Source organism: Zootoca vivipara, chromosome 2 (genome assembly GCF_965207765.1).
Source record: "Zootoca vivipara chromosome 2, rZooViv2.hap1.1, whole genome shotgun sequence".
NCBI classification, from domain to species: domain Eukaryota; kingdom Metazoa; phylum Chordata; class Lepidosauria; order Squamata; family Lacertidae; genus Zootoca; species Zootoca vivipara.
Genome location: NC_142584.1, coordinates 114,989,320 through 115,131,436, shown reverse-complemented (window position 1 = coordinate 115,131,436; position 142,117 = coordinate 114,989,320). Strand labels below are relative to the sequence as shown.

The following is a 142,117-nucleotide window of genomic DNA, read 5'->3' as shown; positions in this document are numbered from 1 at the left end:
GAACATGGGCCCAGTCACCTTCTCAATCCGTCCCACTGGCGGTCCGGGTATCAGCGTGTTTTTACATGACTGGAAACATTTCACACAGAGCTCACATCTTACAGTACATAAAAGAACTCACACACGGGAGAAACCTTTCAAATGTACAGTGTGCAAGAAAAGCTTTAATGTGAACTCAAGCCTTAGGAAAAAAAGGTGTTGTGCAGTGGAGACAGAGCAGAATTTCTCTTGGCAGCCCAATAAATGTGAGAGCTCTTCTGTTCATCTGGCTGAATTAACCATATTGGGGATAATTTAGGTGTTTGTTTAAGCTCTTGGAACCAAAGAGAAGAATTGACCCAATGAAGGAAGGGAAGTTTGAAAGACTTCAGAGGGTTCCCCGTTGGCAGTGTAAAATTGACACAGTAGCTGCTTTTGCTTTTTATATTTGTTTTTAGACTACCAATCCTGAATAATAAAGTCGTGTAAATATTACGCTTTGGACTCTTCTGTTTTCACTGGCTCTTCAGAACAAAAATGGATGTAGCTTTCCAATTTAGATTGCAGTTTCCTGCACACTCATCCCCCATTCACACCATGCAGTAAAAGCAATGTGATACCGCTTTAAACAGTCATGGCTTCCCCCAAGGAATTCTGGGAGGTAAAGGTTGTTAAGGGTTCTGAGGTGGGTTAGGGGAGACCTCCTATTCTCCTCACAGAGCCACAGCTTCCAGCGTTACCAGGGAAGAGGAACTGATGGCTAAACCACTTTGCCCTAGATGCTCCAAGAACCCTAAAAGATTGGTGAATTGCAGTAGCCAAGGTGGGTTTTATTCAGCAAAACTTGGTCTTCTGTATATAGGAAGACTTTATCAACCATAAATCAGTGGCCGCACCTGTAATTGAAATGTGACAGTCAGAATGTCAAAGCTTCCTCATAGTTTTATTTTCCTTTAAGAAATAGCTTAACCTGTTGAAATTCTGCCTGCTACACAGCTGTTAAAATCACAAGGATCAGAATAAGTGCACTCAAAGGAAGGGAGAAGCAGCTTTTGACGACTCTGGGGATTCCTATTGCCTGCTATCTAAGCCAGTCACAAATCACTCACAGCTCTGAATTCAGTCATTGGCTGAAAGGCTGGTGCCTAAAAATAAGGAAGGAAGGCACCAGGACTGGCATCCCCAGACTTTGGCCCTCCAGATGTTTGGACTACAATTCCCATCATCCCTGACCACTGGTCCTCTTAGCTAGAGATCATGGGAGTTGTAGGCCAAAACATCTAGAGGGCCGCAGTTTGGGGATGCCTGCACCAGGAGAACCTCCCTGGGAAGAGCATTCCAGGAGCAAGGAGGCACCTCAGGAAAGCCCTGTTCTACGGTTGCCAGGCTCCGGGCCTCTCATGTCAGAGGCACATGGAGGAGGAGAATTCTTTTACTTAAAAAAAGCACAAAAGTTGATGTTATTATGTTGACAATATATGAAACCAAACCACAATTTAAAAACAAAACAAGAAAGCTATAAATCTGGCATCCCCAAACTTCGGCCCTCCAGATGTTTTCGACTACAATTCCCATCATCCCTGACCACTGGTCCTCTTAGCTAGAGATCATGGGAGTTGTAGGCGAAAACATCTGGAGGGCCGCAGTTTGGGGATGCCTGCTATAAATCAAAGTGCAAGAGGGGAAAAGAGTGCATTTCTGTCTTTCTCTCTGCTGTTTAATTTCTCTTTTCAGATCACGCTTCCTCCCTGCCAAAGTGTTTTTTTTGTGAACTCCAGTTCCCAGCAGCCTTTGCACTTCCCACATAAACGATCAACACCAGGACCCATTTAGCTGAGCAAACACGCAAGTGGGACATTGAAGGGGCTTGAGATGAAGAAGGAAAGTCTGTGAATTCACCACTGCCTGTCTGAAAGGGTGAGCTGGAGCCTACCAAGAACTCAAGATAAGACATTCTGAGTGTTATGTATTGGTTTAATTTGTGTACATGAGTTTCTCTGCTAGTCCTGTAACTACCTTTCCCGCTCCAGGGCAATTCAAATGGGTGCGGTGACAGTTGCTATTGGTTAACTGTAAGCACAATTTGGATCCTCACTCTGATAGGTTCCCGCCAAAATCTAAATGTATCCTTTCCCCAACCCCTGCTCCTGAGAGTATAAAAGGAGCTCACCCTTTCCCTCCAGTCAGTCAAGATTCCTACTGCAATAAAGAAGACTGTTCTTGTTATACTTGACCCCTAGCAGTTCCTTGCTAGTATGCTGAATCACTATTCTGAGCTGACTTCACGAAGAGCTGAAATCACACTCACGCCATAACACTGAGATTGGGTAGAAAATTCTGAACTGGGGGTCCCTGTTTTCCCCCTCTTTCTTCACCTTTGTGGTATTTGAAATGCAGGCTTGATTTCACAAGCGGCTGCATTTCTGAGTGTTGACCTTCCTTAGCCCTACGGGGACCTGAGTTAGTCAAAGGAGGAAGAGGGAAAGAGAGGGAATTCTTCCCATGGATGTGTAAACTGGGTTGGGGTCGGGAGGGTAGCCTCTTGCCCCTTGCATTTTGCATTAATTAAATATTTCACAGTGTTGAAAAGTCCATGTAGGAGCATGATTGCTTAAGGGAGAGTCCTTGAGGAGTTGCTACCCAGAGTCACTAACAGAAAGGAGTAGAGGGACAGGATGTGTTTTAGGGCTTCTGCAGGTGAAGGGTGTTACATTTCTGGAGCAACTGAGTCTTAGGGGGAAGGAATGTAGATGAGTACTGGGCGGGGATCATGAAGGAAAGGTGAACATGCATGTGTGTAGATCCTGTGCAATGTCCAGAGTATTTATATTCCAAAGCTTTGCTTTCATAAACATGACTGAGAAGAACATATATCTACAATGTCACGTTTATTCACCTTTTAGAAAGCACAGATTTATTTCTCCCTATTAACATTTAGGGATCTTTCTCTGTCTGTTTCACTTTAGACAGAGCACACTGACACAACACTGCCCTTGGCAGCATCCCTAAGGGGAGCTGGGTGAGTCAAAGGATGACAGCCCTTTGGAAGAATGAGAAGGTGAAAACAAGGGATTTCTCATTGTGCAGGAGGAGGAATGTGGGTAGCAAGGAAGGGTGCAAGAGAGAGATTTCATCCCCTGGGGGTTAAGATGGGGTGGAGTCCGGAAGATAGCCTCTTGCCTTTTGTGTTTTGCGTTAATTAAATATTTCACTAAGGGCAGAGCTGCAAGCCAGAGTCCACAACAGAAGGAAAAAGAGGGACAGGGTGTGTATTAGGTGGAGGTTGCTACATTTCCAGGAGCAAAGATCAAGAGTCTTAGGGGGAAGGAACGCAGCTCAATGGTAGTGTCTGCATTGCATTGCAGAAGGTGGCAAATTCAATCCCCAGTATCTCCATGTAGGGCTTGGGAGAGGCTTCCCATATGAAACCCTGGAGAGTTGCTGCCTGTCAGTGTAGACAGTACTGAGCTAAGTGGCCAAAGTTACTGTTCTTTTGTGTACTCAAGGATCATGAAGGAAAAGATTCATTTCTGAGCTATTTTCTTAAAACAGTAAGACAGAGAGTGTCTAGTGTGCATATGGGGAACACAATGTATCCTCTGAAGGCTGAGCTGAACAGGATACTTCTTATGCTTCTAATTCTCTGTATCTCCTGTTTCTCAAGATGCCTTATTTCAAACCAGGGCTGGCCCTACGTGCAGGCTGGATGGCACAGGGCACCACAGCGCCGGCCCGCCAGTAGGTCGCCGTGAGCTGCGCCCACCCGCTGGCCGGCCAGTCCGCCGCGCAGCTGTGCCCACGGCAACCGCGCTGCACCTGCCTGCCTGCCTGCCACGCAGCAGCGCCTGTGGCAGCCGCGCTGTGCGCGGCATCCACCCGCCCATCGTGCTAGGAAACGGGGCAGGAGGGCACCGGAAGGATCCGCCGCACCACGGCGCCAGGGGCGCTTAAGACGGCCCTGTTTCAAACAATCTACTTTCCTAAACAGGCAGCCAGTAGACAAAGTAGACGATGCCCATGCCTAACGAAGAAGGTTGCAAGGAGCCCAGTTGGACCACAGCCAGGATGATGATGTTTGATACTTCTAGGGAGGCAGACCTGTGTATTGTTTATGGGTAACCCATCAGGCCAAAACCCATCATCCATAAGAGAACTGAGGGTCAGCAGAAAGCCCACCCAGTCGAGGAGGAGGATGTACCCCTTCTTTGTGGAGGAAGTTGCAGGTCCCCCTGGGAAATCACAGTGCAAATTGGGGGATGAAGGCCCAGTGGAATAGGAAGAGGGTGCTTGGTGTGTGGGCCACCTTGAGTATCATTACTGAGGGTGGTTACAAAATGGCAGCTCCGGGGATGCTCCCTGGCGGGGGGCAGGGAGCCGTGCTGCTTTGCTCTTGTCCTTCCCCCCCCCTTCCCCTTTTGTTTGGAAAGCTCAAGAGAGGCTTGGGGGCTCCCCCCCCCAAGCAGCCCGGGAGTGCAGGGCAATGGCATGCCACATGCACCCTACTCCCAAGCCTCCGCCGAGCTGTCAAAACTACAGGACAAGCTTTCTGGCAGGCAGAGCTGTTTGAGAGTGGAAAGAACTCCCTTGACAGGATGTGGTCTTCCTTGGTCTTAAACAGAGGCTGGATGGCCATCGGTCAGGGATGGTCTCGTTGAGATTCCTGCACTCGTTGAGATTCAGCATGCAGCCCCCTGGATCCCTGAGGCAGCCCTGGATGTTCGGAGGCTGGCACTGCCTACCTGAGCTGGATACTGGTGTTCCCGCCCGCGCAGTTAGCCGTCCAATCCAGCTCGGGGAGACGTGCCGGGGGGGGGGGGAATTGGCCAGGTAGGAGGAGGTCTCATTCTCGGGAAGTAGCCAACAGATTCGGAGCTTTCCCACCCTCCACTCCCAAAATTAATGCTTGCTTTACAGGTTATTTTCCTCCACAGGCGTATACGCACGCAGGTGCTGCTACAACAAGGCTGCTGTTGAAGGGCCAGAAAGAAATTTCCATGCATTGGCAGGTTTCGCCTATCCTGTAGCAATTCGTCACAACTTTGGCGGATGCAGGCCTTGGGCGGAATCCTTTAGTCATCTACATAAATGGGATGGGGGGCGGTGACCCCCCCACCCCCCATCGCGGCGGCGATAACAGGGTTCCCATAAATGGGGTTTAGGGGGGAGGCATTGACCATACGCCCAGAGGCCGTCATTGCCCTCCCCTTCCAGCGGCGGCAATTGAGGAGGGCGGGCTATCTGCTTGAACATATGTTCTCCAGAGCTAGCCCAACCCCCACACATGCTGGATAACCCTGAAACTACCCCAGATTCCCGGCTGGGGGCTGGGAAGGATATACGCCCAATGCCTGAGCCAAGGTATCCCTTGCATCTGAATTCTTAATAAAGTTGTGGCCAATTTTAATCCCATAGAACGTTGTCTTGTGTCATCATTCTGCTGGGGCTGCCTGGGGTTTTGGGGGGGACTCTGTACTGCATTGTTTAGTGTGGCGCGCATGCACACTGTCAACACGCATACAAGACAGCACGGGAGAGGCAAATGCTTCTGTTTCTCCATTCTTCTTCTGTCACTGGTACTTCTTTTTCAATGCATGTTCTATTTGGCACTCGCTTTTATACGTATTAATGTAGTTGCTATATTCACAAATAAATTTTGTAGGTTTTTACCCATTTTGCTTCTCTTTTTTTTATTACTCTTGCTCCCTGTCGAGGTTGCAGTTTTAAACATACTGTAGCAACATTTATTAAATTGTTTATTAAAGAGCTTTTCTCATTGCACATGGCTGTAGAACCTCTGGCCTGTGGGCCAATCTGTCTTCCCCAAGCCATGCCTTCTTATTTTTAATGCTCCTATGTGGAAAATATAGGAAAATAAATTTTAGATATAAATTTTAAATGGTTTTTTAATGTTCATATGTGGACAATATATAAAAATTAATTTTAAATTTTAAAAAGACAACAGGAAGGCTATAAATCAAAATGCAAGAGGAGAGAGAGGGAATATTTCTCTCTCAGCTGCCTTGTTGTTGGTCTTGGCTCAGTTTTGCTCCCTGTGAACTTCATTTCCCAGCAGCCTTTGCAAATCCCTCAGAAACAATCAGCAGCTGGCCCCATTTACCTGAGCATGTGCACAGCTGGGGGAGAATAAATCTGGGATGCAAGAGGCAAGCCATAAATTCAGCACCACCTATCTAGAGCTCAAGAGAAAACAACATGGGATCCTGTAGAACAAGCTTAACACAGAGTTCCCATTTCTGCTCTGCTTCCTGGGCGCTGACACCCTAGTTTGTAATCTTCTACCCCCAGAGTGAGGGCCGCATTGGGCTGGATAGTAGACCCATTTTCCTTTCTACTTTCCTGGGTGAGTTAAAGGGATTCTTTCATTTCTTCAGCGGAGAATGGAAGCTAAATCCGGGAGATGCCTAGTGGTGGGAGTGGAATTTGGTGAGGAAAGTGTTGTTGCAACAGGCAACAGACTTTGGTTGAAACCCACAATGTTAAGAAGAAAACGTTTCATGTTGGTGGCACGCCTTTTAGACAGGCATCATTTATCTTACACAGTAATTCAATTTTTCTAGCAAACTGCAGGTTAAACTAGCCCCTTTCCAGCCCCAGGAGGAGCATGGGGAGAATTTACGCAATATACCTACACATACTTCAGCCAACACACTATTGTGCGGCAACACACAGTTTAGAAAGCTCTGAGTTAATGTATCTGGGAGCAGGAGGCGGAAGGAGGAACTTTCCCAAGTTTAGTTTCAGTTTCCCTTCTTGCTTGCTTGCTTGCTCATCTTCCGTAAAGGAGCTTTTGCATTCAACGTTTCCTTATTTAGAGGTGTCCTTGAAGCAGGACTACACTGCTGGGGAGCTGGACCTCAAAGTCCCTGCCAGGAAGCAGCAGCATCCTTAGGAGTAGGGGTACTTTGCCGGTGTAAAAAAAAATGACCACATTTATGCCATACTTTTAAAGATACCTCTTTAAAGAGTCCTGGCTTCCTCCAAGCATTCATTTCATTCATTCATTTTACTAACGTATGTACCGCTTGGTACAGCAATATATTGAAGCAGTTCACACAATGTACAATGATCCCATCACAAGCCAAAAGCGAGCACAGTGTGTCAAAATACAGTAAGAACCAATCAATCAAAACATTAAGACTGGAATAATGCCTGTGGCCTGTTACAATGCTTCTTTAGAAAAAGGCATAGGGCCCATCAGGGGCGTCGCGAGCCTTCTGGCTGCCTGGGGCGGCAAGCCAAGGCACCCCCTCGGGGGGCGGGGCATCCGTCATGACGCACGCGTCGCGCAACACCCTACAGAGGGCAGCGGCACCCTGAACAGACTGTGCAAGTGCCGAATCTAGCGTGTGCGTACTCAGCACAACCCCGTGCTGAGTGTGCACGCGCTAGATTCAGCGCCTGCGCAGTCTGTTTGGGGTGCTGATGGCATGAGGCCGCTCCACGGTGTTTCGCAAGCTCTTGGCGGCCCGTAAAGGGGTGCTGTGCAAGAGTGGCACCCCCGTAAGGGCTGCCGAGCGCGTGCGGAACACTGTGGAGCCACCACCTCGCCTTGGGGCATCTGATGGCGGCCCCGAGTGACACCCTTTCCAGGGTGAGTGGTGCCCCCTCCAGGGTGGACCGCCCCCCGCTTTCTCCGCCCCTGGGGCCCATATTTAAACCCATAACTGCAGTTGATCTTAACTACTGCTCATTCTTTGCAAACTGTAATAATAATAATAATAATAATAATAATAATAATAATAATAATAATAATAATAATAATAATAATAATAATAAATTTATTTATACCCCGCCCATCTGGCTGGGTTTCCCCAGCCACTCTGGGCGGCTTCCAACAGAAAAATAAAATAAAATAATCTACTAAAAATTAAAAGCCTCCCTAAATAGGGCTGCCTTCAGATGTATTTTAAAAATTTGGTAACTGTTTTTGTCTTTGACATCAGATGGGAAGCCATTCCACAGGGCGGGCGCCACCACTGAGAAGGCCCTCTGCTTGGTCCCTTGCAACTTGGCTTCTCGCAATGAGGGAACCGCCAGAAGGCCCTCGGTACTGGATCTCAGTGTTCGGGCAGAATGATGGGGGTGGAGACGCTCCTTCAGTTATACTGCACCAAGGACATTTAGGGCTTTAAAGGTCAGCACCAACACTTTGAATTGTGCTTGGAAACGTACTGGGAGCCAGTGTAGATCTCTCAGGACCGGTGTTATGTGGTCTCAGCGGCCGCTCCCAGTCACCAGTCTAGCTGTCGCCTTCTGAATTAGTTGTAGTTTCTGGGTCACCTTCAAAGGCAGCCCCACGTAGAGCGCATTGCAGTAGTCCAAGCGGGAGATAACTAGAGCATGCACCACTCTGGCGAGACAGTCCACAGGCAGGTAGGGTCTCAACCTGCGTACCAGATGGAGCTGATAGACAGCTATCCTGGATACAGAATTTACCTGCGCCTCCATGGACAGCTGTGAGTCCAGAATGACTCCCAGGCTGCGCACCTGGTCCTTCAGGGGCACAGTTACCCCATTCAGGACCAGGGAGTCCTCCACACCTGCCCGCCTCCTCTCCCCCCACAAACAGTACTTCTGTCTTTTCAGGATTCAACCTCAATCTGTTAGCCGCCATCCATCCTCCAACCGCCTCCAGGCACTCACACAGGACCTTTACTGCCTTCACTGGTTTGACAGAGAGGTAGAGCTGGGTATCATCCGCATACTGATGAACACCCAGCCCAAACCCCCTGATGATTTCTCCCAGTGGCTGCATGTAGATGTTAAAAAGCATGGGGGAGAGGGCAGAACCCTGAGGCACCCCACAGGTGAGAGCCCAGGGGTTTGAACATTCATCCCCCACCACCACTTTCTGAACACGGCCCAGGAGGAAGGGGTGGAACCACTGTATGACAGTGTCCCCAGCTCCCAACCCCTCTAGATGGTCCAGAAGGATGTTATGGTATAGAAAAGAATGCATGCACAAAAAATGGGGATCATAGTGCAGTGTTTGGAGGAAATCTGCTTAAGGCAGGCATCCCCAAACTCGGCCCTCCAGATGTTTTTGGGACTACAATTCCCATCATCCCTTACCACTGGTCCTGTTAGTTAGGGATGGTGGGAGTTGTAGTTCCAAAACATCTGGAGGGCCGAGTTTGGGGGTGCCTGGCTTAACGTGAGGCCCTTCCTCATAGCTCTCTGGGTGTGGGAATATCCCTAATATCTTGGGTGTCTCCGGTTCATATCCCACATTCTCTTACAGAGTTGGGAGACCTGTATCTGTGACCCATGGAGGACCAATTCCATGTGAAACCTGACTGGGATCAACTCCTGGATGACATTGACGAAGTGATACACTCTGCTCAGGTGAAATAATCAAGAACTAAAGGCCAATAGCCCATCTAGTCCAGCATCCTGTTCACCCAGTGGCCAAACAGATGCCTTTGGGGAAACATGCAAGCGCAAGAGCTCTCTCCTCTTCTGTGGTCTCCCAAAACTTGTATTCAGATGCATTACCTCCTCTGACTGGTGAAACAGAACAGAGCTGTCATGGCTAGTAACTGTTAGAATCATAGAATCATAGAGTTGGAAGAGACCACAAGGGCCATCCAGTCCAACACCCTGCCAAGCAGGAAACACCATCAAAGCATTCTTGACATATGGCTGTCAAGCCTCTGCTTAAAGACCTCCAAAGAAGGAGACTCCACCACACTTCTTGGCAGCAAATTCCACTGCCAAACAGCTCTTACTGTCAGGAAGTTCTTCCTAATGGTTAGGTGGAATCTTCTTTCTTGTAGTTTGAATCCATTGCTCCGTGTCCGCTTCTCTGGAGCAGCAGAAATCAACCTTTCTCCCCCCTCTATATGACATCCTTTTATATATTTGAACATGGCTATCATATCACCCCTTAACCTTCTCTTCTCCAGGCTAAACATACCCAGCTCCCTAAGCCGTTCCTCATAAGGCATCGTTTCCAGGCCTTTGACCATTTTGGTTGCCCTCCTCTGGACACGTTCCAGCTTGTCAGTATCCTTGACAGCCTTCACTTCCATGAATAGGTCCAATCATATTTTAAAGGGATCTAAATTGGTGGGCGTTTATAGTAGGGTTGGTTGTGGGGTCAAGGGTTGAGCTCCGCGGCAGACCCACCCACTTACTATCGATTAATAGTGCGGTGGACTCACCCCGTTAACTGCCCCCCATTAAATATAGTGCACACTCTTCACTATACGCCAGTTGCACAAATTTCTACAATTAACCACAGTTCGTCCTGTGGGGATCTTGTGTGAGGGAAAACATAGTAGATTAGGGTCTCAGGCAGGACTTGCTCAAACACCCATGAAAAGTTGTATTAAACTAAAAGAAGTTTGTGAAATAAAGCGGGTCAGGAAATGCATTCTTTCAGGTAAAAGTTAACTTTTACAAAGATGCCACAGGCTTAAACATAATGCTATAGGCACCACTCTTCTTAAACTTGGGTTGCTAAAAATCAGTTGATACACTTCAGTTAGATGTTTAGGTTCTAGAATAGGTGTTAAAATGCTATGTTCAGTTTCTGCTTCTTAGTTATGGCAGATGGTTCAGTTAAATACATTTAATACAGCACAGCTTCCTTTGCAGATTAATACTTTGGTCCATGAGTGAGGGGCACTTTTCTTCAGTTACATTCTCTTTTAATCATCTCATTCCTGAGGTATTCCAAATGGAATAATAGGCCCAGGGGATTCCCTCACCCCTTGTGACTGGTTTGGGAGTCTTCTTTACCTAGAAGAACTCTCGAGACCCATGGAGTCTGTATTCCCACAGTTTCTCCCTCTCCTGGCTCAGTCTCAGCCCTTCCAGAACATTCCTGTCTGTATACATTTCCCGGACCCTCAACACTTTCTCCCTATATGTAAAGCTGTGAGGCTCTGCTCTCTTGCTAACATCCTCAGTGTGGGTGTTCAACTCAAATATGAACCAGTTCTCCATCAAATCTTATCCTGAACCCTATCCCTCAACCTGAACCCGCTCTAACACCTCCAATCAAATCCTGTCCATCTTCTCAAACCCAGCCCTATCTAACTCTCTCCCTCAGAAATGGCTCCTTTTATTTTCCTTCCAAAAGTGCTGCTCCTCCCCCCTTGGTGTCTAGTTGACTCTGTAGCCAATCAGAGAAAGGCTCCAGCCCTCTGGTGGAATTTCTTGGGAACTCCACCACCAGACTCTAGTCTGGCTCTGCTGGCCATCACAAGCCCTGTCCCTCTTGTGGTTGAGAAGGCCATGTGCAGGCCACAGTAGACTAGATAGGGTTGCCTCTTCCATATTGTTTTATCTAGCCATCAACAAGGGATTCCACATGTCTTCAGGGTCTGAAGGTCCTGGAGAGCACTGGGGGTGCCCGCCTCAAAATAGCTACTATGGCGGATTGGAGAAGCAAGACCCTTTGGGGGGCGTTAATGCTGTGAGCCCCTCCATCGGAGGCTCAGGTTGCATAGATGTGTAAATAAACCATTTGTTATCAAGATACCACAGTCTAAGCTGTCCCTCATTCTGAGGAAACTGAGCCCTCGGTAAGCACATGGAAACCCTGGGAATACCACACCACTTGGAGACTGGGTGTGTGTGCAATAAATGGGTACACCTTAAATGTGTGGTGTGAACAAACACAGCCCTAATTTCCCACTTGCAGAGTGTGAGTGAAAAAGTTGGTGTGGACTGTTGCTCCAGCCTGAACAAAAGGTTCCTATTGAAAGGATTTGTTTCTGCTGTTTCAGTTGATACTGGAGGAGAAGGAAAAGGAGACAGCAAATCTCCCCGATGCAGGCCAGGCTCCACCTTTAGTTGAGCAGAGGCAGCTGCAGAAGGAGAACGAGGAGGGCAGAATTTTAGGCAAGTTCCGTCTTCCCCTACCCCTTTGCCCTTCCCCCTACCTGCCTAAAGCCCCACCCTTTATATTTCACCTCCTTGCATACCCCCCCCCCCCGCAGTTCACCTGGGTCAGCCAGCTGTTCCTCATGCTGCAGTTGGCATGGCCACCTACTGGCCACAACAGCAGAGCATAACAATACCTTACATTCTTATGTACAGTATCTAGGAAGGCAAGATAATCAGGAATTGTGCCAATGCATTCACAATACCTGGTTATCTTTCATAAAAAATTAAAACCCTGTCCTGGGTTAGACAAGGACTTGTATCCTAATTGTTCCCCCAGAGCAGGCAAACCAGAAAACACACCAAGCTTCAGCAGTATGTTGTTGTTTAGTCGTGTCCGACTCTTTGTGACCCCATGGACCAAAGCACGCCAGACACTCATGTTTGTAGCTTTGAGAACACTGTCCAACCATCTTGCCCTCTGTTGTCCCCTTCTCCTTGTGCCCTCAATCTTTCCCAACATCAGGGTCTTTACCAGGGAGTCTTCACTCCTCATGAGGTGGCCAAAGTATTGGAACCTCAGCTTCAGGACCTGTCCTTCCAGTGCGCACTCAGGGCTGATTTCCTGGTTTAATTCCAGTAAACTAATTATTAAGCCATTAATATTCCCTTCGTTCTCTTAATCTCCTGCTTTAGAGGAAAGGAAAGATCTGCTGGTCAAGGTGTCTTTCACCAGCATATTCTAACAGACATACCGGTAGGGGAAATGAATAACTCCCACTATGGGAATGAAATGACACATTTAGTGGAGAGCCAACTGAAGCTTTCCTTCTCCTTTGGGGTCCCATCAACACTTTCTCCTTTTATTTCAGCAGAAGATATGCAGGTAACTGAGAAAGAAGGAGAACATTGTGCGATGTTGTCAACAGGGTCTGAGCACAAAGAGATGAACAAGAATGTGATGCAGGGAACTCAAGTGGAAGAGAGACCCTATCAATGTAGCCAATGTGAAAAAAGCTTCAAACACAAGAGGAACCTTTATCAGCACCAAAGAGTTCACACAGGAGAGGCCCCCTATATATGTCAGTGGTGTGGCAAAAGCTTTAAGAGGAGCTCGTCCCTTATTGAGCATGAAGGAAATCACACGGGAGAGAATCCCTATAAATGTGAGGTGTGTGACAAATGCTTCAGTTACAAGTCAAAACTTGCCACACACCAAGTAACCCACACTAAAGAGAAGCCTTATAAATGTTCAGAATGCGGGCAGAGCTTCAGCCAAAAGTGCAACTTGAAAGTACACCAGAGAACCCACACAGGGGAGAGGCCATACGAATGCTCCGAATGTGGCAAGACGTACGTTACTGGATCCAACCTTAGGGTGCATCAAAGAATCCACACGAAAGAGAAGCCTTATGAATGATCTGAATGCGGGCAAAGGTTTCGTCACAAAAGCCACTTGACAATACACCAGAGAACCCACACAGGTGAGAGGCCATACGAATGCTCACAGTGTGGCAAGAGGTTCATTACTCAATCCAAACTTACTGTACATCAAAGAATCCACACCAAAGAGAAGCCTTATAAATGCTCAGAATGTGAACAGGGCTTCCAGTTCAGCACAGAGCTCAGCGCACACCAGAGAACCCATGAAGTGGAGAAAACATACTAATGCTCAAACTGCCTCAAGGACTTTACTTCTCCGTTTGATCTCATTAAACATAACAGAATGCACATTGAAGAAGGACCTTACAAATGCTCAGAATGCAAAGAGAGCTTCAGGTGCAGCACTTCCCTTATGGAACATCAGAGAATGCATAGAGGAGAGGAGCCAGATTTTGGACTGAGCCATGCTTCTGAACCAAGTCTTGTTGAACATAATGTAACCCACCCTGAAAAGAAACTTTTTGTATGTTCCAAGTGTTCCAGAACATTTGGGTGCAGCGGAAGCCTTGGGATACATCAACTGAAGCATAAACAGGAGACATCGTAGAGCTTCTCCGGCTGCAGCAAGACCCTTTTTAAAATATCCAATTAATCAGCACAAGACAATTCCCACCAAATAGCCCATAAGTGTGGGCAAAGCTTTTATGATAGTGCACTAATTTCACGTCAGTTTAATCGGCACAAGACAGCACGGGAGAGGAAGAGAAACGTTGCAAATGCTTCTGTTTCTCCATTCTTCTACTTCAGTCTATTACTCCAATCACTGGTCACTTCTTTTTAAATGCATGTTTTATTTGGGACTTGCTTCTATAAGTATTTTAAAGTGTTTTCTGTATTCCTCAATAAATTTTGTAGGTTTTTTATTCCTTTTGCTTCTCTTTTTATTACTCTTGCCCCCTGTCAAGGTTGCAGTTTTAAACATACTGCTGTAGCGTTTATTAAATGGTTTGTTTGGGGTTTTTGGTACGGCTTTTCTCATCGCACATGCCTGCAGAACCTCTGGTTTGTGGGCCAATCCGTATTCTCCAAGCCATGGCTGCCCAACCGTTAACTAGCAACTGGTGGGCAGGAAGAAAGCGTTTAGTTAATTCATAGGTGGCTCATGGGAGGTAGCTCAAAATCACCAGCACAGGAATGAAACTAAGAGAAGGGACACTGCAGCCCTAGCAATGCTCACTGTTGGTGCATGACACATGCCATGCGCCTTGGAGTCGGCATGCAGCAAAAACATGGCACAGGTATATAAATGCATCAGGAACACAACCCTATGTTCCTCGTTGCAGAACTCGCAAGGACCCCAAATGCACACACACACTCCCTCAGAGAGATGCCAAAGGACTGTCTATGGAAAGTTCCCTGTGAGAGACATACAGCTAAAGGGGCAGCGCAGACATAAGAGCCGTCTGGATCAGGTCAATGGCCCATCTAGTCCAGCATCCTCTTTACACAGGGGCCACCCTGATGTCCCTGGGGAAACCTTCAAGCAGGACCTCAGCCCAAGAGGATTCTGGTACAGTCAAACCTCGGTTGCGGAACGCAATCCGTTCTGGGAGCCCATACAATTTCCGAAATGTTCAGCAACCCAAGGCACAGCTTCCGAGTGGTTGCAAGAGATGCTTGCACACAAGCAAAAGTCATGCCAGACATTGGGGTTCTGAAAAACGTTCAAAAACCAGAACACTTACTTCCGGGTTTTCGGTGTTTGGGAGCCGAAACATACGATAACGGAGGCATTTGAGAACCAAGGTTTGACTGTATTTGAAAGCATTACTGCTTCCGACCATTGAGGCAGAGCATAGCTATCATGAATAGTAGCCATCATAGAATCATAGAGTTGGAAGAGACCACAAGGGCCATCCAGTCCAATCCCCTGCCAAGCATCAATAGCTTTATCTGTCATAAATGGGTGCAATCCTCTTTGAAAGCCATTGTGTGACTAAGCACATGATCCTACCAGTTACTCTAGGCTTCCTATTTGGAGAGTATGCCTAAGGCTTGTTCTCATATTTCTTCCAGCCACTCTGGGTGTACAATGTGAAAATGCTCATCATCTATTTCCCACCCAAACTACACATTACATTTTAGGTTTCTTTGCTGGATATACAACCAGCCAATTGTGTGGAATGATGGATGTTGTGGTCCTACAAACATTGGAAGGGCCACAGGTCCCCCAACCCCAGTATATATGTTTAAGCATCCCTGATATGTGCTGTTATAGGCTTTTGGGAAGTCAGTCTGGATAAACCCCATGAGTGCCTTTCAGGTCTACGATCCTGTATTTGTGAGGTTAACATCTAGTAGAAGCTGCTGCCACTGCTGAACCAGTTGGAATAGTCTCTTTGTAAGGTAATGGACTAAGCTGGCCAGTTGAGTACTGCCATCTACATGTCTAATGAGATGGCTGAATGATGCATCATCCAAAGATGGAGAACAATTGCCCTGGCAACAACAAATTCAAATCAAAACAAAACAAGAAATCCATAATAAATCAATGTGCACAGGGAAAATAGGATATCTATCAATCTATTTATCTATCTATCTATCTTCTATCTATATCTCTCCTGTCTGAGTTCTCTTTTAAGGTCAGGCTTCCTCACTCCAAGTTCTTGCTTTCTTGGGAACTACAATTCCCAGCAACCATTGCACTTCCCACATAAACGATCAACACCTGGACCCATTTATCTGAGCAAACACTCAAGTGGGACAGTGAAAGGACTTGAAATGAAGAAGGGAAGCCTGTGAATTCACCAATGTCTACCAGACGGGGTGAGCTGCAGCCTACCAAGAACTCAAGGTAAGACATGCTGAGATCTTCCTCTCTGTTTCCTCGTCGGCAGTATCCCTAAGGGGAGCTGGGTGAGTCAAAGGATGACAGCCCTTTGGAAGAATGAGAAAGTGAAAACAAGGCATTTCTCATTGTGGCAGCAGGAGGAATGTGGTTAGCAAGGAAGGGTGCAAAGGAGAGAGGTTAAGATGAGGTTAAGATGGGACGGGGTCAGGAAGGTACCTTTTGCCTTTTGAGTTTTGCATTTTTTAAATATTTCACTAAGGGGGAGCTTGTTTAAGGCAGAGCTGCAACCCAGAGTCCACAACAAAAAGGTAAAGAAGGACAGGGTGTGTATTAGGGCTTCTACAGGTGGAGGTTGCTACATTTCCTAGAGCAGGGTTAGGTAACCTAAGGAACATGAGCCAGATGCGGTCCAGTCACATTCTCAATCCGGCCCATGGACGGTCCGGGAATCAGTGTGTTTTTACATGACTGGAATGTGTCCTTTTATATAAAATGCATCTCTGGGTTATTTGTGGGGCCTGCCTGGTGTTTTTACATGAGTAGAAGGTGTGCTTTGACTTAAAATGCATCTCTGGGTTATTTGTGGGGCATGGGAATTCGTTCATTTTTAATATATCTATATCTAGTCCGGCCCCCTCCACAAACTCTGAGGGACAGTGGTCCGGCCCACGGCTGACAAAGGTGGCTGACCCCTGTCCTAGAGCAAAGATCAAAAGAGTCTTAAAGGGAAGGAAGGCAGCTCAGTGGTAGAGTGCCTGCCTTGCATTGCAGAAGGTGGCAAGTTCAATCCCCAGTATCTCCACGTAGGGCCTGGGAGAGGCTTCCCATATGAAACCCTGGAGAGCTGCTGCCAGTCAGTGTAGACACCACTGAGCTAAGTGGCCAACATTAGTATTCCCTTGTGTACATGAGGGTCATGAAGGAAAAGAATCATTTGTCAGCCGTTTTCCTAAAATAGTAAGATGGAGAGTGTGCATGTGGGGATAACTCCTGTACTGTACTTCTAATTCTCTGTATTTCCTGTTTCTCAAGATGCCTTGTTTAATATAATCTACTTTCCCAAACAGGCAAAGAGAAAGTGGCCGCCAGTAGATAAAGCAAAAGACGCCCGTGCCTACGAAGAAGGTTGTCAGGAGCCCAGTTGGACCACAGCCAGGATGATGATGTTTGATACTTCTAAGGAGCCAGACCTGTGCATTGTCTATGGGGAACCCATCAGGCCAAAGCCCATCATCCATAAGAGAACGGAGGGTCAGCAGAAAGCCCATCCAGTCGAGGAGGAGGGGGATATATTCCTTTTTCATGGAGGAAGTTGCCGAGCCTCCTGGGAAATCGCAGTGCAGACAACTCCTGGTGCTGCTAAGGAACAGGATGTGTGCATTGTGGGTGAGGAAAACATCTGGCAGTTCCCAAAAACCAGCGAGAGAAAGACGTGTTTGCAGAAAATCAGCTCAGAGGAGGGTCCAGTTCATAGCAATGGAGACTACAGTGTCCCAAATATACCTCCAGCCCAGACAATTGTTGATGCCACAGCCAGGATGATGATGTTTGATACTTCTAAGGAGCCAGACCTGTGCATTGTCTATGGGGAACCCATCAGGCCAAAGGCCATCATTCATAAGAGAACTGAGGGTCAGCAGAAAGCCCACCCAGTCGAGGAGGAGGAGGATGTACCCCTTCTTAGTAGAGGAAGTGGCAGATCCCCCTGGGAAATCACAGTACAGACAATTCCTGGTGCTGCTAAGGAGCAGGATGTGTGCATTGTTGGTGAGGAAAACATCTGGCACCACCCCAACATCTGTGAGAGAAAGGCATGTTTGCAAGAGACCCACCCAGTGGAGAGTCCCGTTCACAGCAAACTGGACTCCAGTGTCCCTCATGAATCTCCAGCCCAGACTGTTGTTGATGCTCCTAAGGGGCAAGACATCTGCATTGTGGATGAGCAAGGTGTCCTACAAAAGCACACCATCCACTTCAGAACTGGTTATCCTGAGGAAACACACCCAGGGCAGGATATACCGGTAATTAAGCCTATTCCTGGTGAAGGAGTTTGGAAAGGCCCCAATGAATCCACTTTCCAGCCCGCTCTTGATGCCACCAAGGAACAAGACTCCTGTTTTGGGTATGAGGAAATGGATCGTCAGAAATCCATTTTTCAAGGAAGAGCCCCCAGTGAAGCCACAGCTCAGAGAGGCATGGATGCTGGTAAGTAATGGGACTCCCAGGTGATGCATATTGAGGAGGCAAGTCCCAGGCAGAATTCCTTCTGAGCTCCAGGTCTTAATGACAAGAACACAGGGCTATTTTGGAGGTCATTCCATGCTACACCAACCTAGAGTAGACCCACTAAAAGTAATGGACTGTCATAGAACCCACTCTATGTAGGTTCTGTTTGCTGGAGAAACAGTAGGACTGTTTGCTGGGAAAACTGTACTGCTCTTGACATGTATGTATATACAGTGGACACTTGGGTTGCGAACATGATCCGTGCGGGAGGCACGTTCACAATCCGCAGCGCTGCGTCTGTGCACGGTCTGGTCATGATTCGGTGCTTCTGTGCATGCGCAAAGTGCGATTTGTATGGTCTCCTCTTGAGCATTAGAAAAGTTTCAATGCATCAGGAATTAGAAATCTTGATCTAACCTCATGATGGTCAAACAATATAGCTAAGCTTCCTAAAGTCAGCTCTCAAGAATAGGATCTCTACAGGTAGGAACTTGCTGGTGAATCTGACGCCATGGCAAGACCAGACTCAGGATATTGAGCAGAGTGGAAAGAAAGGTCATGCATGATGGCAAATCATTGCCCACTTAGACAGCAATGGCCCAAAAGTATATCTGTAAGGGTGACTCCCTACAGGGGGCCAGCCCCCATCATCCTGGCATCCACCTCATCAAGTACAGAGAGCACCAGTTCTGAAGCAGGCGGAGGAAGAGACTCGGAGGGGGACAAAAATCAGAGTGAGGAACAATGGGAAAGCTCGGGGGTGGAGAAATGCAGACAGGGGCTCGGGGATGTTGGAGAGCCAGGGCACCGACAGCTCAGGGAGGAAACTGAAAGGGCATCGTTCCTTCCGGCGCAAGAAGTAAGGAGAGCGCCGAGACGCAGGTCAAGGGGGAGGTGTTTTGGGGTGCCCCGACTACTTTGCTGGCGTAGGGACAGACATACGCCATTGCCGGATTCTGATTCAAGATGATTGGTCATGTTTTAAGCTGTCTCTACTCTGTAAATAATTAGCCCAATAAACGTCTTTGAAGACAAATTGGACTCAAGCGGAGTTACTCTAGAGTAGCCACGATGACCCTCTGACAATATCAAAAAGACAAAAACATATTAGATTGAATGTCTCAGTTTCCATCTCTCTTTGACATCCATGATTTCCTTCTCTCTTATCCAGCAGGTGTTGCACAGTGGAGACAAAACAGAAGGAAATATTCGGAAAAAGCACAGGATGAGATTGTGGAGCAGAACATCCTGAGTCAGAATGGACCAAGGAGGGGAAAGGGAAGCCACACAGAATGGAAGACAGATGAATCCGTCTTTCCTCAAAGTGGCTTCTTCACTAAGCAAGGAGACCAGCCAGAAAACCAAGATTCCTTCAGAACGTCCACAGAAGAGAAAACAGTTGAAAGGGCAGAGTCTGGAGGTATAAGCAGTGGGAGCAGAAACAATGGAAACAGCCCCACGTGCCCTAGAGAGGTGAAGCGATTTACTTGTTTGGAGTGTGGAAGGAGCTTCAGGAATCAGACGCAGTTTGCTGCCCATCAGAGGATTCACACAGGACAGAAATCGCATAAATGTGCAGACTGTGGAAAGAGCTTCTGCAAGAAATCGAACCTTACAGTACATAAAAGAACCCACACAGGGGAGAAGCCTTTCAAATGTACCGTATGCAAGAAAAGCTTCACTAACAGCTCAAACTTTACTAAACATCAAAGAACTCACACAAGGGAGAAACCCTACGAATGCCCTGTGTGTAGAAAAAGCTTCACTGACAGCTCAAGCCTTACAATACATAAAAGAACCCACACAGGGGAGAAACCCTACGAATGCCCTGTGTGTAGAAAAAGCTTCATTGACAGCTCAAGTCTTAGGATACATAAAAGAACTCACACAGGGGAGAAACCTTTCAAATGTTCAGAGTGTGATAAATGTTTCGCACAAAGCTCACACCTTATAGTACATAAAAGAACTCACACAGGGGATAAACCTTTCAAATGTTCAGTCTGTAATAAATGTTTTGCTCAGAGCTCACACCTTACTAGACACCAAAGGATTCACAAAGGGGAGAGAACCCATGAATGCTCAGTGTGTGGTAAGTGCTTCAGTCAGAAGTCAAACCTTACTGAACATCTAAAGCTTCACATGCGGAAGACCGCTTTTAAGTCATCACTGGGTAGAAAAATCTTTACTAAGAGCTCAAATCTTCCTAGCCAACAAATGATTCTCAAAAAGAAGTATAAATGTTCAGCTTGCAGGAAAAGCTATACTAAGTGGTCATACCTTACCAAACATAAAAGAATAGCACACAAAGCAGAGGAAACTTATAAATGCTCAGGGTGTAGAAAATGTTTCAGTAGCAAGTCAGTCCTTACTAGACATAAGAGAATCATACACAGATGGAACAAAGTCTATGCATGTTCCAAGTGCAGTCAATGTTTCCATTCAAGGAGACTTCTTATTGCACATCAAGGAACCCACACAGCACAGAAACCTTTTCAATGCTCAGAGTGTAGAAAAGGCTTCAGTCAAGAGGCAAATCTCCTTAAACATCAAAGAACTCACACAGGAGAGAAACCCTACAAATGCCCTGTGTGTAGAAAAAGCTTCAGTGAGAACGCAGGTCTTTCCAGACATACAAGGTCTTGCCATACAGGGGAGAAACTGTACAAGTGTGAAGAATGTGGAAAGAGCTTCACCCGTAAATCAGACCACAAGAGGCATCAAAAGCACCACACAAGGGAGACGCCCAACCAGGGTTCAAATCTCAGTCAGAGTTTAGATGATGAATCGAGACCTCATGAAGGTGAGAATGCACCACGTATGGAAACCATGTAACTTCTTCAACTATGCTAAGAAGGTCGCATCCACACAATACTTTTAAACCACCACCCCCAAGGAATCATGGGAACTTCAGTTCTTAAGGGAGCTGGCATTTGTAGGTCTATGAAGTACAAACTACTTTTCCCAGCATTCTTTAGATGAAGCCATGACAACAATTATAAATGTATGGTGTGGATGTGACCTCAGTCTCGGCATCCATCTTTATGGTATCACAGGAGCCACCCAGAGGCTACATCCCCCAAACCTTCCAATACCACACATAATCCATGCTTTGAGTGGGTTCTTGGATCTTTTTAGTGACGAGAACTCATTGCCTCAGGTTTTGTTGCCCATTTGTGGTGTGGATTCCAGGTGACATTATATATATATTAATCCACACCAAAGAGACGCCTTTTAAATGCTCAGAATGTGAGCAGGGCTTCCAGTTCAGCACAGAGCTCAGCGCACACCAGAGAACCCATAAAGTGGAGAAAACATACAAATGCTCAAACTGCCACAAGGACTTTACTTCTCAGTTTGATTTCATTAAACATAACAGGATGCACATTGAAGAAGGACCTTACAAATGCTCAGAATGCAAAGAGAGCTTCTGGTGCAGCACTTCCCTTATGGAACATCAGAGAATGCATAGAGGAGAGGAGCCAGATTTTGGCCTAAGCCATGCTTCTGAACCAAGTCTTGGTGAACATAACGTAACCCGTCCTGAAAAGAAATACTTTGTATGTTCCAAGTGTTCCAGCACATTTGGGTGCAGCGGAAGCCTTGGGATACAATCAACTGAAGCATAAATAGGAGACATCATAAAGCTTCTCCGGCTGCACAAGACCCTTTTTAAAATATCCAATTAATCAGCACAAGACAATTCCCACTAAATAGCCCACAAGTGTGGGGAAAGCTTTTATGATAGCTTTTATGAAGCTTTTATGATTTCACATCAGTTGAATTGGCACAAGACAGCAATGGAGAGGCAGAGAAATGTTGCAAATACTCCTGTTTCTCTATTCTTCTACTCCAGTGTATTTCTTCAGTCACTGCTACCTCTTTTTAAATGCATGTTTTATTTGGGACTTGATTCTATAAGCACTTCCATGTGTTTTATGTATTTACCAATAAATTTTGTACGTTTTAACCCCTTTCTTCTTTTTTTATTAGTCTTGTCCCCTGTCCAGGTTGCCCTTTTAAACATACTGCTGCAGTGTTTATGAAATTGTTTGGGGTATTTTGTACTGCTTTTCTCATTGCACATGCCTGCAGAACCTATGGCTTGTGGGCCAATATGTCTTCTCCAAGCCATGGCTGCCCAACCATTAACTAGCAGCTGGTGGGCAGGAAGAAAGCGTTTAGTTAATTCATAGGTGGCTCGTGGGAGGTAGCTCAAAATCACCAGCACGGGAAAGAAACTAAGAGAGGGGACACTGCAGCCCTAGCAATGCTCACTGTTGGTTCATGACACATGCCATGCGCCTTGGACACACACACCACATGCTCTGCCAGTTGGCATGCAGCAACAACATGGCACGGGTATATAAATGCATCGGGACCACGCCCTATGTTCCTCGTTGCAGAACTCGCAAGGACCCCAAATGCACACACACTCCCACAGAGAGATGCCAAAGGACTGGCTATGGGAAGTTCCCTGTGAGAGACACACAGCTAAAGGGGTAGCACAGCCATAAGAGCCTTCTGGATCGGATCTGTCACAGTGGCCTGAGTGGGCTACTTCAGAGTAACGACTCTACACAGCTCTGCATTTTATCTTTTATTGGTGCTGCGTATTTACAGTGCTAAAGGCAGTGCTATTTACAGAGACACATCTTATCCGCTTGAATCAGAACCTCCGAATGGCGTTTGGCGCGTTTTTCTCCAGCATAATAACTTGGGGAGACCCAGCCCCCTCCCCCTACGTTTTCTGCGCAATTCCGGAGTTGGGGGGATAGGTCTACCCCCCTTGTTTCCCCCTTCCTGTCCCACCTGGGACGATGGCTCCTCTACCCTGCCTGAGCCTTGGACACCACTTCCTGTTTCCCCACTTGAGTCGGAACTCTTCCTGCTTTCCTCAGCGCTCGGGGATGGGCTGGAACTCAGGAGGGGAGGGACTTCGCGATATCCCCTGTCCCTCACAGGATCAATTGCCCATCTAGTATAGCATCCTCCTTATGCAGGGGCCACCCTGATGTCCCGGGGAAAACCTTCAAGCAGGACCTCAGCCCAAGAGGATTCTGGTACAGTCAAACCTCGGTTGTCGAATGCAATCTGTTCTGGAAGCCCATACAATTTCTGAAATGTTCAGCAACCGAGGCGCAGCTTCCGAGTGGTTGCAAGAGATGCTTGCACACAAGCAGAAGTCGTGCCAGACGTTGGGGTTCTGAAAAACGTTCAAAAACCAGGACACTTACTTCTGGGTTTACGGTGTTTGGGAGCCGAAACATACGATAATGGAGGCATTCGAGAACCAAGGGTTGACTGTATCTGAAAGCATTACTGCTTCCGACCATTGAGGCAGAGCATAGCTATCATGAATAGTAGCCATCAACAGCTTTATCTGTCATAAATGGGTGCAATCTTCTTTGAAAGCCATTGTGTGACTGAGCACATGATCCTACCGGTTACTCTAGGCCAGGCATCCCCAAACTTCGGCCCTCCAGATGTTTTGGACTACAATTCCCATCTTTCCCCGACCACTGGTCCTGTTAGTTTGGGATCATGGGAGTTGTAGGCCAAAATATCTGGAGGGCCGCAGTTTGGGGATGCCTGCTCTAGGCTTCCCGTGGTATTTGGAGTGGGTGCCTAAGGCTTGTTCTCATATTTCTTCCAGCCACTCTGGGTGTACAATGTGAAAATGATCATCATCTATTTCCCACCCAAACTACACATTGCGTTTTTTGTTTCTTTGCTGGATATACAAGCAACCAATTGTGTGGAATGATGGATGTTGTGGTCCTACAAACATTGGAAGGGCCACAGGTCCCCCACCCCCAGTATATATGTTTACACATCCCTGATATGTGCTGTTATAGGCTTTTGGGAAGTCAGTCTGGATAATACCCATGAGTGCCTTTCAGGTCTACGATCCTGTATCTGTGAGGTTAACATCTAGTACAGTGTTTTTCAACCACTGTTCCGCGGCACAGTAGTGTGCCGCGAGATGTTTCCTGGTGTGCCGTGGGAAGAATTCGAAAAATGCGCATGGAGCTGCTGTGGAGGAAAGCAGCTCCCACGAAGCTCATGAGAACCTGCTCGCAGGGAAGCGCTCCGACTGGGTTGAGGAGTTGGCGGCGGCACAACCCCGTGGCTGAGTCCTCCGAGGCGCTCCTGGCCAGCAGAGGGCGCCGGCTGTGTCCGACTGAGCGTGGCTCCGCCTCTGCTGCTCCTTCGCCACAGAGCTGAGAGGAAGCGGAGGAAATGACGCTCATGGGCCGAGCACCGAGGAGCAGCGGCAGGGCCGGGGCTGCGGGTGCCTGGCGGAGGCAGGTAGCATGGCGTGCGCGAGCTGGTAGAGGAGAGCCGCTTTTTGGGCAAGAAAGCAAAATGGCTGTCCAACGAGGCCTTACAAATAGCGGAGGAGAGGAGGCAAGCAAAATGCAAGGGAGATAGGGAAAGATACAGGAAACTGAATGCAGATTTCCAAAAAACAGCAAGGAGAGACAAGAGGGTCTTCTTAAATGAGCAATGCAAAGAAATAGAGGAAAACAATAGAATGGGAAAAACCAGAGATCTGTTCAAGAAAATTGGAGATATGAAAGGAACATTTCGTACAAAGATTACCATAATCAAGGACAAAAGTGGTAAGGACCTAACAGAAGCAGAAGACATCAAGAAGAGGTGGCAAGATTACACAGAGGAATTATACCAGAAAGACATGGAGGTTTCGTACACCCCAGGTAGTGTGGTTGCTGACCTTGAGCCAGACATCTTGGAGAGTGAAGTCAAATGGGCCTTAGAAAGCACTGCTAATAACAAGGCCAGTGGAAGTGATGATATTCCAGCTGAACTATTTAAAATTTTAAAAGATGATGCTGTTAAGGTGCTACACCCAATATGCCAGCAAGTTTGGAAAACTCAGCAATGGCCAGAGGATTGGAGAAGATCAGTCTACATCCCAATTCCAAAGAAGGGCAGTGCCAAAGAATGCTCCAACTACCGCACAATTGTGCTCATTTCACACGCTAGCAAGGTTATGCTTAAAATTCTACAAGGCAGGCTTAGGCAGTATGTGGACCGAGAACTCCCAGAAGTGCAAGCTGGATTTCGAAAGGGCAGAGGAACCAGAGACCAAATAGCAAACATGCGCTGGATTATGGAGAAAGCTAGAGAGTTCCAGAAAAACGTCTACTTCTGCTTCATTGACTATGCAAAAGCCTTTGACTGTGTCGACCACAGCAAACTATGGCAAGTTCTTAAAGAAATGGGAGTGCCTGATCACCTCATCTGTCTCCTGAGAAATCTCTATGTGGGACAAGAAGCTACAGTTAGAACTGGATATGGAACAACTGATTGGTTCAAAATTGGGAAAGGAGTACGACAAGGTTGTATATTGTCTCCCTGCTTATTTAACTTATATGCAGAATTCATCATGCGAAAGGCTGGACTAGATGAATCCCAAGCCGGAATTAAGATTGCCGGAAGAAATATCAACAACCTCAGATATGCAGATGACACAACCTTGATGGCAGAAAGCGAGGAGGAATTAAAGAACCTTTTAATGAGGGTGAAAGAGGAGAGCGCAAAATATGGTCTGAAGCTCAACATCAAAAAAACCAAGATCATGGCCACTGGTCCCATCACCTCCTGGCAAATAGAAGGGGAAGAAATGGAGGCAATGAGAGATTTTACCTTCTTGGGCTCCTTGATCACTGCAGATGGTGACAGCAGTCACGAAATTAAAAGACGCCTGCTTTTTGGGAGAAAAGCAATGACAAACCTAGACAGCATCTTAAAAAGCAGAGACATCACCTTGCCGACAAAGGTCCGTATAGTTAAAGCTATGGTTTTCCCAGTAGTGATGTATGGAAGTGAGAGCTGGACCATAAAGAAGGCTGATCGCCGAAGAATTGATGCTTGTGAATTATGGTGCTGGAGGAGACTCTTGAGAGTCCCATGGACTGCAAGAAGATCAAACCTATCCATTCTGAAGGAAATCAGCCCTGAGTGCTCCCTGGAAGGACAGATCGTGAAGCTGAGGCTCCAATACTTTGGCCACCTCATGAGAAGAGAAGAATCCTTGGAAAAGACCCTGATGTTGGGAAAGATTGAGGGCACTAGGAGAAGGGGACGACAGAGGACAAGATGGTTGGACAGTGTTCTCGAAGCTACAAACATGAGTTTGACCAAACTGCGGGAGGCAGTGCAAGACAGGAGTGCCTGGCGTGCTATGGTCCATGGGGTCACGAAGAGTCGGACACGACTAAACGACTAAACAACAACAACAAAGTGACTAAAACTCATTGCCTCAGGTTTTGTGTCCATTGTATGTGTACATTCCATGTGATAGTCGAAAAGTTTTTTTATATCTATAATAAAGTGGTTTTATCGTAATCAGTTATGCTATGAAAATTGCTTTTGGGAGAATCTAGAGAAAAATCAGCTCTTTCCATGGCCAGAGCAAAGTCAACCAGCACCTTTCTCTCTTGACATTGGGAATTTCTCTTGCTGTTTATGTTATGAAAATTATGTTTATGAATATTGCTATTTATGTTATGAAATTTAGGTGATTGTTTAAGCTCTTGGAACCAAAGAGAAGGATTGACCCGAGGAAGGAGGGGAAGTTTGAAAGACTTCAGAGGGTTCACCGTTGGCAGTGTAAAATTGCCACAGTAGCTGCTTCTGTTTCTTAGATTTGTTTTGAGGCTACCAATCCTGAATAATAAAGTCATGTAAATATTATGCTTTGTACTCTTCTGTTTTCACTGGCTCTTCAGAACAAAAATGGATGTAGCTTTCCAAGTTCGATTGCATTTCCAGAACACTCATCCATCCCCCATTCACACCATGCAGTGAAAGCAATGTGAAAGCTTTAAACAGTCATGGCTTCCCCCAAGGCATTCTGGGAGCTGAAAGTTGTTAAGGTTGCTGAGATAGGTTAGGGGAGACCTCCTGTTCTCCTCACAGAGGCACAGCTTCCAGCGTTACCAGGGGAGAGGAACTGATGGTTAAAACATTTTGCCCTAGATGCTCAAAGAACCCTAAAAAATTGGTGAATTGTAGAAGCCAAGCTGCGTTTTATTCAGTAAGACTCGGTCCTCTGTATATATGAAGACTTTATCAACCATAAATCAGTGGCCGCACCTGTAATTGAAATGTGAAAGACAGAATGTGAAAGCTTCCGCATAGTTATATTTCCCTTTTAGGAATAGCTTAACCTGTTGAAATTCTGCCTGCTACACAGCTATTAAAGGATAAGTACACCAAAAGGAAGAAGGAGCAGCTTTTGAGGACTTTGGGGATTCTTATTGCCTGGTATCTAAACCACTCACAAATCACTCAAAGGTCTGAATTCACTCATTGGCTGAAAGGCTGGTGCCTAAAAATAAGCAAGGAAGGCACCAGGAGAACCTTCCTGGGAAGAGCATTCCAGGAGTGAGGAGGCACCTCAGGAAAGGCCTGTTCTCAGGTTGCCAGGGTCTGGACCTCTCATATAGTAGGCAAAGAAAGAAAGAAAGAAAGAAAGAAAGAAAGAAAGAAAGAAAGAAAGAAAGAAAGAAAGAAAGAAAAGAAATTGTTTATACACCGCCCATCTGGCTGGATTTCCCTAACAAAATATTAAAATACAATAAAACATCAATCATTAAAAACTTCCCTAAACAGGCCTGCCTTCAGATGCCTCCTAAAAGTCAGAAAGTTGTTTATTTCCTTGATACCTGATGGGAGGGCGTTCCACCAGGAAAGCCCTCTGCCTGGTTCCCTGTAACCTCACTTCTTGCAGTGAGGGAACCGCCAGAAGGCCCTTGGAGCTGGACCTCAGTGAACGATGGGGGTGGAGACGCTCCTTCAGGGCCTCAGATGCTGATAGCAGGGTCCAGGTTCGTTCACTGCCACTAGGTAGGCTCATACCTGCCAAATCCTGGACGGGAATTGGGCACCAGGAAATGGCGGCACCAGCGCCAGAAGTCGCTTCTACCCATGACCGGAAATGTGTAAAAGCGACTTCCGGCGCCAGCGCCGCCATTTTCTGGTGCCCATAGAAGGGCAAAGCGGCACCAGAAAAATGGCCGCCGACAGAAGCGGATTTAAGGGAGAATAACGGGATAATAACCTATACGGGAGACCGCCGGGAAACGGTAGGAAGAAGGGGGTTTCCTGGCAAAAATGGGATGCTTGGCAGCTATGGGTAGGCTGGATGATTAGTCCTCACCAAGGTTTGATTGCATTTGATCAGACAGTTTCTCCACTTATGTCTGAGCAATCTCCCAGCTTGCCTGCTTCTCCTAAGCTCTGGAGGATATCAGAGAGCCAAAGAGGCTCCACAAAGTAGGAGAGGGGAGTGATAGTCCACGGCCCAAGTCATTCAGATGTACATTCAAATGTACATTGGCTCCCAGTATGTTTTCAAGCACAATTCAAAGTGTTGGTGCTGACCTTTAAAGCCCTAAACGGCCTCGGTCCAGTATACCTGAAGGAGCGTCTCCACCTCCATCATTCTGCCTGGACACCGAGGTCCAGCACCGAGGGCCTTCTGGCGGTTCCCTCATTGAGAGAAGCCAAGTTGCAGGGAACTAGGCAGAGGGCCTCCCAGAGTGGCTGGAGAGACCCGGCCAGATGGGCGGGGTATAAATAATAAATTATTATTATTATTATTATTATTATTATTATTATTATTATTATTATTCTAGTCGGCCAGGGCTGCAACAGGAGCGCCAGTCCTATCAATCAGGAAATCCCTCAGACCTGTCTGGAAACCCATCAGTCTCCAAAGGTAGACCATCCTAATAGGTCCCCAGCCCCTTCAGGAGGAAAAAGCGGCTGAAAGCCTAAATCTCAGCAGGAAGTGAACTGACCATGTCAAGGGACCATACCTGCCAAGTTCCTCTCTGAAAAATAAGGGACCGGACCAGAAGTAGCATGCCGGAAGTAGCGCGACGGCCATTTTGGAACTGGGCGGAGCAGCATCAAAAGTCGCTTCTGAGCATGCTCTGCCAAGTTCCAAAATGGCCGCCGCGCCAGAATAGACCGGGGGGGAACAAAAAAATCCTTTTTTTCCCGGCTGGGGACAGCTGGAAAAATGGGGGTTTCCCGGGGGAAACGGGAGACTTGCCAGCTATGCAAGGGACTGCTGTCAATAGCCCCCATTTTCACATCACCCTCTTCCAGCCCAAGGTCCAGAGTGTGACTGGCCACATTTGTTGGGAGGTGACATGTTGGGACAGCCCCATGGTCATCATGACATGCTCTGCCTGTTACCTCGGGGGTGGTGTCCCCCAAAAGCAGCAGCTCTCTCAACCATCATCGATTCCCCAGGTTGGAAGAGGGCCTGCCACATGGAGTAGTCATTAAATTCCTGTGCCATGTGGGCATAACTGGGCCTCCCTCACCTCCCCCTACCCTGAACCACTGTGATTGGGGACCCTGCTATTCTTCCCAGCTCGTCTCCTTTCAGACACATCTCCACTCCTTCAGAAATAACAAACAACAACCAAACACACACAAATTTAAAACAGTTAAAACCATTGCAGCAGCAGGCCGGTCTCAAGCTGCCTGAGCCCCCCCCCAAAAAAAACCTCCCCAAACCCAGACATTTCCTTTAAAAATGAAAAATATGCCCAGGTGGGCATGTTGTGCCCCCAAAGAGTTTTCCCAGACATATGCCAACCCTACAGTGTCTCTGCTTTGTAACTGGCACAGCAGCCAGGAGATGTGGATTGGCTCTGGCAGAAGAGGTGCAGAGATCACAAGACTACCTCTGCTCTCAGCTGATGTGGGTGCCTTGCCTTGCCTGATGGTCAGCAGGTGGCAGACTAGCATCCCATGTTATAAAATTCATTGGTACAAAAGGTTTGATGCACAATAGTACCATCACATTCAGTACCATAGCTGCCAAGTCTCTACGCATTCTATGCATCTACGCATTCTATGCCATTCTACGCATGTCAGGACATGCATAGAAGCAACTTCCGGTGGCGTGCCGCTGCTGATCCCGCATTTTTCAGCGGGAGACTTGGCAGCTATGTTCAGGACCCCTCAACTTCTGAACACCAGATTCTGGCTCTTCTACGTTCAGTAACTGGTCTTCCTAGAGCTATCCGATTGGCCACTGTGGGAAACAGAATGCTGGACTAGCTTATGGTCACGCTAACATCACCAGGGTCAAAATCTTTTTTTCTTTTTTTTAAGAAAACCACAAAAGTTGATGTTATTATGTTGACAATATGTGAAACCGAGCCACAGTTAAAAAAACAAAAATAAAACAATAAAGCTATAAATCAAAGTGCAAGAGGGGAAAAGAGGGCATTTCTGTCTTTTTCTCTGCTGTTTAATTTCTCTTTTCAAATCACACTTCCTCCCTGCCCCAGTTTGCTTTTTTGTGAACTCCAATTCCCAGCAGCCTTTGCACTTCCCACATAAACGATCAACACCTGGTCCCATTTATCTGAGCAAACACTCAAGTGGGACAGTGAAGGGGCTTGAGATGAAGAAGGAAAATCTGTGAATTCCCCATTGCCTGTCTGAGAGGGTGAGCTGGAGCCTACCAAGAATTCAAGATAAGACATTCTGAGATTGGGTAGAAAATTTTGAACTAGGGGTCCCTGTTTCCCCTCCCCCCCTCTTTCTTCACCTTTGTGGCATTTCTGTTAGAAATGCTTTGATGGTGTTTCACTTGGCAGGGGGTTGGACTGGATGGTCCTTGTGGTCTCTTCCGATTCTATGATTCTCTATATACATCACAAAAAGTTCTCAATCTTTTTAAAAGTCATTAATGTCCTTATCTTAAAGTCTCTCAGTTAACGTTGCCATTTCAGCATATTCTATCAACTTTTCTTGCCAGTGTTCTTTCGTTGGTATTTCGTCGTTTTTCCATCTTTGAGCTAGTAGAAGTCTGGTCGCTGTTGTCGCAGACATGAATAGATTTTTCTTATCTTTTGGTAAATCCTGCCCTAAAATACCTAATAAGAACGCTTCTGGTCTTTTAACAAAGGTTATCTTAAACATTTTTTTCATTTAATTATAAATCATCTCTCAATACTTTCTAATTATTTTACAATTCCACCACATATGAAAAAGGCACCTTCTTTTTCTTTCCATTTCCAGCACTTCTTAGAACTTGTTTTGTACATTTTTGCCAATTTTCACTGATGTAAAATACCATCTATACATCATCTTCATATAATCCTCTTTCAACAATATACAATCCGTGAATTTTATGTTGCTTTTCCATAATTTCCCCCAATCATCCATTTGTAGATTATGTCCTATATCTTGTTCCCATTTAATCATTACTGACTTCACTTCCTTGTCTTTTGTCTCCCATTCTAACAGTAAACTATATGTTTTCTTTCATAATTGTTATTCTCTTCTATCATTTCTCTTTGGAATCTAGATACAATACTGTACATCTGAATCCCTTCTTATTATCTTCCTTAAATGTCTCATTTTGTTGTCTATGTTGCAGCCAGTCGAATGTAAACCTTCCTTAGTCCTAAGGGGACCTGGGTGAGTCAAAGGAGGCTGGCATTCCTCTGGAGGAATGAGAAAGTGACAACAAGGGGACCGCCAGTTTGGTGGGAGGAGGAATCAGTGCCGGCCCTACGTGCAGGCTGGGTGGCGCAGGGCACCATGGCGCCGGCCCGCCAGGAGGGCGCCGCGACCTGCGCCCACCCGCTGGCCTACCGGTCCACCGCGCAGCTTCACCTGCCCGCCCGCCTGCCGCACAGCAGCGCCTATTACACCCGCGCTGCGCGAGGCGCCCACCACGCTGGGAAACGGGGTGGGAGGGCGCCGGAACGGGGCGGGGAGGGCGCCGGAGGGATCCGGCGCACCATGGCGCCAGGGGCGCTTAAGACAGCGCTGGGAGGAATATGTGGGAGGAGGAAGTTTTGTGGGAGGAGGTGGGGTCGGGAAGGTAGCCTCTTGCCCTTTGCCCTTTGCATTAAATAAATATTTCACTAAGGGGGAGTGTCCATGAAGGAGCATGATTGCTTAAGGGAGAGTCCTTGGGGAGCTGCTACACAGAGTCAATAAGAGAGGGGGAAGAGGGACAGGATGTGTTTTAGGGCTTCTGCAGGTGAAGGATGCTACATTTCTGGAGCAAATATCAGCAGAGTTTGGGGGGAAGGAACGCAGCTCAGTGGTAGAGTGCCTGCCATGCATTGCAGAAGGTGGCAAGATCAATCCCCAGTATCTCCACATAGGGCTTGAGAGGGGCTTCCCATATGAAACCCTAGGGTGGCTGCCAGTCAGTGTACATAGTACTGAGCTAAGTAGGCAAAGTTACTATTCACTTGTGTACGTGAGGATCATGAAGGAAAAGATTCATTTATGAGCTATTTTCCTAAAAGAGTAAGATGGAGAGTATCTTGTGTGCATATGGAGCACACAATGTATCCTCCGAAGGCTAAGCTGAACAGGCTACTCTTGTGCTTCTCATTCTCTGTATTTCCTGTTTCTCAAGATGCTTTGTTTAATCCACTTTCCCAAACAGGAAAAGAGAAAATGGCAGCCAGTAGATAAAGCAGAAGACGCCCATGCCTACGAAGAAGGTTGCCAGGAGCCCAGCTGGTCCACAGCCAGGATGATGATGTTTGATACTTCTAAGGAGCCAGACCTGTGCATTGTCTAAGTGGGACCCATCAGGCCAAAGCCATAAGAGAATGGAGGGTCAGCAGGAAGCCCACCCAGTCGAGAAGGAGGAGGATGAACCCCTCTTTGGTGGAGGAAGTTGCAGGTCCCCCTGGGAAATCACTGTGGGTGAGGAAAACATCTGGCAGAACCCTAACATCTGCGAGAGAAAGGCGTGTTTGCAGGAAACCCACTCAGTGGAGGGTCCCATTCACAGCAAACTAGACTCCAGAGTCCCCAGTGAACCTCCAGCCCAGACTGTTGTTGATGCTGCTACGGGACAAAACATCTGCATTGTGGATGAGCAAGGTGTCCTACAAAAGCACACCGTCCATATCAGAATTGGGTATCCTGAGGAAACACACCCAGGGCAGAATATAGTTAAGCCTATTGCTGAAGGAGGAGATTGGAAAGGCCCCAATGAATCCACCTTCCAGCCCGCTCTTGATGCCACCAAGGAACAAGACTCCTGTGTTGGGTATGAGGAAATGGTTAGCCAGAAGCCCATTTTTGAAGGAAGAGCCCCCATTGAAACCACAGCTCAGAGAGGTATGGATACTGGTAAGTAATGGGACTCCCGGTTAATGCATATTGGGGAGGCAAGTCCCAGGCAGAATTCCTTCTGAGCTCCGGGTCTTAATGATAAGAACACAAGGCTATTTTGGAGGTCATCCCATCCTACACCAACTTAAAGTAGACCCACTAGAAGTAATGGACTGTCATAGAACCCACTCTATGTAGGTTCTGCTTGCTGGGGAAACAGTAGGACTGTTTGCTGTGGAAACTGTACTGTTCTTGGGTGGTATACAGTATATATATAAGCCTTGTACAAAAAAATTTCCATATAGCTGGGTACTTTTTGATTTTTTGTTTTTGTTCACAACTAGTTTTGCTATGTTCGTAGTCTGCTAATTTTGCTGTATTGTCTACTCTTGAGCATTAGAAAAGTTTCAATGCATCAAGAATTAGAAATCTTGATCTAACCTCATGATGGACAAACAATATAGGTATGCTTCCTAAAGCCAATGTAAGCTTCCACCTGGAGACTGAGAAAATATTTGCTCTCAAGAATAGGATCTCTACAGCTGGTGAATCTGACGCAGTGGTAAAACCAGACTCAGGAAATTGAGCAGAGGGGAAAGAAAGGTCATCCATGATTGCAAATCATTGCACACTTAGAAAGCAATGGCCCAAAAGTATATCAAAAAGACAAAACGTATTAGATTGAATCTTTCTGTTTCCATCTCTCTCTGACATCCATGATTTCCTTCTCTCTTATCCAACAGGTGTTGTGCAGTGGAGACAGAACAGAAGGAAATATTTGGGGAAAGCACAGGATGAGATGGTGGAGCAGAACCTCCTGAGTCAGAGTGGACCAAGGAGGGAAAATGGAAGCCACACAGAATCCATCGTTCCTCAAAGTGGCTTCTTCACTGAGCAAGGAGAACAACCAGAAAACAGAGATGCGTTGAGAACGTCCACAGAAGTGAAAACAATTGAAAGGGCAGAGTCTGGAGGAATAAGCAGTGGGAGCAGAAACAATGGAAACAGCCCCACAGGCCCTACAGAGGTGAAACGATTTACTTGTTTGGAGTGTGGAAGGAGCTTCAGGAATCAGAAGCAGTTTGTTGTCCATCAGATGATTCACACAGGACAGAAGCCACATAAATGTGCAGACTGTGGAAAGAGCTTCTGCATGAAAAGGACACTTACAGTACATAAAAGAACCCACACAGGGGAGAAGCCTTTCAAATGTTCGGAGTGCGATAAAAGCTTCACAGACAGCTCAAGCCTTACAAAACATAAAAGGTTACAGGTAGGTAGCCGTGTTGGTCTGGATCGAAGTAAAATAAAAAAATTCCTTCAGTAGCACCTTAAAGACCAACTAAGTTTTTATTTTGGTATGAGCTTTCGTGTGCATGCACACTTCTTCAGATACAGTGAAATGGAAGTTTCCAGGCACTTATGTAGAGAAGGGGTGGGGAGGGGTGGGGATGGGGAGGGGGGATCACTCAGAAGGGTGGTGGAAATGGGTGATTGACTGACTGATAGCTGTTGATGACCGCAAACGACTGCAAATGGTTTTGCATGAAAAAGCAAGGGTTGAGATGGCTGAAGATCGCTTATCATGTATAATGAGATAAGAACCCGATATCTCTGTTCAAACCAGGTCCCTCCATGGTTTTGAGCTTGGTGATAAGTTGCAATTCAGCAACTTCTCTTTCCAGTCTATTTCTGAAATTCTTTTGTAGTAAGACAGCTACTTTGAGATCTTGTATAGAATGTCCTGGGAGATTGAAGTGTTCTCCTACTGGTTTTTCTGTCTTCTGGTTCCTGATGTCAGATTTATGTCCATTTATCCTTTGGCGTAGGGTTTGGCCTGTTTGTCCAATATAGAGAGCTGAAGGGCACTGTTGGCATTTGATGGCATACACAATGTTAGAGGATGAGCAATTAAATAGTCCTGAGATGGTATGTTGGATGTTGTTGGGGCCAGTAATGGTGTTGTCTGGGTGTATGTGGCAGCAAAGTTGGCATCTGGGTTTATTGCAGGCTCTGGTACCAGTGTCCATGTTAAGTCTGGTGGTTGTATTATTGTGGGTGAGGAGTTGTTTAAGATTGGGTGGCTGTCTGTAGGCAATGAAAGGTCTTCCTCCCAGAGCTTGAGAAAGGGAGCGGTCATTGTCCAGGAGAGGCTGTAGATCTCTGATGATGCGTTGTACTGTTTTAGCTTGGGAGCTGTATGTGATGACTAGTGGTGTTCTGTTATTTTCTTTTTTGGGTCTGTCTTGCAGCAGGTTCTCTCTAGGTATCTGTCTGGCTCTGTTGATCTGTTGTTTAACTTCATCAGGTGGATATTTTAGTTCTAAAAAGGTTTGCTGTAGATCTCTTAGGTGAGATTCTCTGTCTGTAGAGTTGGAACAGATGCGGTTGTAACGTAAGGCCTGGCTGTATACGATGGATTGTTTGGTATGTTTGGGATGGTAGCTAGAAGCATGTAGATATGTTTGTCGGTCAGTTGGTTTTCTGTATAAGGTGGTGTCTATACGTCCATCCTGTATTTTTATAGTAGTGTCCCAAAAATGTATTTCTTGCATAGATTGGTTCATTGTTAGGTTGATGGTGGGGTGAAAGTCATTGAATGTCTGGTGGAAGGTTTCCAGGGTCTGTTGTCCATGTGTCCAGATAATAAAAATATCGTCAATGTATCGCAGGTACAGGAGAGGTTTGAGTGGGTAGGAGTTAAGGAAACGTTGTTCTAAATCTGCCATGAAGATGTTGGCATACTGTGGGGCCATGCGGGTGCCCATGGCTGTGCCGCTGATCTGGAGGAACAGGTCATCACCAAATTTGAAGTGGTTGTGGGTAAGGACAAAGTGGCAGAGTTTGGTAGCAAAGTCCGCTGTGGTTTTATCTGAAATGGTGTTCCTTATGGCTTGTAAACCATCATTGTGTGGGATGTTGGTATATAGAGATTCCACATCCATAGTGGCTAGTATAGTATTGTTAGGAAGATTGTTCAAATATTGTATTTTCTTCAGAAAATCTGTGGTGTCACGTACGTAGCTGTTATAGAAAGAGGATGTCAGTTTGTACCTGGGCAAGTTTCTTGGTGAGGTTGATGGACTTCCATTTCATGCGGCTCAATGTGGTGCCTTCCATAGTTCTGGTTACAGGTAGGCAGCTACGTACGTGACACCACAGATTTTCTGAAGAAAATACAATATTTGAACAATCTTCCTAACAATACTATACTAGCCACTATCTACATGCTTCTAGCTACCAACCCAAACATACCAAACAATCCATCGTATACAGCCAGGCCTTACGTTACAACCGCATCTGTTCCAACTCTACAGACAGAGAATCTCACCTAAGAGATCTACAGCAAACCTTTTTAGAACTAAAATATCCACCTGATGAAGTTAAACAACAGATCAACAGAGCCAGACAGATACCTAGAGAGAACCTGCTGCAAGACAGACCCAAAAAAGAAAATAACAGAACACCACTAGTCATCACATACAGCTCCCAAGCTAAAACAGTACAACGCATCATCAGAGATCTACAGCCTCTCCTGGACAATGACCGCTCCCTTTCTCAAGCTCTGGGAGGAAGACCTTTCATTGCCTACAGACAGCCACCCAATCTTAAACAACTCCTCACCCACAATAATACAACCACCAGACTTAACATGGACACTGGTACCAGAGCCTGCAATAAACCCAGATGCCAACTTTGCTGCCACATACACCCAGACAACACCATTACTGGCCCCAACAACATCCAACATACCATCTCAGGACTATTTAATTGCTCATCCTCTAACATTGTGTATGCCATCAAATGCCAACAGTGCCCTTCAGCTCTCTATATTGGACAAACAGGCCAAACCCTACGCCAAAGGATAAATGGACATAAATCTGACATCAGGAACCAGAAGACAGAAAAACCAGTAGGAGAACACTTCAATCTCCCAGGACATTCTATACAAGATCTCAAAGTAGCTGTCTTACTACAAAAGAATTTCAGAAATAGACTGGAAAGAGAAGTTGCTGAATTGCAACTTATCACCAAGCTCAAAACCATGGAGGGACCTGGTTTGAACAGAGATATCGGGTTCTTATCTCATTATACATGATAAGCGATCTTCAGCCATCTCAACCCTTGCTTTTTCATGCAAAACCATTTGCAGTCGTTTGCGGTCATCAACAGCTATCAGTCAGTCAATCACCCATTTCCACCACCCTTCTGAGTGATCCCCCCTCCCCATCCCCACCCCTCCCCACCCCTTCTCTACATAAGTGCCTGGAAACTTCCGTTTCACTGTATCTGAAGAAGTGTGCATGCACACGAAAGCTCATACCAAAATAAAAACTTAGTTGGTCTTTAAGGTGCTACTGAAGGAATTTTTTTATTTTAAAACATAAAAGAACTCACACAGGGGAGAAGCCTTTCAAATGTTCGCAGTGCGATAAAAGCTTCACTAACAGCTCAAACCTTATTACACATAAAAGAACCCACACAGGGAAGAAGCCTTTCAAGTGTTTGGAGTGCGATAAAAGCTTCAGTGACAGCTCAAGCTTTAGGAAACATAAAAGAACTCACACAGGGGAGAAACCTTTCAAATGTTCAGAGTGTGATAAATGTTTCGCACAAAGCTCACACCTTACAGAACATAAAAGAACTCACACAGGGGAGAAACCTTTCAAATGTTCAGACTGTAATAAATGTTTTTCTCATAGCTCAAACCTAACTAGACATCAAAGGATTCACAAAGGGGAGAGACCCCATGAATGCTCAGTGTGTGGTAAGTGCTTCAGTCAGAAGTCAAACCTTACTAAACATCTAAAGCTTCATACCAGGAAGACACCTTTTAAGTCATCACTGGATAGAAAAATCTTTACTAAGAGCTCAAATCTTCCTAGCCAACAAATGATTCACAAAAAGAATTATAAATGTTCAAATTGCGGGAAAAGCTATACTAAGTGGTCATACCTTACCAAACATAAAAGAATAGCACACAAAGCAGAGAAACCTTATAAATGCTCTGTTTGTAGAAAATGTTTCTGCAGCAGGTCAGTCCTTATTAGACATAAGAGACTCATACACAGATGGAACAAAATCTATGCGTGTTCCAAGTGCAGTCAATGTTTCCGGTCAAGGAGACTTCTTATTACACATCAAAGAACCCACACAGCACAGAAACCTTTTCAATGCTCAGTATGCAGAAAAGGCTTCAGTCAGGAGGCAAATCTCCTTAGACATCAAAGAACTCACACAGGAGAGAAACCCTACGAATGTCCTGTGTGTAGAAAAAGCTTCAGTGAGAGCGCAGGTCTTTCCAGACATACAAGGTCTTGCCATACAGGGGAGAAACTGTACAAGTGTGAAGAATGTGGAAAGACCTTCACCCGTAAATCAGACCTCAAGAGGCATCAAAAGCACCACACAGGGGAGACGCCCAACCAGGGTTCAAATCTCAGTCAGAGTTCAGATGATGAATCGAGACCTCATGAAGGTGAGAATGCACCACGCATGGAAACCATGTAACTTATTCAACTATGCTAAGAAGGTCGTGTCCACACAATACTTTTAAAACTCCCCCCCCCCCAGGAATCCTGGGAACTTCAGTTCTTAAGGGAGCTGCCAATTGTAGGTCTATGAAGTACAAACTACTTCCCCCAGCATTCTTTAGATGAAGCCATGACAACATTTATAAATGTATGGTGTGGATATGACGTCAGTCTCGGCATCCATCTTTTTGGTATCACAGGAGCCACCGAGAGGCTACATCCCCCAAACCTTCCAATACACACACATAATCCATGCTTTGAGTGGGTTCTTGGGTCTTTTTAGTGACGAGAACTCATTGCCTCAGGTATTGTTGTCCAATTGTGGTGTGGATTCCATGTGACATTATATATATCACACCAAAGAGAAGCCTTTTAAATGTTCAGAATGTGAGCAGGGCTTCCAGTTCAGCACGCAGCTCATCGCACATCAGAGAACCCATGAAGTGGAGAAAACATACAAATGCTCAAACTGCCACAAGGACTTTACTTCTCCGTTTAATTTCATTAAGCATAACAAGATGCACATTGAAGAAGGACCTTACAAATGCTCAGAATGTGAAGAGAGCTTCAGGTGCAGCACCTCCCGTATGGAACATCAGAGAATGCATAGAGGAGAGGAGCCAGATTTTGGCCTAAGCCATGCTTCTGAACCAAGTCTTCTTGAACATAACGTAAGCAAGACCCTTTTTAAATATCCAATTTGCGTACACACGTGCTAAATCCTGTCTGTGGTGCCTACCCTCATCCCCAATAAAGAGTCAGGAGTCAGGAATATGGATTAAAATTGGCCACAACTTTTATTGAATTCAAACGTGGGAAACTTGGCTCAGGCCTTGGCAGGTAACCCTCTCAGCCCCTGTGGCTGAGGATTTGCAGGTTGACGGGGCCCGAGAGAGGGGACTGTAAAGCGCAAACTTACACAGCATGCCCTCCTCTGACCCCATCTGGGAGTTTGACCTACAAGCCGCTGCTCCAGGGCCAGGGACTCCCGATTTTTGCCCTTTTTTGTTGGGCCCCTGCAACGCCGCCGCATGAAGATAGACAAAGGAAACCTTGCCAAGGCCTAAAAACCGCCAAAGTTGTGACGAATTGCTGCGGGGAAGGCGAAACCTGCCAATGCAGGGAAATTCCTTCCCGGTCCTGAATACAGCAACCAACTATGCCGCAGCAGCGCCCGCTCACCTGTAACGCAAAACGTTATGCTGTAAAGAAAACACTGTTAGCCTGATGATCGCTGCCTTAGGAAGGAATTTTTAATTATTATTGTTATTATTATTTGGAAAGAAGAAAGTTAACGGAAACACTGTTAACCCGGTGATCGCTGACCTAGGAAGGAAATTACAAAAGGCAATTAAATGAGGGAGGGAGGGCGGGTGACTGGAACAGGAAGAAGGACAAAGAGGCTTCCCCACGGTGCTCCTGTCCCTTTTCTTTGGCCTTACTCCCGCCCCCACCGGCCAGGTGCCCTTTGTCTTTACTGGCCGGGTGGCAGGTCATAGGCCCGACGCAGCCAGGTAGGCGTCACCAGCCAGGTAAGCCCCGCACGGTGTCGCAAACCTCGCCCACCTGAGGGGAGGGGTGAGGGCGGATATTGCGTACACACGTGCTAAATCCTGTCTGTGGTGCCTACCCTCATCCCCAATAAAGAGTCAGGAGTCAGGAATATGGATTAAAATTGGCCACAACTTTTATTGAATTCAAACGTGGGAAACTTGGCTCAGGCCTTGGCAGGTAACCCTCTCAGCCCCTGTGGCTGAGGATTTGCAGGTTGACGGGGCCCGAGAGAGGGGACTGTAAAGCGCAAACTTACACAGCATGCCCTCCTCTGACCCCATCTGGGAGTTTGACCTACAAGCCGCTGCTCCAGGGCCAGGGACTCCCGATTTTTGCCCTTTTTTGTTGGGCCCCTGCAACGCCGCCGCATGAAGATAGACAAAGGAAACCTTGCCAAGGCCTAAAAACCGCCACCCGAGGCCCTTAAGGGGCCTCGCCGCCAAGTCCCACGACCGAGTGACCATAACCCGTACTCTGACATCCGAGCCTAACGCCCACCCGGTCCAAGAGGGCCTGCCGCAAGTCATCTAGCCAGAGGTCATTTCCGCGCGGGGTCAAATGCACCCCATCGGCCCTGAAAATGTCCATCGCGTCCACCCTAATGGCGGGGTGTGGGATAGAGAACCCCCCAATTTTTTGCATGGTGTTGCGCATTGCTCTGTTAATTTTTTGGACCGCATAATTAATGTGAGAAGGATTGGAAACCCCCCTCCAAGACAGGCGGGGGATTAGATAGGACCAGCCTATTGCCATTGATGGGTACAAGGTGTGGAGCCTCTCCATATCAGCCTTTGCAGCAAGGGTAAGGGCAATGCCTTTTTGCTCGACCAAATCATTTTCTCCCAGGTGCACCACCAGAACTCCCGGGGGGCCATGCATCGCTGCAGCCTTACTAACCGTGGGCATCATGGCAGACCACCGCATGCCCCGGTGGCCCATCCAATAAACACGTACCTTGGGGTGAATGTTGAGGTGATGGCCCCCTGTTTTTTGCCAGGCATGCTCCGCTGCCCAATGTACAAAGCTGTGCCCTACCACCCAGATCTTCGTGACGGGCAAACCTGCAAGAAAATTAAATTGAAAGCGTTAAGGAAGAGGAGCCGGGGCGAATGTAGCTTTTGTATGCCGCTGAGCGCCAACGACCTAATGTCTTGATGCGCGCTGGGTCCCAACCCTGGATTGCTGCTGAGGTGGCAGCCCCGATTCGGAAGGAATGCCCCGAGTATCCTAGGGGATCCGCTCCACAAGCTGCTAAGACTTTGCGCAAGACTGCTGTAAACTGAAACCGCGATAAAGGCCGCATGTTAGCATGAATAAGAAAAGGCCCCCTGCATTTTGGCCGAACCCTGAAAAAACTGCGTGAGTCCCTATAGGGGCAGGCACCCTCTCGCCCTGTTGGGGCAAGTGTCAATGTGACACCCCTCTGCAGCTGATCTGTTTTGGATGACCGAATTTTGACGTTGACAGCGTCCCCGGAGAACTTGACATCTGAATCACTCAAGCCTGCTTGAGATGCCCCAGCTCCCAGACACTCTCCGATACGCAGAGCCCCAAAGAAGGCCAGAGAGAATGCAGCTCGGAAGAGACGTGTCTCAAAATTTGACCAGCAAATTTCTGGCAACTTTTTCCAAATTAAATTCAAGATGTCAACGGTAATGGGCTTTCTGCCATCCTGACGCGGAGGGATAATGCGACACCATCCCGCCAACAACTTTTTGACGTGAAACGTGTCGCATGGATCCGGCCAACGAAAGAATTTGCAAAAGAAGGATATAGCTGCCCTGTAAAGCAGCAGAGTTTTTATGGCCAGGCCCTTGCGCTTCAAAAGAACTAGGAACTGAAGAACCTCCCCTTCAGTTGCGCGCCGTGTCGTTGAGCCACGGAAACGGCCAAAGGCGTCCCAGGCCCTGGAATAGGAACGCCTGGTGGAGGGGGCTAAGGCTGACAATACTCCCTGATTCACTTCTCGCTTCCAATCTCCCACAGCTCGTCTGGAAAAGCGTCCGGGGTCTGGGCTGCATCCGGCGCTAGTTGGCGGAAACGCTCCATCTGGAAACGAGATAATGCGTCAGCAATATTGTTATTGAGACCAGGTATGAAACGGGCTGTGAAGGAAATATTGTACTTCAGGCACGCCAGTACGAACAGGCGCATCACCCTGATAACCCGGGCGGACTTAGGGGACAATCTGGAAATGATTCTTACCACCGCTTGATTGTCAGACCAGAAACATACCCTGGAATTTGCGAAACAGGTTCCCCAGAGGCGTATGGCAACTAGAATAGGGAAGAACTCAAGAAAGGTTAGATCGCGAGTGATGCCCGCTGTATGCCAGGCGGGCGGCCACGGGTGTGCGCACCAGCGGCCCCTGAAGAATACGCCAAACCCATGGCGGCCAGAGGCATCCGAATGGACCTGGAGTTCAATGCCTGGGTCGACGACCTCTTGCCAGAATGAGACCCCATTATAGTCCCGCAGGAAAGCGAGCCAAATCTTTATATCTTCCTTTATCTGCCTTGTCACCCTTATGTGATGGTGGGGGGGCAACCCCCCCGGCTGTTAAACGTGCCAGACGAGCACAAAAGGCTCGGCCCGGTGCGACCACCCTACAAGCGAAATTGAGATGGCCCATTAGCGATTGGACCTGGCGAAGGGTGGTCTTTCTGGCCCGCAACATTGATTCCAATAGCACTTTCAAGGAATCAAGTTTTGCCTGGGGGAGACGTGATGACTGCTGCTGAGTGTCGAGTTCAATTCCCAAGTAGGTGAGAACCGTAGAAGGGCCTTCCGTCTTATCGGCGGCCAACGGTATGCCAAAGTCCGCCGCCAGGCGCATGAAAACGTCTAGGACCCGGGCGCAGGTGGGGGTATTAGGGGCCCCCATTATCAGAAAGTCATCTAAGTAATGGGACACATAAGGGGAACCAGAACGTGTTTTGATGGCCCACTCAATGAATGTGCTAAAGGCCTCGAAGGCCGCACAGGCCACAGAACATCCCATAGGCATGGCCTTATCAAAGAACCAGCTGTTATTGAATTTAAATCCCAAGAGCCAAAAATCCTCAGGGTGAACTGGTAGCAGCCGGAAAGCTGACTCGATATCACATTTAGCTAATAAGGCCCCCGGGCCCAGTTCTCTAATCATCTTAATAGCCACATCCAAAGACGCATATTTTACCGAGCAATATTCCCGTGGTATGTTAGCATTTACAGACCCACCCCTAGGATAAGACAAATTGTGGATCATGCGGAACTCACCCGGGATTTTCTTGGGCACTATGCCCAGCGGGGAAACTATAAATTTTTTAAACGGGGGGGCAGGAAAAGGGCCCGCTATCCTGCCCAGACGCAGCTCCTTCTCGATTTTGTTGGCAGCAACCAGGGGCATTTCCCTTACTGCTTTTTGATTGGGAGGGGTTCTGGATACCGGTGGACTGGAAACCGGTATGCGGAAACCGTGGCGAAATCCGGCCTCCAGGTAAGTGGCCGCCGTCCTGTTGGGATAAGCTTGCAGGAAAGGTAACATTGCTGCCAAAGAAACCGGGGTCGGGGCCAGAGTGGAGAAAACCTCATTTCTTGGAGCTGGCCTTGGCCTGTTGGATTCCTGAGGTGGAGGCTCCTGAATCTCTCTTAGCGTCACTGAAGGCGCTCCCCGAACCCGTCTTCCTAAAGCCACGAAAAGGCAGCCTGGCCCGAAAGCACTTAGCCCGTGGGTGCGAGCCGCCACAACGCTCGCACGCATGGTCAAAGCGGCAACTATCCCTGCTACACTGCCCATTGTTGTACTCCCAGCACGCAGATGTAGCCACCCTCCGCATTTTTGAGGGGGGTTTTCCTGATTTGTCCCCATGATGCTGTTTACGGAAATGGGGGGCCACTACTTCCGACCAAATGTCGCCGTCTTTTATGTCCCAGCGTGCCTTGGGGTCCGCGGCCGCCCGTCCCCGAAATTCCTCATCATACTCCAAGGCGGCACTGTCCCCTGCCATCTTTCTGGCCTTCAGGATGATCCCTAAATAATTAGCCAGATGCCAAGCCCGGTCGGGGTAAGCGGCAGCCACTAACCCCATATAAGAAGCGTAGGCGCTCAGCCAATTATCAAAGGTCCTGTCTACCTCGACCTTCTCCTTCTTTTTTTGCAATTTTGGCTTGTATTTTGAACTACAGACATATGCTGGTGAAAGGAGAGAAAACATATCCACGAATTCCCCATTTAATATGCTGTTGCGCAGCTTCTTTTTTAGCCTAATACCAGGTGGCTGATCTGCCCGCTTAAAGTTGGATGCCCGTACCTTCCCTTTAGCATCCAAACCATCTTCGCCGCACGGCTCCTTGCCTCCAAAGGCGCGGCGGTGACGCCGTGTGCGCCGTTCCCAAATCCAGCTCGGCAATCCGGGGGCCTTGCTATTTGTGACCCAGAAGCCCTTGCAACGCTCCTCATCAGACTCATCGCTGGAGGAGTCATACGTACCAGAAATGTCTGAAGAATCTGATGAATCCCTCTGGCGCCTGCGCCCATGTCTTCTTGAACTGCGCGACCTCTTCTTCCCGCGTCGTGTCCTGCGCAAATCGGGGCTGGAGGAGCTGTCCGTCGAGCTGGAAACCGGTGACCTGCGCCTGTGCTTACGCTTCCCTACACGTGAGCGTCTATGAGGGGATCCTGACCTATCCCTAGCCTTAGCCAGATGGCGCTGCAGGACACGGTTTTGGCGCCTTAATTCCCGCAGCTCGTCAACACTGGCCCATGAAGCATCGCTCTCTGAAACCAACTCCGATGGAGAAACACATCTTATCACCTTAGGGGAGGCCCGGTAGAGCCTAGCCTCAGAGGTGGAGGGGCCGTCCAATTGATCCACCCTAACCTTTTTCTTGGGGAGTACTAATTTCATGGGAGGGACCTTTCTGCCCGACGATAACGCCCTTTTTTTAATTTTCTTGGCTGCTTTTACTGCGTTGCTAGGAGTGCCCCTTGCTGAGGCCCTGGAGGCGCGCTCAGCTGGACGAGGGGGGGAACTCTCCTCTCTTCCGTTGGCCATGACCTGCAACCTAAAGAATAAAGGGCGTCTATGCTGCTCTGGACAACTTGGATTTTATTTATTCGATTAATTGTTTATTTATTCGTAAATTTATAAACCTCTTTTTTGTTTGTTTTTTGTTTTTTGGTATGTGATAAGATTAGCTATTTGTCTGACCGATCACCTAAACTCAGGACAGAACCAGCCAACCTAACTGCGCACACGCACGCTAAACTGTGTGAAAAGAATAAAAGGTTAAATACATGCCAAATGAATCACAATAAACACCACATGAGGCCTTGGTACCCGGGAAGAACATCCCGACCGACCCTAGCACCGCCCTAGTGGAACGTTCGAAAGGTTGCTTCTCAGATAAGGTCACTGGGCTCTTCAGATTGTACGCCTGTAGTCTCATTGGCTGCAACATGCAGCTTTAGCTGCCACTCCCAGCTACTGAAAATTGTAGGGTTGGAAGGAACCCTGGGGTCATCTAGCTCAACCCCCTGCAATTCAGGAATCCTGCCCACATCTGCCCCTGGGCCTCTTTAATATGCACCTGTCTTATCAGTTAAAGTTCCACACATGCATAACTGAGGAATAATTTCCTCCTATCCTAGTCTACATTGCTCTAATAGCGGACCGTTTATGAATATGCATGAAGCAAGCACACAACGAACTCTCTCTAAGCAGCACCTCGCTGCAGGTGACTATCCCTATCTATATACAGTATGGGTATGCTTGAAGGAACAGCATACACCCGGTGCCATTGAGCCCCCCCCCCCACGCACCGCCGCCACCAACCCGCAAGCGCAGAGGCGGCCATGTGGGGTCATGTGGGGGCGGCCATGTGGGGGCATGTGGGGGGCATGTCGAAAACGCGGCAGCGGCGGCCTTCTCCTCGGCCGCAATTTCGGCCCACTGCCAGCGCTCCGCCGCCCAGCCGGACCAGGCGGAGCGCTCAACACAGCGGATGGCCCTCCCTTGGCCGCCTCAGCCAAACTGGCACGATCGCGGCCTACTGCTAGCGCTCCGCTGCCCCGCTGGGCCAAGCGGAGCGTCCAAACACGGTGGCGGCCAGGGGAGGACCCTCTGCCCCCCCACAGGCCGCCGCCCCTGAAACTGCCGCGATCGCGGCTCCTTCCTCGGCCGCAATCGCGGCCCTCCGCCGGCGCTCCGCTGCCCAGCTGGGCCAGGCGGAACGCCCACACACGGCGGCAGCCAGAGGAGGGCCCTCTGCCCCCCCCACAGGCCACCGCCGCCGAAACTGCCGCGATCGCGGCTCTCTCCTCGGCCGCAATCGCGGCCTTCTGCCGGCGCTCCGCTGCCCAGCTGGGCCAGGCGGAGCGCCCACACGCGGCGGCGGCCAGGGGAGGGCCATCCGCCCCCCCCACAGGCCGCCGCCGAGACCGCCGCGATCGCGGCCCCTTCCTCGGCCGCAATCACGGCCTTCTCCCGGCGCTCCGCTGCCCAGCTGGGCCCGGCGGAGCGCCCAAACGCGGCGGCAGCCAGGGGGAGGGCCATCCGCCCCCCCCACCGGCCGCCGCCGCCGCCGAGGACTGCCACAATCGCGGCCCTTCTCCGGCGCTCCGCTGCCCAGCTGGGCCCGGCGGAGCGCCCAAACGCGGCGGCAGCCAGGGGGAGGGCCCTCCGCCCCCCCACCGGCCGCCGCCGCGAAAACTGCCGCAATCGCGGCCCTTCTCCGGCGCTCCGCTGCCCAGCTGGGCCTGGCGGAGCGCCAAAACGCGGCGGCAGCCAGGGGGAGGGCCCTCCGCCCCCCCCCATCGGCCGCCGCCGCCGAAAACTGCCGCAATCGCGGCCCTTCTCCGGCGCTCCGCTGCCCAGCTGGGCCCGGCGGAGCGCCCAAACGCGGCGGCAGCCAGGGGGAGGGCCATCCGCCCCCCCCACCGGCCGCCGCCGCCGAAACTGCCGCAATCGCGGCCCTCTCGTCGGCCGCAATCACGGCCCTTCTCCGGCGCTCCGCTGCCCAGCTGGGCCAAGCGGAGCGCACACACATCGCGGCGGCCGGGGGAGGGCCATCCGCCCCCCCCCACAGGCCGCCGCTGCCGAAAACTGCCGCGATCGCGGCCCCCTCCTCGGCCGCGATCACGGCCCTTCTCCGGCGCTCCGCTGCCCAGCTGGGCCAGGCGGAGCGCCCTTGCCCGGCAGACAACCATGAGGGGCCATCCAGACCCCCCCACGTGGCGCCGCAGCCAAAAAGGCCACGATCATGGCCTCCTCCTGGGCGCTCCGCTGCCCAGCTGGCCGAGCGGAGCGCCCCAGCCAAGCGGAGGCATTGGGGGGGGCCAACAAGCCCCCCACGTGCCACCGCCACCGCAACAGGCCGCATCCCGGCCTTCTACCGGGCGCTGGGCCCCCCCACACCGCCCATGTGTCAGCCCTCCCCCACCAGAACCACAGAGGAGGTTAATTAAAATACTTAAACAAAATTAAATAAAAGAAAGAAAGAATTGCCTCACACCTGAGGCCTAGCTGGGGTTGAGGTGGGCCCAAGAGATAACTTACCTGTTGCACCGAAGATCCTCGACTCCAGCAGGAAGAAAGGACCTTGACTGGAGCAGGAAGAAGGACAAAGAGGCTTCGCAAGTGTGCTCCTGTCCCTTTTCTTTGGCCTTACTCCCGCCCCCACTGGCCAGGTGTCCTTTGTCCTCGCTGGCCAGGTGGCAGGTCATAGGCCAACGCAGCAAGGTAGGCGTCACCAGCCAGGTAAGCCCCGCGTGGTGTCGCAAACCTCGCCCACCTGAGGGGAGGGGTGAGGGCGGATATTGTTTGGGGTTTTTGGTACGGCTTTTCTCATCGCACATGCCTGCAGAACCTCTGGTTTGTGGGCCAATCCGTATTCTCCAAGCCATGGCTGCCCAACCGTTAACTAGCAACTGGTGGGCAGGAAGAAAGCGTTTAGTTAATTCATAGGTGGCTCATGGGAGGTAGCTCAAAATCACCAGCACATGTATGAAACTAAGAGAAGGGACACTGCAGCCCTAGCAATGCTCACTGTTGGTGCATGACACATGCCATGCGCCTTGGAGTCGGCATGCAGCAAAAACATGGCACAGGTATATAAATGCATCAGGAACACAACCCTATGTTCCTCGTTGCAGAACTCGCAAGGACCCCAAATGCACACTCCCACTCCCTCAGAGAGATGCCAAAGGACTGTCTATGGAAAGTTCCCTGTGAGAGACATACAGCTAAAGGGGCAGCGCAGGCATAAGAGCCGTCTGGATCAGGTCAATGGCCCATCTAGTCCAGCATCCTCTTTACACAGGGGCCACCCTGATGTCCCTGGGGAAACCTTCAAGCAGGACCTCAGCCCAAGAGGATTCTGGTACAGTCAAACCTCGGTTGTTGAATGCAATCCGTTCTGGGAGCCCATACAATTTCCAAAATGTTCAGCAACCGAGGCGCAGCTTCCGAGTGGTTGCAAGAGATGCTTGCACACAAGCAGAAGTCATGCCAGACATTAGGGTTCTGAAAAACGTTCAAAAACCAGAACACTTACTTCTGGGTTTTCGGTGTTTGGGAGCCGAAACATACGATAACGGAGGCATTTGAGAACCAAGGTTTGACTGTATTTGAAAGCATTACTGCTTCCGACCATGGAGGCAGAGCATAGCTATCATGAATAGTAGCCATCAATAGCTTTATCTGTCATAAATGGGTGCAATCCTCTTTGAAAGCCATCGTGTGACTGAGCACATGATCCTACCGGTTACTCTAGGCTTCCTATTTGGAGAGGATGCCTAAGGCTTGTTCTCATATTTCTTCCAGCCACTCTGGGTGTACAATGTGAAAATGATCATCATCTATTTCCCACCCAAACTACACATTACATTTTAGGTTTCTTTGCTGGATATACAACCAACCAATTGTGTGGAATGATGGATGTTGTGGTCCTACAAACATTGGAAGGGCCACAGGTCCCCCCACCCCCAGTATATATGTTTACGCATCCCTGATATGTGCTGTTATAGGCTTTTGGGAAGTCAGTCTGGATAAACCCCATGAGTGCCTTTCAGGTGTACGATCCTGTATCTGTGAGGATCTAGTAGAAGCTGCTGCCACTGCTGAACCAGTTGGACCAGTCTCTTTGTAAGGTAATGGACTAACCTGGCCAGTTAAGTACTGCCATCTACATGTCTAATGAGATGGCTGAATGATGCATCATCCTAAGATGGAGAACAATAGCCCTGGCAACAACAAATTCAAAACCAAACAAAACAAGAAATCCATAATAAATCAATGTGCACAGGGAAAATAGGATATCTATCTATCTATCTATCTATCTATCTATCTATCTATCTATCTTCTATCTATATCTCTGCTGTCTGAGTTCTCTTTTAAGGCTAGGCTTCCTCACTCCAAGTGCTTGCTTTCTTGGGAACTACAATTCCCAGCAACCATTGCACGTCCCACATAAACGATCAACACCTGGACCCATTTATCTGAGCAAACACTCAAGTGGGACAATGAAAGGACTTGAAATGAAGAAGGGAAGCCTGTGAATTCACCAATGCCTACCAGATGGGGTGAGCTGGAGCCTACCAAGAACTCAAGGTAAGACATGCTGAGATCTTCCTCTCTGTTTCCTCGTCGGCAGCATCCCTAAGGGGAGCTGGGTGAGTCAAAGGATGACAGCCCTTTGGAAGAATGAGAAAGTGAAAACAAGGCATTTCTCATTGTGGCAGCAGGAGGAATGTGGTTAGCAAGGAAGGGTGCAAAGGAGAGAGGTTAAGATGAGGTTAAGATGGGACGGGGTCAGGAAGGTACCTTTTGAGTTTTGCATTTTTTAAATATTTCACTAAGGGGGAGCTTGTTTAAGGCAGAGCTGCAACCCAGAGTCCACAACAAAAAGGTAAAGAAGGGCAGGGTGTGTATTAGGGCTTCTACAGGTGGAGGTTGCTACATTTCCTAGAGCAGGGTTAGGTAACCTAAGGAACATGAGCCAGATGTGGTCCAGTCACCTTCTCAATCCGGCCCATGGACGGTCCGGGAATCAGTGTGTTTTTACATGACTGGAATGTGTCCTTTTATTTAAAATGCATCTCTGGGTTATTTGTGGGGCCTGCCTGGTGTTTTTACATGAGTAGAAGGTGTGCTTTGACTTAAAATGCATCTCTGGGTTATTTGTGGGGCATGGGAATTCGTTCATTTTTAATACATCTATATCTATATATCTATATCTATATCTAGTCCGGCCCCCTCCACAAACTCTGAGGGACAGTGGTCCGGCCCACGGCTGACAAAGGTGGCTGACCCCTGTCCTAGAGCAAAGATCAAAAGAGTCTTAAAGGGAAGGAAGGCAGCTCAGTGGTAGAGTGCCTGCCTTGCATTGCAGAAGGTGGCAAGTTCAATCCCCAGTATCTCCACGTAGGGCCTGGGAGAGGCTTCCCATATGAAACCCTGGAGAGCTGCTGCCAGTCAGTGTAGACACCACTGAGCTAAGTGGCCAACATTAGTATTCCCTTGTGTACATGAGGGTCATGAAGGAAAAGAATCATTTGTCAGCCGTTTTCCTAAAATAGTAAGATGGAGAGTGTGCATGTGGGGATAACTCCTGTACTGTACTTCTAATTCTCTGTGTTTCCTGTTTCTCAAGATGCCTTGTTTAATATAATCTACTTTCCCAAACAGGCAAAGAGAAAGTGGCCGCCAGTAGATAAAGCAAAAGACGCCCGTGCCTACGAAGAAGGTTGTCAGGAGCCCAGTTGGACCACAGCCAGGATGATGATGTTTGATACTTCTAAGGAGCCAGACCTGTGCATTGTCTATGGGGAACCCATCAGGCCAAAGCCCATCATCCATAAGAGAACGGAGGGTCAGCAGAAAGCCCATCCAGTCGAGGAGGAGGGGGATATATTCCTTTTTCATGGAGGAAGTTGCCGAGCCTCCTGGGAAATCGCAGTGCAGACAACTCCTGGTGCTGCTAAGGAACAGGATGTGTGCATTGTGGGTGAGGAAAACATCTGGCAGTTCCCAAAAACCAGCGAGAGAAAGACGTGTTTGCAGAAAATCAGCTCAGAGGAGGGTCCAGTTCATAGCAATGGAGACTACAGTGTCCCAAATATACCTCCAGCCCAGACAATTGTTGATGCCACAGCCAGGATGATGATGTTTGATACTTCTAAGGAGCCAGACCTGTGCATTGTCTATGGGGAACCCATCAGGCCAAAGGCCATCATCCATAAGAGAACTGAGGGTCAGCAGAAAGCCCACCCAGTCGAGGAGGAGGAGGATGTACCCCTTCTTAGTGGAGGAAGTGGCAGATCCCCCTGGGAAATCACAGTACAGACAATTCCTGGTGCTGCTAAGGAGCAGGATGTGTGCATTGTTGGTGAGGAAAACATCTGGCACCACCCCAACATCTGTGAGAGAAAGGCATGTTTGCAAGAGACCCACCCAGTGGAGAGTCCCGTTCACAGCAAACTGGACTCCAGTGTCCCTCATGAATCTCCAGCCCAGACTGTTGTTGATGCTGCTAAGGGGCAAGACATCTGCATTGTGGATGAGCAAGGTGTCCTACAAAAGCACACCATCCACTTCAGAACTGGTTATCCTGAGGAAACACACCCAGGGCAGGATATACGGGTAATTAAGCCTATTCCTGGTGAAGGAGTTTGGAAAGGCCCCAATGAATCCACTTTCCAGCCCGCTCTTGATGCCACCAAGGAACAAGACTCCTGTTTTGGGTATGAGGAAATGGATCGTCAGAAATCCATTTTTCAAGGAAGAGCCCCCAGTGAAGCCACAGCTCAGAGAGGCATGGATGCTGGTAAGTAATGGGACTCCCAGGTGATGCATATTGAGGAGGCAAGTCCCAGGCAGAATTCCTTCTGAGCTCCAGGTCTTAATGACAAGAACACAGGGCTATTTTGGAGGTCATTCCATGCTACACCAACCTAGAGTAGACCCACTAAAAGTAATGGACTGTCATAGAACCCACTCTGTGTAGGTTCTATTTGCTGGGGAAACAACAGGACTGTTTGCTGTGAAAACTGTACTGCTCTTGACGTGTATGTATATACGGTGGACACTCGGGTTGCGAACATGATCCGTGTGGGAGGCACGTTCACAATCCGCAGCGCTGCGTCTGTGCACGGTCTGGTCATGATTCGGTGCTTCTGTGCATGCGCAAAGTGCGATTTGTATGGTCTCCTCTTGAGCATTAGAAAAGTTTCAATGCATCAGGAATTAGAAATCTTGATCTAACCTCATGATGGTCAAACAATATAGCTAAGCTTCCTAAAGTCAATGTAAGCTCTCAAGAATAGGATCTCTACAGGTAGGAACTTGCTGGTGAATCTGACGCCATGGCAAGACCAGACTCAGGATATTGAGCAGAGTGGAAAGAAAGGTCATGCATGATGGCAAATCATTGCCCACTTAGACAGCAATGGCCCAAAAGTATATCTGTAAGGGTGACTCCCTACAGGGGGCCAGCCCCCATCATCCTGGCATCCACCTCGTCAAGTACAGAGAGCACCAGTTCTGAAGCAGGCGGAGGAAGAGACTCGGAGGGGGACAAAAATCAGAGTGAGGAACAATGGGAAAGCTCGGGGGTGGAGAAATGCAGACAGGGGCTCGGGGATGTTGGAGAGCCAGGGCACCGACAGCTCAGGGAGGAAACTGAAAGGGCATCGTTCCTTCCGGCGCAAGAAGTAAGGAGAGCGCCGAGACGCAGGTCAAGGGGGAGGTGTTTTGGGGTGCCCCGACTACTTTGCTGGCGTAGGGACAGACATACGCCATTGCCGGATTCTGATTCAAGATTATTGGTCATGTTTTAAGCTGTCTCTACTCTGTAAATAATTAGCCCAATAAACGTCTTTGAAGACAAATTGGACTCAAGCGGAGTTACTCTAGAGTAGCCACGATGACCCTCTGACAATATCAAAAAGACAAAAACATATTAGATTGAATGTCTCAGTTTCCATCTCTCTTTGACATCCATGATTTCCTTCTCTCTTATCCAGCAGGTGTTGCACAGTGGAGACAAAACAGAAGGAAATATTCGGAAAAAGCACAGGATGAGATTGTGGAGCAGAACATCCTGAGTCAGAATGGACCAAGGAGGGGAAAGGGAAGCCACACAGAATGGAAGACAGATGAATCCGTCGTTCCTCAAAGTGGCTTCTTCACTAAGCAAGGAGACCAGCCAGAAAACCAAGATTCCTTCAGAACGTCCACAGAAGAGAAAACAGTTGAAAGGGCAGAGTCTGGAGGTATAAGCAGTGGGAGCAGAAAAAATGGAAACAGCCCCACGTGCCCTAGAGAGGTGAAGCGATTTACTTGTTTGGAGTGTGGAAGGAGCTTCAGGAATCAGACGCAGTTTGCTGCCCATCAGAGGATTCACACAGGACAGAAATCGCATAAATGTGCAGACTGTGGAAAGAGCTTCTGCAAGAAATCGAACCTTACAGTACATAAAAGAACCCACACAGGGGAGAAGCCTTTCAAATGTACCGTATGCAAGAAAAGCTTCACTAACAGCTCAAACTTTACTAAACATCAAAGAACTCACACAAGGGAGAAACCTTTCAAATGTTCAGAGTGTGATAAATGTTTCTCACAAAGCTCACACCTTACAATACATAAAAGAACCCACACAGGGGAGAAACCCTACGAATGCCCTGTGTGTAGAAAAAGCTTCACTGACAGCTCAAGCCTTACAATACATAAAAGAACCCACACAGGGGAGAAACCCTACGAATGCCCTGTGTGTAGAAAAAGCTTCATTGACAGCTCAAGTCTTAGGATACATAAAAGAACTCACACAGGGGAGAAACCTTTCAAATGTTCAGAGTGTGATAAATGTTTCGCACAAAGCTCACACCTTATAGTACATAAAAGAACCCACACAGGGGAGAAACCCTACGAATGCCCTGTGTGTAGAAAAAGCTTCATTGACAGCTCAAGTCTTGGGATACATAAAAGAACTCACACAGGGGAGAAACCTTTCAAATGTTCAGAGTGTGATAAATGTTTCGCACAAAGCTCACACCTTATAGTACATAAAAGAACTCACACAGGGGATAAACCTTTCAAATGTTCAGTCTGTAATAAATGTTTTGCTCAGAAGGCAAACCTTACTAGACACCAAAGGATTCACAAAGGGGAGAGAACCCATGAATGCTCAGTGTGTGGTAAGTGCTTCAGTCAGAAGTCAAACCTTACTGAACATCTAAAGCTTCACATGCGGAAGACCGCTTTTAAGTCATCACTGGGTAGAAAAATCTTTACTAAGAGCTCAAATCTTCCTAGCCAACAAATGATTCTCAAAAAGAAGTATAAATGTTCAGCTTGCAGGAAAAGCTATACTAAGTGGTCATACCTTACCAAACATAAAAGAATAGCACACAAAGCAGAGGAAACTTATAAATGCTCAGGGTGTAGAAAATGTTTCAGTAGCAAGTCAGTCCTTACTAGACATAAGAGAATCATACACAGATGGAACAAAGTCTATGCATGTTCCAAGTGCAGTCAATGTTTCCATTCAAGGAGACTTCTTATTGCACATCAAGGAACCCACACAGCACAGAAAACTTTTCAATGCTCAGAGTGTAGAAAAGGCTTCAGTCAAGAGGCAAATCTCCTTAAACATCAAAGAACTCACACAGGAGAGAAACCCTACAAATGCCCTGTGTGTAGAAAAAGCTTCAGTGAGAACGCAGGTCTTTCCAGACATACAAGGTCTTGCCATACAGGGGAGAAACTGTACAAGTGTGAAGAATGTGGAAAGAGCTTCACCCGTAAATCAGACCACAAGAGGCATCAAAAGCACCACACAAGGGAGACGCCCAACCAGGGTTCAAATCTCAGTCAGAGTTTAGATGATGAATCGAGACCTCATGAAGGTGAGAATGCACCACGCATGGAAACCATGTAACGTCTTCAACTATGCTAAGAAGGTCGCATCCACACAATACTTTTAAACCACCACCCCCAAGGAATCATGGGAACTTCAGTTCTTAAGGGAGCTGGCATTTGTAGGTCTATGAAGTACAAACTACTTTTCCCAGCATTCTTTAGATGAAGCCATGACAACAATTATAAATGTATGGTGTGGATGTGACCTCAGTCTCGGCATCCATCTTTATGGTATCACAGGAGCCACCCAGAGGCTACATCCCCCCAACCTTCCAATACCACACATAATCCATGCTTTGAGTGGGTTCTTGGATCTTTTTAGTGACGAGAACTCATTGCCTCAGGTTTTGTTGCCCATTTGTGGTGTGGATTCCAGGTGACATTATATATATATTAATCCACACCAAAGAGACGCCTTTTAAATGCTCAGAATGTGAGCAGGGCTTCCAGTTCAGCACGCAGCTCATCGCACATCAGAGAACCCATGAAGTGGAGAAAACATACAAATGCTCAAACTGCCACGAGGACTATACTTCTCCGTTTGATTTCATTAAACATAACAAGATGCACATTGAAGAAGGACCTTACAAATGCTCAGAATGTGAAGAGAGCTTCAGATGCAGCACCTCCCTTATGAAACATCAGAGAATGCATAGAGGAGAGGAGCCAGATTTTGGCCTAAGCCATGCTTCTGAACCAAGTCTTGGTGAACATAACGTAACCCGTCCTGAAAAGAAATACTTTGTATGTTCCAAGTGTTCCAGCACATTTGGGTGCAGCGGAAGCCTTGGGTTACATCAACTGAAGCATAAATAGGAGACATCATAAAGCTTCTCCGGCTGCAGCAAGACCCTTTTTAAATATCCAATTAATCAGCACAAGACAATTCCCACTAAATAGCCCACAAGTGTGGGAAAGCTTTTATGAAGCTTTTATGATTTCACATCAGTTGAATCGGCACAAGACAGCAATGGAGAGGCAGAGAAATGTTGCAAATACTCCTGTTTCTCTATTCTTCTACTCCAGTGTATTTCTTCAGTCACTGCTACCTCTTTTTAAATGCATGTTTTATTTGGGACTTGATTCTATAAGCACTTTCATGTGTTTTATGTATTTACCAATAAATTTTGTACGTTTTAACCCCTTTCTTCTTTTTTTATTAGTCTTGTCCCCTGTCCAGGTTGCCCTTTTAAACATACTGCTGCAGTGTTTATGAAATTGTTTGGGCTATTTTGTACTGCTTTTCTCATTGCACATGCCTGCAGAACCTATGGCTTGTGGGCCAATATGTCTTCTCCAAGCCATGGCTGCCCAACCATTAACTAGCAGCTGGTGGGCAGGAAGAAAGTGTTTAGTTAATTCATAGGTGGCTCATGGGAGGTAGCTCAAAATCACCAGCACGGGAAAGAAACTAAGAGAGGGGACACTGCAGCCCTAGCAATGCTCACTGTTGGTTCATGACACATGCCATGCGCCTTGGACACACACACCACATGCTCTGCCAGTTGGCATGCAGCAACAACATGGCACGGGTATATAAATGCATCGGGACCACGCCCTATGTTCCTCGTTGCAGAACTCGCAAGGACCCCAAATGCAAACACACTCCCACAGAGAGATGCCAAAGGACTGGCTATGGGAAGTTCCCTGTGAGAGACACACAGCTAAAGGGGTAGCACAGCCATAAGAGCCTTCTGGATCGGATCTGTCACAGTGGCCTGAGTGGGCTACTTCAGAGTAACGACTCTACACAGCTCTGCATTTTATCTTTTTATTGGTGCTGCGTATTTACAGTGCTAAAGGCAGTGCTATTTACAGAGACACATCTTATCCGCTTGAATCAGAACCTCCGAATGGCGTTTGGCGCGTTTTTCTCCAGCATAATAACTTGGGGAGACCCAGCCTCTTCCCCCTACGTTTTCTGCGCAATTCCGGAGTTGGGGGGATAGGTCTACCCCCCTTGTTTCCCCCTTCCTGTCCCACCTGGGACGATGGCTCCTCTACCCTGCCTGAGCCTTGGACACCACTTCCTGTTTCCCCACTTGAGTCGGAACTCTTCCTGCTTTCCTCAGCGCTCGGGGATGGGCTGGAACTCAGGAGGGGAGGGACTTCGCGATATCCCCTGTCCCTCACAGGATCAATTGCCCATCTAGTACAGCATCCTCCTTATGCAGGGGCCACCCTGATGTCCCGGGGAAAACCTTCAAGCAGGACCTCAGCCCAAGAGGATTCTGGTACAGTCAAACCTCGGTTGTCGAACGCAATCTGTTCTGGAAGCCCATACAATTTCTGAAATGTTCAGCAACCGAGGCGCAGCTTCCGAGTGGATGCAAGAGATGCTTGCACACAAGCAGAAGTCGTGCCAGACGTTGGGGTTCTGAAAAACGTTCAAAAACCAGGACACTTCTGGGTTTACGGTGTTTGGGAGCCGAAACATACGATAATGGAGGCATTCGAGAACCAAGGGTTGACTGTATCTGAAAGCATTACTGCTTCCGACCATTGAGGCAGAGCATAGCTATCATGAATAGTAGCCATCAACAGCTTTATCTGTCATAAATGGGTGCAATCTTCTTTGAAAGCCATTGTGTGACTGAGCACATGATCCTACCGGTTACTCTAGGCCAGGCATCCCCAAACTTCGGCCCTCCAGATGTTTTGGACTACAATTCCCATCTTTCCCCGACCACTGGTCCTGTTAATTTGGGATCATGGGAGTTGTAGGCCAAAATATCTGGAGGGCCGCAGTTTGGGGATGCCTGCTCTAGGCTTCCTGTGGTATTTGGAGTGGGTGCCTAAGGCTTGTTCTCATATTTCTTCCAGCCACTCTGGGTGTACAATGTGAAAATGATCATCATCTATTTCCCACCCAAACTACACATTGCGTTTTTTGTTTCTTTGCTGGATATACAAGCAACCAATTGTGTGGAATGATGGATGTTGTGGTCCTACAAACATTGGAAGGGCCACAGGTCCCCCACCCCCAGTATATATGTTTACACATCCCTGATATGTGCTGCTATAGGCTTTTGGGAAGTCAGTCTGGATAATACCCATGAGTGCCTTTCAGGTCTACGATCCTGTATCTGTGAGGTTAACATCTAGTACAGTGTTTTTCAACCACTGTTCCGCGGCACAGTAGTGTGCCGCGAGATGTTTCCTGGTGTGCCGTGGGAAGAATTTGAAAAATGCGCATGGAGCTGCTGTGGAGGAAAGCAGCTCCCACGAAGCTCATGAGAACCTGCTCGCAGGGAAGCGCTCCGACTGGGTTGAGGAGTTGGCGGCGGCACAACCCCGTGGCTGAGTCCTCCGAGGCGCTCCTGGCCAGCAGAGGGCGCCGGCTGTGTCCGACTGAGCGTGGCTCCGCCTCTGCTGCTCCTTCGCCACAGAGCTGAGAGGAAGCGGAGGAAATGACGGGCATGGGCCGAGCACCGAGGAGCAGCGGCAGGGCCGGGGCTGCGGGTGCCTGGCGGAGGCAGGTAGCATGGCGTGCGCGAGCTGGTAGAGGAGAGCCGCTTTTAAGGGGGTTGGCTTGCTGTGGGCTAAGAGAGGCCGGGGTTGGGACGAAGCTCCACCGTGCAAACCCCCTATGGACTGGGAAGCCTTAAGTCTCACCTAGTTCTGTGTTGCTGTCGAAGGCTATTTTTTATTTGTACCGCCCCACACTTTCCTGGAAGGAAAACCCCGCTGAAAAATGTGGCACTGTTAATATTTATTTCCGAGTAAACAAGAGGGGTAGAATAGGGCTGGAGGTGTCTGCAATCGTAAGGTTGCTTACCTTCTGAATTTACCGGGGCTTGATTTTAAATAATCACCTAGGAATCTGGCTGCAGCACCAGTTGTCCAACGGGATAACTTACATGGAAAGTTTCACTCATAGGATTGAAGTGTAGAAGCAATATATGGTATTTTATGAATGTTATAGGGGGAAACTCTCAATATAGGCACAGAGTTAAATTTTTTAACATTTTCTAATGGTGGTGTGCCTCGTCGATTTTTTTCATGAAACAAGTGTGCCTTTGCCCAAAAAAGGTTGAAAAACACAGATCTAGTAGAAGCTGCTGCCACTGCTGAACCAGTCGGACCCGTCTCTTTGTAAGGTAATGGACTAAGCTGGCCAGGTAAGTACCACCATCTACATGTCTAATGAGATGGCTGAATGCTGCACATAGCTGCCAAGTTTTCCCTTTTCTCGCGAGGAAGCCTATTCAGCATAAGGGAAAATCCCTTTAAAAAAGGGATAACTTGGCAGCTATGATGCTGCATCATCCTTAGATGGAGAACAATAGCCCTGGCAACAAGAAATTCAAAACAAAACAAGAAATACATAAATCAATGTGCCCAGGGAAAATAGGATATCTATCTATCATCTACGCTATCTATATCTCTGCTGTCTGAGTTCTCTTTTAAGGTCACGCTTCCTCACTCCAAGTGTTTGCTTTCTTGGGAACTACAATTCCCAGCAACCTTTGCACGTCCCACATAAACGATCAACACCTGGACCCATTTATCTGAGCAAACACCCAAGTGGGACAATGAAAGGACTTGAAATGAAGAAAGGAGGTCTGTGAATTCACCAATGCCTACCAGACGGGGTGAGCTAGAGCCTACCAAGAACTCAAGGTAAGACATGCTGGGAACTTCCTCTCTGTTTCACTTCAGACAAATCACACGGACACAGCACTGCCCTCGGCAGCATCCGTAAGGGGAGCTGGGTGAGTCAAAGGATGACAGCCCTGTGGAAGAATGAGAAAGTGGAAACAAGGGATTTCTCATTGTGGCAGCAGGAGGAATGTGGTTAGCAAGGAAGGGTGAAAAAAAAAGAGAGGTTAAGATGAGGTTAAGATGGGACGGGGTCCGGAAGGTACCTTTTGCCTTTTGTGTTTTGCATTTATTAAAGATCTCATTAAGGGGGAAGCTTGTTTAAGGCACAGCTGCAAGACAGAGTCCACAACAAAAAGGTAAAGAGGGACAGGGTGTGTATTAGGGCTTCTGCAGGTGGAGGTTGCTACATTTCCTAGAGCAGGTTTAGGCAACCTAAGGCACATGGGCCGGATGCGGCCTAGCCGCTTTCTCAATCCGGCCCACAGACGGTCCGGGAATCAGCGTGTTTTTACATGACTGGAATGTGTCCTTTTATTTAAAATGCATCTCTGGGTTATTTGTGGAGCCTGCCTGGGATTTTCACATGAGTAGAATGTGTGCTTTTACTTAAAATGCATCTCTGGGTTATTTGTGGGGTCTGCCTGGTGTTTTTACATGAGTAGAATGTGTGCTTTTATTTAAAATGCATCTCTGGGTTATTTGTGGAGCCTGCCTGGGGTTTTTACATGAGTCGAATGTGTGCTTTTACTTAAAATGCATCTCTGGGTTATCTGTGGGATCTGCCTGGTGTTTTTACATGAGTAGAATGTGTGCTTTTACTTGAAAAGCATCTCTGGCTTATTTGTGGGGCATGGAAATTCTGCAGGTAGAGGTTGCTACATTTCCTAGAGCAGGGTTAGGCAACCAAGGGCACATGGGCCGGATGCAGCCCAGTCGCTTTCCACAGACAGTCCGGGAATCATCATGTTTTTACATGACTGAAATGTGTCGTTTTATTTAAAATGCATCTCTGGGTTATTTGTGGGGCATGGTAATTTGTTCATTTTATATATATATATATATATATATATATATATATATATATATATAGTCTGCCCCCCCACACAAGGTCTGAGGGACAGTGGTCTGGCCCACGGCTGAAAAAGGTTGCTGACCCCTGTCCTAGAGCAAAGATCAAAAGAGTCTTAAAGGGAAGGAAGGCAGCTCAGTGGTAGAGTGCCTGCCTTGCATTGCAGAAGGTGGCAAGTTCAATCCCCAGTATCTCCACATAGGGCCTGGGAGAGGCTTCCCATATGAAACCCTGGAGAGCTGCTGCCAGTCAGTGTAGACACCACTGAGCTAAGTTGCCAACATTAGTATTCCCTTGTGTACATGAGGGTCATGAAGGAAAAGAATAATTTGTCAGCCGTTTTCCTAAAACAGTAAGACGGAGAGTGTCTAGTGTGCATATGCGGATACTCCTGTGCTTCTAATTCTGTGCATTTCCTGTTTCTCAAGGTGCCTTGTTTAATATAATCTACTTTCCCAAAGGCAAAGGGAAAGTGGCCGCCAGTAGATAAAGTAAAAGACGCCTGTGGCTACGAAGAAGGTTGCGAGGAGCCCAGTTGGACCACAGCCAGGATGATGATCTTTGATACTTCTAAGGAGCCAGACCTGTGCATTGTCTATGGGGAACCCATCAGGCCAAAGCCCATCATCCATAAGAGAACGGAGGGTCAGCAGAAAGCCCACCCAGTTGAAGAGGAGGAGGATGTACCCTTTCTTAGTGGAGGAAGTGGCAGATCCCCCTGGGAAATCACAGTGCAGACAATTCCTGGTGCTGCTAAGGAGCAGGATGTGTGCATTGTGGGTGAGGAAAACATCTGGCAGTTCCCAAAAACAAGTAAGAGAAGGGCATGTTTGCAGAAAATCAGCTCAGAGGAGGGTCCAGTTCATAGCAAAGGAGACTACAGGGTCCCAAATATAACTCCAGCCCAGACCATTGTTGATGCCACAGCCAGGATGATGATGTTTGATACTTCTAAGGAGCCAGACCTGTGCATTGTCTATGGGGAACCCATAAGGCCAAAGTCCATCACCCATAAGAGAATGGAGGGTCACCAGGAAACCGACACAGTCGAGGAGGAGGAAGATGAACCCCTTCCTCATGGAGGAGGTTGCAGATTCCCCTGGGAAATCACAGTACACACAATTACTGGTGCTGCTAAGGAGCAGGATGTGTGCATTGTGGGTGAGGAAAACATCTGGCACAACCCCAACATATGTGAGAGAAAGGCATGTTTGCAAGAGACCCACCCACTGGAGAGTCCCGTTCACAGCAAATTAGACTCCAGTGTCCCCAGTGACCCTCCAGCCCAGACTGTTGTTGTTGCGGATGAGCAAGGTGTCCTACAGAAGCACACCATCCATATCAGAATTGGGTATCCTGAGGAAACACACCCAGGGCAGGATATAGTTAAGCCTATTGCTGAAGGAGGAGATTGGAAAGGCCCCAATGAATCCACCTTCCAGCCCGCTCTTGATGCCACCAAGGAACAAGACTCCTGCATCATGAATGAGGAAATGGTTCGTCAGAAGTCCATTTTTCAAGGAAGAGCCCCCAGTGAAGCCACAGCTCAAAGAGGTATGAATACTGGTAAGTAATGGGACTCCCGGGTAATGCATATTGGGGAGGGAAGCTCCAGGCAGAATTCCATCTGAGCTACAGGTTTTAATGACAAGCACACAAGACTATTTTGGAGGTCATCCCATCCTACACCAACTTAGAGTAGACCCACTAAAAGTAATGGACTGTCATAGAACCCACTCTATTTAGGTTCTGCTTGCTGGGGAAACAGTAGGACTGTTTGCTGGGGGAAATGTACTGTTCTTGGGTGGTATACAGTATATGTATTAGCCTTGTACATATTTTTTTCAATTTAGCTGGGTACTTTTTGATTTTTTGTTTGTTGTTCACAACTACTTCCCCTATGTTTGTAATCTGCTACTTTGGCTGTATTGTCTCCTCTTGAGCATTAGAAAAGTTTCAATGCATAGAGAATTAGAAATCTTGATCTAACCTAATGATGGACAAACAATATAGATATGCTTCCTAAAGGCAATGTAAGCTTCCACCTGTAGACTGAGAAAATATTTGCTCTCAAAAATAGGATCCCTACAGCTGGTGAATCTGACACAATGGCAAAGGCAGACTCATTCAGCAGAGAACAGAGCAATGGCCCAAAAAGTGTAACCAAAACATATTAGACTTAATCTATGCATATTAGACTTAACATATTAGACTTAATCTCCCTACTGAGGGGTACAGAAGCAGTGATCTGTGGGCCTGACAAGATGTCTCGAGAGGTGTGCTGTCTACCTGGGGCCAAGATCAAAGATGTAACAGAACGGCTGCAAGGAATCATAAAACCCACCGACAAATACCCCTTCCTTTTGGTGCATGTGGGAACCAATGACACTGCAAGCCATAGCTTACAGAAGATCAAAAATGATTATGAGGCTCTGGGCAGGAAGTTGAAGCAATTAGATGCACAAATTGTCATCTCTTCTGTCCTTCCAGTTGAACGACATGGCCCAGGGAGAGAGGGAAAAATAGGGGAAGTGAACAACTGGCTTCGCAAATGGTGCAAACAGGAACGGTTTGGATTCCTAGATCACGGTCTGCAGTTTCTTGAAGATGGACTTCTGGCAAGTGATGGACTGCACCTCACAAAAGTTGGGAGGAATGTTTTTGCCACAAAACTCAAAAACCTCATCAGGAGGGCTTTAAACTGACTTATGGGGGGGAGGGAGACAGTGGTCCTGAAGGTAGGAGTCTATCAAATGCTGAAGATGATCATCCAAATGTCAAGGACCAAATGGAGCAAGCAGCATGCAGACCTAGTGGTGGGACGAAAATATCCTTAAATAAGAGACATGGGGGAATGATCAACGGTCTTCAATGTCTGTATACTAATGCACAGAGCATGGGAAATAAACAAGATGAACTTGAGCTCTTGGTACAGCAAACTAAATATGACATAATAGGCATCACTGAAACCTGGTGGGATGAGTCTCATGACTGGAATGTAGTAATAGAGGGATACAATCTATTTAAGAGAAATAGACCAAACAGGAAAGGAGGAGGAGTAGCTTTATATGTTAGGGATATGTATACCTGTGAAGAGATCCAGGATTTAAAACTTCAAAGCCAAATTGAGAGTATCTGGGTCAAAATTAAGGGAGAGAAAAACAACAGTGATCTCATTGTGGGAGTTTACTATAGATCCCCAAGCCAAACTGAGGACACAGATGATGCCTTCCTGGAACAGATGGCCAAGCATTCCAAAGGAAGTGAGATAGTAGTAATGGGGGATTTCAACTATCCTGATATTTGTTGGATGTCAAACTCAGCCAAGAGCATAAGGTCGAACAGATTCCTCACTGGCCTTGCAGACAACTTCATTGTCCAGAAAGTGGGAGAAGCAACAAGAGGATCAGCCATTTTAGATCTGGTCCTAACCAATAGTGATGACTTGGTTAGTGGGGTAGAAGTGGCAGGATCATTAGGTGGGAGTGACCATGCTCTTCTGGAGTTTATTATCCAGCGGAAAGGAGCAACCAAGCATTCTAAGGTCCAAATTCTAGACTTTAAGAAAGCCGACTTCAGAAAACTTAGGGAAACGCTGGGTGAAATCCCATGGACAGTAATACTAAAAGGGAAGGGAGTTCATGATGGTTGGGAGTTTGTTAAAAGGGAGATATTAAAAGCACAACTTCAGGCAATACCAATGAGACGGAAACATGGAAGGTGCCTAAAGAAGCCAGGCTGGCTATCTAAAGAACTTTTGACTGAGTTAAGATTTAAAAGGGATATGTACAAAAAATGGAAAAGGGGGGAAATCTCCAGAGAGGAATTCAAACATATAGCCAGCACGTGTAGAGACAAAGTCAGAAAAGCTAAAGCACAGAATGAAATCAGGCTCGCTAGAGAGGTTAAAAGCAACAAAAAGGGCTTTTATGGGTATGTCCATAGCAAAAGGAAAAACAAGGAAACAGTGGGGTCACTCAGAGGAGAAGATGGTGAAATGCAAACAGGGGACAGAGAAAGGGCAGAACTCCTCAATGCCTTCTTTGCCTCAGTCTTCTCCAAGAAAGAAAACAACGCCCGACCTGAAGAATATGGAGCAGATGATTCAGCAGGGGAAACACAGCCCAGAATAAGTAAGGAGGTAGTACAAGAATACTTGGCTAGTTTAGATGTATTCAAGTCTCCAGGGCCAGATGAACTACATCCAAGAGTATTAAAAGAACTGGCAGAGGTGATTTCAGAACCACTGGCAATAATCTTTGAAAATTCCTGGAGAACAGGCGAAGTTCCAGCAGACTGGAGGAGGGCAAATGTTGTCCCTATTTTCAAAAAGGGGAAAAGAGAGGACCCAAACAATTACCGCCCAGTCAGCCTGACATCAATACCAGGAAAGATTCTAGAGCAGATCATTAAGCAAACGGTCTGTGAGCACCTAGAAAGAAACTCTGTGATCACTAAAAGTCAGCATGGGTTCCTGAAAAATAAGTCATGTCAGACTAATCTGATCTCATTTTTTGACAGAATTACAAGCCTGGTAGATGAAGGGAACGCTGTGGATGTAGCCTATCTTGATTTCAGCAAGGCCTTTGACAAGGTGCCCCATGATATTCTTGTAAAGAAGCTGGTAAAATGTGGGCTAGACAAAGCTACCATTCAGTGGATTTGTAGCTGGCTTACTGACCGAACCCAAAGGGTGCTCATCAATGGCTCCTCCTCATCCTGGAGAGTAGTGACTAGTGGGGTGCCACAGGGTTCTGTCTTGGGCCCAGTCTTGTTCAACATCTTTATCAATGACTTGGATGATGGGCTTGAGGGCATCCTGAGCAAGTTTGCAGATGACACCAAATTGGGAGGGGTGGCTAACACCCCAGAGGACAGGATCACACTTCAGAATGACCTTAACAGATTAGACAACTGGGCCAAAGCAAACAAGATGAATTTTAACAAGGAGAAATGTAAAGTACTACACTTGGGCAAAAAAAATGAAAGGCACAAATACAGGATGGGAGACACCTGGCTTGAGAGCAGTACATGTGAAAAGGATCTAGGAGTCTTGGTAGACCACAAACGTGACATGAGTCAGCAGTGTGATGCAGCAGCTAAAAAAGCCAATGCAATTCTGGGCTGCATCAATAGGAGTATAGCATCTAGATCAAGGGAAGTAATAGTACCACTGTATTCTGCTCTGGTCAGACCTCACCTGGAGTACTGTGTCCAGTTCTGGGCACCACAGTTCAAGAAGGATACTGATAAGCTGGAACGTGTCCAGAAGAGGGCAACCAAAATGGTCAAAGGCCTGGAAACGATGCCTTATGAGGAACGGCTTAGAGAGCTGGGTATGTTTAGCCTGGAGAAGAGAAGGTTAAGGGGTGATATGATAACCATGTTCAAATATATAAAAGGATGTCATATAGAGGAGGGAGAAAGGTTGTTTTCTGCTGCTCCAGAGAAGCGGACACGGAGCAACGGATTCAAACTACAAGAAAGAAAATTCCACCTAAACATTAGGAAGAACTTCCTGACAGTAAGAGCTGTTCGGCAGTGGAATTTGCTGCCAAGGAGTGTGGTGGAGTCTTCTTCTTTGGAGGTCTTTAAGCAGAGGCTTGACAGCCATCTGTCAGGAATGCTTTGATGGTGTTTCCTGCTTGGCAGGGGGTTGGACTGGATGGCCCTTGTGGTCTCTTCCAACTCTATGATTCTATGATTCTATGATTCTATGATTCTATGCATTTCAATCTCTCTCTGACATCCATAATTTCCTTCTCTCTTATCCAACAGGCGTTCTACAGCAGAGACAGAACAGAAGGAAATATTTGGGGGAAACACAGGATGGAATGGTGGAGCAGAACGTCCTGAGTCATGAAGGACCAAGGAGGGGAAAGAGAAGACAGACAGAATGGAAGAGAAATGAATCCATCATTCCTCAAAGTGGCGTCTTCACTGAGCAAGGAGACCAACCAGAAAAAAGAGATGCTTTGAGAACATCCACAGAGGAGAAAACAATTCAAAGTGCAGAGTCTGGAGGAATAAACAGTGGGAGCAAAAATGATGGAAACACACCCACATGCCCTACAGAGGTGAATCGATTTACTTGTTTGGAGTGTGGAAGGAGCTTCAGGTATCAGAGAAAGTTTGCTCGCCATCAGAGGATTCATACAGGACAGAAACCACATAAATGTGCAGACTGTGGAAAGAGCTTCCATGTGAAATGGAACCTTACAGTACATAAAAGAACCCACACAGGGGAAAAGCCTTTCAAATGTTTAAAGTGCGATAAATGCTTCACTGACCGCTCAAACCTTACTAGGCATAAAAGAACTCACACAGGGGAGAAACCTTTCAAATGTTCAGTGTGTGATAAATGTTTCACACGCAGCTCACACCTTACAGAACATAAAAGAACTCACACAGGGGAGAAGCCTTTCAAATGTTCAGTCTGTAATAAATGTTTTGCTCAGAGATCAACCCTTACTAGACATCAAAGGATTCACAAAGGGGAGAGAACCCATGAATGCTCAGTGTGTGGTAAGTGCTTCAGTCAGAAGTCAAACCTTACTAAACATCTAAAGGTTCATACGAGGAAGACACCTATTAAGTTATCACTGGATAGAAAAATCTTTACTAAGAGCTCAATTCTTCCTAGCCAACAGATAATTCACAAAAATAAGTATAAATGTTCAGCTTGCGGGAAAAGCTATACTAAGTGGACATACCTTACCAAACATAAAAGAATAGCACACATAGAAGAGAAGCCTTATAAATGCTCACGGTGTAGAAAATGTTTCAGCAGCTGGTCAGTACTTACTAGACATAAGAGAATCATACACAGATGGAACAAAGTCTATGCATGTTCAAAGTGCAGTCAATGTTTCCGGTCAAGGAGGCTTCTTATTACACATCATAGTACCCACACAGCACAGAAACCTTTTCAATGCCCAGAGTGTAGAAAAACCTTCAGTCAGGAGGCAAATCTCCTTAGACATCAAAGAACTCACACAAGAGAGAAGCCCTACAAATGCCCAGACTGTACAAAAAGCTTCAGTGAGAGCACAGGTCTTTCCAGACATACAAGGTCTTGCCATACAGGGGAGAAACTGTACAAGTGTGAAGAATGTGGAAAGAGCTTCACCCGTAAATCAGACCTCAGGAGGCATCAGAGGCACCACACAAGGGAGACACCCAGCCAGGGTTCAAATCTCAGTCAGAGTTTAGATGATGAATCAAGACCTCATGAAGGTGAGAACGCACAACGCATGGAAACCATGTAACTTCCTCAACCATCCTAAGAAGGTCGCATCCAAACAATATATTAACTTCCCCCTAAAGAATACTGGGAACTTAATGGTGTTCTTAAAGGTGTCTGGAATTTAGACCTATGAGGTTGAAACTACTGATTCCATAATTCTTTTGAGAAAGCCATATAATAGCTATAATCTAACTTTAATGGTTTGGTGTGGATGTGACCTCAGTCTTGGCGTCCATCTCTTGAGCATCGCAGGAGCCACCCAGAGGCCACGTCCCCCATGAACCTCCCTATAGAAACACATAATCCATGCTTTGGGTGGGTTCTTGAGTCTTTTAAGTGACCCCCTTCATGGATCAATGCCTTGTCGTGGCGAAGGGGCTTGAATAACTCAGAGAAGCTATGAGCTATGCCATGCAGGGCCACCCAAGATGGACAGGTCATAGTGGAGAGTTTTGACTAAACGTGATCCACCTGGAGAAGGAACTGGCAAGCCACTCCAGTATCCCTGCCAAGAAAACTCCATGGACAAAGACAACAGGCATATAAAAGTTATGACGCTGGAAGATGAGCCCCTCAGGTCGGAAGGCGTCCAACATGCTACTGAGGAAGAGCGGAGGACAAGTACAAGTAGATTCAGAGCTGATGAAGCGGCTGGGCCAAAGCCGAAAGGACGCTCAGTTGCGGATATGCCTGGAAGCGAAAGGAAAGTCCGATGCTGTAAAGAAAAATATTGCATAGGAACCTGGAATGTAAGAACCATGAATGGCGGTAAGCTGGATGTGGTCAAAAATGAGATGACAAGAATAAATATCGACATCCTGGGCATCAGTGAACTAAAATGGAAGGGAATGGGCAAATTCAGTTCGGGTGACTATCATATCTACTACTGTGGGCAAGAATCCTGTAGTAGAAATGGAGTGGCCCTCATAGTCAACAAAAGAGTGGCAAAAGCTGTAATGGGATGCAATCTCAAAAATGACAGAATGATCTCGATACGAATCCAAGGCAGACCTTTTAACATCACAGTAATCCAAGTTTATGCACCAACTACCGGAGCTGAAGAAAGTGAAATTGACCAATTCTATGAAGACCTACAACACCTTCTAGAAATGACACCAAAGAAGGATGTTCTTCTCATTACAGGGGATTGGAATGCTAAAGTAGGGAATCAAGAGATAAAAGGTACAACTGGCAAGTTTGGCCTTGGAGTTCAAAATGAAGCAGGGCAAAGGCTAATAGAGTTCTGTCAAGAGAACAAGCTGGTCATCACAAACACTCTCTTCCAACAACACAAGAGACGACTCTACACATGGATATCACCAAATGGGCAGCATCGAAATCAGATTGATTATATTCTCTGCAGCCAAAGATGGAGAAGCTCTATACAATCAGCAAAAACAAGACCTGGAGCTGACTGTAACTCAGATCATCAGCTTCTTATAGCAAAATTCCAGCTTAAACTGAAGAAAGTAGGAAAAACCACTGAGCCAGTAAGATACAATCTGAATCAAATCCCTTATGAATACACAGTGGAAGTGAGGAACAGGTTTAAGGATTTAGATTTGGTGGACAGAATGCCTGAAGAACTATGGATGGAGGCTCGTAACATTATACAGGAGGCAGCAACGAAAACCATCCCAAGGAAAAGGAAATGCAAGAAAGCAAAATGGCTGTCCAACGAGGCCTTACAAATAGCGGAGGAGAGGAGGCAAGCAAAATGCAAGGGAGATAGGGAAAGATACAGGAAACTGAATGCAGATTTCCAAAAAACAGCAAGGAGAGACAAGAGGGTCTTCTTAAATGAGCAATGCAAAGAAATAGAGGAAAACAATAGAATGGGGAAAACCAGAGATCTGTTCAAGAAAATTGGAGATATGAAAGGAACATTTCGTACAAAGATTACCATAATCAAGGACAAAAGTGGTAAGGACCTAACAGAAGCAGAAGACATCAAGAAGAGGTGGCAAGAATACACAGAGGAGACTTCCTGGTTGGTTGCGAGCGCCGGCGGCTGTGGGAGAGATTCCTCCCGGTCCTTTGAGGGGTTCTGGGGGGTCTGCAGAGCGCGCAGCCCCCCGAAACTTCGGATAGAGAGTTCCGAAGACTTGGGGAACCCGGCAGTTGTCTTTTTTTTTGCCTCCCTTCCCCCCGAAGAGCTCTAATAAGAGTCCGAGAGCGGGAAGGTGGAAGGCACGGCACAGCGGGTACAGCGCTTTCCCTTAAAGGAGAAGCTCCGTTTACTGGCGGCGGAACAGCAACCAATCTCCTTCAAAATCTACAATATCTACATGGAACCATCTGGCCATCGTGAGTAATGAATCTAAAAAGCTTTTAAAGTCTCTAATTTGGACGGATTTGGTCAAAGGGGAACCTAAAATTTATGGAGGTCGGGTTCTTCCCTCCCCCCTGTGGAAGATTGAAAGCAAAGACAGTCTCCGCAGCACTTTAACCATAAAGCTTTGTAACTTTATTTCTTGGACTTTGAACTATCTAAAAGAGAGCAGGGCTCTGGAAAATACCCTGCAGTGGACAGCAATATTTACATTTGAGATTGCTTGCTCAAACTGGAAGCGGGACTTCGTTCTGATCTCTCTAGCCGTTCGCCATTGTGACGGCACAAAAGAAATTTCCATATGAACTTCTGTTTACCCCTTGACAGGCTTTGATCTGCCTGCAACTTTCCTTGGAGGATTTAAGGACGTTTCCCCCCCCTCTTTTATAGACTATGCGACGTATCGACTTTTGAGCTATAAAGTGACTGTGTGAAATATTGTTCCTTTGCCTTGTTCCTTTGTCTTGAATTATTTTAATGAGCCAGTTTCAGTTTCAACATACAGGCAAGCATACAGAGACTGTGTTATAAGTTAGCAGTTTGGAACTTTCGTGCCAGCATTGACCTTGAAAAGACTGCCAGCTTTCACTTGTTTATACTATTTCACTGATAAAAAGACATCTGGACTACTGGCGGTGAAAGAGCTCTTACTGACTGACTTGAAGCAATTTATTGAGTGGAATTTTCCACTGAACGGCTTGCTCTTTCACTAGACTGAATGGTTTATATTCTATTTTGTTGCTTTGATTAAAAGACATCTGAACTACTGGCTGAGACAGAGGGCTTAAGGCCTAAGTTGGGACTACCATCTGAGTGGAAATTTTTATTGAACTGTGTGCTTTGAGATTGGATTGATTGGAAGTATGGCTGGAACAGAGACTGGCAAAGAGACTGGCAAAGGAAAGAAAAAATCATCCATCTCTGCTACTTTGGAGGAGCAAATCTTAAGTGCTCTTGATCGAAATTCGAGAGAACAACAACGGACTACTGAGGAGCTTCGGAAACTGCGGGAGGAAGTGGGTGCAATTTCTAAGGATATTGCGCAGGTGAGAGCACAGGTGACTGGTGTGGAGAAGAGACTGGACCATCTCGAGGAGGAAAAGGTACCTGACTTGGAGAAGCAAGCCTACCAGACCCGAGTGGACCTAGCTTTTGTACAACTACGTCAAAAAGAAGGGAATCTCAGGATAAGAGCGTTCCCTAACATTGAGAAGAGTGATCTGAAAGAGGCAATAATTGAAGAATTTGTGAAGGCCTGGAACCTATCAAAGGAAGAGCTAGAAGGACAAATGATAAAAGCATTTAGGTTTGGAGCAAAATCAAAAGGAGATAAGAAACTGATTAGTGATTGCTTGGTGTCATTTCAAACAAGAGAACAAAGAGATAGAATTCTGGGCCTACACTACGAGAAGACCTTAAAGGTGCAAGGAGCGCCAATAATAATTTTTAAAGACCTACCAAAATTCTTTTTGGACCTGAGATCCCAATATTCGGATTTGGTAGCCATCTTGAAGAGACAAGGGATTAATTATAAGTGGGAATTACCGGAGGGCTTGAATTTCCAATTTCAACAGAAAAAGATAAAGATCAGGTCAGAACAGCAGAAGAGAGAATTTCTTCAGCAACACGAGAGAGAGTTGTCAAGAGTTGGGTTAGCAACCTCCACCCCGGGCCAACCAGGACACCCGATTGAGCTGGATTCAGATTCCTTCTTGGGAGCAGGAGCTGCGGCAGCAATTTAGAGATGTCACTGAGGATTTTGTCGTGGAATTCGAATGGCTTGAATTTAAAACGGAAAAGGAATGAAGTTTACCATACCTTAGCAAAACAAAGATTGGACATAATATGCCTTCAGGAAACTCATATTACAAGAGCACATCAAAGACTTTTAAAGAATAATAAATTTGGAGAAGAATTTATCTCTTCGGATGATGTCAAAAAGAGAGGTGTGGTGATTTACGTGAAAGAAAAATTAAAGCCAAAGTTAATATTTAAAGATGAAGAAGGGAGATACGTAGCAGTGGAAATCTCATCGCAAGGCGAAAAATTGTTGATTCTGGGAGTTTATGCACCAAATGATGGAAAATCGGAGTTTTTTAAGAAATTACATAACAAACTCTTGGACTATTTGGATTACAAATTATGCTTAATGGGAGACATGAATGGAGAGGTCTCTACATTAATGGACAGATCACAAAGACAGTCTTGCACCAAAGAAGGAAGACTACCAAAGTCTTTCTTTGATTTGATTGAAAATTTTGATCTGATTGATACTTGGAGATTGAAAAATCCATTGGAAAAAGACCAGACTTTTTTCTCAAATTCTCAACAATCGTGGAGTCGTCTCGATTACATATGGATTACAAGAGAGTTAGGACCAAAAATAAACAATGTTGAGATCTGCCCAAGAACTTGCTCCGACCATAATGCCGTACTATTAGATCTAAGGGTATCTCTCCAGGGAACTTTCAGATGGAGAATGAATGACGCGTTAACAAGAAATGAGAAAGTAGTGGAGAAAGCCCAAAAAGTATTGAAAGATTATTTTGAGATAAATTTAAGGACTACAACGGAGAAAAAAATTGTATGGGATGCCAGCAAAGCTGTGATGAGAGGATTTCTAATTCAACAAAATGCTATAAAGAAAAAAGAAGCCAATGCAATTAAAGAAAGGATTCTAAATCAAATGAAAGAAAAAGAAAAGAAACTGAGGGAAAATCCTAAAAATCAACAGGTGCAGAAAGAAATTAAGGCATTGCAAGTTCAATTTTCTAAATTGATGAATCAAGAAATTGAATCTAAAATTAAATGGATGAAACAGAAATCCTTTGAGTCAGCAAATAAATGTGGAAAGTTACTGGCATGGCAATTGAAGAAGAGGCAGAAATTGAACACTATTGTAAGTTTAGTGCAAGATGGAAAGCATCTGGAGCACCCGACAGAGATACAAAAAGCTTTTCAGAAGTATTTTAAACAATTGTACAAACAGGAAAATCAAAATAAAGAGGAAGTGGAGCAATTCTTGGACAAATTTGGGCTGCATAAAATCCCAGAAGAGAACAAATCCCTACTGTCTCAACAGATATCAACGCAAGAAGTGGAATATGCTATACAACAAATGCAGTCGGGCAAGACCCCAGGACCGGATGGTTTGACAGATGCATATTATAAGACAATGAAAGATTGGTTAGTTCAACCTTTGAAGGATTTATGCAATGAAATTTTGAATGGAGGAGAGGCCCCTGAATCTTGGAAAGAGGCTTACATCACTCTGATACCAAAACCGGACACGGATAGAACGCAAGTTAAGAATTATCGCCCAATATCCCTACTTAATGTGGATTATAAAATATTTGCTAACATTTTAGCCTCCAGATTGAAAAAGGTTTTGAAAGACTTTATACATCAAGATCAAGCTGGCTTCCTTCCGGGGAGGCATTTGAAAGATAATATTAGGAATATAGTTGACATTTTGGAAATGCTGGAGCAGAAGATAAACAAAAAAGCCATTCTTATGTTTATAGATGCGGAAAAGGCGTTTGACAATATTTCTTGGCTATTTCTAAAAAGAAATTTAGAAAAAATGGGAATGGGCAATGGTTTTCTGAATGGAGTAAAAGCAATCTATTCAGAGCAAAAAGCTAAGATAATCGTGAATAATATGGTGTCAGATGAGATTAGAATTGAGAAAGGTACAAGACAAGGGTGCCCTCTCTCTCCTTTGCTTTTTATATCGGTCCTGGAAGTCCTGCTTGACAGGATTAGAAAAGATGATGAAATAAAAGGTGTAACTGTAGGGAAGAGACAATATAAACTTAAAGCCTTTGCGGATGATTTGGTGTTAACTTTACAAGATCCAGAGTCCAGTGTACAGAGGGCTCTGGAAGTTATTCAAGAGTTTGGAAGGGTAGCAGGTTTCAAATTGAATAAATCCAAAACTAAAGTACTAGATAAAAATTTGAATAAGGAAGAGAGAGAGAAATTGCAAGAAACAACTGGTTTATCTTTTGTTAAAAAAGTGAAATACCTTGGAGTGTATATGACTGCAAAAAATTTAAATTTGTTTAAAGATAATTATATGAAATTATGGAATGAAGTTAAGAAGGATTTAGAAACGTGGACCAACCTGAAATTGTCTTTATTGGGCCGTATAGCAACGATTAAGATGAATGTATTGCCAAAGATGTTGTTTTTATTTCAATCATTACCAATAATTGAAAAGCTGAGTTGTTTTAAAGAATGGCAAAAGGTGCTATCAAAATTTATATGGCAAGGGAAGAAGCCAAGAATCAAATATAAGATATTGACTGATGATAAACAAAGAGGAGGCTTCTCTCTACCTGATTTTAAAATTTACTATGAAGCAGCTGCCTTTTGCTGGTTGAAAGAGTGGTTTACATTGGAAAATGCTGATATTTTGGACTTAGAAGGTTATGATAATGTTCATGGTTGGCATGCATATGTGTGGTACGATAAGGTTAAGGCCCATGGAAGTTTTAAAAGGCACATTGTTAGAAATTCATTGTTTAAGGTTTGGTCCAGATATAAAGATTTATTAGAAAGAAAAACGCCAAATTGGCTTTCGCCTTTGGAGGCCAAGGTTCGCAAAAGATTAAATATGGAGACCGGTTGGTTGAAATATAGAGATTTGTTGATTCAAGATGGAGACCAATTTAAATTAAAAACATATGAGGAGTTGAAAGGTAAATTGGATGATTGGCTCCAATACCATCAGATAAATGAAGCGTTTAAAATGGACAGAGTAATTGGCTTTCAAATTGAGAGGTCAAAGGTGGAAACAGAATTGTTAGAACCTAAGACGAAAATACTTTCGAGAATGTATAAATTGCTGCTAGAATGGCATACAAAAGATGAACAAACTAAAAATGCTATGATTTTGTGGGCAAAGGATGTGGGACATAATATTATGATAGAGGATTGGGAAAAGTTGTGGAAGGAAAATATTAGATTTACTGCGTGTAGTTTATTAAAGGAGAATATAATGAAAATGATGTATAGATGGTACCTTACACCAGAAAAGCTAGCAAAGATTTACCACAACAATGACAATAAATGTTGGAAATGTAAGAAAGAAATAGGTTCATTTTACCACATGTGGTGGACATGTCCACTGGTGAATGACTTCTGGAATAAGATTTATAATGAACTTAAGAAAGTGCTAAAAGGCACATTGGTGAAGAGACCAGAGGCATTCCTAGTGGGCATTGTAGGGAAGGAGATTCCCAAGAGAAAGGTATCCTTTTTCATGTATGCCACTGCAGCTGCGAGACTGTTGATCGCTAAATACTGGAAGCAGCAAACGTTACCAACGATTGATGAATGACAGATGAAGATGATGGAATTTATGGAACTGGCGGAGATGACCGGACGAATCCGCAACCAGGGAGAACAAGCAATTGAAGAAGAGTGGAAAGATTTTAAATTGTATTTAAAAAAGTACGCTAAAGTAATATTTTAAGAATAGAAATTAAGTGGTAAATAAATCTGTGGATTAGGTAAAAGAGGTTATTTTAGAATAGAAAATAAGAACTTAGTATTAAAAGTGAATACTTAGAGGTAGAATTTGCTAAATTGGAAGTGTGTTTGAGAAACACAGGGACGGGAACCCGAGGAGGTTCCAATATACACTGTGATAAAGATAAGTTATATAGTTTTCTATTTTTTCTTTTTTATTTTCTGGTATTTTCTGTTTTTCCTGACTTTTGTATTTTTGCTTTTTTGTATCTCCCCCATCCTTTCTAAACCTCTGTAAATCCCTTTTCTACTGTGAAAATCAATAAATATCTATTTAAAAAAAAAAGAATACACAGAGGAATTATACCAGAAAGACATGGAGGTTTCGTACACCCCAGGTAGTGTGGTTGCTGACCTTGAGCCAGACATCTTGGAGAGTGAAGTCAAATGGGCCTTAGAAAGCACTGCTAATAACAAGGCCAGTGGAAGTGATGATATTCCAGCTGAACTATTTAAAATTTTAAAAGATGATGCTGTTAAGGTGCTACACCCAATATGCCAGCAAGTTTGGAAAACTCAGCAATGGCCAGAGGATTGGAGAAGATCAGTCTACATCCCAATTCCAAAGAAGGGGAGTGCCAAAGAATGCTCCAACTACCGCACAATTGCGCTCATTTCACACGCTAGCAAGGTTATGCTTAAAATTCTACAAGGCAGGCTTAGGCAGTATGTGGACCGAGAACTCCCAGAAGTGCAAGCTGGATTTCGAAAGGGCAGAGGAAACAGAGACCAAATAGCAAACATGCGCTGGATTATGGAGAAAGCTAGAGAGTTCCAGAAAAACGTCTACTTCTGCTTCATTGACTATGCAAAAGCCTTTGACTGTGTCGACCACAGCAAACTATGGCAAGTTCTTAAAGAAATGGGAGTGCCTGATCACCTCATCTGTCTCCTGAGAAATCTCTATGTGGGACAAGAAGCTACAGTTAGAACTGGATATGGAACAACTGATTGGTTCAAAATTGGGAAAGGAGTACGACAAGGTTGTATATTGTCTCCCTGCTTATTTAACTTATATGCAGAATTCATCATGCGAAAGGCTGGACTAGATGAATCCCAAGCCGGAATTAAGATTGCCGGAAGAAATATCAACAACCTCAGATATGCAGATGACACAACCTTGATGGCAGAAAGCGAGGAGGAATTAAAGAACCTTTTAATGAGGGTGAAAGAGGAGAGCGCAAAATATGGTCTGAAGCTCAACATCAAAAAAACCAAGATCATGGCCACTGGTCCCATCACCTCCTGGCAAATAGAAGGGGAAGAAATGGAGGCAGTGAGAGATTTTACCTTCTTGGGCTCCTTGATCACTGCAGATGGTGACAGCAGTCACGAAATTAAAAGACGCCTGCTTTTTGGGAGAAAAGCAATGACAAACCTAGACAGCATCTTAAAAAGCAGAGACATCACCTTGCCGACAAAGGTCCGTATAGTTAAAGCTATGGTTTTCCCAGTAGTGATGTATGGAAGTGAGAGCTGGACCATAAAGAAGGCTGATCGCCGAAGAATTGATGCTTGTGAATTATGGTGCTGGAGGAGACTCTTGAGAGTCCCATGGACTGCAAGAAGATCAAACCTATCCATTCTGAAGGAAATCAGCCCTGAGTGCTCCCTGGAAGGACAGATCGTGAAGCTGAGGCTCCAATACTTTGGCCACCTCATGAGAAGAGAAGAATCCTTGGAAAAGACCCTGATGTTGGGAAAGATTGAGGGCACTAGGAGAAGGGGACGACAGAGGACAAGATGGTTGGACAGTGTTCTCGAAGCTACAAACATGAGTTTGACCAAACTGCGGGAGGCAGTGCAAGACAGGAGTGCCTGGCGTGCTATGGTCCATGGGGTCACGAAGAGTCGGACACGACTAAACGACTAAACAACAACAACAAAGTGACTAAAACTCATTGCCTCAGGTTTTGTGTCCATTGTATGTGTACATTCCATGTGATAGTCGAAAAGTTTTTTTATATCTATAATAAAGTGGTTTTATCGTAATCAGTTATGCTATGAAAATTGCTTTTGGGAGAATCTAGAGAAAAATCAGCTCTTTCCATGGCCAGAGCAAAGTCAACCAGCACCTTTCTCTCTTGACATTGGGAATTTCTCTTGCTGTTTATGTTATGAAAATTATGTTTATGAATATTGCTATTTATGTTATGAAATTTAGGTGATTGTTTAAGCTCTTGGAACCAAAGAGAAGGATTGACCCGAGGAAGGAGGGGAAGGTTGAAAGACTTCAGAGGGTTCACCGTTGGCAGTGTAAAATTGCCACAGTAGCTGCTTCTGTTTCTTAGATTTGTTTTGAGGCTACCAATCCTGAATAATAAAGTCATGTAAATATTATGCTTTGTACTCTTCTGTTTTCACTGGCTCTTCAGAACAAAAATGGATGTAGCTTTCCAAGTTCGATTGCGTTTCCAGAACACTCATCCATCCCCCATTCACACCATGCAGTGAAAGCAATGTGAAAGCTTTAAACAGTCATGGCTTCCCCCAAGGCATTCTGGGAGCTGAAAGTTGTTAAGGTTGCTGAGATAGGTTAGGGGAGACCTCCTGTTCTCCTCACAGAGGGTTACAGGTAGGTAGCCGTGTTGGTCTGGATCGAAGTAAAATAAAAAAATTCCTTCAGTAGCACCTTAAAGACCAACTAAGTTTTTATTTTGGTATGAGCTTTCGTGTGCATGCACACTTCTTCAGATACAGTGAAATGGAAGTTTCCAGGCACTTATGTAGAGAAGGGGTGGGGAGGGGTGGGGATGGGGAGGGGGGATCACTCAGAAGGGTGGTGGAAATGGGTGATTGACTGACTGATAGCTGTTGATGACCGCAAACGACTGCAAATGGAAAGAAAGAAAGAAAGAAAGAAAGAAAGAAAGAAAAGAAATTGTTTATACACCGCCCATCTCAACCCTTGCTTTTTCATGCAAAACCATTTGCAGTCGTTTGCGGTCATCAACAGCTATCAGTCAGTCAATCACCCATTTCCACCACCCTTCTGAGTGATCCCCCCTCCCCATCCCCACCCCTCCCCACCCCTTCTCTACATAAGTGCCTGGAAACTTCCATTTCACTGTATCTGAAGAAGTGTGCATGCACACGAAAGCTCATACCAAAATAAAAACTTAGTTGGTCTTTAAGGTGCTACTGAAGGAATTTTTTTATTTTCCTCACAGAGGCACAGCTTCCAGCGTTACCAGGGGAGAGGAACTGATGGTTAAAACATTTTGCCCTAGATGCTCAAAGAACCCTAAAAAATTGGTGAATTGTAGAAGCCAAGCTGCGTTTTATTCAGTAAGACTCGGTCCTCTGTATATATGAAGACTTTATCAACCATAAATCAGTGGCCGCACCTGTAATTGAAATGTGAAAGACAGAATGTGAAAGCTTCCGCATAGTTATATTTCCCTTTTAGGAATAGCTTAACCTGTTGAAATTCTGCCTGCTACACAGCTATTAAAGGATAAGTACACCAAAAGGAAGAAGGAGCAGCTTTTGAGGACTTTGGGGATTCTTATTGCCTGGTATCTAAACCACTCACAAATCACTCAAAGGTCTGAATTCACTCATTGGCTGAAAGGCTGGTGCCTAAAAATAAGCAAGGAAGGCACCAGGAGAACCTTCCTGGGAAGAGCATTCCAGGAGTGAGGAGGCACCTCAGGAAAGGCCTGTTCTCAGGTTGCCAGGGTCTGGACCTCTCATATAGTAGGCAAAGAAAGAAAGAAAGAAAGAAAGAAAGAAAGAAAGAAAGAAAGAAAGAAAGAAAGAAAGAAAGAAAGAAAGAAAGAAAGAAAGAAAAGAAATTGTTTATACACCGCCCATCTGGCTGGATTTCCCTAACAAAATATTAAAATACAATAAAACATCAATCATTAAAAACTTCCCTAAACAGGCCTGCCTTCAGATGCCTCCTAAAAGTCAGAAAGTTGTTTATTTCCTTGATACCTGATGGGAGGGCGTTCCACCAGGAAAGCCCTCTGCCTGGTTCCCTGTAACCTCACTTCTTGCAGTGAGGGAACCGCCAGAAGGCCCTTGGAGCTGGACCTCAGTGAACGATGGGGGTGGAGACGCTCCTTCAGGGCCTCAGATGCTGATAGCAGGGTCCAGGTTCGTTCACTGCCACTAGGTAGGCTCATACCTGCCAAATCCTGGACGGGAATTGGGCACCAGGAAATGGCGGCACCAGCGCCAGAAGTCGCTTCTACCCATGACCGGAAATGTGTAAAAGCGACTTTCGGCGCCAGCGCCGCCATTTTCTGGTGCCCATAGAAGGGCAAAGCGGCACCAGAAAAATGGCCGCCGGCAGAAGCGGATTTAAGGGAGAATAACAGGATAATAACCTATACGGGAGACCGCCGGGAAACGGTAGGAAGAAGGGGGTTTCCTGGCAAAAATGGGATGCTTGGCAGCTATGGGTAGGCTGGATGATTAGTCCTCACCAAGGTTTGATTGCATTTGATCAGACAGTTTCTCCACTTATGTCTGAGCAATCTCCCAGCTTGCCTGCTTCTCCTAAGCTCTGGAGGATATCAGAGAGCCAAAGAGGCTCCACAAAGTAGGAGAGGGGAGTGATAGTCCACGGCCCAAGTCATTCAGATGTACATTCAAATGTACATTGGCTCCCAGTATGTTTTCAAGCACAATTCAAAGTGTTGGTGCTGACCTTTAAAGCCCTAAACGGCCTCGGTCCAGTATACCTGAAGGAGCGTCTCCACCTCCATCATTCTGCCTGGACACCGAGGTCCAGCACCGAGGGCCTTCTGGCGGTTCCCTCATTGAGAGAAGCCAAGTTGCAGGGAACTAGGCAGAGGGCCTCCCAGAGTGGCTGGAGAGACCCGGCCAGATGGGCGGGGTATAAATAATAAATTATTATTATTATTATTATTATTATTATTATTCTAGTCGGCCAGGGCTGCAACAGGAGCGCCAGTCCTATCAATCAGGAAATCCCTCAGACCTGTCTGGAAACCCATCAGTCTCCAAAGGTAGACCATCCTAATAGGTCCCCAGCCCCTTCAGGAGGAAAAAGCGGCTGAAAGCCTAAATCTCAGCAGGAAGTGAACTGACCATGTCAAGGGACCATACCTGCCAAGTTCCTCTCTGAAAAATAAGGGACCGGACCAGAAGTAGCATGCCGGAAGTAGCGCGACGGCCATTTTGGAACTGGGCGGAGCAGCATCAAAAGTCGCTTCTGAGCATGCTCTGCCAAGTTCCAAAATGGCCGCCGCGCCAGAATAGACCGGGGGGGAACAAAAAAATCCTTTTTTTCCCGGCTGGGGACAGCTGGAAAAATGGGGGTTTCCCGGGGGAAACGGGAGACTTGCCAGCTATGCAAGGGACTGCTGTCAATAGCCCCCATTTTCACATCACCCTCTTCCAGCCCAAGGTCCAGAGTGTGACTGGCCACATGTGTTGGGAGGTGACATGTTGGGACAGCCCCATGGTCATCATGACATGCTCTGCCTGTTACCTCGGGGGTGGTGTCCCCCAAAAGCAGCAGCTCTCTCAACCATCATCGATTCCCCAGGTTGGAAGAGGGCCTGCCACATGGAGTAGTCATTAAATTCCTGTGCCATGTGGGCATAACTGGGCCTCCCTCACCTCCCCCTACCCTGAACCACTGTGATTGGGGACCCTGCTATTCTTCCCAGCTCGTCTCCTTTCAGACACATCTCCACTCCTTCAGAAATAACAAACAACAACCAAACACACACAAATTTAAAACAGTTAAAACCATTGCAGCAGCAGGCCGGTCTCAAGCTGCCTGAGCCCCCCCAAAAAACCTCCCCAAACCCAGACATTTCCTTTAAAAATGAAAAATATGCCCAGGTGGGCATGTTGCGCCCCCAAAGAGTTTTCCCAGACACATGCCAACCCTACAGTGTCTCTGCTTTGTAACTGGCACAGCAGCCAGGAGATGTGGATTGGCTCTGGCAGAAGAGGTGCAGAGATCACAAGACTACCTCTGCTCTCAGCTGATGTGGGTGCCTTGCCTTGCCTGATGGTCAGCAGGTGGCAGACTAGCATCCCATGTTATAAAATTCATTGGTACAAAAGGTTTGATGCACAATAGTACCATCACATTCAGTACCATAGCTGCCAAGTCTCTACGCATTCTATGCATCTACGCATTCTATGCCATTCTACGCATGTCAGGACATGCATAGAAGCAACTTCCGGTGGCGTGCCGCTGCTGATCCCGCATTTTTCAGCGGGAGACTTGGCAGCTATGTTCAGGACCCCTCAACTTCTGAACACCAGATTCTGGCTCTTCTACGTTCAGTAACTGGTCTTCCTAGAGCTATCCGATTGGCCACTGTGGGAAACAGAATGCTGGACTAGCTTATGGTCACGCTAACATCACCAGGGTCAAAATCTTTTTTTCTTTTTTTAAAGAAAACCACAAAAGTTGATGTTATTATGTTGACAATATGTGAAACCGAGCCACAGTTAAAAAAACAAAAATAAAACAATAAAGCTATAAATCAAAGTGCAAGAGGGGAAAAGAGGGCATTTCTGTCTTTTTCTCTGCTGTTTAATTTCTCTTTTCAAATCACACTTCCTCCCTGCCCCAGTTTGCTTTTTTGTGAACTCCAATTCCCAGCAGCCTTTGCACTTCCCACATAAACGATCAACACCTGGTCCCATTTATCTGAGCAAACACTCAAGTGGGACAGTGAAGGGGCTTGAGATGAAGAAGGAAAATCTGTGAATTCCCCATTGCCTGTCTGAGAGGGTGAGCTGGAGCCTACCAAGAATTCAAGATAAGACATTCTGAGATTGGGTAGAAAATTTTGAACTAGGGGTCCCTGTTTCCCCTCCCCCCCTCTTTCTTCACCTTTGTGGCATTTCTGTCAGAAATGCTTTGATGGTGTTTCCTACTTGGCAGGGGGTTGGACTGGATGGTCCTTGTGGTCTCTTCCGATTCTATGATTCTCTATATACATCACAAAAAGTTCTCAATCTTTTTTAAAGTCATTAATGTCCTTATCTTAAAGTCTCTCAGTTAACGTTGCCATTTCAGCATATTCTATCAACTTTTCTTGCCAGTGTTCTTTCGTTGGTATTTCGTCGTTTTTCCATCTTTGAGCTAGTAGAAGTCTGGTCGCTGTTGTCGCAGACATGAATAGATTTTTCTTATCTTTTGGTAAATCCTGCCCTAAAATACCTAATAAGAACGCTTCTGGTCTTTTAACAAAGGTTATCTTAAACATTTTTTTCATTTAATTATAAATCATCTCTCAATACTTTCTAATTATTTTACAATTCCACCACATATGAAAAAGGCACCTTCTTTTTCTTTCCATTTCCAGCACTTCTTAGAACTTGTTTTGTACATTTTTGCCAATTTTCACTGATGTAAAATACCATCTATACATCATCTTCATATAATCCTCTTTCAACAATATACAATCCGTGAATTTTATGTTGCTTTTCCATAATTTCCCCCAATCATCCATTTGTAGATTATGTCCTATATCTTGTTCCCATTTAATCATTACTGACTTCACTTCCTTGTCTTTTGTCTCCCATTCTAACAGTAAACTATATGTTTTCTTTCATAATTGTTATTCTCTTCTATCATTTCTCTTTGGAATCTAGATACAATACTGTACATCTGAATCCCTTCTTATTATCTTCCTTAAATGTCTCATTTTGTTGTCTATGTTGCAGCCAGTCGAATGTAAACCTTCCTTAGTCCTAAGGGGACCTGGGTGAGTCAAAGGAGGCTGGCATTCCTCTGGAGGAATGAGAAAGTGACAACAAGGGGACCGCCAGTTTGGTGGGAGGAGGAATCAGTGCCGGCCCTACGTGCAGGCTGGGTGGCGCAGGGCACCATGGCGCCGGCCCGCCAGGAGGGCGCCGCGAGCTGCGCCCACCCGCTGGCCTACCGGTCCACCGTGCAGCTTCACCTGCCCGCCCGCCTGCCGCACAGCAGCGCCTATTACACCCGCGCTGCGCGAGGCGCCCACCAGCCCACCGCGCTGGGAAACGGGGTGGGAGGGCGCCGGAACGGGGCGGGGAGGGCGCCGGAGGGATCCGGCGCACCATGGCGCCAGGGGCGCTTAAGACGGCGCTGGGAGGAATATGTGGGAGGAGGAAGTTTTGTGGGAGGAGGTGGGGTCGGGAAGGTAGCCTCTTGCCCTTTGCCCTTTGCATTAATTAAATATTTCACTAAGGGGGAGTGTCCATGAAGGAGCATGATTGCTTAAGGGAGAGTCCTTGGGGAGCTGCTACCCAGAGTCAATAAGAGAGGGGGAAGAGGGACAGGATGTGTTTTAGGGCTTCTGCAGGTGAAGGATGCTACATTTCTGGAGCAAATATCAGCAGAGTTTGGGGGGAAGGAACGCAGCTCAGTGGTAGAGTGCCTGCCATGCTTCCTGTTATGTACTGAGCTGAATCCTAGAACAATAGGATTCAGAATCAGCGGGAGCTACCCAATCCAACTCCAGGTGGAAGTGAATCCGCAATCTGATTGGCTTGCTGGAGCAGCCAATCAGGCGGCTGGCAGAAGTGAATCTGCTACCTGATTGGCCTGTAGGAGCAGCCAATCAGGCTGCAGGCAGAAGTCAATCCACAATATAATTGGCCCACAGGTGTAGCCCTGAAGTAGCCAATCACGCAAGGCCCATTGTGTAAATAACGTATATAAGCAGATGGTTTTGGGAAAAGAGCCATTCGTCTTCTCTTCTTCTCCTTGATGAATATGAGCTGAATAAAGAGCATGAAATTCACTCTCGACTCCGAGTATATTTCACTGGCGACGAGGATGGGATCCTGCTGAGCTGACCGCCACCACGCACTGCACCGCAGCACCGCCACCTGCTGCACCGCTGCATCGCACCGTGCATCCAGGCTTCAGCTCCAGGACCCAAGGAACCCAGAATGGCAACCGACAGCAGCTTCTTGCCATTCAAACCAGCATCAGGAGACTGGGAAGGGTACGCCGCCCGTTTCAACTTCCTCCTGCAAGCGAAAGAAGTCACCAACGATGCCATGAAGAGGGCGACATTCTTCAGCGTCTGTGGAGAGGAGACGTTTGAAATCGCCCGGGCTCTCCTTGCACCTAGAGATGTCGCTACCGTCTCTTACAAAACAATAATGGAACGGCTGAAGGAGCACTTTTCACCACAGCCCTCGGTGGTAGCTTGCCGAAATGCCTTCTACGCAAAGCGGCAAGCCCCGGGGGAAACCATAACTGGGTTTGTGACCTCCCTCCGCCAAGCCGCCCGGTTATGCAACTTCTCAGAGTTGGAGAACATGCTTCGTGACCGCCTCGTCGGTGGCCTGAGGGACGAGATGTTGCAACGACGCCTCTACGCCAAAAAAGACCTCACGTTCCAGATTGCTCTGGAGGAAGCCCTGGCAACCGAAGCCGCCGAGAGGTCAACGCAAGAGGCACGACCGGCCCCGCCATCCCAACCGAGGGTCTACCACGAAGACCTCACCGACGAATCCGAATCTGACAGGGAGGAAGTACACCGAGTACAGCGGCGCACTCAAGCAGCACACACACCACAGCAGCCTCAACGAGAAGGAGGGAACTGTGCAAGCTGCGGGGAGAACCACGAGAGGAGGACCTGTCGTTTCCGCAACGCAGAGTGCAGGCAGTGCAGAAAATTGGGACACATCGCCCGGGTGTGTCGGGCTCGACTCACCCGTCGACAAGCATCAGATGACCGACCCAGGAGCCCCAGGTCACACGGCACCATGCACCAAGGCAACTCGACGGAGATCACGGACTACCAGGTATTCCAGTTGCCCCATCCCAGCACAGAGAAAATTTATATAGAGGTACAGATAGAGGGAGCCCCATGCCGCATGGAGCTGGACACGGGTTCAACTCTATCCATAATCTCGGCCCGAACATTAAGGGAACTGTGCCCTAATGGGGGTCCCAAACTAAGGCCGGCCCCATTCACCCTCCGGGACTTCCAGAAACGTAAGGTCCCTACAATGGGGGTGGGGACCTTCAGGGTGCAATATCGAGGGCGAAAGCAACAATTGGACTTGCTGGTAGTTAAGGGCCCCTACGTTAGCTTACTGGGACTGGCAGGGTTTGGACCTCTGGGGCTAGCTGTTACCGGGGTGAACCGCACTAGCTTACAAGTGGACGTGGACGCCATATGCAAAGAGTTTCCAGGGGTTTTCGATGGGGCATTGGGACGATATACAGGACCCCCCATTGCCCTACAGCTAGACCCCGCTGTACGACCCATCAGGCACAAGGCCCGCCGGGTCCCGTTCGCCCTGAAACCCCGCATAGACGAGGAATTGGACCGGCTCGTGGAGCAAGGAGTGCTGGAGCCGGTGCCCAACGCCCCCTGGGAAACTCCAATTGTCACACCCGTCAAGCCTAACGGTTCGGTCCGCATCTGTGCAGACTACAAATGCACCATAAACAAGGCTCTCACGGCCCATGCATACCCAGTGCCAGTGGTCAGCCATGTCCTCGCCACCCTGGCTGGGTCAAAAATCTTTGGCAAACTGGACTTGGCCCAAGCGTATCAACAGTTGCCTGTGGACGAAGCCACAGCAGAGGCTCAGACGATTGTGACGCACAGAGGGGCATTCAGAGTAAAGCGGCTGCAATTTGGCGTTAGCGTGGCACCAGGCATATTCCAGAATCTAATGGACTCTCTCCTTAAAGGGATTCCTGGCGTCACCCCCTTCTTCGATGATGTACTGATCGCCGGGCCCACACCAGAGGAATTTGAGGACCGCCTCCGCTCCGTCCTGCACCGTTTCCAGACGGCGGGCCTCAAGGTGAAGCGGGAAAAGTGTTTACTGGGAGTGCCGCAGGTGGACTTTCTGGGATTTAAGGTGGATGCAGAAGGGGTCCATCCAACCGGTGACAAGGTACGGGCCATTTGTGAGGCCCCAGCGCCCAAGAGCAAGCCCGAACTTCAGTCATTCTTGGGACTATTGAACTTCTACCATGCCTTCCTGCCCCATAAGGCAGCGGTAGCGGAGCCCCTACACAGACTCCTAGATAAAAGGGCCCCTTGGGTGTGGGGCCAGCGACAAAGGGCCGCATTCCAGGCAGTCAAGGACTTGCTCGTCTCAAACTCGGTCTTGGCACACTTCGACGAGAGGCTGCCAGTGGTGCTGGCATGCGACGCCTCTCCCTATGGCATCGGCGCTGTCCTGGGACACCAACTCCCGGATGGAAGAGAGGTGCCGGTGGCATACTTCTCCCAGACGCTTGCTGCAGCCGAACGAAACTACTCACAGATTGACAAGGAGGGTCTGGCAATCGTGAAGGGCGTAAAAAAATTCCATGATTTCTTGTACGGGCGGCCCTTTACCATAGTGACTGACCACAAGCCGTTGCTTGGCCTGTTTGCCCCCGAGAAGCAGACCCCCCAAGTGTTGTCTCCACGTGTCCTCAGGTGGTCAATTTTCCTTGCCGGCTACCAGTATGCACTAATCCACCGCCCTGGGAAGGCGATGGGCCACGCAGACGCACTCAGCAGGCTACCACTACCAGAAACAGGCCCCGACCCAGCGCCTGCGCAAGAGGTTATGACCCTGGAGCTGCTTCCCGACCGACCCATTCAGGCACAAGAAGTGGCGCACCATTCCACAAAAGATAGGGTCATCTCCCGGGTCCTGGACTGGGTGTGGCGAGGATGGCCCAGCAGCAGCCCCGGGCCAGAATTCGCTGGCTACACAAACCGCAAACATGAACTGTCGGCCCACAAGGGGTGCCTGTTATGGGGAAGCAGGGTTGTTGTTCCCCAGCCCCTCCGCAAAAGGGTCCTCACAGCCCTACACGAGACACACCCAGGGGTAGTGAGGATGAAGGCCCTTGCCAGGAGTTATGTGTGGTGGCCGGGGATTGACAGAGAGATAGAGGCCTGGGTCCAACACTGCCAGACCTGCCAAGAATCCCGCCCGGATCCCCCAAGGGCCCCAGTCCAGCCCTGGGAGTCCGCCCGACATCCATGGTCACGCTTGCACGTGGACTTCGCTGGCCCCTTCCAGGGAAAAACATTCTTCATAGTGGTGGATTCCTACACCAAATGGCTGGAGGTCGCACTGGTACCGTCCACTTCTACGGCGGCAGCCATCCGGGTACTACGTAAGCTGTTTGCAACCCACGGGCTCCCTGACACCCTCGTCTCGGACAATGGAACCGCATTCACATCAGAGGAGTTCCAGACCTTCACAGCGCAGAACGCCATCCGCCACATCCGCTCAGCACCATTCCACCCTGCCACCAATGGCCAAGCGGAGCGCATGGTGCGGACCACCAAGGACAGCCTCCGCCGCATAACACAAGGGGACTGGGAATACCGCCTTGCCGCATTTCTTCTAGCACAGCACAGCACCCCAAGCACAACGACGGGCCGGAGCCCAGCTGAACTACTCATGGGCCGGCGCCTTGCAACTAGACTGGACCGACTTCACCCCGACAGAGCTCAGGATGAGGTAGTGGTGGGGAAAGGCAGGAACCCCCGGACATTTGTGGCCCAGGACCCAGTGTATGCAAAGAATTTTGGGGCAGGCCCAGCATGGGTACCCGCCACAGTCACCAAGGTGACCGGTCCCGTGTCGTACGAGGTACTAACGGAAGGGGGGCAATGTTGGCGCCGCCACTGCGACCAGCTACGGCGACGATTCCCAGGAGGAACCCGGGAGGAGAGCGGGACAGAGGGGTCCCAAGGGGACAGCAGGGCAGTGAGGCCTGTAGAGCGAGAGGGGTGGGCAGGGGAAGCAGAAGCAGTAGGCACAGAGGGGCGCCCCGAGGCTGGAAGGACACCGGAACCAGAGTCACAACCTAGTGGTTCAGTGGCGCCAGACCAGACAGCCCCGGCACAGCCAGCAGCCTCGGAACACGAGCCAGAACCAGAACCCCTGACCAAGGAACACCCCAGGCCACAACGCACACGGAGGCGGCCAGCAGACCTTGGGGACTACGAATGCAACTTCCCGGGCAGGACTGGAACTTAGAGGGGAGGGGTGTTATGTACTGAGCTGAATCCTAGAACAATAGGATTCAGAATCAGCGGGAGCTACCCAATCCAACTCCAGGTGGAAGTGAATCCGCAACCTGATTGGCCTGCTGGAGCAGCCAATCAGGCGGCTGGCAGAAGTGAATCTGCTACCTGATTGGCCTGTAGGAGCAGCCAATCAGGCTGCAGGCAGAAGTCAATCCACAATATAATTGGCCCACAGGTGTAGCCCTGAAGTAGCCAATCACGCAAGGCCCATTGTGTAAATAATGTATATAAGCAGATGGTTTTGGGAAAAGAGCCATTCGTCTTCTCTTCTTCTCCTTGATGAATATGAGCTGAATAAAGAGCATGAAATTCACTCTCGACTCCGAGTATATTTCACTTCCCATATGAAACCCTAGAGAGTGGCTGCCAGTCAGTGTACATAGTACTGAGCTAAGTAGGCAAAGTTACTATTCACTTGTGTACGTGAGGATCATGAAGGAAAAGATTCATTTATGAGCTATTTTCCTAAAAGAGTAAGATGGAGAGTATCTTGTGTGCATATGGAGCACACAATGTATCCTCCGAAGGCTAAGCTGAACAGGCTACTCTTGTGCTTCTCATTCTCTGTATTTCCTGTTTCTCAAGATGCTTTGTTTAATCCACTTTCCCAAACAGGAAAAGAGAAAATGGCAGCCAGTAGATAAAGCAGAAGACGCCCGTGCCTACGAAGAAGGTTGCCAGGAGCCCAGCTGGTCCACAGCCAGGATGATGATGTTTGATACTTCTAAGGAGCCAGACCTGTGCATTGTCTAAGTGGGACCCATCAGGCCAAAGCCATAAGAGAATGGAGGGTCAGCAGGAAGCCCACCCAGTCGAGAAGGAGGAGGATGAACCCCTCTTTGGTGGAGGAAGTTGCAGGTCCCCCTGGGAAATCACTGTAGGTGAGGAAAACATCTGGCAGAACCCTAACATCTGCGAGAGAAAGGCGTGTTTGCAGGAAACCCACTCAGTGGAGGGTCCCATTCACAGCAAACTAGACTCCAGAGTCCCCAGTGAACCTCCAGCCCAGACTGTTGTTGATGCTGCTACGGGACAAAACATCTGCATTGTGGATGAGCAAGGTGTCCTACAGAAGCACACCGTCCATATCAGAATTGGGTATCCTGAGGAAACACACCCAGGGCAGAATATAGTTAAGCCTATTGCTGAAGGAGGAGATTGGAAAGGCCCCAATGAATCCACCTTCCAGCCCGCTCTTGATGCCACCAAGGAACAAGACTCCTGTGTTGGGTATGAGGAAATGGTTAGCCAGAAGCCCATTTTTGAAGGAAGAGCCCCCATTGAAACCACAGCTCAGAGAGGTATGGATACTGGTAAGTAATGGGACTCCCGGTTAATGCATATTGGGGAGGCAAGTCCCAGGCAGAATTCCTCCTGAGCTCCGGGTCTTAATGATAAGAACACAAGGCTATTTTGGAGGTCATCCCATCCTACACCAACTGAGAGTAGACCCACTAAAAGTAATGGACTGTCATAGAACCCACTCTATGTAGGTTCTGCTTGCTGGGGAAACAGTAGGACTGTTTGCTGTGGAAACTGTACTGTTCTTGGGTGGTATACAGTATATATATAAGCCTTGTACAAAAAAATTTCCATATAGCTGGATACTTTTTGATTTTCTGTTTTTGTTCACAACTAGTTTTGCTATGTTCGTAGTCTGCTAATTTTGCTGTATTGTCTACTCTTGAGCATTAGAAAAGTTTCAATGCATCAAGAATTAGAAATCTTGATCTAACCTCATGATGGACAAACAATATAGCTATGCTTCCTAAAGCCAATGTAAGCTTCCACCTGGAGACTGAGAAAATATTTGCTCTCAAGAATAGGATCTCTACAGCTGGTGAATCTGACGCAGTGGTAAAACCAGACTCAGGAAATTGAGCAGAGGGGAAAGAAAGGTCATCCATGATTGCAAATCATTGCACACTTAGAAAGCAATGGCCCAAAAGTATATCAAAAAGACAAAACGTATTAGATTGAATCTTTCTGTTTCCATCTCTCTCTGACATCCATGATTTCCTTCTCTCTTATCCAACAGGTGTTGTGCAGTGGAGACAGAACAGAAGGAAATATTTGGGGAAAGCACAGGATGAGATGGTGGAGCAGAACCTCCTGAGTCAGAGTGGACCAAGGAGGGAAAATGGAAGCCACACAGAATCCATCGTTCCTCAAAGTGGCTTCTTCACTGAGCAAGGAGAACAACCAGAAAACAGAGATGCTTTGAGAACGTCCACAGAAGTGAAAACAATTGAAAGGGCAGAGTCTGGAGGAATAAGCAGTGGGAGCAGAAACAATGGAAACAGCCCCACAGGCCCTACAGAGGTGAAACGATTTACTTGTTTGGAGTGTGGAAGGAGCTTCAGGAATCAGAAGCAGTTTGTTGTCCATCAGATGATTCACACAGGACAGAAGCCACATAAATGTGCAGACTGTGGAAAGAGCTTCTGCATGAAAAGGACACTTACAGTACATAAAAGAACCCACATAGGGGAGAAGCCTTTCAAATGTTCGGAGTGCGATAAAAGCTTCACTGACAGCTCAAGCCTTACAAAACATAAAAGAACTCACACAGGGGAGAAGCCTTTCAAATGTTCGCAGTGCGATAAAAGCTTCACTAACAGCTCAAACCTTATTACACATAAAAGAACCCACACAGGGAAGAAGCCTTTCAAGTGTTTGGAGTGCGATAAAAGCTTCAGTGACAGCTCAAGCTTTAGGAAACATAAAAGAACTCACACAGGGGAGAAACCTTTCAAATGTTCAGAGTGTGATAAATGTTTCTCACAAAGCTCACACCTTACAGAACATAAAAGAACTCACACAGGGGAGAAACCTTTCAAATGTTCAGACTGTAATAAATGTTTTTCTCATAGCTGAAACCTTACTAGACATCAAAGGATTCACAAAGGGGAGAGACCCCATGAATGCTCAGTGTGTGGTAAGTGCTTCAGTCAGAAGTCAAACCTTACTAAACATCTAAAGCTTCATACCAGGAAGACACCTTTTAAGTCATCACTGGATAGAAAAATCTTTACTAAGAGCTCAAATCTTCCTAGCCAACAAATGATTCACAAAAAGAATTATAAATGTTCAGCTTGCGGGAAAAGCTATACTAAGTGGTCATACCTTACCAAACATAAAAGAATAGCACACAAAGCAGAGAAACCTTATAAATGCTCTGTTTGTAGAAAATGTTTCTGCAGCAGGTCAGTCCTTATTAGACATAAGAGACTCATACACAGATGGAACAAAATCTATGCGTGTTCCAAGTGCAGTCAATGTTTCCGGTCAAGGAGACTTCTTATTACACATCAAAGAACCCACACAGCACAGAAACCTTTTCAATGCTCAGTATGCAGAAAAGGCTTCAGTCAGGAGGCAAATCTCCTTAGACATCAAAGAACTCACACAGGAGAGAAACCCTACGAATGTCCTGTGTGTAGAAAAAGCTTCAGTGAGAGCGCAGGTATTTCCAGACATACAAGGTCTTGCCATACAGGGGAGAAACTGTACAAGTGTGAAGAATGTGGAAAGACCTTCACCCGTAAATCAGACCTCAAGAGGCATCAAAAGCACCACACAGGGGAGACGCCCAACCAGGGTTCAAATCTCAGTCAGAGTTCAGATGATGAATCGAGACCTCATGAAGGTGAGAATGCACCACGCATGGAAACCATGTAACTTATTCAACTATGCTAAGAAGGTCGTGTCCACACAATACTTTTAAAACTCCCCCCCCCAGGAATCCTGGGAACTTCAGTTCTTAAGGGAGCTGCCAATTGTAGGTCTATGAAGTACAAACTACTTTTCCCAGCATTCTTTAGATGAAGCCATGACAACAATTATAAATGTATGGTGCGGATGTGACCTCAGTCTCGGCATCCATCTTTTTGGTATCACAGGAGCCACCGAGAGGCTACATCCCCCAAACCTTCCAATACACACACATAATCCATGCTTTGAGTGGGTTCTTGGGTCTTTTTAGTGACGAGAACTCATTGCCTCAGGTATTGTTGTCCAATTGTGGTGTGGATTCCATGTGACATTATATATATCACACCAAAGAGAAGCCTTTTAAATGTTCAGAATGTGAGCAGGGCTTCCAGTTCAGCACGCAGCTCATCGCACATCAGAGAACCCATGAAGTGGAGAAAACATACAAATGCTCAAACTGCCACAAGGACTTTACTTCTCCGTTTAATTTCATTAAGCATAACAAGATGCACATTGAAGAAGGACCTTACAAATGCTCAGAATGTGAAGAGAGCTTCAGGTGCAGCACCTCCCGTATGGAACATCAGAGAATGCATAGAGGAGAGGAGCCAGATTTTGGCCTAAGCCATGCTTCTGAACCAAGTCTTGTTGAACATAACGTAAGCAAGACCCTTTTTAAATATCCAATTAATCAGCACAAGACAATTCCCACTAAATAGCCCACAAGTGTGGGAAAGCTTTTATGATAGCTTTTATGAAGCTTTTATGATTTCACATCAGTTGAATCGGCACAAGACAGCAATGGAGAGGCAGAGAAATGTTGCAAATACTCCTGTTTCTCCATTCTTCTACTCCAGTGTATTTCTTCAGTCACTGGTACCTCTTTTTAAATGCATGTTTTATTTGGGATTTGATTCTATAAGCACTTTCATGTGTTTTATGTATTTACCAATAAATTTTGTACGTTTTAACCCCTTTCTTCTCTTTTTATTAGTCTTGTACCCTGTCCAGGTTGCACTTTTAAACATACTGCTGCAGTGTTTATGAAATTGTTTGGTTTAGTTTGTACTGCTTTTCTCATTGCACATGGCTGCAGAACCTCTGGCTTGTGGGCCAATCTGTCTTCTCCAAGCCATGGTTGCCCAACTGTTAACTTGCAGCTGGTGGGCAGGAAGAAAGTGTATAGTTAATTCATAGGTGGCTCATGGGAGGTAGCTCAAAATCACCAGCACAGGAATGAAACTAAGAGAAGGGACACTGCAGCCCTAGCAATGCTCACTCTTGGTGCATGACACATGCCATGCACCTTGGACACACACACCACATGCTCTGCCAGTTGGCATGCAGCAACAGCATGGCAAAGGTAAATAAATGCATTGGGACCACACCCAATGTTCCTCGTTGCAGAACTCGCAAGGACCCCAAATGCACACTCCCACTCCCACAGAGAGATGCCAGAGGACTGGCTATGGGAAGTTCCCTGTGAGAGACATACAGCTAAAGGGGCAGCACAGGCATAAGAGCCTTCTGGATCAGGTCAATGGCCCATCTAGTACAGCATCCTCTTTACACAGGGGCCACCCTGATGTCCCGGGGGAAACCTTCAAGCAGGACCTCAGCCCAAGAGGATTCTGGTACAGTCAAACCTCAGTTCTCGAACGCAATCTGTTCTGGGAGCCCATACAATTTCTGAAATGTTCAGCAACCGAGGCGCAGCTTTCGAGTGGTTGCAAGGGTATGCCAGACGTTGGGGTTCTGAAAAATGTTCATAAACCAGAACACTTACTTCCGGGTTTTCGGTGTTTGGGAGCCGAAACATACGATAATGGATGCATTTGAGAACCAAGGTTTGACTGTATTTGAAAGCATTACTGCTTCCGACCATTGAGGCAGAGCATAGCTATCATGAATAGTAGCCATCATAGAGTTGGAAGAGACCACAAGGGCCATCCAGTCCAACCCCCTGCCAAGCATCAATAGCTTTATCTTTCATAAATGGGTGCAATCCTCTTTGAAAGCCATTGTGTGACTGAGCACATGATCCTACTGGTTACTCTAGGCTTCCTATTTGGCTTGTTCTCATGCTTCTTCCAGCCACTCTGGGTGTAACACCATCTATTATCCACCCAAAGTACACATTATGTTTTTGGTTTCTTTGCTGGATATACAAACAACCAATTGTGTGGAATGATGGATGTTGTGGTCCTACAAACATTGGAAGGGCCACAGGTCCCCCAACCCCAGTATATATGTTTATGCATCCCGGATATGTGCTGTTATAGACTTTTGGGAAGTCAGTCTGGATAAACCCCATGAGTGCCTTTCAGGTCTACGATCCTGTATTTGTTTTTTGTTTTAAATTTTTATTGAGGATTTTCTTGGTTTACAAAGGTAATGCAGTGTCTCATAGTTATTCCGTTGTTACACATCAATCTTGCTTGTTGAGACATTAGGAAGAAGAGGGGGGAAGAGGGGCGGGATGGGGGAGTGGGTGGGGTGGGGTGTCTATGTTTCTGTTTTCCTTGGTATATGTAGGGGTTCACTGTCAGCGTTGACGATCCTGTATTTGTGAGGTTAACATCTAGTAGAAGCTACTGCCACTGCTGAACCAGTTGGACCAGTCTCTTTCAAAGGTAATGGACTAAGCTGGACAGTTAAGTACCGCCATCTACATGTCTAATGAGATATATCTATATCTATATCTCTCCTGTCTGAGTTCTCTTAAGGTCAGGCTTCCTCACTCCAAGTGCTTGCTTTCTTGGGAACTACAATTCCCAGCAACCATTGCACTTCCCACATAAACGATCAACACCTGGACCCATTTATCTTAGCAAACACTCAAGTGGGACAATGAAAGGACTTGAAATGAAGAAGGGAAGTCTGTGAATTCACCAATGTCTACCAGACGGGGTGAGCTGGAGCCTACCAAGAACTCAAGGTAAGACATGCTGGGATCTTCCTCTCTGTTTCCTCGTCAGCAGCATCCGTAAGGGGAGCTGGGTGAGTCAAAGGATGACAGCCCTTTGGAAGAATGAGAAAGTGAAAACAAGGCATTTCTCATTGTGGCAGCAGGAGGAATGTGGTTAGCAAGGAAGGGTGCAAAGGAGAGAGGTTAAGATGAGGTTAAGATGGGACGGGGTCCGGAAGGTACCTTTTGCCTTTTGAGTTTTGCATTTACTAAAAATTTCACTAAGGGGGAGCTTGTTTAAGGCAGAGCTGCAACCCAGAGTCCACAACAAAATGGTAAAGAAGGACAGGGTGTGTATTAGGGCTTCTGCAGGTGGAGGTTGCTACATTTCCTAGAGCAGGGTTAGGCAACCTAAGGAACATGGGTAAGAGGCGGCCCAGTCACCTTCTCAATCCGGCCCACGGACGGTCCGGGAATCAGCGTGTTTTTACATGACTGGAATGTGTGCTTTTATTTAAAATGCATCTCTGGGTTATTTGTGGGGCCTGCCTGGTGTTTTTACATGAGTAGATGGTGTGCTTTGACTTAAAATGCATCTCTGGGTTATTTGTAGGGCATGGGAATTCGTTCACTTTTAATACATTATATCTATATCTATAGTCTGGCCCCCTCCACGAAGTCTGAGGGACAGTGGTCCGGCCCACGGCTGACAAAGGTGGCTGACCCCTGTCCTAGAGCAAAGATCAAAAGAGTCTTAAAGGGAAGGAACGCAGCTCAGTGGTAGAGTGCCTGCCTTGCATTGCAGAAGGTGGCAAGTTCAATCCCCAGTATCTCCATGTAGGGCTTGGGAGAGGCTTCCCGTATGAAAACCTTGAGAGCTGCTGCCAGTCAGTGTAGACACCACTGAGCTAAGTGGCCAACATTAGTATTCCCTTGTGTACATGAGGGTCATGAAGGAAAAGAATCATTTGTCAGCCATTTTCCTAAAAAAGTAAGATGGAGAGAGTCTAGTGTGCATGTGGGGATACTCCTGTACTATACTTCTAATTCTCTGTATTTCCTGTTTCTCAAAATTCCTTGTTTAATATAATCTACTTTCCCAAACAGGCAAAGAGAAAGTGGCAGCCAGTAGATAAAGCAAAAGACGCCCGTGCCTACGAAGAAGGTTGCCAGGAGCCCAGCTGGTCCACAGCCAGGATGATGATGTTTGATACTTCTAAGGAGCCAGACCTGTGCATTGTCTATGGGGAACCCATCAGGCCAAAGCCCATCATCCATAAGAGAACGGAGGGTCAGCAGAAAGCCCATCCAGTCGAGGAGGAGGGGGATATATTCCTTTTTCATGGAGGAAGTTGCCGAGCCTCCTGGGAAATCACAGTGCAGACAATTCCTGGCTCTGCTAAGGAGCAGGATGTGTGCATTGTGGGTGAAGAAAACATCTGGCAGTTCCCCAAAACCAGTGAGAGAAAGACATGTTTGCAGAAAATCAGCTCAGAGGAGGGTCCAGTTCATAGCAATGGAGACTACAGTGTCCCAAATAAAACTCAAGCCCACACAATTGTTGATGCCACAGCCAGGATGATGATGTTTGATACTTCTAAGGAGCCAGACCTGTGCATTGTCTATGGGGAACCCATCAGGCCAAAGCCCATCATCCATAAGAGAACGGAGGGTCAGCAGAAAGCCCATCCAGTCGAGGAGGAGGGGGATATATTCCTTTTTCATGGAGGAAGTTGCCGAGCCTCCTGGGAAATCACAGTGCAGACAATTCCTGGCTCTGCTAAGGAGCAGGATGTGTGCATTGTGGGTGAAGAAGACATCTGGCAGTTCCCAAAAACCAGTGAGACAAAGGCGTGTTTGCAGAAAATCAGCTCAGAGGAGGGTCCAGTTCATAGCAATGGAGACTACAGTGTCCCAAATAAAACTCAAGCCCACACAATTGTTGATGCCACAGCCAGGATGATGATGTTTGATACTTCTAAGGAACCAGACCTGTGCATTGTCTATGGGGAACCCATCAGGCCAAAGGCCATCACCCATAAGAGAACTGAGGGTCAGCAGGAAGCCCACCCAGTCGAGGAGGAGGAGGATGTACCCCTTCTTAGTGGAGGAAGTGGCAGATCCCCCTGGGAAATCACAGTACAGACAATTCCTGGTGCTGCTAAGGAGCAGGATGTGTGCATTGTTGGTGAGGAAAACATCTGGCACCACCCCAACATCTGTGAGAGAAAGGCATGTTTGCAAGAGACCCACCCAGTGGAGAGTCCCGTTCACAGCAATCTAGACTCCAGCGTCCCCAGTGAACCTCCAGCCCAGACTGTTGTTGATGCTGCTAAGGGGCAAGACATCTGCATTGTGGATGAGCAAGGTGTCCTACAAAAGCACACCATCCACTTCAGAACTGGTTATCCTGAGGAAACACACCCAGGGCAGGATATATGGGTAATTAAGCCTATTCCTGGTGAAGGAGTTTGGAAAGGCCCCAATGAATCCACTTTCCAGCCCGCTCTTGATGCCACCAAGGAACAAGACTCCTGTGTTGGGTATGAGGAAATGGTTCGTCAGAAATCCATTTTTCAAGGAAGAGCCCCCAGTGAAGCCACAGCTCAGAGACGTATGGGTGCTGGTAAGTAATGGGACTCCTGGGTAATGCATATTGGGGAGGCAAGTCCCAGGCAGAATTCCTTTTGAGCTCCAGGTCTTAATGACAAAAACACAAGGTTATTTTGGAGGTCATCCCATGCTACTCCAACCTAGAGTAGACCCACTAAAAGTAATGGACTGTCATCGAACCCACTCTATGTAGGTTCTATTTGCTGGGGAAACAACAGGACTGTTTGCTGGGAAAACTGTACTGCTCTTGACGCGTATGTATATATGGTGGACACTCGTGTTGCGAACGTGATCCGTGCGGGAGGCACGTTCACAACCCGCAGCGCTGCGTCTGTGCACAGTCTGGTCATGATTCGGTGCTTCTGTGCATGCGCAAAGTGCGATTTAGCGTTTCTGCATATGCGTGACTGCTGAAACCTGGAAGTAACCTTTTTGGGTACTTCCTGGTTCAGTGCGGGACGGAAGCTGAAAAGACGCAACCTGAAGCATCTGTATGTATCTGTATGTATGCCTGTATAAGCCTTGTGCAAAAAAATTTCAATTTACCTTTGTACTTTTTGTTTTGTTGTTTGTTGTTCACAACTACTTTCCCTGTGTTCATAGTCTGCTACTTTGGCTGTATGGTCTCCTCCTGAGCATTAGAAAAGTTTCAATGCATCAGGAATTAGAAATCTTGATCTAACCTCATGATGGTCAAACAATATAGGTATGCTTCCTAAAGTCGATGTAAGCTCTCAAGAATAGGATCTCTACAGGTAGGAACTTGCTGGTGAATCTTACGCCATGGCAAGACCAGACTCAGGATATTGAGCAGAGTGGAAAGAAAGGTCATGCATGATGGCAAATCATTGCCCACTTAGACAGCAATGGCCCAAAAGTATATCTGTAAGGGTGACTCCCTACAGGGGGCCAGCCCCCATCATCCTGGCATCCACCTCGTCAAGTACAGAGAGCACCAGTTCTGAAGCAGCCAGAGGGGGAGGAAGAGACTCGGAGGGGGACAAAAATCAGAGTGAGGAACAATGGGAAAGCTCGGGGCCGGAGAAATGCAGACAGGGGCTCGGGGATGTTGGCGAGCCAGGGCACCGACAGCTCGGGGAGGAAACTGAAAGGGCATCGCTCCTTCCGGCGCAAGAAGTAAGGAGAGCGCCGAGACGCAGGTCAAGGGGGAGGCGTTTTGGGGTGCCCCAACTACTTTGCTGCCGTAGGAACAGACGTACACCATTGCCAGATTCTGATTCGGGATGAGAGGTCATGTTTTAAGCTGTCTCTACATTGTAAATAATTAGCCCAATAAACGTCTTTGAAGACACAATGGACTCAAGCGGAGTTACTCTAGAGTAGCCATGATGACCCTCTGACAATATCAAAAAGACAAAACATATTAGATTGAATGTCTCAGTTTCCATCTCTCTCTGACATCCATGATTTCCTTCTCTCTTATCCAGCAGGTGTTGCACAGTGGAGACAAAACAGAAGGAAATATTTGAAAAAAGCACAGGATGAGATGGTGGAGCAGAACCTCCTGAGTCAGAATGGACCAAGGAGGGAAAAGGGAAGCCACACAGAATGGAAGACAGATGAATCGGTCGTTCCTCAAAGTGGCTTCTTCACTAAGCAAGGAGACCAGCCAGAAACCCAAGATTCCTTCAGAACGTCCACAGAGGAGAAAACAATTCAAAGGGCAGAGTCTGCAGGTATAAGCAGTGGGAGCAGAAACAATGGAAACAGCCCCACGTGCCCTACAGAGGTGAAGCGATTTACTTGTTTGGAGTGTGGAAGGAGCTTCAGGAATCAGACGCAGTTTGCTGCCCATCAGAGGATTCACACAGGACAGAAATCACATAAATGTGCAGACTGTGGAAAGAGCTTCCGCAAGAAATGGAACCTTACAGTACATAAAAGAACTCACACAGGGGAGAAGCCTTTCAAATGTTCGGAATGCGATAAAAGCTTCACTGACAGCACAAACCTTACTAAACATAAAAGAACTCACACAGGGGAGAAGCCTTTCAAATGTTCAGTTTGTAGTAAGTGTTTTGCTCAGAAGGCAAACCTTACTAGACATCAAAGGATTCACAAAGGGGAGAGAACCCATGAATGCTCAGTGTGTGGTAAGTGCTTCAGTCAGAAGTCAAACCTTACTAAACATCTAAAGCTTCACATGCGGAAGACAGCTTTTAAGTCATCACTGGGTAGAAAAATCTTTACTAAGAGCTCAAATCTTCCTAGCCAACAAATGATTCTCAAAAAGAAGTATAAATGTTCAGCTTGCAGGAAAAGCTATACTAAGTGGTCATATCTTACCAAACATAAAAGAATAGCACACAAAGCAGAGGAACCTTATAAATGCTCAAGGTGTAGAAAATGTTTCAGTAGCAAGTCAGTCCTTACTAGACATAAGAGAATCATACACAGATGGAACAAAGTCTATGCATGTTCCAAGTGCAGTCAATGTTTCCATTCAAGGAGACTTCTTATTGCACATCAAGGAACCCACACAGCACAGAAACCTTTTCAATGCTCAGAGTGTAGAAAAGGCTTCAGTCAAGAGGCAAATCTCCTTAGACATCAAAGAACTCACACAGGAGAGAAACCTTTCAAATGTTCAGAGTGTGATAAATGTTTCGCACAAAGCTCACACCTTACAGAACATAAAAGAACTCACACAGGGGAGAAACCTTTCAAATGTTCAGTCTGTAATAAATGTTTTTCTCGTAAGTCAAACCTTACTAGACATCAAAGGATTCACAAAGGGGAGAGAACCCATGAATGCCCTGTGTGTAGAAAAAGCTTCAGTGAGAACGCTGGTCTTTCCAGACATACAAGGTCTTGCCATACAGGGGAGAAACTGTACAAGTGTGAACAATGTGGAAAGAGCTTCACCCGTAAATCAGACCTCAAGAGGCATCAAAAGCACCACACAAGGGAGACGCCCAACCAGGGTTCAAATCTCAGTCAGAGTTTAGATGATGAATCGAGACCTCATGAAGGTGAGAATGCACCACACATGGAAACCATGTAACTTCTTCAACTATGCTAAGAAGGTCGCATCCACACAATACTTTTAAACCACACACACACCCCAAAGGAATACTGGGAACTTCAGTTCTTAAGGGAGCTGCCAATTGTAGGTCTATGAAGTACAAACTACTTCCCCCAGCATTCTTTAGATGAAGCCATGACAACAATTATAAATGTATGGTGTGGGTATGACCTCAGTCTCGGCATCCATCTTTTTGGTATCACAGGAGCCACCCAGAGGCTACATCCCCCAAACCTTCCAATACCACACATAATCCATGCTTTGAGTGGGTTCTTGGATCTTTTAGTGATGAGAACTTATTGCCTCAGGTATTGTTGTCCATTTGTGGTGTGGATTCCATGTGACATTATATATATCTTAATCCACACCAAAGAGAAGCTTTTTAAATGCTCAGAATGTGAGCAGGGCTTCCAGTTCAGCACGCAGCTCATCGCACATCAGAGAACCCATGAAGTGGAGAAAACATACAAATGCTCAAACTGCCACAAGGACTTTACTTCTCCGTTTGATTTCATTAAGCATAACAAGATGCACATTGAAGAAGGACCTTACAAATGCTCAGTATATAGCCCACAAGTGTGGGAAAGCTTTTATGATAGCTTTTATGAAGCTTTTATGATTTCACATCAGTTGAATCGGCACAAGACAGCAATGGAGAGGCAGAGAAATGTTGCAAATACTCCTGTTTCTCCATTCTTCTACTCCAGTGTATTTCTTCAGTCACTGGTACCTCTTTTTAAATGCATGTTTTATTTGGGACTTGCTACTTTAATGTGTTTGCCGTATTCACCAATAAATTTTGTACGTTTTAACCCTTTTCTTCTCTTTTTATTAGTCTTGTCCCCTGTCCAGGTTGCACTTTTAAACATATTGCTTATGTGTTTATGAAATTGTTTGTTTGTGGTATTTTGTACTGCTTTTCTCATTGCACATGCCTGCAGAACCTATGGCTTGTGGGCCAATATGTCTTCTCCAAGCCATGGCTGCCCAACCATTAACTAGCAGCTGATGGGCAGGAAGAAAGCGTTTAGTTAATTCATAGATGGCTCATGGGAGGTAGCTCCAAATCATCAGCACAGGAATGAAACTAAGAGAAGGGACACTGCAGCCCTAGCAATGCTTACTCTTGGTGCATGACACATGCCATGTGCCTTGGACACACCCACCACATTCTCTGCCAGTCAACATGCAGCAACAGCATGGCAAAGGTATATAAATGCATCGGGACCTATGTTCCTCGTTGCAGAACTCGCAAGGACCCCAAATGCACACTCCCACTCCCACAGAGAGATGCCAAAGGACTGCCTATGGAAAGTTCCCTCTGAGAGATATACAGCTAAAGGGGCAGCGCAGGCATAAGAGCCGTCTGGATCAGGTCAATGGCCCATCTAGTCCAGCATGCTCTTTACACAGGGGCCACCCTGATGTCCCAGGGGAAACCTTCAAGCAGGACCTCAGCCCAAGAGGATTCTGGTACAGTCAAACCTCAGTTGTCGAACGCAATCCGTTCTGGAAGCCCATACAATTTCTGAAATGTTCAGCAACCGAGGCGCATCTTCCGAGTGGTTGCAAGAGATGCTTGCACACAAGCAAAAGTCGTGCCAGACATTGGGGTTCTGAAAAACGTTCAAAAACCAGAACACTTCTGGGTTTTCAGCGTTCGGCAGCCAAAACATATGATAACGGAGGCATTCGAGAACCAAGGTTTGACTGTATTTGAAAGCATTACTGCTTCCGACCATTGAGGCCGAGCATAGCTATCATGAATAGTAGCCATCAACAGCTTTATCTGTCCTAAATGGGTGCAATCCTCTTTGAAAGCCATTGTGTGACTGAGCACATGATCCTACCGGTTATTCTAGGCTTCCTATTTGGAGAGGATGCCTAAGGGTTGTTCTCATGCTTCTTCCAGCCACTCTGGGTGTACAATGTGAAAATGCTCATCATCTATTTCCCACCCAAACTACACATTATGTTTTAGGTTTCTTTGCTGGATATTGTTGTTGTTGTTGTTGTTTAGTTGTTTAGTCGTGTCCGACTCTTCGTGACCCCATGGACGATAGCACGCCAGGCACTCCTGTCTTGCACTGCCTCCCGCAGTTTGGTCGAACTCATGTTCGTAGCTTCGAGAGCACTGTCCAACCATCTCGTCCTCTGTCGTCCCCTTCTACTAGTGCCCTCAATCTTTCCCAACATCAGGGTCTTTTCCAAGGATTCTTCTCTTCTCATGAGGTGGCCAAATTATTGGAGCCTCAGCTTCACGATCTGTCCTTCCAGTGAGCACCCAGGGCTGATTTCCTTAAGAATGGATAGGTTTGATCTTCTTGCGGTCCATGGGACTCTCAAGAGTCTCCTCCTTGCTGGATATACAACCAACCAATTGTGTGGAATGATTGATGTTGTGGTCCTACGAACATTGGAAGAGCCACAGGTCCCCCACCCCCAGTATATATGTTTACACATCCCTGATATGTGCTGTTATAGGCTTTTGGGAAGTCAGTCTGGATAATACCCATGAGTGCCTTTCAGGTCTACGATCCTGTATCTGTGAGGTTAACATCTAGTAGAAGCTGCTGCCACTGCTGAACCAGTTGGACCCGTCTCTTTGTAAGGTAATGGAGTAAGCTGGCCAGTTAAGTACCACTATCTACATGTCTAATGAGATGGCTGAATGCTGCATCATCCTAAGATGGAGAACAATAGCCCTGGCAACAACAAATTTAAAACAAAGCAAAAACAAAACAAAACAAAAATCCATAATAAATCAATGTGCACAGTGAAAATATGATATCTATCTATCTATCTGTCATCTATCTATATCTCTGCTGTGTAAGTTCTCTTTTAAGGTCACGCTTCCCCACTCCAAGTGTTTGCTTTCTTGGGAACTACAATTCCCAGCAACCTTTGCACTTTCCACATAAACGATCAACACCTGAACCCATTTAGCTGAGCAAACACTCAAGTGGGACAATGAAAGGACTTGAAATGAAGAAGGGAAGCCTGTGAATTCACCAATGCCTACCAGACGGGGTGAGCTAGAGCCTACCAAGAACTCAAGGTAAGACAAGCTGGGATCTTCCTCTCTGTTTCACTTCAGACAGATCACACAGACACAGCACTGCCCTCGGCAGCATCCCTAAAGGAAGCTGGGTGAGTCAAAGGATGACAGCCCTTTGGAAGAATGAGAAAGTGAAAACAAGGGATTTCTCATTGGCAGTGGCAGCAGGAGGAATGTGGTTAGCAAGGAAGGGTGCAAAAGAGAGGTTAAGATGAGGTTAAGATGGGACGGGGTCCGGAAGGTACCTTTTGCCTTTTGAGTTTTGCATTTATTAAATATTTCAGTAAGGGGGAGCTTGTTTAAGGCACAGCTGCAAGCCAGAGTCCACAACAAAAAGGTAAAGAGGGACAGGGTGTGTATTAGGGCTTCTGCAGGTGGAGGTTGCTACATTTCCTAGAGCAGGGTTAGGCAAGCTAAGGCACATGGGCCGGATGCGGCCCAGCCGCTTTCTCAATCCGGCCCGCAGACGGTCTGGGAATCAGCGTGTTTTTACATGAGTGGAATGTGTCCTTTTATTTAAAATGCATCTCTGGGTTATTTGTGGAGCCTGCCTGGGGTATTTACATGAGTCGAATGTGTGCTTTTACTTAAAATGCATCTCTGGGTTATTTGTGCGGTCTGCCTGGTGTTTTTACATGAGTAGAATGTGTGCTTTTATTAAAATGCATCTCTGGGTTATTTGTGGGGTCTGCCTGGTGTTTTTACATGAGAAGAATGTGTGATTTTACTTAAAATGCATCTCTGGCTTATTTGTTGGGCATGGGAATTCTGCAGGTAGAGGTTGCTACATTTCCTAGAGCAGGGTTAGGCAACCGAAGGCACATGGGCCTGATGCAGCCCAGTCGCTTTCTCAATCCGGCCCGCAAATGGTCTGGGAAAGCCACTTCCGCACCTGCTACGGAGGTGGGGTTGTGGGCTTCCCGACTGAACCATTGCGCAGGGGGCTGCTAGCTCAGCCCCTGCGCGATGGAAGGTTCCTGCCTGCATTACACCCGGACTGACCAATCAGGTCGGTCGGGGCGGGGCTTTGAGTTTAAAGCCCCCTGCAGGCGGGAACTCTTTTCTTTTACCCCCGTTCGCCGGAGTCAGGGGGCCTGGTAGGATTTTTCCCATTGGGGGTTAGCCGCAATGGGTTTTTCTCATTAGGCGTTGGAAATTTGCATAACAATGAGATGGGGAGGGGCAGGTTACGTCAGCAACTGCCCAAATTTGGAGAAGTAATTCCGTTAAAGGATTCCGGGGGTGGGGCTTGGTCCTGAGCCTGGAGATGCCAGGGCCATAGGGCACGCCCCTTTGGTGGCCACAGGAGGAGTTCCGGTAGATGTACATCACTGGGCTCCTTACTGGTGGTCAACTTCTCACGGGCTCCAACACACGGGTTGGAGTCGGATATAGTCTGATAGGTTCCAACGCCTAAGCCAATTCCGCTCAACGTTCGTTATCAATAAAGTTGTGGCCTTAACCACCCAATTAAACTCATTTATCGCGTCTTGTGTCCTTATTACACGGGAAGGAAGGGACATTGCCACACAATCATCGTGTTTTTACATGACTGGAATGTGTCCTTTTATTTAAAATGCATCTCTGGGTTATTTGTGGGGCATGGTAATTGGTTCATTATATATATATATATATATATATATATATATATATATATATATATAGTCTGCCCCCCCACAAGGTCTGAGGTACAGTGGTCTGGCCCACGGCTGAAAAAGGTTGCTGACCCCTGTCCTAGAGCAAAGATCAAAAGAGTCTTAAAGGGAAGGAAGGCAGCTCAGTGGTAGAGTGCCTGCCTTGCATTGCAGAAGGTGGCAAGTTCAATCCCCAGTATCTCCACATAGGGCCTGGGAGAGGCTTGCCATATGAAACCCTGGAGAGCTGCTGCCAGTCAGTGTAGACACCACTGAGCTAAGTGGCCGGCATTAGTATTCTCTTGTGTACATGAGGGTCATGAAGGAAAAGAATCATTTGTCAGCCGTTTTCCTAAAACAGTAAGACGGAGAGTGTCTAGTGTGCATATGCGGATACTCCTGTGCTTCTAATTCTCTGCATTTCCTGTTTCTCAAGGTGCCTTGTTTAATATAATCTACTTTCCCATAGGCAAAGGGAAAGTGGCAGCCAGTAGATAAAGCAAAAGACGCCCGTGCCTACGAAGAAGGTTGCGAGGAGCCCAGTTGGACCACAGCCAGGATGATGATGTTTGATACTTCTAAGGAGCCAGACCTGTGCATTGTCTATGGGGAACCCACCAGGCCAAAGCCCATCATCCATAAGAGAACTGGGGGTCAGCAGGAAGCCCACCCAGTCAAAGAGAAGGAGGATGTACCCTTTCTTAGTGGAGGAAGTGGCAGATCCCCCTGGGAAATCACAGTGCAGACAATTCCTGGTGCTGCTAAGGAGCAGGATGTGTGCATTGTGGGTGAGGAAAACATCTGGCAGTTCCCAAAAACCAGTAAGAGAAAGGCGTGTTTGCAGAAAATCAGCTCAGAGGAGGGTCCAGTTCATAGCAAAGGAGACTACAGGGTCCCAAATATAACTCCAGCCCAGACCATTGTTGATGCCACAGCCAGGATGATGATGTTTGATACTTCTAAGGAGCCAGACCTGTGCATTGTCTATGGGGAGCCCATCAGGCAAAAGCCCATCATCCATAAGAGAATGGAGGGTCACCAGGAAACCGACACAGTCGAGGAGGAGGAAGATGAACCCCTTCCTCATGGAGGAGGTTGCAGATCCCCCTGGGAAATCACAGTGCAGACAATTACTGGTGCTGCTAAGGAGCAGGATGTGTGCATTGTGGGTGAGGAAAACATCTGGCACAACCCCAATATCTGTGAGGGAAAGGCATGTTTGCAAGAGACCCACCCAGTGGAGAGTCCCGTTCACAGCAAACTAGACTCCAGAGTCCCCAGTGAACCTCCAGCCCAGACTGTTGTTGATGCTGCTAAGGGGCAAGACATCTGCATTGCGGATGAGCAAGGTGTCCTACAGAAGCACACCATCCATATCAGAATTTGCTATCCTGAGGAAACACACCCAGGGCAGGATATAGTTAAGCCTATTGCTGGCGGAGGAGATTGGAAAGGCCCCAATGAATCCACCTTCCAGCCCGCTCTTGATGCCACCAAGGAACAAGACTCCTGCATTGGGTGTGAGGAAATGGTTCGTCAGAGGTCCATTTTTCAAGGAAGAGCCCCCAGTGAAGCCACAGTTCAGAGAGGTATGGATACTGGAAAGTAATGGGACTCCCGGGTAATGCATATCGGGGAGGGAAGCTCCAGGCAGAATTCCATCTGAGCTACAGGTCTTAATGACAAGCACACAAGACTATTTTGGAGGTCCTCCCATCCTACACCAACTTAGAGTAGACCCACTAAAAGTAATGGACTGTCATAGAACCCACTCTATTTAGGTTCTGCTTGCTGGGGAAACAGTAGGACTGTTTGCTGGGGAAACTGTACTGTTCTTGGGTGGTATACAGTATATATATTAGCCTTGTACAGATTTTGTTCAATTTAGCTGGGTACTTTTTGATTTTTTGTTTGTTGTTCACAACTACTTCCCCTATGTTTGTAGTCTGCTACTATGGCTGTATTGTCTCCTCTTGAGCACTAGAAAAGTTTCAATGCATCGAGAATTAGAAATCTTGATCTAACCTAATGATGTACAAACAATATAGCTATGCTTCCTAAAGGCAATGTAAGCTTCCACCTGTAGACTGAGAAAATATTTGCTCTCAAGAATAGGATCCCTACAGCTGGTGAATCTGACACAATGGCAAAAGCAGACTCATTCAGCAGAGAACAGAGCAATGGCCCAAAAAGTGTAACCAAAACATATTAGACTTGATCTATGCATTTCAATCTCTCTCTGACATCCATAATTTCCTTCTCTCTTATCCAACAGGTGTTATGCAGTGGAGACAGAACAGAAGGGAATCTTTAGGAAAAGCACAGGATGGGATGGTGGAGCAGAACATCCTGAGTCACGAAGGACCAAGGAGGGGAAAGAGAAGACAGACAGAATGGAAGAGAGATGAATCCATCGTTCCTCAAAGTGGCATCTTCACTGAGCAAGGAGACCAACCAGAAAAAAGAGATGCTTTGAGAACATCCACAGAGGAGAAAGCAATTCAAAGTGCAGAGTCTGGAGGAATAAGCAGTGGGAGCAAAAACGATGGAAACACCCCCATATGCCCTACAGAGGTGAAGCGATTTACTTGTTTGGAGTGTGGAAAGAGCTTCAGGTATCAGAAAAAGTTTGCTCGCCATCAGAGGATTCACACAGGACAGAAACCACATAAATGTGCAGACTGTGGAAAGAGCTTCCGCGTGAAATGGAACCTTACAGTACATAAAAGAACCCACACAGGGGAAAAGCCTTTCAAATGTTCGGAGTGCGATAAAAGCTTCAGTGACAGCTCAAGCTTTACAAAACATAAAAGAACTCACACAGGGGAGAAACCTTTCAAATGTTCAGCGTGTGATAAATGTTTCGCACGCAGCTCACACCTTACAGAACATAAAAGAACTCACACAGGGGAGAAACCTCATAAATGTGCAGACTGTGGAAAGAGCTTCCGCGTGAAATGGAACCTTACAGTACATAAAAGAACCCACACAGGGGAGAAGCCTTTCAAATGTTCGGAGTGCGATAAAAGCTTCACTGACAGCTCATACCTTACAGAACATAAAAGAACTCACACAGGGGAGAAACCTTTCAAATGTTCAGTCTGTAATAAATGTTTTGCTCAGAGCTCACACCTTACTAGACATCAAAGGATTCACAAAGGGGAAGAGACCCCATGAATGCTCAGTGTGTGGTAAGTGCTTCAGTCGGAAGTCACACCTTACTAAACATCTAAAGGTTCATACGAGGAAGACACCTATTAAGTTATCACTGAATAGAAAAATCTTTACTAAGAGCTCAAATCTTCCTAGCCAACAGATAATTCACAAAAAGAAGTATAAATGTTCAGCTTGCGGGAAAACCTATACTAAGTGGACATACCGTACAAAACATAAAAGAATAGCACACAAACAAGAGAAACCTTATAAATGCTCAGGGTGTAGAAAATGTTTCAGCAGCTGGTCAGTACTTACTAGACATAAGAGAAACATACACAGCTTTAAGAAAATCTATGCATGTTCCAAGTGCAGTCAATGTTTCCGGTCAAGGAGACTTCTTATTGCACATCATAGTACCCACACACCACAGAAACCTTTTCAATGCTCAGAGTGTACAAAAGCCTTCAGTCAGGAGGCAAATCTCCTTAGACATCAAATAACTCACACAAGAGAGAAGCCCTACAAATGCCCAGAGTGTACAAAAAGCTTCAGTGAGAGCACAGGTCTTTCCAGACATACAAGGTCTTGCCATAAAGGGGAGAAACTGTACAAGTGTGAAGAATGTGGAAAGAGCTTCACCCGTAAATCAGTCCTCAGGAGGCATCAGAAGCACCACACAAGGGAGACACCCAACCAGGGTTCAAATCTCAATCAGAGTACAGATGATGAATCGAGACTTCATGAAGGTGAGAACGCACAACACATGGAAACCATGTAACTTCCTCAACCATCCTAAGAAGGTTGCATCCAAACAATATATTAACTTCCCCCTAAAGAATACTGGGAACTTAATGGTGTTCTTAAAGGTGTCTGGAATTTAGACCTATGAGGTTCAAACTACTGTTCCCAGAATTCTTTTGAGAAAGCCATATAATAGCTAGAAAAGGAGCTTTAAAGGTTTTGTGCAGATGTGACCTCAGTCTCGGCGTCCATCACAGGAGCTACCCAGAGGCCACGTCCCCCCTCAACTTCCCAATACAAACACATAATCCATGCTTTGGGTTGGTACCTGAGTCTTTTAAGTGACTAAAACTCATTGCCTCAGGTTTTGTGTAGATTACATGTGATAGTTGAAAGGTTTTATAGATATTGATATATAGATATAGATTAGATATAGATATAGATATAGATATAATAAAGTGGTTTTATCGTAATCAGTTATCCTATGAAAATTGCTGTTGGGAGAATCTAGAGAAAACTCAGATCTTTCCTTGGCCAGAGCAAAGTCAACCAGCACCTTTCTCTCTTGACATTGGGAAGTTCTCCAGGCAGCCCAATAAATGTGAGGGCTCTTCTGTTCATCTCGCTGAATTAACCATGTTGGGGATAATTTAGGTGATTGTTTAAGCTCTTGGAACCAAAGAGAAGGATTGACCCGAGGAACGAATGGAAGTTTGAAAGGCTTCAGAGGGTTCCCCGTTGGAAATGTAAAATGTTTTTTAGATTTGTTTGGAGACTACCAATCCTGAATAATAAAGTTGTGTAAATATTATGCTTTGTACTCTTCTGTTTTCACTGGCTCTTCAGAACACGAATGGATGCAGCTTTCCAATTTAGATTGCAGTTTCCAGCACACATCCCCCATTCACACCATGCAGTAAAAGCAATGTGGTGCTGCTTTAAACAGTCATGGCTTCCCCCAAGGAATTCTGGGAGCTGAAGGTTGTTAAGGGTGCTGAGATGGGTTAGGGGAGACCTCCTATTCTCCTCACAAACCCACAGCTTCCAGCATTACCAGGGGAGAGGAACTGATGGTTAAACTACTTTGCCCTAGATGCTCAAAGAACCCTAAAAGATTGGTGAATTGCAGAAGCCAAGGTGGATTTTATTCAGCAAAACTTGGTCCTCTGTATATATGAAGACTTTATCAACCATAAATCAGTGGCCGCACCTGTAATTGAAATGTGACAGACAGAATGTCAAAGCTTCCCCATAGATTTTTTTCCCTTTAAGAAATAGCTTAACCTGTTGAAATTCTGCCTGCTACACAGCTGTTAAAATCACAAGGATCAGGATAAGTGCACTCAAAGGAAGGGGGAAGCAGCATTTGAGGACTCTGGGGATTCCTATTGCCTGGTATCTAAATGACTCACACATCACTCACAGGCCTTAATTCATGCATTGGCTGAAAGGCTGGTATCTAAAAATAAGGGAAGAAGGCACCAGGAGTGTTGGGAGATTCATTCCCCATGTGTAGTCATAGGTTTGTTGTCTGTCACAGTTTGCTTTTCTGTGAACTCCAATTCCCAGCAGCCTTTACACTTCCCACATAAACGATCAACACCTGGACCCATTTAGATGAGCAAACACCCAAGTGGGTCAGGGAAGGGCTTGAGATGCAGAGAGAAAGTCTGTGAATTCACCACTGCCTGTCTGAAAGGGTGAGCTGGAGCCTACCAAGAACTCAAGATAAGACATTCTGAGATTGGGTAGAATTGGGACCTGCGTGAGTCAAAGGATGACAGCCCTTTGGAAGAATGAGAAAGTGAAAACAAGGGATTTCTCATTGTGCAGGAGGAGGACTATGGTTAGCAAGGAAGGGTGCAATACAGGGAATTCTTCCCCTGGGAGGTTGAGATGGGGTGGGGTCCGGAAGATAGCCTCTTGCCGTTTGTTGTTGTTGTTTAGTCGTTCAGTCATGTCCGACTCTTCGTGACCCCATGGACCATAGCACGCCAGGCACTCTTGTCTTCCACTGCCTCCCGCAGTTTGGTCAAACTCATGTTCGTAGCTTCGAGAACACTGTCCAACCATCTCGTCCTCTGTCGTCCCCTTCTCCTAGTGCCCTCAATCTTTCCCAACATCAGGGTCTTTTCCAAGGATTCTTCTCTTCTCATGAGGTGGCCAAAGTATTGGAGCCTCAGCTTCACGATCTGTCCTTCCAGTGAGTACTCAGGGCTGATTTCCTTCAGAATGGATAGGTTTGATCTTCTTGCAGTCCATGGGACTCTCAAGAGTCTCCTCCAGCACCATAATTCAAAAGCATCAATTCTTCGGCGATCAGCCTTCTTTATGGTCCAGCTCTCACTTCCATACATCACTACAGTACTGGGAAAACCATAGCTTTAACTATACAGACCTTTGTAGGCAAGGTGATGTCTCTGCTTTTTAAGATGCTGTCTAGGTTTGTCATTGCTTTTCTCCCAAGAAGCAGGCGTCTTTTAATTTCGGGACTGCTGTCACCATCTGCAGTGATCAAGGAGCCCAAGAAAGTAAAATCTCTCACTGCCTCCATTTCTTCCCCTTCTATTTGCCATGAGGTGATGGGACCAGTGGCCATGATCTTTGTTTTTTTGATGTTGACCTTCAGACCATATTTTGCGCTCTCCTCTTTCACCCTCATTAAAAAGTTCTTTAATTCCTCCTCACTTTCTGCCATCAAGGTTGTGTCATCTGCATACCTGAGGTTGTTGATATTTCTTCCGGCAATCTTAATTCCGGCTTGGGATTCATCTAGTCCAGCCTTTCGCATGATGAATTCTGCATATAAGTTAATTAAGCAGGGAGACAATATACAACCTTGTCGTACTCCTTTCCCAATTTTGAACCACTCAGTTGTTCCATATCCAGTTCTAACTGTAGCTTCTTGTCCCACATAGAGATTTCTCAGGAGACAGATGAGGTGATCAGGCACTCCCATTTCTTTAAGAACTTGCCATAGTTTGCTGTGGTCGACACAGTCAAAGGCTTTTGCATAGTCAATGAAGCAGAAGTAGACGTTTTTCTGGAACTCTCTAGCTTTCTCCATAATCCAGCGCATGTTTGCTATTTGGTCTCTGGTTCCTCTGCCCCTTCGAAATCCAGCTTGCACTTCTGGGAGTTCTCGGTCCACATACTCCCTAAGCCTGCCTTGTAGAATTTTAAGCATAACCTTGCTAGCGTGTGAAATGAGCGCAATTGTGCGGTAGTTGGAGCATTCTTTGGCACTGCCCTTCTTTGGAATTGGGATGTAGACTGATCTTCTCCAATCCTCTGGCCATTGCTGAGTTTTCCAAACTTGCTGGCATATTGGGTGTAGCACCTTAACAGCATCATCTTTTAAAATTTTAAATAGTTCAGCTGGAATATCATCACTTCCACTGGCCTTGTTATTAGCAGTGCTTTCTAAGGCCCATTTGACTTCACTCTCCAAGATGTCTGGCTCAAGGTCAGCAACCACACTACCTGGGGTGTACGAGACCTCCATATCTTTCTGGTATAATTCCTCTGTGTATTCTTGCCACCTCTTCTTGATGTCTTCTGCTTCTGTTAAGTCCTTACCACTTTTGTCCTTTATTATGGTAATCTTTGTATGAAATGTTCCTTTCATATCTCCAATTTTCTTGAACAGATCTCTGGTTTCCCCCCATTCTATTGTTTTCCTCTATTTCTTTGCATTGCTCATTTAAGAAGACCCTCTTGTCTCTCCTTGCTGTTTTTTGGAAATCTGCATTCAGTTTCCTGTATCTTTCCCTATCTCCCTTGCATTTTGCTTGCCTCCTCTCCTCCGCTATTCGTAAGGCCTCATTGGACAGCCATTTTGCTTTCTTGCATTTCCTTTTCCTTGGGATGGTTTTCGTTGCTGCCTCCTGTATAATGTTACGAGCCTCCATCCATAGTTCTTCAGGCACTCTGTCCACCAAATCTAAATCATTAAACCTGTTCCTCACTTCCACTGTGTATTCATAAGGGATTTGATTTAGATTGTATCTTACTGGCCCAGTGGTTTTTCCTACTTTCTTCAGTTTAAGCTGGAATTTTGCTATAAGAAGCTGATGATCTGAGTTACAGTCAGCTCCAGGTCTTGTTTTTGCTGACTGTATAGAACTTCTCCATCTTTGGCTGCAGAGAATATTGTGCTTTGTGTTAATTAAATATTTCACGAAGGGGGAGCTTGTTTAAGGCAGAGCTGCAACCCAGAGTCCACAACAGAAGGGAAAAGAGGGACAGGATGTGTATTAGGGCTTCTGCAGGTGGAGGTTGCTACATTTCCTGGAGCAAAGACCATAAGAGTCTTAGGGGGAAGGAACGCAACCCAGTCGTACAGTGCCTGCCTTGCATTGCAGAAGGTGGCAAGTCCAATCCCCAGTAACTCCACGTAGGGCTTTGGAGAGGCTTCCCATATGAATCCCTGGAGAGTTGCTGCCTGTCAGTGTAGACCAGGCATCCGCAAAATTTTGCCCTCCAGATGTTTTGGCCTACAACTCCCATGATCCCTAGCTAACAGGACCAGTGGTCAGGGATGATGGGAAGTGTAATCCAAAACATCTGGAGAGCCGAAGTTTGGGGATGCCTGGTTTAGACAGCATGGAGCTAAGTAGCCAAAGTTACCATTCTCTCGTGTACGCAAGGATCATGAAGGAAAAGATTAATTTCTGAGCTATTTTCCTAAAACAGCAAGATGGAGAGTGTCTAGCGCAAGCATATGGGGCACACAATGTATCCTCTGAAGGCTGAGCTGAACAGGATACTTCTTATGCTTCTAATTCTTTGTATCTCCTGTTTCTCAAGATGCCTTATTTCAAACAATCTACTTTCCTAAACAGGCAAAGAAAAAGCAGAAGACGCCCGTGCCTACGAAGAAGGTTGTCAGGAGCCCAGTTGGACCACAGCCAGAATGATGATGTTTGACACTTGCAAGGAGCCAAACTTTTGCATTGTCAATGGGGAACCCATCAGGCCAAAGCCCATCATCCATAAGAGAACGGAGGGTCAGCAGGAAGCCCACCCAATGGAAGAGGAGGAGGATGTACCCCTTCTTGGTGGAGGACGTTGCAGATCCCCCTGGGAAATCACAGTGCAGTCAATTGCTGGTGCTGGTAAGGAGCAGGATGTGTGCATTTTGGTGAGGAAAACATCTGGCACAACCCCAACATCTGTGTTTGCAAGAGAGTCCCATTCACAGCAAATTAGACTCCAGTGTCCCCAGTAAACCTCCAGCCCAGACTGTTGTTGATGCTGCTAAGGGACAAGACATCTGCATTGTGGATGAGCAAGGTGTCCTACAGAAGCACATCGTCCATATCAGAATTGGATATCCTGAGGAAACGCACCCAGGGCAGGATAAAGTTAAGCCTATTGCTGGTGAAGGAGATTGGAAAGGCCCCAATGAATCCACCTTCCAGCCCGCTCTTGATGCCACCAAGGAACAAGACTCCTGCATCATGTATGAGGAAATGGTTAGTCAGAAGTCCATCATTCAAGGAAGAGCCCCCAGTGAAGCCCCAGCTCAGAGAGGTATGGATACTGGTAAGTAATGGGACTCCTGGGTAATGCATATTGGGGAGGGAAGCCCCAGGCAGACTTCCTTCTGCGCTGCAGGTCTTAATGACAAGCACACAAGGCTATTTTGGAGGTCATCCCATGCTATACCAACTGAGAGTAGACCCACTAAAAGAAGGTGGATTCATTGGGGCCTTTCCAATCTCCTCCGCCAGCAATAAGCTTCACTATATGCTGCTTGCTGGGGAAACAGCAGGACTGTTTGCTGGGGAAACTGTACTGTTCTTGAGTTGTATGTATATACAGTGGACACTCGGGTTGCGAACGTGATCCATGTGCGAGGCACGTTTGTAACCCACAGCACCGTGTCTGCTCGCACATGTTGCGTTTCGGTGCTTCTGTGCATGCAAAGCATGATTTAGTGCTTCTGTGCATGAGCGTGCGCCAAAACTCGGAAGTAACCCATTCGGGTACTTCCAGGTTCAGCGCGAGACAGAAACTGAAAGGACGCAATCTGAAGCGTCTGTAACCCAGGGTATGACTGTATAAGCCTTGTGCATAATTTTTTCAATTTAGCTTTGTACTTTTTGTTTTTTTTGTTTGTTGTTCACAACTACTTTCCCTCTGTTCATAGTCTGCTACTTTGGTTGTAGCATTAGAAAACTTTCAATGCATCAAGAATTAGAAATCTGGATCTAACCTCATGATGGTCAAACAATATAGCTATGCTCCCTACGCTTCAACCTGCAGACTGAGAAAATATTTGCTCTCAAGAATAGGATCTCTACAGGTTGGAACTTGCTTGTGAATCTGACGCAATGGCAAAACCAGACTCAGGATATTGAGCAGAGTGGAAAGAAAGGTCACCCATGATCGCAACTCATTGCCCGCTTAGACAGCAATGGCTCAAAAGTACATCTGTAAGGGTGACTGCCTACATGGAGCCAGCCCCCATCATCCTGATGTCCACATTGTGAAGTACAGAGAGCACCAGTGGTTCTGAAGCAGCCAGAGGGGGAGGAAGAGACTCAGAGGGGGAGAGAAATCAGCGTGAGGAACAATGGGAAAGCTTGGGGGCAGAGAGATGCAGACAGGGGCTCGGGGATGTTGGAGAGCCAGGGCACTGACAGCTGAGGGAGGAAACTGAAGGGGCATCGCTCCTTCTGGCACAAGAAGTAAGGAGAGCGCCGAGACGCAGGTGAAGGGGGAGGTGTTTTGGGGTACCCCGACTACTTGGCTGGCGTAGGAACAGGCGTACACCATTACCAGATTCTGATTCGAGATGATTGGTCATGTTTTAAGCTATCTCTACTCTGTAAATAATTAGCATAATAAATGTATTTGAGGACAAAATGGACTCAAGCGGAGTTACTCTAGAGTAGCCACGACGACCCTCTGCCAATATCAAAAAGACAAAATATATTAGATTGAAAGTCTCAGTTTCCATCTCTCTCTGACATCCATGATATCCTTCTCTCTTTTCCAGCAGGTGTTGCACAGTGGAGACAAAACAGAAGGAAATATTCAAAAAAAGCTCAGGATGAGATGGTGGAGCAGAACCTCCTGAGTCAGAATGGACCAATGGGGGAAAAGGGAAGCCACACAGAACAGAAGACAGCCGAATCCATCGTTCGTCAAAGTGGCTTTTTCACTAAGGAAGGAGTCCAGGCAGAAAACAAAGATTCCTTCAGAACGTCCACAGAGGAGAAAACAATTCAAAGGGCAGAGTCTGGAGGAATAAGCAGTGGGAGCAGAAACATCGAAACAGCCCCACGTGCCCTACAGAGGGGAAGCGATTTACTTGTTTGGAGTGTGGAAGGAGCTTCAGGAATCAGAAGCAGTTTGCTGCCTATCAGAGGATTCACACAGGACAGAATTCACATAAATGTGCAGACTGTGGAAAGAGCTTCTGCATGAAATGGACACTTACAGTACATAAAAGAACCCACACAGGGGAGAAGCCCTACAAATGTTCTGTGTGTAGTAAGTGTTTTGCTCAGAAGTTAACCCTTACTAGACATCAGAGGATTCACAAAGGGGAGTGACCCCATGAATGCTCAGTGTGTGGTAAGTGCTTCAGTCAGAAGTCAAACCTTACTAAATATCTAAAGCTTCATACGAGGAAGACACCTTTTAAGTCATCACTGGGTAGAAAAATCTTTACTAAGAGCTCAAATCTTCCTAATCAACAAATGATTTGCAAAAAAAGTATAAATGTTCAGCTTGCAGGAAAAGCTATACTAAGTGGTCATACCTTACCAAACATAAAAGAATAGCACACAAAGCAGAGAAACCTTATAAATGCTCAGGGTGTAGAAAATGTTTCAGCAGCAGGTCAGTCCTTACTAGACATAAGAGAATCATACACAGATGGAACAAAGACTATGTATGTTCCAAGTGCAGTCAATGTTTCTATTCAAGGAGATTTCTTATTACACATCAAAGAACCCACACAGTACAGAAACCTTTTCAATGCTCAGAGTGTAGAAAAGGCTTCAGTCAAGAGGCAAATCTCCTTAGACATCAAAGAACTCACACAGGTGAGAAACCGAACAAATGCCCTGTGTGTAGAAAAAGCTTCAGTGAGAACGCAGGTCTTTCCAGACATACAAGGTCTTGCCATACAGGGGAGAAACTGTACAAGTGTGAACAATGTGGAAAGAGCTTCACCCGTAAATCAGACCTCAGGGGGCATCAAAAGCACCACACAAGGGGGACACGCAACCAGGGTTCAAATCTCTGTGAGAGTACAGATGATGAATCGAGACCTCATGAAGGTGAGAATGCACCACGTATGGAAACCATGTAACTTCTTCAACTATGCTAAGAAGGTCGCATCCACACAATACTTTTAAAGCTTCCCCCCCCCAAGGAATCCTGGGAACTTCAGTTCTTAAGGGAGCCGACAATTGTAGGTCTATGAAGTACAAACTACTTCCCCCAGCATTCTTTAGATGAAGCCATGACAACATTTATAAATGTATGGTGTGGATATGACGTCAGTCTCGGCATCCATCTTTTTGGTATCACAGGAGCCACCCAGAGGCTACATCCCCCAAACCTTCCAATACACACATATAATCCATACTTTGAGTGGGTTCTTGGGTCTTTTTAGTGATGAGAACTCATTGCCTCAGGTATTGTTGTCCATTTGTGGTGTGGATTCCATGTGACATTATATATATCTTAATCCACACCAAAGAGAAGCCTTTTAAATGCTCAGAATGTGAGCAGGGCTTCCAGTTCAGGACGCAGCTCATCGCACATCAGAGAACCCATAAAGTGGAAAGAACATACAAATGCTCAAACTGCCACAAGGACTTTACTTCTCTGTTTGATTTCATTAAACATAACAAGATGCACATTGAAGAAAGAACTCACAAATGCTCACAATGTGAAGAGAGCTTCAGGTGCAGCACCTCCCTTATGGAACATCAGAGAATGCATAGAGGAGAGGAGCCAGATTTTGGCCTGAGCCATGCTTCTGAACCAAGTCTTGTTGAACATAATGTAACACGTCCTGAAAAGAAACATTTTGTATGTTCCAAGTGGTCCATCACATTTCGGTGCAGCGGACGTTGATGTAACCCATCAACTGAAGCATAACCAGGAGACATCGTAGAGCTTCACTGGCTGCGTCAAGACCCTTTTTAAATATCCAATTAATCGGCAAAAGAGAATTCCCACTACATAGCCCACAAGTGTGGGGAAAGCTTTTATGATATCTTTTATGATTTCACATCAGTTGAATCGGCACAAGACAGCAATGGAGAGGCAGAGAAATGTTGCAAATACTCCTGTTTCTCCATTCTTCTAGTCCAGTGTATTTCTTCAGTCACTGGTACCTCTTTTTAAATGCATGTTTTATTTGGGACTTGCTACTTTAATGTGTTTGCTGTATTCACCAATAAATTTTGTACGTTTTAACCCTTTTCTTCTCTTTTTATTAGTCTTGTCCCCTGTCCAGGTTGCACTTTTAAACATACTGCTGCAGTGTTTATGAAATTGTTTGGGGTATTTTGTACTGCTTTTCTCATTGCACATGCCTGCAGAACCTCTGGCTTGTGGGCCAATCTGTCTTCTCCAAGCCATGGCTGCCCAACCATTAACTAGCAGCTGGTGGGCAGGAAGAAAGTGTTTAGTTAATTCATAGGTAGCTCATGGGAGGTAGCTCAAAATCATCAGCATGGAAAATAAACTAAGAGAGGGGACACTGCAGCCCTAGCAATGCTCACTGTTGGTTCATGACACATGCCATGCGCCTTGGAGTCGGCATGCAGCAACAACATGGCACAGGTATATAAATGCATCAGGACCACACCCTATGTTCCTCGTTGCAGAACTCGCAAGGACCCCAAATGCACACTCCCACTCCCACAGAGAGATGCCAAAGGACGGCCTATGGAAAGTTCCCTGTGAGAGATGTACAGCTAAAGGGGCAGCACAGGCATAAGAGCCTTCTGGATCAGGTCAATGGCCCATCTAGTCCACCATCCTCTTTACACAGGGGCCACCCTGATGTCCCGGGGAAAACCTTCAAGCAGGACCTCAGCCCAAGAGGATTCTGGTACTGTACAGTCAAACCTCGGTTGTTGAATGCAATCCGTTCTGGGAGCCCATACAATTTCTGAAATGTTCAGCAACCGAGGCGCAGCTTCCGAGTGGTTGCAAGAGATGCTTGCACACAAGCAGAAGTCATGCCAGACATTGGGGTACTGAAAAATGTTCAAAAACCAGAACACTTACTTCCGGGTTTTCGATGTTTGGGAGCCGAAACATACGATAACGGAGGCATTTGAGAACCAAGGTTTGACTGTATTTGAAAGCATTACTGCTTCCGACCATTGAGGCAGAACATAGCTATCATGAATAGTAGCCATCAACAGCTTTGTTGTTGTTTAGTCGTTTAGTTGTGTCCGACTCTTCGTGACCCCATGGACCAGAGCACGCCAGGCACTCCTGTCTTGCACTGCCTCCCGCAGTTTGGTCAAACTCATGTTCGTAGCTTCGAGAACACTGTCCAACCATCTCGTCCTCTGTCGTCCCCTTCTCCTAGTGCCCTCAATCTTTCCCAACATCAGGGTCTTTTCCAAGGATTCTTCTCTTCTCATGAGGTGGCCAAAGTATTGGAGCCTCAGCTTCACGATCTGTCCTTCCAGGGAGCACTCAGGGCTGATTTCCTTAAGAATGGATAGATTTGATCTTCTTGCAGTCCATGGGACTCTCAAGAGTCTCCTCCAGCACCATAATTCAAAAGCATCAATTCTTCGGCGATCAGCCTTCTTTATGGTCCAACTCTCACTTCCATACATCACTACTGGGAAAACCATAGCTTTAACTATACGGACCTTTGTCGGCAAGGTGATGTCTCTGCTTTTTAAGATGCTGTCTAGGTTTGTCATTGCTTTTCTCCCAAGAAGCAGGCATCTTTTAATTTCGTGACTGCTGTCACCATCTGCAGTGATCAAGGAGCCCAAGAAAGTAAAATCTCTCACTGCCTCCATTTCTTCCCCTTCTATTTGCCAGGAGGTGATGGGACCAGTGGCCATGATCTTGGTTTTTTTGATGTTGAGCTTCAGACCATATTTTGCGCTCTCCTCTTTCACCCTCATTAAAAGGTTCTTTAATTCCTCCTCGCTTTCTGCCATCAAGGTTGTGTCATCTGCATATCTGAGGTTGTTGATATTTCTTCCAGCAATCTTAATTCCGGCTTGGGATTCATCTAGTCCAGCCTTTCGCATGATGAATTCTGCATATAAGTTAAATAAGCAGGGAGACAATATACAACCTTGTCGTACTCCTTTCCCAATTTTGAACCAATCAGTTGTTCCATATCCAGTTCTAACTGTAGCTTCTTATCCCACATAGAGATTTCTCAGGAGACAGATGAGGTGATCAGGCACTCCCATTTCTTTAAGAACTTGCCATAGTTTGCTGTGGTCGACACAGTCAAAGGCTTTTGCATAGTCAATGAAGCAGAAGTAGACGTTTTTCTGGAACTCTCTAGCTTTCTCCATAATCCAGCGCATGTTTGCTATTTGGTCTCTGGCTCCTCTGCCCTTTCGAAATCCAGCTTGCACTTCTGGGAGTTCTCGGTCCACATACTGCCTAAGCCTGCCTTGTAGAATTTTAAGCATAACCTTGCTAGCGTGTGAAATGAGCGCAATTGTGCGGTAGTTGGAGCATTCTTTGGCACTGCCCTTCTTTGGAATTGGGATGTAGACTGATCTTCTCCAATCCTCTGGCCATTGCTGAGTTTTCCAAACTTGCTGGCCTATTGGGTGTAGCACCTTAACAGCATCATCTTTTAAAATTTTAAACAGTTCAGCTGGAATATCATCACTTCCACTGGCCTTGTTATTAGCAATGCTTTCTAAGGCCCATTTGACTTCACTCTCCAAGATGTCTGGCTCAAGGTCAGCAACCACACTACCTGAGGTGTACGAGACCTCCATATCTTTCTGGTATAATTCCTCTGTGTATTCTTGCCACCTCTTCTTGATGTCTTCTGCTTCTGTTAGGTCCTTACCACTTTTGTCCTTGATTATGGTAATCTTTGTACGAAATGTTCCTTTCATATCTCCAATTTTCTTGAACAGATCTCTGGTTTTCCCCATTCTATTGTTTTCCTCTATTTCTTTGCATTGCTCATTTAAGAAGACCCTCTTGTCTCTCCTTGCTGTTTTTTGGAAATCTGCATTCAGTTTCCTGTATCTTTCCCTATCTCCCTTGCATTTTGCTTGCCTCCTCTCCTCCGCTATTTGTAAGGCCTCGTTGGACAGCCATTTTGCTTTCTTGCATTTCCTTTTCCTTGGGATGGTTTTCATTGCTGCCTCCTGTATAATGTTACGAGCCTCCATCCATAGTTCTTCAGGCACTCTGTCCACCAAATCTAAATCCTTAAACCTGTTCCTCACTTCCACTGTGTATTCATAAGGGATTTGATTCAGATTGTATCTTACTGGCCCAGTGGTTTTTCCTACTTTCTTCAGTTTAAGCTGGAATTTTGCTATAAGAAGCTGATGATCTGAGTTACAGTCAGCTCCAGGTCTTGTTTTTGCTGACTGTATAGAGCTTCTCTATCTTTGGCTGCAGAGAATATAATCAATCTGATTTCGATGCTGTCCATTTGGTGATATCCATGTGTAGAGTCGTCTCTTGTGTTGTTGGAATAGAGTGTTTGTGATGACCAGCTTGTTCTCTTGACAGAACTCTATTAGCCTTTGCCCTGCTTCATTTTGAACTCCAAGGCCAAACTTGCCAGTTGTTCCTTTTATCTCTTGATTCCCTACTTTAGCATTCCAGTCCCCTGTAATGAGAAGAACATCCTTCTTTGGTGTCATTTCTTGAAGGTGTTGTAGGTCTTCATAGAATTGGTCAATTTCACTTTCTTCAGCACCGGTAGTTGGTGCATAAACTTGGATTACTGTGATGTTAAAAGGTCTGCCTTGGATTCGTATCGAGATCATTCTGTCATTTTTGAGATTGCATCCCATTACAGCTTTTGCCACTCTTTTGTTGACTATGAGGGCCACTCCATTTCTGCTACAGGATTCTTGCCCACAGTAGTAGATATGATAGTCATCCGAACTGAATTCGCCCATTCCCTTCCATTTTAGTTCACTGATGCCCAGGATGTCGATATTTATTCTTGTCATCTCATTTTTGACCACATCCAGCTTACCTCCACTCATGGTTCTTACATTCCAGGTTCCTATGCAATATTTTTCTTTACAGCATCGGACTTTCCTTTCGCTTCCAGGCATATCCGCAACTGAGCGTCCTTTCGGCTTTGGCCCAGCCGCTTCATCAGCTCTGAATCTACTTGTACTTGTCCTCCGCTCTTCCTCAGTAGCATGTTGGACGCCTTCCGACCTGAGGGGCTCATCTTCCAGCGTCATAACTTTTATATGCCTGTTGTCTTTGTCCATGGAGTTTTCTTGGCAGGGATACTGGAGTGGCTTGCCAGTTCCTTCTCCAGGTGGATCACGTTTAGTCAAAACTCTCCACTATGACCTGTCCATCTTGGGTGGCCCTGCATGGCATAGCTCATAGCTTCTCTGAGTTATTCAAGCCCCTTCGCCACGACAAGGCATTGATCCATGAAGGGGATCAACAGCTTTATCTGTCCTAAATGGGTGCAATCCTCTTTGAAAGCCATTGTGTGACTGAGCACATGATCCTACCGGTTACTCTAGGCCAGGGGTCCCCAAACTACGGCCCCCGGGCCGGATGCGGCCCAATCGGCCTTCCAATCCGGCCCGCGACGACCCCCGCCGCCCGCTGCCGCCGCCCGCTCTCACGGCGCGCGGCGCAGCGGCGATCTGAAAAATCGGCAAAAAATCGCCGAAAATCCTTTGTGCGCATGCGCACGGGCCTCTCCCGACCCGGAAGAGGTCATTTCTGGTGCACTTCCGGGTCGGGGGAGGCCCATACGCATGCGCACAAGCGATTTTCGCCGATTTTTTTCCGCCCGTGTGCGTGTGCGCATGCGCACGGGCGAGCACTCCCCCGCCCTCCGGCCCGCTGCGCGCGCACTCCCCTGCAGTCCGGCCCACCGCGCGGTCGGCGCGGCGGGCACCGGCCCGCCGCTCCGTAAGTCTGGGGACCCCTGCTCTAGGCTTCCGATTTGGAGAGGGTGCCTAAGGCTTGTTCTCATGCTTCTTCCAGCCACTCTGGGTGTACAATGTGAAATTGCTCACCATGTATTTCCCACCCAAACTACGCATTACATTTTAGGTTTCTTTGCTGGATATACAACCAACCAATTGTGTGGAATGCTGGATGTTGTGGTCCTACAAACATTGGAAGGGCCACAGGTCCCCCAGCCCCAGTATATATGTTTACGCATCCCTGATATGTGCTGTAGGCTTTTGGGAAGTCAGTCTGGATAAACCCCATGAGTTCCTTTCAGGTCTACGATCCTGTATTTGTTTTTTGTTTTAAATTTTTATTGAGGATTTTCTTGGTTTACAAAGGTAATGCAGTGTCTCATAGTCTTTCAGGTCTAGGATCCTGTATTTGTGAGGTTAAAATCTAGTAGAAGCTGCTGCCACTGCTGAACCAGTTGGACCAGTCTCTTTGTAAGGTAATGGACTAAGCTGGCCATTTAGGTACCGCCATCTACATGTCTAATGAATGCTGCATCATCCTAGGGTGGAGAAGAATAGCCATGGCAACAACAAATTCAAAACAAAACAAAACAAGAAATCCATAATAAATCAATGTGCACAGGGAAAATAGGATACCAGAGGTCTAAGAGAACAACAATTACCAGACCTTTGGAAGGCATCTCAAGGCAGCCCTGTTTAGGGAAGCTTTTAATGTTTGATGGATTTCTGTATTTTAATGTTTTGTTGGAAGCCGCCCAGAGTGGCTGGGGGAACCCGGCCAGATGGGCGGGGTATTATTATTATTATTATTATTATTATTATTATTATTATTATTTATCATCTATCTATTTGTCATCTATCGATATATCTGCTGTCTGAGTTCACTTTTAAGGTCACGCTTTCTCACTCTAAGTGTTTGCTTTTCTGTGGACTCCAGTTCCCAGCAACCTTTGCACTTCCCACATAAACGATCAACACCTGGTCCCATTTATCTGAGCAAACACTCAAGTGGGACAATGAAAGGACTTGAAATGAAGAAGGGAAGCCTGTGAATTCACCAATGCCTACCAGACGGGGTGAACTAGAGCCTACCAAGAACTCAAGGTAAGACAAGCTGGGATCTTCCTCTCTGTTTCACTTCAGACAGATCACACAGACACAGCACTGCCCTCGGCAGCATCCCTAAAGGAAGCTGGGTGAGTCAAAGGATGACAGCCCTTTGGAAGAATGAGAAAGTGAAAACAAGGGATTTCTCATTGGCAGTGGCAGCAGTAGGAATGTGGTTAGCAAGGAAGGGTGCAAAAGAGAGGTTAAGATGAGGTTAAGATGGGACGGGGTCCGGAAGGTACCTTTTGCCTTTTGAGTTTTGCATTTATTAAAGCCAGAGTGAACAACAAAAAGGTAAAGAAGGACAGGGTGTGTATTAGGGCTTCTGCAGGTGGAGGTTGCTGCATTTCCTAGAGCAGGGGTAGGCAAGCTAAGGCACATGGGCCGGATGCGGCCCAGCCGCTTTCTCAATCCGGCCCGCAGACGGTATGGGAATCAGCGTGTTTTTACATGACTGGAATGTGTCCTTTTATTTAAAATGCATCTCTGGGTTATTTGTGGAGCCTGCCTGGGGTATTTACATGAGTCAAATGTGTGCTTTTACTTAAAATGCATCTCTGGGTTATTTGTGGGGTCTGCCTGGTGTTTTTACATGAGTAGAATGTGTGCTTTTATTAAAATGCATCTCTGGGTTATTTGTGGGGTCTGCCTGGTGTTTTTACATGAGAAGAATGTGTTATTTTACTTAAAATGCATCTCTGGCTTATTTGTCGGGCATGGGAATTCTGCAGGTAGAGGTTGCTACATTTCCTAGAGCAGGGTTAGGCAACCGAAGGCACATGGGCCGGATGCAGCCCAGTCGCTTTCTCAATCCGGCCCGCAGATGGTCTGGGAAAGCCACTTCCGCGCCTGCTACGGAGGTGGGGTTGTGGGCTTCCCGACTGAACCATTGCGCAGGGGGCTGCTAGCTCAGCCCCTGCGCGATGGAAGGTTCCTGCCTGCATTACACCCGGACTGACCAATCAGGTCGGTCGGGGCAGGGCTTTGAGTTTAAAGCCCCCTGCAGGCAGGAACACTTCTCTTTTACCCCCGTTCGCCGGAGTCAGGGGGCCTGGTAGGATTTTTCCCATTGGGGGTTAGCCGCAATGGGTTTTTCTCATTAGGCGTTGGAAATTTGCATAACAATGAGATGGGGAGGGGCAGGTTACGTCAGCAACTGCCCAAATTTGGAGAAGTAATTCCGTTAAAGGATTCCGGGGGTGGGGCTTGGTCCTGAGCCTGGAGATGCCAGGGCCATAGGGCACGCCCCTTCGGTGGCCACAGGAGGAGTTCCGGTAGATGTACATCACTGGGCTCCTTACTGGTGGTCAACTTCTCACGGGCTCCAACACACGGGTGGGAGTCGGATATAGTCTGATAGGTTCCAACGCCTAAGCCAATTCCGCTCAATGTTCGTTATCAATAAAGTTGTGGCCTTAACCACCCAATTAAACTCATTTACGGCGTCTTGTGTCCTTATTACACGGGAAGGAGGGACATTGCCACACAATCATCTGTTTTTACATGACTGGAATGTGTCCTTTTATTTAAAATGCATCTCTGGGTTATTTGTGGGGCATGGTAATTGGTTCATTATACATATATATATATATATATATATAGTCTGCCCCCCCCACAAGGTCTGAGGTACAGTGGTCTGGCCCACGGCTGAAAAAGGTTGCTGACCCCTGTCCTAGAGCAAAGAACAAAAGAGTCTTAAAGGGAAGGAAGGCAGCTCAGTGGTAGAGTGCCTGCCTTGCATTGCAGAAGGTGGCAAGCTCAATCCCCAGTATCTCCACATAGGGCCTGGGAGAGGCTTCCCATATGAAACCCTGGAGAGCTGCTGCCAGTCAGTGTAGACACCACTGAGCTAAGTGGCCGGCATTAGTATTCTCTTGTGTACATGAGGGTCATGAAGGAAAAGAATCATTTGTCAGCCGTTTTCCTAAAACAGTAAGACGGAGAGTGTCTAGTGTGCATATGCGGATTCTCCTGTGCTTCTAATTCTCTGCATTTCCTGTTTCTCAAGGTGCCTTGTTTAATATAATCTACTTTCCCATAGGCAAAGGGAAAGTGGCAGCCAGTAGATAAAGCAAAAGACGCCCGTGCCTACGAAGAAGGTTGCGAGGAGCCCAGTTGGACCACAGCCAGGATGATGATGTTTGATACTTCTAAGGAGCCAGACCTGTGCATTGTCTATGGGGAGCCCATCAGGCCAAAGCCCATCATCCATAAGAGAACTGGGGGTCAGCAGGAAGCCCACCCAGTCAAAGAGAAGGAGGATGTACCCTTTCTTAGTGGAGGAAGTGGCAGATCCCCCTGGGAAATCACAGTGCAGACAATTCCTGGTGCTGCTAAGGAGCAGGATGTGTGCATTGTGGGTGAGGAAAACATCTGGCAGTTCCCAAAAACCAGTAAGAGAAAGGCGTGTTTGCAGAAAATCAGCTCAGAGGAGGGTCCAGTTCATAGCAATGGAGACTACAGGGTCCCAAATATAACTCCAGACCAGACCATTGTTGATGCCACAGCCAGGATGATGATGTTTGATACTTCTAAGGAGCCAGACCTGTGCATTGTCTATGGGGAACCCATCAGGCCAAAGCCCATCATCCATAAGAGAACTGGGGGTCAGCAGGAAGCCCACCCAGTCAAAGAGAAGGAGGATGTACCCTTTCTTAGTGGAGGAAGTGGCAGATCCCCCTGGGAAATCACAGTGCAGACAATTCCTGGTGCTGCTAAGGAGCAGGATGTGTGCATTGTGGGTGAGGAAAACATCTGGCAATTCCCAAAAACCAGTAAGAGAAAGGCGTGTTTGCAGAAAATCAGCTCAGAGGAGGGTCCAGTTCATAGCAATGGAGACTACAGGGTCCCAAATATAACTCCAGACCAGACCATTGTTGATGCCACAGCCAGGATGATGATGTTTGATACTTCTAAGGAGCCAGACCTGTGCATTGTCTATGGGGAACCCATCAGGCCAAAGCCCATCACCCATAAGAGAATGGAGGGTCACCAGGAAACCGACACAGTCGAGGAGGAGGAAGATGAACCCCTTCCTCATGGAGGAGGTTGCAGATCCCCCTGGGAAATCTCAGTGCAGACAATTCCTGGTGCTGCTAAGGAGCAGGATGTGTGCATTGTGGGTGAGGAAAACATCTGGAAGAATCCTAACATATGTGAGAGAAAGGCATGTTTGCAAGAGACCCACCCAGTGGAGGGTCCTGTTCACAGCAAACTAGACTCCAGAGCTCCCAGTGAACCTCCAGCCGAGACTGTTGTTGATGATGCTAAGGGGCAAGACATCTGCATTGCGGATGAGCAAGGTGTCCTACAGAAGCACACCATCCATATCAGAATTGGGTATCCTGAGGAAACACACCCAGGGCAGGATATAGTTAAGCCTATTGCTGGTGGAGGAGATTGGAAAGGCCCCAATGAATCCACCTTCCAGCCCGCTCTTGATGCCACCAAGGAACAAGACTCCTGCATTGGGTATGAGGAAATGGTTCGTCAGAGGTCCATTTTTCAAGGAAGAGGCCCCAGTGAAGCCACAGCTCAGAGAGGTATGGATACTGGTAAGTAATGGGACTCCCAGGTAATGCATATCGGGGAGGGAAGCTCCAGGCAGAATTCCATCTGAGCTCCAGGTCTTAATGACAAGCACACAAGACTATTTTGGAGGTCCTCCCATCCTACACCAACTTAGAGTAGACCCACTAAAAGTAATGGACTGTCATAGAACCCACTCTATGTAGGTTCTGCTTGCTGGGGAAACAGTAGGACTGTTTGCTGGGGAAACTGTACTGTTCTTGGGTGGTATACAGTATATATATTAGCCGTGTACAGATTTTGTTCAATTTAGCTGGGTACTTTTTGATTTTTTGTTTGTTGTTCACAACTACTTCCCCTATGTTCATAGTCTGCTACTTTGGCTGTATTGTCTGCTCTTGAGCACTAGAAAAGTTTCAATGCATCGAGAATTAGAAATCTTGATCTAACCTAATGATGTACAAACAATATAGCTATGCTTCCTAAAGGCAATGTAAGCTTCCACCTGTAGACTGAGAAAATATTTGCTCTCAAGAATAGGATCCCTACAGCTGGTGAATCTGACACAATGGCAAAGGCAGACTCATTCAGCAGAGAACAGAGCAATGGCCCAAAAAGTGTAACCAAAACATATTAGACTTAATCTATGCATTTCAATCTCTCTCTGACATCCATAATTTCCTTCTCTCTTATGCAACAGGCGTTATGCGGTGGAGACAGAACAGAAGGAAATCTTTAGGAAAAGCACAGGATGGGATGGTGGAGCAGAACGTCCTGAGTCACGAAGGACCAAGGAGGGGAAAGAGAAGACAGACAGAATGGAAGAGAGATGAATCCATCGTTCCTCAAAGTGGCGTCTTCACTGAGCAAGGAGACCAACCAGAAAAAAGAGATGCTTTGAGAACATCCACAGAGGAGAAAACAATTCAAAGTGCAGTGTCTGGAGGAATAAGCAGTGGGAGCAAAAACGATGGAAACACACCCACATGCCCTACAGAGGTGAATCGATTTACTTGTTTGGAGTGTGGAAGGAGCTTCAGGTATCAGAGAAAGTTTGCTCGCCATCAGAGGATTCACACAGGACAGAAGCCACATAAATGTGCAGACTGTGGAAAGAGCTTCTGCAAGAAATCGAACCTTACAGTACATAAAAGAACCCACACAGGGGAAAAGCCTTTCAAATGTTCGGAGTGCGATAAAAGCTTCAGTGACAGCTCAAGCTTTACAAAACATAAAAGAACTCACACAGGGGAGAAACCTTTCAAATGTTCAGAGTGTGATAAATGTTTCGCACAAAGCTCACACCTTACAGAACATAAAAGAGCTCACACAGGGGAGAAACCTCATAAATGTGCAGACTGTGGAAAGAGCTTCTGCAAGAAATCGAACCTTACAGTACATAAAAGAACCCACACAGGGGAAAAGCCTTTCAAATGTTCGGAGTGCGATAAAAGCTTCACTGACAGCTCAAGCTTTACAAAACATAAAAGAACCCACACAGGGGAGAAGCCCTACAAATGTTCGCAGTGCGATAAAAGCTTCCGTAACAGCTCAAACCTTATTACACATAAAAGAACTCACACAGGGGAGAAACCTTTCAAATGTTCAGAGTGTGATAAATGTTTCGCACAAAGCTCACACCTTACAGAACATAAAAGAACTCACACAGGGGATAAACCTTTCAAATGTTCAGTCTGTAATAAATGTTTTGCTCAGAGCTCACACCTTACTAGACATCAAAGGATTCACAAAGGGGAGAGACCCCATGAATGCTCAGTGTGTGGTAAGTGCTTCAGTCGGAAGTCAAACCTTCCTAAACACCTAAAGCTTCATACAAGGAAGACACCTTTTAAGTTATCCCTGGATAGAAAAATCTTTACTAAGAGCTCAAATCTTCCTAGTCAACAGATAATTTGCAAAAAGAAGTATAAATGTTCAGATTGCGGGAAAAGCTATACTAAGTGGACGTACCTTACCAAACATAAAAGAATAGCACACAAAGGAGAGAAACCTTATAAATGCTCACGGTGTAGAAAATGTTTCAGCAGCTGGTCAGTACTTACTAGACATAAGAGAAACATACACAGCTGTAAGAAAATCTATGCATGTTCCAAGTGCAGTCAATGTTTCCAGTCAAGGAGACTTCTTATTACACATCATAGTACCCACACACCACAGAAACCTTTTCAATGCTCAGAGTGTAGAAAAAGCTTCAGTGAGAGCGCAGGTCTTTCCAGACATACAAGGTCCTGTCATACAGGGGAGAAACTGTACAAGTGTGAACAATGTGGAATGAGCTTCACCCATAAATCAAATCTCAAGAGGCATCAAAAGCACCACACAAGGGAGATGCCCAACCAGGGTTCAAATCTCAGTCAGAGTACAGATGATGAATCGAGACCTCATGAAGGTGAGGACGCACAATGCATGGAAACCATGTAACTTCCTCAACCATCCTAAAGAAGGTTGCATCCAAACAATATATTAACTTCCCCCTGAAGAATACTGGGAACTTAATGGTGTTCCCAGAGGTGTCTGGAATTTGGACCTATGAGGTTCAAACTACTGTTCCCAGAATTCTTTTGAGAAAGCCATATAATAGCTAGAAAAGGAGCTTTAAAGGTTTTGTGCAGATGTGACCTCAGTCTCGGCGTCCATCACAGGAGCTACCCAGAGGCCACGTCCCCCCTCAACTTCACAATACAAACACATAATCCATGCTTTGGGTTGGTACCTGAGTCTTTTAAGTGACTAAAACTCATTGCCTCAGGTTTTGTGTAGATTACATGTGATAGTTGAAAGGTTTTATAGATATTGATATATAGATATATCTATATAGATATAGATATAATAAAGTGGTTTTATCGTAATCAGTTATCCTATGAAAATTGCTGTTGGGAGAATCTAGAGAAAACTCAGATCTTTCCTTGGCCAGAGCAAAGTCAACCAGCACCTTTCTCTCTTGACATTGGGAATTTCTCCAGGCAGCCCAATAAATGTGAGGGCTCTTCTGTTCATCTCGCTGAATTAACCATGTTGGGGATAATTTAGGTGATTGTTTAAGCTCTTGGAACCAAAGAGAAGGATTGACCCGAGGAATGAATGGAAGTTTGAAAGGCTTCAGAGGGTTCTCCGTTGGAAATGTAAAATGTTTTTTTAGATTTGTTTGGAGACTACCAATCCTGAATAATAAAGTCGTGTAAATATTATGCTTTGTACTCTTCTGTTTTCACTGGCTCTTCAGAACAGAAATGGATGCAGCTTTCCAATTTAGATTGCAGTTTCCAGCACACATCCCCCATTCACACCATGCAGTAAAAGCAATGTGGTGCTGCTTTAAACAGTCATGGCTTCCCCCAAGGAATTCTGGGAGCTGAAGGTTGTTCAGGGTGCTGAGATGGGTTAGGGGAGACCTCCTATTCTCCTCACAAACCCACAGCTTCCAGCATTACCAGGGGAGAGGAACTGATGGTTAAACTACTTTGCCCTAGATGCTCAAAGAACCCTAAAAGATTGGTGAATTGCAGAAGCCAAAGTGGATTTTATTCAGCAAAACTTCGTCCTCTGTATATATGAAGACTTTATCAACCATAAATCAGTGGCCGCACCTGTAATTGAAATGTGACAGACAGAATGTCAAAGCTTCCCCATAGATTTTTTCCCCTTTAAGAAATAGCTTAACCTGTTGAAATTCTGCCTGCTACACAGCTGTTAAAATCACAAGGATCAGGATAAGTGCACTCAAAGGAAGGGGGAAGCAGCATTTGAGGACTCTGGGGATTCCTATTGCCTGGTATCTAAATGACTCACACATCACTCACAGGACTTAATTCACGCATTGGCTGAAAGGCTGGTATCTAAAAATAAGGGAAGAAGGCACCAGGAGTGTTGGGAGATTCATTCCCCATGTGTAGTCATAGGTTTGTTGTCTGTCACAGTTTGCTTTTCTGTGAACTCCAATTCCCAGCAGCCTTTACACTTCCCACATAAACGATCAACACCTGGACCCATTTAGATGAGCAAACACCCAAGTGGGTCAGGGAAGGGCTTGAGATGCAGAAAGAAAGTCTGTGAATTCACCACTGCCTGTCTGAAAGGGTGAGCTGGAGCCTACCAAGAACTCAAGATAAGACATTCTGAGATTGGGTAGAATTGGGACCTGGGTGAGTCAAAGGATGACAGCCCTTTGGAAGAATGAGAAAGTGAAAAAAAGGGATTTCTCATTGTGCAGGAGGAGGACTATGGTTAGCAAGGAAGGGTGCAATACAGGGAATTCTTCCCCTGGGAGGTTGAGATGGGGTGGGGTCCAGAAGATAGCCTCTTGCCGTTTGTTGTTGTTGTTTAGTCGTTCAGTCGTGTCCGACTCTTCGTGACCCCATGGACCATAGCACGCCAGGCACTCTTGTCTTCCACTGCCTCCCGCAGTTTGGTCAAACTCATGTTCGTAGCTTCGAGAACACTGTCCAACCATCTCGTCCTCTGTCGTCCCCTTCTCCTTGTGCCCTCCATCTTTCCCAACATCAGGGTCTTTTCCAAGGATTCTTCTCTTCTCATGAGACGGCCAAAGTATTGGAGCCTCAGCTTCACGATCTGTTCTTCCAGTGAGCACTCAGGGCTGATTTCCTTCAGAATGGATAGGTTTGATCTTCTTGCAGTCCATGGGACTCTCAAGAGTCTCCTCCAGCACCATAATTCAAAAGCATCAATTCTTCGGCGATCAGCCTTCTTTATGGTCCAGCTCTCACTTCCATACATCACTACAGTACTGGGAAAACCATAGCTTTAACTATACAGACCTTTGTAGGCAAGGTGATGTCTCTGCTTTTTAAGATGCTGTCTAGGTTTGTCATTGCTTTTCTCCCAAGAAGCAGGCGTCTTTTAATGTCGTGACTGCTGTCACCATCTGCAGTGATCAAGGAGCCCAAGAAAGTAAAATCTCTCACTGCCTCCATTTCTTCCCCTTCTATTCTAACTGTAGCTTCTTGTCCCACATAGAGATTTCTCAGGAGACAGATGAGGTGATCAGGGACTCCCATTTCTTTAAGAACTTGCCAAAGTTTGCTGTGGTCGACACAGTCAAAGGCTTTTGCATAGTCAATGAAGCAGAAGTAGACGTTTTTCTGGAACTCTCTAGCTTTCTCCATAATCCAGCGCATGTTTGCTATTTGGTCTCTGGTTCCTCTGCCCCTTCGAAATCCAGCTTGCACTTCTGGGAGTTCTCGGTCCACATACTGCCTAAGCCTGCCTTGTAGAATTTTAAGCATAACCTTGCTAGCGCAAGGTTGAGATGAGCGCAATTGTGCGGTAGTTGGAGCATTCTTTGGCACTCCCCTTCTTTGGAATTGGGATGTAGACTGATCTTCTCCAATCCTCTGGCCATTGCTGAGTTTTCCAAACTTGCTGGCATATTGGGTGTAGCACCTTAACAGCATCATCTTTTAAAATTTTAAATAGTTCAGCTGGAATATCATCACTTCCACTGGCCTTGTTATTAGCAGTGCTTTCTAAGGCCCATTTGACTTCACTCTCCAAGATGTCTGGCTCAAGGTCAGCAACCACACTACCTGGGGTGTACGAGACCTCCATATCTTTCTGGTGTAATTCCTCTGTGTATTCTTGCCACCTCTTCTTGATGTCTTCTGCTTCTGTTAGGTCCTTACCACTTTTGTCCTTGATTATGGTAATCTTTGTACGAAATGTTCCTTTCATATCTCCAATTTTCTTGAACAGATCTCTGGTTTTCCCCATCCTATTGTTTTCCTCTATTTCTTTGCATTGCTCATTTAAGAAGACCCTCTTGTCTCTCCTTGCTATTTTTTGGAAATCTGCATTCAGTTTCCTGTATCTTTCCCTATCTCCCTTGCATTTTGCTTGCCTCCTCTCCTCCGCTATTCGTAAGGCCTCGTTGGACAGCCATTTTGCTTTCTTGCATTTCCTTTTCCTTGGGATGATTTTCGTTGCTGCCTCCTGTATAATATTACGAGCCTCCATCCATAGTTCTTCAGGCACTCTTAAACCTGTTCCTCACTTCCACTGTGTATTCATAAGGGATTTGATTTAGATTGTATCTTACTGGCCCAGTGGTTTTTCCTACTTTCTTCAGTTTAAGCTGGAATTTTGCTATAAGAAGCTGATTATCTGAGTTACAGTCAGCTCCAGGTCTTGTTTTTGCTGACTGTATAGAACTTCTCCATCTTTGGCTGCAGAGAATATTGTGCTTTGTGTTAATTAAATATTTCACTAAGGGGGAGCTTGTTTAAGGCAGAGCTGCAACCCAGAGTTCACAACAGAAGGGAAAAGAGGGACAGGATGTGTATTAGGGCTTCTGCAGGTGGAGGTTGCTACAGGAGGATGAATATGGTTAGCAAGGAAGGTTGCAAGAGAGAGATTTCTTCCCCCTGGGAGGTTGAGATGGGGCGGGGTCTGGAAGGTAACTGTTATGTACTGAGCTGAATCCTAGAACAATAGGATTCAGAATCAGCAGGAGCTATCCAATCCAACTCCAGGTGGAAGTGAATCCGCAACCTGATTGGCCTGCAGGAGCAGCCAATCAGGCGACTGGCAGAAGTGAATCTGCAACCTGATTGGCCTGTAGGAGCAGCCAATCAGGCTGCAGGCAGAAGTCAATCCACAACCTGATTGGCCCACAGGTGTAGCCCTGAAGTAGCCAATCACGCAAGGCCCATTGTGTAAATAATGTATATAAGCAGATTGTTTTGGGGAAAGAGCCATTCTTCTCTTCTTCTCCTTGATGACTATGAGCTGAATAAAGAGCATGAAATTCACTCTCGACTCCGAGTATATTTCACTGGCGACGAGGATGGGATCCTGCTGAGCTGACCGCCACCATGCACTGCACCACAGCACCGCCACTTGCTGCACCGCTGCATCGCACCGTGCATCCAGGCTTCAGCTCCAGGACCCAAGGAACCCAGAATGGCAACCGACAGCAGCTTCTCGCCATTCAAACCAGCATCAGGAGACTGGGAAGGGTACGCCGCCCGTTTCAACTTCCTCCTACAAGCGAAAGAAGTCACCAACGATGCCATGAAGAGGGCAACATTCTTCAGCGTCTGTGGAGAGGAGACGTTCGAAATCGCCCGGGCTCTCCTTGCACCTTGAGATGTCGCTACCGTCTCTTACAAAACAATAATGGAACAGCTGAAGGAGCACTTCTCACAACAGCCCTCAGTGGTAGCTTGCCGAAATGCCTTCTACGCAAAGCGGCAAGCCCCGGGGGAAACCATAACTGGGTTTGTGACCTCCCTCCGCCAAGCCGCCCGGTTATGCAACTTCTCAGAGTTGGAGAACATGCTTCGTGACCGCCTCGTCGGTGGCCTGAGGGACGAGATGTTGCAACGACGCCTCTACGCCAAAAAGGGCCTCACGTTCCAGATTGCTCTGGAGGAAGCCTTGGCAACCGAAGCCGCCGAGAGGTCAATGCAAGAGGCACGACCGGCCCCGCCATCCCAACCGAGGGTCTACCATGAAGACCTCACCGACGAATCCGAATCTGACAGGGAGGAAGTACACCGAGTACAGCGGCGCACTCAAGCAGCACACACACCACAGCAGCCTCGACGAGAAGGAGGGAACTGTGCAAGCTGTGGGGAGAACCACGAGAGGAGGACCTGCCGTTTCCGCAACGCAGAGTGCAGGCAGTGCAGAAAATTGGGACACATCGCCCAGGTGTGTCGGGCTCGACTCACCCGTCGACAAGCATCAGATGACTGACCCAGGAGCCCCAGGTCACACGGCACCATGCACCAGGGCAACTCGACGGAGATCCAGTTGCCCCATCCCAACACAGAGAAAATTTATGTAGAGGTACAGATAGAGGGCGCCCCATGCCGCATGGAGCTGGACACTGGTTCAACTCTATCCATAATCTCGGCCCGAACATTAAGGGAACTGTGCCCTAATGGGGGTCCCAAACTAAGGCCGGCCCCATTCACCCTCCGGGACTTCCAGAAACGTAAGGTCCCCACACTGGGGGTGGGGACCTTCAGGGTGCAATATCGAGGGCGAAAGCAACAATTGGACTTGCTGGTAGTTAAGGGACCCTACGTTAGCTTACTGGGACTGGCATGGTTTGGACCTCTGGGGCTAGCCGTTACCGGGGTGAACCGCACTAGCTTACAAGTGGACGTGGATGCCATATGCAAAGAGTTTCCAGGGGTTTTCGATGGGGCATTGGGACGATATACAGGACCCCCCATTGCCCTACAGCTAGACCCCGCTGTACGACCCACAAGGCCCACCGGGTCCCGTTCGCCCTGAAACCCCGCATAGACAAGGAATTGGACCGGCTCGTGGAGCAAGGAGTGCTGGAGCCGGTGCCCAATGCCCCCTGGGAAACCCCAATTGTCACACCCGTCAAGCCTAACGGTTCGGTCCGCATCTGCGCAGACTACAAATGCACCATAAACAAGGCTCTCACAGCCCATGCATACCCAGTGCCAGTGGTTAGCCATGTCCTCGCCACCCTGGCTGGGTCAACAATCTTTGGCAAACTAGACTTGGCCCAAGCGTATCAACAGTTGCCTGTGGACGAAGCCACAGCAGAGGCTCAGACGATCGTGACACACAGAGGGGCATTCAGAGTAAAGCGGCTGCAATTTGGCGTTAGCGTGGCACCAGGCATATTCCAAAATCTAATGAACTCTCTCCTTAAAGGGATTCCTGGCGTCACCCCCTTCTTCGATGATGTGCTGATCGCCGGGCCCACACCAGAGGAATTTGAGGACCGCCTCCGCTCCGTCCTGCACCGTTTCCAGACGGCGGGCCTCAAGGTGAAGCGGGAAAAGTGTTTACTAGGAGTGCCGCAGGTGGACTTTCTGGGATTTAAGGTGGACGCAGAAGGGGTCCATCCAACCGGTGACAAGGTACGGGCCATTTGTGAGGCCCCAGCGCCCAAGAGCAAGCCCGAACTTCAGTCATTATTGGGACTATTGAACTTTTACCATGCCTTCCTTCCCCATAAGGCAGCGGTAGCGGAGCCCCTACACAGACTCCTAGATAAAAGGGCCCCTTGGGTGTGGGGCCAGCGACAAAGGGCCGCATTCCAGGCAGTCAAGGACTTGCTCGTCTCGGTCTTGGCACACTTCGACGAGAGGCTGCCAGTGGTGCTGGCATGCGACGCCTCTTCCTATGGCATCGGCGCTGTCCTGGGACACCAACTCCCGGATGGAAGAGAGGTGCCGGTGGCATACTTCTCCCAGACGCTTGCTGCAGCCGAACGAAACTACTCACAGATTGACAAGGAGGGTCTGGCAATCGTGAAGGGCGTAAAAAAATTCCATGATTTCTTGTACGGGCGGCCCTTTACCATAGTGACTGACCACAAGCCGTTGCTTGGCCTGTTTGCCCCCGAGAAGCAGACCCCCCAAGTGTTGCCTCCCCGCGTCCTCAGGTGGTCAATTTTCCTTGCCAGCTACCAGTATGCACTAATCCACCACCCTGGGAAGGCGATGGGCCACGCAGACGCCCTCAGCAGGCTACCACTACCAGAAACAGGCCCCGACCCAGCGCCTGCGCAAGAGGTTATGACCCTGGAGCTGCTTCCCGACCGACCCATTCAGGCACAAGAAGTGGCGCACCATTCCACAAAAGATAGGGTCATCTCCCGGGTCCTGGACTGGGTGTGGCGAGGATGGCCCAGCAGCAGCCCCGGGCCAGAATTCGCTGGCTACACAACCTGCAAACATGAACTGTCGGCCCACAAGGGGTGCCTATTATGGGGAAGCAGGGTCGTTGTTCCCCAGCCCCTCCGCAAAAGGGTCCTCACAGCCCTACACGAGATACACCCAGGGGTAGTGAGGATGAAGGCCCTTGCCAGGAGTTATGTGTGGTGGCCGGGGATTGACAGAGAGATAGAGGCCTGGGTCCAACACTGCCAGACCTGCCAAGAATCCCGCCCGGATCCCCCAAGGGCCCCAGTCCAGCCCTGGGAGTCCGCCCGACATCCATGGTCACGCTTGCACGTGGACTTCGCTGGCCCCTTCCAGGGAAAAACATTCTTCATAGTGGTGGATTCTTACACCAAATGGCTGGAGGTCGCACTGGTACCGTCCACTTCTACGGTGGCAGCCATCCGGGTACTACGTAGGCTGTTTACAACCCATGGGCTCCCTGACACCCTCGTCTCGGACAATGGAACCGCATTTACGTCAGAGGAGTTCCAGACCTTCACAGCGCAGAACGCCATCCGCCACATCCGCTCAGCTCCATTCCACCCTGCCACCAATGGCCAAGCGGAGCGCATGGTGTGGACCACCAAGGACAGCCTCCGCCGCATGACACAAGGGGACTGGGAATACCGCCTTGCCGCATTCCTTCTAGCACAGCACAGCACCCCCAGCACAACGACGGGCCGGAGCACAGCTGAACTACTAATGGGCCGGCGCCTTGCGACTAGACTGGACCGACTTCACCCCGACAGAGCTCAGGATGAGGTAGTGGTGGGGAAAGGCAGGAACCCCCGGACATTCGTGGCCCAGGACCCAGTGTACGCAAAGAATTTTGGAGCAGGCCCAGCATGGGTACCCGCCACAGTCACCAAGGTGACCGGTCCCGTGTCGTACGAGGTACTAACTGAAGGGGGGCAATGTTGGCGCCGCCACTGCGACCAGCTACGGCGACGATTCCCAGGAGGAACCCGGGAGGAGAGCGGGACAGAGGGGTCCCAAGGGGACAGCGGGGCAGTGAGGCCTGTAGAGCGAGAGGGGTGGGCAGGGGAAGCAGAAGCAGTAGGCACAGAGGGGCGCCCCGAGACTGGAAGGACACCGGAACCAGAGCCACAACCTAGTGGGTCAGTGGTGCCAGACCAGACAGCCCCGGCACAGCCAGCAGCCTCGGAACATGAGCCAGAACCAGAACCCCTGACCAAGGAACACCCCAGGCCACAATGCGCACGGAGGCGGCCAGCAGATCTTGGGGACTACGAATGCAACTTCCCGGGCAGGACTGGAACTTAGAGGGGAGGGGTGTTATGTACTGAGCTGAATCCTAGAACAATAGGATTCAGAATCAGCAGGAGCTATCCAATCCAACTCCAGGTGGAAGTGAATCCGCAACCTGATTGGCCTGCAGGAGCAGCCAATCAGGCGACTGGCAGAAGTGAATCTGCAACCTGATTGGCCTGTAGGAGCAGCCAATCAGGCTGCAGGCAGAAGTCAATCCACAACCTGATTGGCCCACAGGTGTAGCCCTGAAGTAGCCAATCACGCAAGGCCCATTGTGTAAATAATGTATATAAGCAGATGGTTTTGAGGAAAGAGCCATTCTTCTCTTCTTCTCCTTGATGACTATGAGCTGAATAAAGAGCATGAAATTCACTCTCGACACTGAGTATATTTCAGTAGCCTTTTGCCATTTGTGTTTTGCATTCATTAAATATTTCACTAAGGGGGAGCTTGTTTAAAGCACAGCTGCAAGCCAGAGTCCACAACAGAAAGGAAAAGAGGACAGGTGAAAGTTGCTACATTTCCTAGAGCAAAGATAAAAAGAGTCTTAGGGGGAAGGAATGCAGCTCAATGGTAGAATGCCTGCCTTGCGCTGCAGAAGGTGGCTAGTTCAATCCCCAGTATCTCCACATAGGGCTTGAGACTGGCTTCCTGTATGAAACCCTGGAGAGCTGCTGTTAATCAGTGTAGACAGTACTGAGCTAAGTTGCCAACGTTACTACAGTATTCTCTAGTGTACATGACGGTCATGAAGGAAAAGAATCATTTGTCAGCCGTTTTCCTAAAACAGTAAGATGGAGAGTGTCCAGTGTGCATATGGGGATACCTATGCTTCTAATTCTCTGTATTTCCTGTTTCTCAAGATGCCTTGTTTAATATAATCTACTTTCCTAAACAGGCACAGGGAAAGGGGCAGCCTGTAGATGAAACAGAAGACGCCCGTGCCTACGAAGAAGGTTGCAAGGAGCCCAGTTGGACCACAGCCAGGATGATGATGTTTGATACTTCTAGGGAGGCAGACCTGTGTATTGTTTATGGGTAACCCATCAGGCCAAAACCCATCATCCATAAGAGAATGGAGGGTCAGCAGGAAGCCCACCCAGTCGAGGAGGAGGAGGATGAACTCCTTCTTCGTGGAGGAGTATGCAGGTCCCCCTGGGAAATCACAGTGCAGACAATTCCTGGTGCTGCTAAGGAGCAGGGTGTGTGCATTGTGGGTGAGGAAAACATCTGGCAGAACCCCAACATCTGTGAGAGAAAAGTGTGCTTACAGGAAACGCAGTCAATGGAGAGTCTCGTTCACAGCAAACTAGACTCCAGTGTCCCCAGTGAACCTCCAGCCCAGACTGTTGTTGATGATGCTAAGGGGCAAGACATCTGCATTGCGGAAGAGCAAGGTGTCCTACAGAAGCACACCATCCTTATCAGAATTGGGTATCCTGAGGAAACACACCCAGGGCAGAATATAGTTAAGCCTATTGCTGAAGGAGGAGATTGGAAAGGCCCCAATGAATCCACCTTCCAGCCCGCTCTTGATGCCACCAAGGAACAAGACTCCTGCATTGGGTATGAGGAAATGGTTAGCCAGAAGCCCATCATTCAAGGAAGAGCCCCCAGTGAAGCCATAGCTCAGAGAGGTATGGATACTGGTAAGTAATGGGACTCCCAGGTAATGCATATTGGGGAGGGAAGCCCCAGGTAGAATTCCTTCTGAGCTCCAGGTCTTAATGATAAAAACACAAGGCTATTTCAGAGGTCATCCCATGCTACACCAACTTAGAGTAGACCCACTAAAAGTAATGGACTGTCATAGAACCCACTCTATGTAGGTTCTGTTTCCTGAGGAAACTGTACTGTTCTTGAGTTGTGTGTATGTATATATATATATATATAGAGAGAGAGAGAGAGAGAGAGAGAGAGAGAGAGAGAGAGAGAGAGAGAGAGAGAGAGAGAGAGGCATAGAGAGAGGCATATATATAGGTTTGTACTTTTTGTTTTTTCTTTGTTGTTCACAACTACTTTCCCTATGTTTGTAGTCTGCTACTTTGGCCGTATTGTCTGCTCTTGAGCAATAGAAAAGTTTCAATGCATCAAGAATTTAAAATATTGATCTAACCTCGTGATGGCCAAACAATATAGCTATGCTTCCTAAAGGCAATGTAAGCTTCCACCTGCAGACTTAGAAAAGATTTGCTCTCAAGAATAGGATCTCTACAGGTAGAAACTAGCTAGTGAATCTGACACAATGGCAAAACCAGACTCAGGATATTGAGCAGAGTGGAAAGAAAGGTCACCCATGAT

General features: G+C 46.9%; 8 protein-coding genes and 5 pseudogenes across 8 annotated transcripts; 12 read left to right on the top strand and 1 right to left on the bottom strand.

Moving 5' to 3' along the window:
• The first annotated feature begins 12,735 nt into the window (after nucleotides 1–12,735).
• On the top strand, nucleotides 12,736–13,521 carry LOC148687129 (uncharacterized; annotated as a pseudogene).
• A 539-nt stretch (nucleotides 13,522–14,060) lies between these two features.
• On the top strand, nucleotides 14,061–21,235 carry LOC148687128 (uncharacterized). The gene is made up of 4 exons (XM_088662506.1): nucleotides 14,061–14,078; nucleotides 17,134–18,271; nucleotides 19,467–20,400; nucleotides 20,737–21,235. The coding sequence occupies exons 1-4, from the start codon at nucleotides 14,061–14,063 to the stop codon at nucleotides 21,122–21,124; spliced, it is 2,478 nt and encodes an 825-aa protein (XP_088518632.1). The 3' UTR covers nucleotides 21,125–21,235.
• Nucleotides 21,236–32,732: 11,497 nt separating this feature from the next.
• On the top strand, nucleotides 32,733–42,987 carry LOC148687127 (uncharacterized; annotated as a pseudogene).
• On the bottom strand, nucleotides 39,749–44,495 carry LOC148687126 (uncharacterized). Its single transcript, XM_088664122.1, has 2 exons — nucleotides 41,485–44,495; nucleotides 39,749–40,158 (listed from the first exon to the last, which is right to left on the bottom strand). The coding sequence occupies exon 1, from the start codon at nucleotides 44,378–44,380 to the stop codon at nucleotides 42,995–42,997; it is 1,386 nt and encodes a 461-aa protein (XP_088520248.1). The 5' UTR covers nucleotides 44,381–44,495; the 3' UTR covers nucleotides 39,749–40,158; nucleotides 41,485–42,994.
• A 6,792-nt stretch (nucleotides 44,496–51,287) lies between these two features.
• LOC148687125 (uncharacterized) lies at nucleotides 51,288–55,446 on the top strand. Its single transcript, XM_088662499.1, has 3 exons — nucleotides 51,288–52,335; nucleotides 53,537–54,739; nucleotides 55,076–55,446. Exons 1-3 carry the CDS (start codon nucleotides 51,288–51,290, stop codon nucleotides 55,444–55,446), a joined length of 2,622 nt encoding a protein of 873 aa, XP_088518625.1.
• Nucleotides 55,447–61,652: 6,206 nt separating this feature from the next.
• LOC148687124 (uncharacterized) lies at nucleotides 61,653–62,675 on the top strand. Its single transcript, XM_088662498.1, has one exon. The coding sequence runs from the start codon at nucleotides 61,653–61,655 to the stop codon at nucleotides 62,673–62,675; it is 1,023 nt and encodes a 340-aa protein (XP_088518624.1).
• Nucleotides 62,676–66,935: 4,260 nt separating this feature from the next.
• LOC148687123 (uncharacterized) lies at nucleotides 66,936–68,369 on the top strand. The gene is made up of 2 exons (XM_088664241.1): nucleotides 66,936–67,587; nucleotides 68,179–68,369. Exons 1-2 carry the CDS (start codon nucleotides 66,936–66,938, stop codon nucleotides 68,367–68,369), a joined length of 843 nt encoding a protein of 280 aa, XP_088520367.1.
• Nucleotides 68,370–71,542: 3,173 nt separating this feature from the next.
• On the top strand, nucleotides 71,543–90,536 carry LOC148687122 (uncharacterized; annotated as a pseudogene).
• Nucleotides 90,537–91,309: 773 nt separating this feature from the next.
• Nucleotides 91,310–92,896, top strand: LOC148687121 (uncharacterized; annotated as a pseudogene).
• A 7,061-nt stretch (nucleotides 92,897–99,957) lies between these two features.
• LOC148687120 (uncharacterized) lies at nucleotides 99,958–101,475 on the top strand. Its single transcript, XM_088662497.1, has 2 exons — nucleotides 99,958–100,614; nucleotides 100,780–101,475. Exons 1-2 carry the CDS (start codon nucleotides 99,958–99,960, stop codon nucleotides 101,473–101,475), a joined length of 1,353 nt encoding a protein of 450 aa, XP_088518623.1.
• Nucleotides 101,476–106,747: 5,272 nt separating this feature from the next.
• LOC148687119 (uncharacterized) lies at nucleotides 106,748–107,797 on the top strand. Its single transcript, XM_088662496.1, has one exon. It carries the CDS (start codon nucleotides 106,748–106,750, stop codon nucleotides 107,795–107,797), a length of 1,050 nt encoding a protein of 349 aa, XP_088518622.1.
• A 722-nt stretch (nucleotides 107,798–108,519) lies between these two features.
• On the top strand, nucleotides 108,520–118,414 carry LOC148687118 (uncharacterized; annotated as a pseudogene).
• An 11,194-nt stretch (nucleotides 118,415–129,608) lies between these two features.
• LOC148687117 (uncharacterized) lies at nucleotides 129,609–140,858 on the top strand. Its single transcript, XM_088662494.1, has 4 exons — nucleotides 129,609–130,683; nucleotides 130,849–130,903; nucleotides 130,991–131,262; nucleotides 140,680–140,858. Exons 1-4 carry the CDS (start codon nucleotides 129,609–129,611, stop codon nucleotides 140,856–140,858), a joined length of 1,581 nt encoding a protein of 526 aa, XP_088518620.1.
• Nucleotides 140,859–142,117: the final 1,259 nt, after the last annotated feature.

Bases quoted from the DNA above. Each gene is read 5' to 3' on its own strand.
- LOC148687117 (XM_088662494.1), top strand. From the start codon at position 129,609: ATGGTGGAGCAGAACGTCCTGAGTCACGAAGGACCAAGGAGGGGAAAG. The intron at 130,684-130,848 runs ATACAAGGAAGA...AAAGAATAGCAC, and splicing joins TCCTAAACACCTAAAGCTTC to ACAAAGGAGAGAAACCTTAT. The intron at 130,904-130,990 runs GTCAGTACTTAC...TTTCCAGTCAAG, and splicing joins AGAAAATGTTTCAGCAGCTG to GAGACTTCTTATTACACATC.
- LOC148687124 (XM_088662498.1), top strand. From the start codon at position 61,653: ATGATGATCTTTGATACTTCTAAGGAGCCAGACCTGTGCATTGTCTAT.
- LOC148687120 (XM_088662497.1), top strand. From the start codon at position 99,958: ATGGTGGAGCAGAACCTCCTGAGTCAGAATGGACCAAGGAGGGAAAAG. The intron at 100,615-100,779 runs ATGCGGAAGACA...AGAATAGCACAC, and splicing joins CTAAACATCTAAAGCTTCAC to AAAGCAGAGGAACCTTATAA.
- LOC148687119 (XM_088662496.1), top strand. From the start codon at position 106,748: ATGATGATGTTTGATACTTCTAAGGAGCCAGACCTGTGCATTGTCTAT.
- LOC148687128 (XM_088662506.1), top strand. The intron at 18,272-19,466 runs GTAAGTAATGGG...CTTATCCAGCAG, and splicing joins TCAGAGAGGCATGGATGCTG to GTGTTGCACAGTGGAGACAA. The intron at 20,401-20,736 runs GTCAAACCTTAC...TTTCCATTCAAG, and splicing joins GGTAAGTGCTTCAGTCAGAA to GAGACTTCTTATTGCACATC.
- LOC148687126 (XM_088664122.1), bottom strand. From the start codon at position 44,380: ATGGGGACAAATCAGGAAAACCCCCCTCAAAAATGCGGAGGGTGGCTA.
- LOC148687125 (XM_088662499.1), top strand. From the start codon at position 51,288: ATGATGATGTTTGATACTTCTAAGGAGCCAGACCTGTGCATTGTCTAT. The intron at 52,336-53,536 runs GTAAGTAATGGG...CTTATCCAGCAG, and splicing joins TCAGAGAGGCATGGATGCTG to GTGTTGCACAGTGGAGACAA. The intron at 54,740-55,075 runs ATCTAAAGCTTC...TTCTTATTGCAC, and splicing joins GAAGTCAAACCTTACTGAAC to ATCAAGGAACCCACACAGCA.
- LOC148687123 (XM_088664241.1), top strand. From the start codon at position 66,936: ATGGTGGAGCAGAACGTCCTGAGTCATGAAGGACCAAGGAGGGGAAAG. The intron at 67,588-68,178 runs TTCACAAAGGGG...ATACAAGGTCTT, and splicing joins CCTTACTAGACATCAAAGGA to GCCATACAGGGGAGAAACTG.